The following is a 144,179-nucleotide window of genomic DNA, read 5'->3' as shown; positions in this document are numbered from 1 at the left end:
GTGGTCCAGGGAGGAAAAAGTTGTCTGTGATAATAGTGTTTCCTGTATCACTTGTGGGATAGACCAGGCAGGAACCGGTAGACGGGTCTTATGCGTGCAGCTCCTGCTCGGCTCCCACGGAGGCGTGTCTGTGGAGTCGTGCTCAGCTGGGGACGTGGGTCCAGCCACAGGATGCCACTGGCATCACATCTCCCTTAGTTTGTGAATCGTGGGCCTGGGTGTCCAACAAAGGATGCTTCAGAGGGTCTTACTGCAACAGGGTTCCCTGCGTCTGATGACATCACCCTCAGCCAGCCTGAAGGATGGAGTGGTGGCAGGGGGCAGACAAAAGATTTGAGTTCCAGCAGGAGCCTCAAATTGGGTGGTTTTTTCAAGGCTTTAAAAAGAATAGCATCAAAACAATAAGCAGGGGGTAGGGTGACACTTTTAGGGAACAGTACGCTTTTTAAAATAAATAACTGTGAGAATGCTGTCTCTTAGTTTTTCTTGGCTGCTGATATTAGGGTACGAAGTAAACAGAAATGGAGAGCGACACCTTCTTGCTGTGAATATAGAAATTCCAAACAAGATTTAAGTGGGAAAAACTCTACGCCCAGAGAGATGAGTTTCTCACCCTAGATGTGTCTGTTAAGATGCCACCTGGAAACCATTAGCAGACTTCCAGAACCGCTTGCTGCTGTGTCATTGTGATTTCATATTCAAGTCACAGAAGACTTATAATTGAATAACAAGAGCAGTTGCTCTCTGGGAAGCAAATTATTAGACATCTACGTACAAAGGTGATAACCCATATTGCGAGGTTCCCTTTTGTTCACTATCAATAAATTCCCCCTCCAAATCAGTTATCATTCTTAAGAATCCACATTTATGTTCAGAAGGGGAAGAGCTAAATTCCAAACTGTTAGCAGGAAGACCATGGTTAAGTATATTTTATTCTGTGGCACAGAGTAAACTTGTGTGGTGGGAAAATAAAGAACCAGATAAAAACTCAAAAGGGGGAGGGAGAAGAATGAGTGTTGATCTGCCTGTATGTCTTAGGAAGTTCTTAAAAAGAAAGAGAATAATGTAAATTTTCTGTTTTCTCCCTTTTGTATCTTAAAATTCTTTTCTATGGAAAAAACAAAACAAAAACCCCAGCAAGTAAAAAGCTTAGAATATCTGTTTCTTTACAAATATATGTGTTCACAAAAGAATTTTTCCTTTTGTAACATCAACAAATTCATTAGTTGTCCTGGACCTTATATATTTCCCCAGTATATTATAACCATGAACAGGAACTCATTAAAAAAAGTCCTTGAGCCCAATGCCATTATAGATGTCCCCGCCCTGCTTTGTTTCTTTTCATTGTTAACACAGTGAACTTTGTTTGACCTAAAATTTGACTAGAACAGAATTATATTTCTAGGAGTTAAGAGTCCTCAGATAACCACTTGAGAATTCATTCTGCTGTTAAATTTGGATAATAATGGATTTATGTTATTAGAAACAAGAAAGTAACTGACTAAACTAAGAGGTAAGAGTTCCGGGCCATGTTTAATGTTAAATTGGTTCCAGATACAAAGTGTAGCTTTCCCTGGAGGCCTTGATGGGTGGAGACAAGCAGAGAGACTTCATGTTATAAAGATGTTCTTGGCGTCTGTCATGAAAGTGTAGCTTCACCCCACAATTTGCTAACATTTATGCTTAGAATAGTAAATCACTCTTCCCAACAAGTTGAGCTTGGCAGAAATTCTATTAAAAAGTTAGGTCGGAGAACCCTGCTCAGGAACACAAACAGAAGGAGATACACAGTTTCCCTCTGAAAGGACACAAATTACCCCGCCAGCCACTGGCTACATCCTATATCCGTGATCACCATTTCACCAACGTTTCAGGAAAATAAATGTGCGAGCTCTTTTGGAGGGTAGATGGTGAAGTGTCAGCATCTGCTGTCTAGATTATTAACAATATCTTATCATGTCCCTAGCAGATATGATTGTACACTTTGAGGGATGTGTCAACATACACAAGGTAGAGAATAGAGACTTTCTTCTACCAAGAACCACTGACCAATTTGACAAGAAATCAGTTGAGTTCCAAAACCTAGTAATGGAATAAACAAAAGCTGTTGACTAATTATGTAGAGAGGATAAAATACACAACAACAAAAAACAAAAACCAACAGATTATTAAAGAGTCAACTCACTATGTAAAGACAGAAGGGAAGATAGCTCTGAACTGCATTTATAATATCCTATTAAGACTAATCAAGGAGAAACAGAGCAGGGAGGGAGGCCTCTTAGGAGGAAGACATCCAGGAGGCTAATAGCAGGCATGAGGAAAACCAAGGAAGAAAGAAGAAAGGAGGTGAGGGCTGTCCGGCACAGACATCAGCACCCCACCCAACCCAGGCTGCCACACACACCCTCCAGAACATCTGAGTCATGACCACCATAATAGGAGCCTGAGAACAAACTAGGGTGAGCCTGCCTGCATCCTGCATATATTAAACAGAACAAAACAAAAACTAAACAAATCAAATCTTACTATGCCCTGAAAGCCTCAGACTAAGAAATGCCAGGGGATTCTCCTGATGGCCCTGAGCCCTCCCAGGATTAGGACAAGGTCTGTGGATAGCGACAGCCTTAAAGGACATGCCACAGCTCTCAAATAATTGCACTCTTTCATTATTTTGTCATTTGCTTGATGTATTAAGATAACTACTTATTATGGTTTATTTTTCAGTCTCAAATCATGGAGGGTATTAACATGGTTTTTCCAGTGAAAACTATTTTTCCATGGTTTTCGGCTGTATTTGCTAAATCTTTTTTCAACATCTTTTAACAGTTTTCTGGTCATTTTTAATGGGATTCACTTGCCAGTTCCCATCTCATATGTGATTTTAATCTCACTCCATTGTCATCCTCCCCACCTTTCCCCTAACAGAGGGGAGATGTGAGCTCCAGGGCTTTGGGCAGAGGGGCTTATGCTCTGCTTGTCACTCTTCCAACCACCTTGACACCAGGCAGTGCAGGGGAGGAAGGATGTGCTGGTCTGCCAGGACTTTCAAAAAAGAGCACCACATACTGGTAGGGGCAGGGGCTCAACGGCAGGCATTTATTGTCTCAGATCTGCGAGCCAGAAGGTAGACGTTAGGGTTTCAGCTGGACTGGTTTCTTCTGAGGCCGCTCTCCTCAGCTTGTAGATGGCTATCTTCTCCCTGGGTCCTCACATGGTCCTCCCTCTGTGTATATCTTTGTGTCTAAATTTCCTCTTTGGATTAGTTCACGACCATATTGGATTAGGGTCCGCCCAAATGGCCTCACTTTAATTTGATTATCTCTGTGAAGACTTGTAGGGGACGACTTTCCCTCTACCCTCCTAGGTTCCACTACTGGGTCTACAAAATAAACTGATGACACGAGAAAAGATATACAAATGTATACATTTTTAATATCATGTGCACGGGTGTCATAGGAAAAACAAACAAACAAACAAGTAAGTACCCAAAAGGGTATACCCTATCTCCAAACACAGTGACATTTTGAGGTCCTGGGGGTTAGGATTTCAACATGAATTTTAGGGTGTCACTAACTATTCAGCCCATAACAGGGGTCATGAGATATGTGCCCCGCAACCCCAATTCCTTTTTTATAACATTTTTAATTGTAGTAAGAACACATCACGAGATCCAGCCTCCTAGGAAGTTTTAAGTGTATAGTCCAGTATTGCGGACCCTGGGGACCATGCTGTCCAGCAGGTCTCTGCAGTCTTTTCATCTTGCTTAACTGAAACTTTACACCTGTTGACTAATAACGCTCCATTCCCCCTCCCCAGCCCCTGTGCACCACTATTCTGGTCTGGGATTTGGAATTTGACTATTTTAGATACCTTTTACAAGTGTCGTCCTTCTGTGTCCAGCTGAACACAATGTCCTCATGTGGATTCATCCACGTTGTCCCATGGTACAGAATTCCCTTCACTGTAAAGGTTGACTAGTATTCCGCTGCATGGATATATGGCACTTTCTTTACCATTCCTCTGCCCAGCACTCGTGTTGAGACTGGGAAGGGGTTTGTTCAGACAAGGAAGGGCAAGTGTCTCTTGACTTCGCTGCTGGCTGTGGTGCTTGCTGTCCCTGCTCCAACACTTATGGGCCGCAGGGCCTTGTGTGAATCTGCTGCCGGGCCCCGTGACCAGCCCCATTGCATAGTTCCCGGAGGCTGCCTCTGGCATGTCCTCTGGCACAGCCCACAGCTGCTCAGAGGCTGCAGACACGAACACCTCAGGGCCTCTTGGTGCGATGCCAGAGAGGTGAGGTAAGCCTGGTTCTGGGGGTGCCCCGGGCAGTCAGCAAGCCCAGCAGTCCCTGCCGGGGTCACAGTGGGTGCACAGCTGCTGCTCTGCCTCCCAGCCCAGCTCTGCCACCTCCCTTTCTCACGTACAGAGGCAGGTGGGCCAGGCTGCTGGCTATTGGTTCTCCAGGAAGAGGATGAGCTGCCCACATTTTCTCTGGAAGAATCTAGAAGCCCCTCTCCCTTGCTTTGGGGATGCAAAAGAGGTACTCCCTTCCCCCTAATTCTTTTGGCAAAAGACGTACGACAAGGATTCCCTCTCCCTTCTCTATTCTTCTTTTAAAAATGGGTTCTGGAAACAGGAACTTGAGGTGATGGTTGAGAATAGAAAGGCTAGTTCCTTCTCAAGAGAGGTTTGTGGCCTCATTTATGGAGAACTCTCTTTATATAATATGGGGTTCTTAATGCCCCTTGGTCCCCCAGCTTTGGGTCCCAGCCATCAGTTCTGGAGGAGCGAGAAAGTCCCACTCAGTACTGTATTACAAAGAGTTTGGAATTATCTAGAGGGCTTCCTCAAGTTTAGCCTGGCACGGCCAAAGCACACTGCAGGCTTCTGGGTTCTCAACAAAGACACTGTATTCTCTTATTAAAATGAAAGTGATATGATAGAGGGAGCTGGGAACAAACAACACACTCAGGCATCCAAATTCTTTTTCAAATTAACCTTTCCTCTGGGGACCAGCATGGCAGTTGCAATGAGAGTGACAACCAGAAGAAAGCATGGGACAATGTGACATGCAAAGAACAGAGAAGTTCTTTTTTGCCTAGAAAATATGGCCAGAAATCTTTTCTTTTAAGATCATGGAGGCATGTAGGTTCTTACACTTGAGTAAAATTTCTCTATTCCTTAAAAATTCCTCATTCCTCTCTAAAAAAAAAAAAAAAAAAAAAGGTCATGAAGAACCTGGGGGCAAGATGGGAATAAGGACGCAGACCTACTAGAGAATGGACTTGAGGACACGGGGAGGGGGAAGGGTAAGCTGGGACAAAGTGAGAGAGTGGCATGGACATATATACACTACCAAATGTAAAATAGATAGCTAGTGGGAAGCAGCCGCATGGCACAGGGAGATCAGCTCGGTGCTTTGTGACCACCTAGAGGGGTGGGATAGGGAGGGTGGGAGGGAGGGAGACGCAAGAGGGAAGAGATATGGGGACATATGTATATGTATAACTGATTCACTTTGTTATAAAGCAGAAACTAACACACCATTGTAAAGCAATTATACTCCAATAAAGATGTTAAAATTAAATTAAATTAAATTAAATTAAATTTTTTAAAAAAGAGGAAAAAAAAATTCCCTGTTCCTCAAACATAGCCTCTTAACTTTGATCTGGACACTATTGGTAAGAAATATATACTGATTATTTTTGAAACTCAAACTTTAGTTTCCTCATCTACTAATAAGATGTTTTGACATAGTCTAAAATTACTTTTAATAATATGCTTATTTTTTTTCTAGTTTTAAATGTAATAATTCAGGCTCATTATAAAAGATGACAAAGCTTTCACACTTGCTGTATTCTGCATTGTTGAATAGTTTTCAAAATGATTGTATAATCTATCCCCAAACTAGAACTTCTTAATATGTATTAGAATAAGTGAGGCACCAAAAGGTACTCCAGCTTAAAAACTAAACCATATTTGACCATGTACTTCTTTTCCTGTGAAATAAATTTTAACAATAAAAAATATTATAAATATCTTATTAACGTCACTTTTAACATTTTGGTAACATGAAAGCAGTTTAAGAAAACACTGCCATGAACTGTATTCTATCCATGGAGTGAAGAGAACATAGTTCATATTTGTTAAGCTAAATGGGCCAGTGTTTGCTGAGCACATTTCACTTGCATGGTTTTTAAGAATAATTGTCATCTAAGGTTTGAGGTGTTTTTCTTGAGGTAAATATACAAATATCTGTAAAAGAACATATTTTACATAGTATATCTCTAATTTTTTCAGGCTGAAACTATTGTTTAAAACATTGGATAATGCTAAAGGAAAAGTCTGTTCTTCCAAAGGTCAGCTGCCTCCCATGGCAGGAGACAGAGGGTTGACCTGTCACACAGATAACTGTTTTTTCTGTAACATGTATTTCTATGGTGACTGATTCTATTGTAGGGAGAGTTATGAAACTGATTCAAATAACCCTCTATACAGACAGATTCCTTCTTTAAAAGACTTACTTAACAGTTTAACACTGAAAAATTCACTGATGCATCAAAAAATATCAACTATAATTATAATGCTAAAATTGACCATAGGTATTTTATACATACGTAGTACATAAACTAGATTATCACAATTATAAGAATTTATGAAAATAACATACTGAAAATTGTCCATATGAAGTAATTAAGCTTTTTATAATAAAATTGTGGCTGAATGATGAGTTGATATATGTAAATATATGCTATCTGTTCATCAGTTGCTTTGCTATTGTATTTTAAGATGTAGTATTTGTTTCTGTGGTGTCTACAGTACGATGAGTGCTCGGTGTCTCGTGTCCATGGATTTATTAGAACGTAGAGCTGCATGTTGACCAAGTGTTCACAATAACCCATAACTTACCCATTTGCCTTGACCAAACCCTAGCCCGGCTTCTCTCCTCCCAACAGGGCCTTGCATTTTTGCCTAGCGCGCTAGTTTGACCAGGTTCTAAGGGGTAGAAAACTTCCCCTTGACTGCTCATCCTGAGAAGCCAGAACCTGCTGACCACAGACAGAAAGGTTTCCCATGAAATGACCCCAATCACGCTGTCTGCTGGTCCCCACCACCATGGGCCCCTGCCCCCAAAGTCCTGTAACCCTGCTCCCCTTCCGAGAACAGAAATCCAATCCCTGTTGGATTTTGTGATGCTTGCAGACCCTGAGGTTGATGTGTTTTCCCTATTGCAATAGTCTTTTCTAATAAAGTCTCTCCACACTTAAGTCTGGATTTATTTTCATCTGACAATGGCACACACACACACACTTTTAATTGCTAGTATGAACATATTTAACACCTGCTTATTAAGTGATTTGTATGTGTCCTGTGTTGTGTTAGAGGAAGTATGATAAAATATTATCACCAAGTAATTTATAAAATATACCCCTGGGATAATAGTAATAGTAATACAAGAAGTATATGATTATGATTATGAGAAAATAAGTAACAGAGCAGTGCATGAGGCTGTTGTTGGTGTGTCCATGTAAGGTTGCCTCCCCACCCCCTTCCCTCCCTCCCTCTCTCTCTCTCCCTCTCTCTCTCTGTCTCTCCCTCTCCCTCTCTTTCTCCCTCTCTCTCTCTCTCTCCCTCCCTCTCTCTCTCTCTCTCCCTCTCTCTCTCCCTCTCTCTCTCTCTCCCCCTCCCTCTCGCCCTCTCTCCCCCTCTCTCTCCCTCTCTCTCTCTCTCTCTCTCTCTGATTTTGGCGGTTTCTTTTTCTTGTTTTGGAGCTGTTGTTTTTAGTGTTTTTTGTTTGCTTGTTTGTTTTTTGTGTGTGCCACATCACAGCTGGAGTAAATTCCTCCATTTTTCCCCAAGATGGGAGGGTCTATTTATTATTGGTCTCTTGAAGGTGCTTATGGATCCAAATGGGAAGTTCAAGCACTGTGATTCTAGCATCACTTGAGGAGCTTTTGTAAAATTGTCACACTCTATACCAATTAAATCAGAAATGGTGGGGGCCCGTATGCTGTACAAGCTGCCCAGGCTGTCATGGAGTACGGCCAGGGTGAGACACACTGGTGTGTGTCCGGGGGGTGATCTGCAGATCCCCAGCCAGGGAAACAAAGGGACCCACTCTCTCATTCACTTCCTCTTCTGGCTTCAAAGCAGTTGTGACTACACTACGGGATCAAAGGGATTATGAGCTCCTGGGGCTGTGACTGCCAGCCGGCTCGCTGCTCCATAGACCCTGAAAGGCTTTGAAGTCCACTGTGAATTCCTGTGGCCGTGGGGGAAGGGTCCAGGAGGGAAATCAAGGCCAGAATCTGCCAGAAAGAGCTGCTTTCCGTCTGCAGTGGGAAGACCACTGTCTCCACTTCCACGATCTCAGCTCCATCAGAGCTGCTCTTCATAAAAAATGAACACTTAGTGACTCCATGAAAGTTACAAATGACAGTTTTCAGCCATTTATTAATATGTCATTAAAAGTTTAGCTGAGGTAGTGTGAAAATTTTGTAAGTGTTTGATAACCTAGAAAATAGGGAAAGATGAATTCATTGCCCACCAAAATTCTCCCATAGACAACTGGACTCTGCAGAACATAGTCCAATTCAAATATCCACTAACAACCAAAGAGAAATGCAGATTCTATCTTCTAATGTCCCATTGTATCAAAACATAACTATGTATGGTACATCTGATAGAGAGAAAGGGCATAGGGATGCTGCAGCTTTGGGACCGAATGCGATGACTGACTACAGGCACCCTGTTCCTTTTTCATGAGCCTTTCTAGGAATGCACGATCCCATAGTTTGACTTTACTGTATTTTCATGCCATAATATGGCTGATTCTAAATAATAACATGTCAGAACTACTAGGTAAGAAAGGGATAGATAACATTGCATTCTGCAATAGGGAAAAACCCCATAAGCAAATCTGCTGATTGGGCTGATGCTTGTATTTGTGTATCTTATGGAGTTTGATCACCAGGTCACTCCCCAGCAATAATTAACTATCTACATAATAACGTACCAGCAGCTAAAACTAGGTTATCAGAGTTTGGAAATAATTTACTAAGTTATTTTGGATTAGAAATAAAAGTAATGACACAGTTTAGAAAGTAAAGAATAAGTACAGAACAAATTTCACCCAAGCCAGTTGTGATCATTAAAATTTAATCTATGAATATGCTTATAGGTAAGTTGTGTTTTATTCAAATTAATCTAATTTTAAAAATTGAGGTACCATTTTAATTACTAACAGATTGAATTAGTTATTTCTGGATATAGGACGTCTTCACCTTTGTCCCAAAGTTGTTTATTAAAAAATATACTCTAAGAGGCATGTGTCCTACAGGCAAGAAGAGAAAGCCCATCCCTGCAGAGCAAGGAAATATAAGCAGTAACTTGATGTGGAATAAGAAAATAGAGAGCAATCTGTATCATTCATACTTACTACCATTAGCTAATCTAGGAAAGACGTATCGACTTTAAATTTTTTCTTCCTACCATAGTGAGTTGAAAGGGTAATGGTCCCTCCACCTGTTGAGAGCTCTTGTGCTGTTCAGAACCTATAACGACGAATGCATTGTACCCCTCCAGCTATTAGAACTATGTCTAAGTAGGGTTGTACTTTTATCAACTTTCAGAGAAGTTTAGAACTTAGCTGTGATTTTGGCTGGATCCCTATATTTGACTGACCATCTGCAGTGCTTAGATATAAAAGCAGACCAGTGATTTGCTCGGTGCCTTGAACTGAAAATGTTGTGCTCCAGGACTTAGAGACGTGGGTCTTTCTGGAACTGGCTCCCAGGCCCCTGGCGTGTGCTGGAAGATCGCACAAGGGGTCTCTTGGACAGTTGAGAAGACGCCTCACAAGATCCTGATCTACTGTAGCTGTCCAGTGTGGGGAGGAACGTCTGCATCACCTGGGGTGGTGCCACGTGAAGATTGTGAATGGCAGGCCAGCGGGGCCTGTTACTCAGCACTGTGGTGAGAAGGATGCTTGCCCACAGATCACAGACAGGTCCAGCCAGGAGCCCCGCTGCCTCCCCACAGTTGTCAGGAAGTCTATTTCAAGGCCTGACCTCAGGCGCTACCTGGGGGCCCGTGTGACCTCCCTGCGCCTGGACCCCTCACCTGCAAGTAAGAATGGCAATACTTACTACTCGACATGATTTTGAGAATCAAATGAGATGCTGTGTGACATCAAAACCACAGAGAACTGAAAAACAGGAGGTACTTAATACGTGCTAAATCCTTCCTCTGCTTTGAAAAAACAAATTGATTTGCTATCAAGAGAGGATGGCCAGAAAAATAGGACAGCATAATTTCCCATCCTCCTCTTTGAGAATGTACTCATATATGTGTTTATTTTTTCCCATAATAATACACAGGAAATACATTACATTTTTCAAGTGCTAGCCAAATTCTATTTAAGTTTGTTAACATACTAAATCATTGACGGACAGAGGTCGTCAGGAGGCTTTACTGCTCTCACTCAAAGTCAACATTGGGTTACCAAGATAACTCTTTTCACTAAATGTGGTGGCATTTTGCCCAATATATTTTATGCTGTATGAAGACTTTTCACATGCCTAGTGAAAAACATTTATTTTTTCCTTTTTGGATGTGCTTTTCTCGCAATAAAAACTCCCTCTAAAACTGAGGGCAAATTTTATTTTAATGTGGAAATATATTCCAGCTTGAGAATGAATCAAAGCCACATTTTTTCCATGGAATAAAAGCACTGTGTCATTAAGCTTTGGTGTGTTTTCACAGATGTTATTCTCCTTTTGCCTGGGCATGAGCTATCAAAATCATATTTTGCAGTTATGTGTGTGTACAGGTTGAAGCTAGAAATCAGGGAGAATATTAAGGCCACTGAAATTTCCAGCTGCCTAAATTTCTATTTTGAGTAATTCTGCCCACCTGAAAAGCAAATATTTAGAACATGTCTATGGTGAGTGGCCCTTCCCGACTCGTGATGGAACTTTTAGGGCAAAATGAACACACTGTTTCTGCTCCCTGTGCCCAGAGGGTGGGGACTAAGCAGTCCGTGCTTTAAATAGTCACAGGTTGTATTACTAACCTTTGTGTCCCTTCCTGATGATTCACGCACCTGACCTCAGCTTTGACATAGCTGACAAGTTCAATTCTTAGTAGCGTAACCTTTTAAAAATACATGTTTTTACTACTTAGAATCTCTTCCCTATAAAGTGCATGGCAGTTAAGTGTCGACTTCTCCCTGTCTTATAAATGGAAACAAATGATCTTGTTGTCGTAAAAAACAAAACGATACAGGGATGTGTAACCCTGATGCTGCAGTCCTGGCCTACGCCATCTTTGCTGAGTGTGTACATTAGAGTAAGTCTATACGAAGCACGGATGTATATGTTTTAATAGAAATCTGTCCCAAAGGATTTTTGTAAGTTTTCTATCATTGGTTGGTGTATGTGGCCCAAGATAGAAATGGAAAAGAAAAATACAATGGAGAGAGCCTGAGACGGGGTAATGATGATGCCAGCTATGGTACAGAAGCAAGAGGATGTGGAGCCAGAACCAAGGGTGACCACTGTCTCCGTCTGCCTGGGACTGAAGGGTGTCCTGAACCAGGGCTCTCGGTGCTGACACCAGGAGCGGGTTCAGACCCACACTCCACCTTTTATTAGACTGGAAGAAGTTGGCAAACCAACTTCTCAGAGCCTCAGTTGTCTTAGTTGGGTAAAGAGGATAATATAAGTGCCCCTTAGGTTTTAGAGGTTAGAGATGACCTGCACAAAGAGAATGGACTGGAACATCGTGAGCCCTCCGGATGCATCCGCCTCCTGCAGTGCATTTTATACACACTCTCCATCAATCCCCATGACAATCCAGCCGGCTAGGGAGCCGGATCATTATCATCCCTTCTCTAGGCAGAATGACCTCGGCCCAGAGAGGCTGGGACTCCCAGCTCCCACTGCTGGTGACTGGCTGATCTCTGCCATGAGCCAAACCCTGGCCAGCTCTCACCAGCTGTGCCATCTGCATCAGTAAAGAATAAGGGCTGTACTCATCATTACCTTCAGATAAAAATACAAAAGACTGGTCTTGCTCTCCTCCTCTCCGCATCCCTCCTCCCACAGAGCAGTGACGCCAAAGCACTAAACTTGGGTCCCCAGCATCAGACAGCAGCTGCCTTTGGGGTCCTGTTGAAAGTCCTGTAGATTCTGCCACAGTTTTCCAGGCCAGGGCTGAGTTTGGGTGGACGGGTCCCAAAGGAGAGGGCAGCCGTCTGCTCCCTGGCCTCCTCCAAGCCCGCTGAATTGCCCCCCACCATCATTCCTAAGCACGCTGCTGCTTCCACGTCATGATGACGCCCTGAACTATGCAGAGTGTGGGATGCTCCGCCATGATTTATTTTTGGATTTCAAGGAGCTAGACTTTCCCTTCTTTAACTATTCAAAAGTAATGGAAACCAGCACAATGCTTCCTGCCACATCGCTGTAACCAGTAGGCTTGGGAGTTCATTTTCCACCCTCGGTCTGCCAGGGTCATTTGCTCTTTCTTCAGCGAATCTGTTTGGGCTCTTGCTCATTAGTCACATCTTCAATCGATTGTGTGGTCTGAACACTTAGCCCTCGAGTCATCCTGTGGCCGTGGTCCGCCCAACTGTGCAAAACAATCTATTACATACAATTCTGTTACTTCATTACATAGAATTCTGTTACTTTAAGAAGTCAAAGGCCTGCAATTCTCTTGGTATTTTTTCACGCAGTTAATGTTGTCAGGGCTCTGGGCATTGTTGAGTGTGAGCTTCCCTGATAGTTCAAGCCAAACTCTACTTGCCTTTCCCATCACTGGCCAATTTTTAATCCACTCTCCTGTGCTGATGTAGATGTTCTTTTTGTTTTCCATTCTGACACAAACTGGAATCTTCCAGAGCCCAAAAGTAAGACAGCAAATGACTAACATTGCTTGTTTCAGTTTAGTTACTTTGTAAATATTTTTTAAATACTCAGATTTTTCTATGAACCACTTAAATTAAATTTAGTGAGTTTATTTCCTTCACTTTCAAAAAAAAAAGTTGGATAAATTTACATGACTCTTTAATATTTACATGAGAAAAAAAAATACTACCACCCACTTCTTTCTTTCTCCTGACTCTATCACTGCATGTCTTTCATCAGCTTTTCAGGACCCCTTGTAACCCCGGGTAATTACCATAGTACACTCATTTTTTTTAAGTTTGGTTCAGCCATTAGAGATAGACTTGAACTTAAAATATCTGCTAGGTGTCTCCCACTGATTTTGAAATTTCTCCCAGGTTTATAAAAATTAATTAGGTGAGTCTTGCTCCTATGAGAGACAACATCAATGAGAACGTTGGTTTATCTTGGATTTGTATTTTAGGGAAAAATCACTTGTGTTGGATCACCCCCACCCTCAATATAATAAAAAAGCCAAGGCAAAATAAGCAAACCAACAAAAAAGCATCACACTTTGTTCAAAGGCCCTTTAAAAATATGTAATAACGACCCAGTTAACTCTCTGCCGTTTATTTGACTATTTTCATATTGAGAAAATAGAATTGTGGAAGCTAGCAAAAAAGGGACCTATGAAACCAATATAGTATATTAGATTGTATCATATCCATGAGAGTACGTGCACTTTATTTTTAGGCAATTCTGTCAGGCACAAATCATTAACTATTTTTTTTTTTTAAGATTATCCCCATTTTTTTAATTTATTTATTTTTATTAGTTATCTATTTTATACACATCAGTGTGTACCTGTCAATCTCAATCTCCCAATTCATCCCACCACCACCACCACCTGCCCCCCTCTTTCCCCCCTTGGTGTCCATACGTTTGTTCTATACATCTGTGTCTCTATTTCTGCCTTGCAAACTGGTTCATCTGTACCATTTTTCTAGATTCCACATATATACGTTAATATATGATATTTGTTTTTCTCTTTCGGACTTACTTCACTCTGTATGACAGTCTCTAGGTCCATCCACATCTCTACAAATGACCCAATTTCGTTCCTTTTTATGGCTGAGTAATATTCCATTGTATATATGTACCACATCTTCTTTATCCATTTGTCTGTTGATAGGCATTTAGGTTGCTTCCATGATCTGGGTATTGTAAATAGTGCTGCAATGAACACTGGGGTGCATCTGTCTTTTTGGTATATGCCCAGTAGTGGGATTGCTGAGTCATATGGTAATTCTATTTTTAGTTTTTTAAGGAACCTCCATACTGTTCTCCATAGTGGCTGTATCAATTTACATTCCCACCAACAGTGCAGGAGGGTTCCCTTTTCTCCACACCCTCTCCAGTATTTATTGTTTGTAGATTTTTTGATGATGGCCATTCTGATGATGGCCATTCTGACTGGTGTGAGGTGATACCTCATTGTAGTTTTGTTTTGCATTTCTCTAATAATTAGTGATGTCGAGCAGCTTTTCATGTGCCTCTTGGCCATCTGTATGTCTTCTCTGGAGAAATGTCTATTTAGGTCTTTTGCCCATTTTTTGATTGGGTTATTTGTTTTTTTAATATTGAGCTGCATGAGCTGTTTATATATTTTGGAGATTAATCCTTTGTCCATTGATTCATTTGCAAATATTTTCTCCCATTCTGAGGGTTGTCTTTTTGTCTTGTTTATAGTTTCCTTTGCTGTGCAAAAGCTTGTAAGTTTCATTAGGTCCCATTTGTTTATTTTTGTTTTTATTTCCATTACTCTAGGATGTGGGTCAAAAAAGATCTTGCTGTGATTTATGTCAAAGAGTGTTCTTCCTATGTTTCCTCTAAGAGTTTTATAGTGTCTGGTCTTACATTTAGGTCTTTAATCCAACAAATCATTAGCTATTAATTATTAACATAAGCTAAATCTTCCTTTCAACATTTTGTTATACAAATTCCCAACATACCAAAAAGTTGAAAGCATTGCACAGTGAACACTCATGTAACCTCCACCCAAGTTTTGTAATTAACATTTGTTACCTCTGTTTTGTTCCTTTTCTGTCCATCTTATTGATTCCTCTGTCCATAAGTCAGTCCATTATAAGCACAATTTTAACAAGTTGAATGGCCTAATTTCCTGCCCATAGAAGCTTGGAAGTAATGGATTAGAATGGGTTTGGACAAAGAGAGTGTAAATAGCAGGCCCAATGGATCCTGGTCCATTGACGACCTTAAGATCTGATGTGGATAGACACTCCCTGACGTGAAAGGCACAAAGTGGAAAGAAGAGTTCAGCCACATTAATGGTTGGAGGCTCTTGTGTAGAAGATTGGAATCGTAAAGCCTTGTCATATAAGCTACGAGTCCATCCTGCCCCAGGACAGGCACTGCTAACAAGAGCCTGCCTCTCAATGAAGACTAGATATGGCCAAAGGCCCTCCTCTACTTGGCACTCCAGGCGGGCACCACCGAGGGGTCAGAGTTGCCAAGCACATGGAAACTTACTACCCACCCATGGAAGAGTGGACACCCCCTCTCTACAAACCTGAACTCCAGGGGCAGCTGTATTAGAGCCACATGTGATCAACATAGATAACAATCCACCTGATTATTAATCAAACCTGAAATCAGTAAGTATAGAGCCCCTGATACACTCAATACCACCACTCCTCCAACTCTTGCAGATTCAGGTATTCTCCTTTTGCTTACACACACACACACACACACACACACACAGAAAGAAAAGTGAAACTCTGCATTATATCCCTAAGGATTGTGAGAAGTTTCTGCTGTCTGAGCTAGACCTGAGCAGTGACAAGGAAGTTCTCAGTGTGAGGTTTTGGCCTTACAGGAAAGAAGTGAACAATCAAGTTAAGATACAATTCATGGGACTCTGGTGTCTGGGTGGAGATAAGAGCTGGGTTCACTGGATGACCAGGTGTGCGCAGGGCGCTGGAGACCAACAGTAGGTGCAAAGTTTCCTGAGTCCAGGGTGGGGATGGAGTGGATAATGAGGAGGAAGGAGAGTTATACCTGAATATACAGCCAGATTTTGAATTGTGGGCTTTGTTGGCATAAACATGATTTGGCTTTTATCACTGGTATACAATTTGAAAGGCCTTAATAAGACAACAAACTTCACCAAGCTTAATTCCAAATTTTTATGATTTCTTAGTGTACTAATTTCACACTGTTAAAGGTAGGGCAGAGGTTATGGAATAATCTGAGAAATAAATTATATGATTAAGACAGAAAACAGAGAGAATTTTAATGCATATTTTTAAAGGGCTGCTAAGAAAATAAAAGTTAAATTTTTAAAAAGTCCTAGCATAGTGGGACACTTCATTCATCCAGAAGATTCCTGGAAGTGGACTAGCTCATTCTCCAACCACATCATAAAGGAGGCATTGCTTAGTATACACACAGAGCAGTATATTTTGTGATAGTATGACTCTTTGAATGAAGTGAAAATGTTCCTTTTGATTCATCTTAATTTTAATGAACTAAACTGATCTGCCTTGAGGCCCGCTGACGGTATGATGCACACCCATGGTGGTGTCTGGATTCTGTGTATATAACTTGCCTCGCTGTATTGTTTGTTTAGCTGGGCCACTGAAAAGAAAGGTTTTCCCTTTCTTCTCACTCTGAGACCCCTGAGATCAATAAGGAATGTCTAATTTTTTAGTAGGAGGCTGTAAGAAGAAGGTGGCCTTGTGAGGTTCAGAAGCTCTGTTTGTCCCCAACTGCACCCACACATAGTTGAGCTATGTTCCCATTCTGTTTATGGTACAGCTGAAGTATCGTATCTTGAGGTGGAGCCCCAGCGAGCAGGGGTGTCCTGGAGACCGTGGCACCCTGCACATGCCACCTGAGGGTGGTCTAGGGGCCAGCGGGGAAACACGGGTACAGTGTGTCTCCATGATCGTTGAGAAGATGATGAAGCAGCAAATGTGCAAAGCACACGTAGTATCTGAACATCAGCCAGACATGGGCAGAGGACAGGCTCAGGTAAATTGGACCCAGGGCCTAATGGGTCTAGTGGAAGTAAAGATTCAAAGAATGGAAAAATCTTAAACACTTAAAATCCTGCCATGGTCTAAAATATCAATACAGGCTATGTCCCTCAACAAGTGCTCTCAGGAATCCGCCATTTAACCGTCCTTTCACTCCCAGCCTTGCATAAATGGCTCCGTTGTCAGCAATTTTTTTTTAATTTACTTATTTTATTTTTGGCTGCATTGGATCTACGTTGCTGTGCTCTGGTTTTCTCTAGCTGCGGCGAGCAGGGGACACTCTTCATTGCGGTGCGTGGGTTTCTCATTGCAGTGTCTTCTCTTGTTGCAGAGCACAGGCTCTAGGCACCCGTGCTTCAGTAGTTGTGGCTCGCAGGTTCTAGAGCGCAGCCTCAGTAATTGTGGCGCAGGGGCTTAGTTGCTCTGTGGCATGTGAGATCTTCCTGGACCAGAGCTCGAACTGGTGTCCCTTGCATTGGCAGGCAGATTCTTAATCGGCAATATTTTAGATGAAATCCTTTCATCAGCTGCTTCAGAAACAATTGATAATTGTGTGTTCCCGGAATTACATTTTGGCTTCAAGGACTTCTGAAAAGGGCTGAATTGCTCTTTGTAGCACAGCAGAAACAAAATGATTGTGAAGATATTAGCTTCATCATCTGTGCACCAGACTCATTTGAGTTGTGTATTTAGTATGTGTGTGTGAGTCCGTGTATGTGCATCCAAATTTGTGATGTATACCATCCTTTCTAGGTCCAATACCTGGTAGACATTTGGTGGCAAAAATTTGGTTGTTAAGAGAAATATAGAGGTTCTTCCTGAGCAAGGTTTCTCAAGCCACACACCCTAACTCGGATATTGATTGAAAAGAGCTTTTTTCACTTGAGTTGGGGTATTGTAAAGTGGTGTTGATTTTACAGACTGTGCTCTGGGAAGTTTCAGCTTATCTGGGACTCTGGGATGTCAGGGGTTCCCAGCTGTCCCTCTAGAGCAGCATTCTCTCTGTGACTGGGCCTGACTTTTGACACCGTGTCACCCCACTGCCCCTCACCATGTGGGTCATTTCCCCCCAGCCCCTCCCCCTCCTCATTCCCCCTCCTTCTCTGTGTACTGCACACAGACAGAGTGCCAGCCATGTTAGTTTCTAATTTGTATTTCTGGCTTTATTTATGCAATAGGATCAATATTATACAATAATTGTATTGATAATTCTGAAGTATACATGGCTCATATACAACAGAACAGTCTATTCTGGCAAAGCCCATGTAACAAGAAGATGTGTTTGTTTTTTTGTGGGCTGGAGGAGTGATTATGACTCTTAAAAATTTTCGCCTTTCTTAAAAAGTCTGTTTTTCTCTCCCAGTGTGTTAATTACCACAAGGACAATGGCCATTTCTGTCTTGTTCACTTTTTGATCCCCATCCCCCAGAATGGTGCTAACATATGCTACATCCTCAACCACTGTGGTCTTTCACTGAAGTATAGTTGATTTACAATGTTACATTAGTTTCAAGTGTACAACACAGTGATTCAGTATTTTTACAGATTATACTCCATTAAAAGTTATTACAAGATAATGGCTATAATTTCCTGTGTTGTACAATATATCCTTGTTGCTTACATATTTTATATATAGTAGTTTGTACCTCTTACTCCCCTACCCCTATCTTGCCCCTCCCCTCTTCCCTTTGTTCTCTATATCTGTGAGTTTCTACTTTACTATATATATCTGTTTGTTTTATTTTTTGGATTCCACATATAAGTCATATCATACAGTACTTGTCTTTCTCTGGCTTAGTTCACTTAGCATAATACCCTCCACGTCCATCCATGTTGTTGCAAATGGCAAAATTTTATTCTTTTTTATGGCTGAGTAATGTTCCATTGTATATATACATCTTCTTTATCCATTCATTTGTTGATGGACATTTTGGTTGCTTCTGTATCTTATCTATTGTAAATAATGCTGCAACGAACATAGGGGTACATGTGTCTTTTCGAATTAGTGTTCTCCTTTTTTCTGGATATATACCCAGGAGTGGAATTGCTGGATCATGTGCTAGTTCTAGTTTTAGGTTTTTGAGGAACCTCCATACTGTTCTCCATAGTGGCTGCACCAATTTACATTCCCACCAACAGTGTACAAGGGTTCCCTTTTCTCCACCAGCATTTGTTTTTTGACGATGGCCATTCTGACAACCACTGTGTTTTGAATGAATACCTGGAGGACATCTAGCAGGTCCTCTCCCTCCAGATGGATTCCCTGAGCAGCTCGGAGCTTCATGCCCCCAAGAGAAGGTGCTGCGGGGAGCCCAGGAGGCTGTCGGAGCGGGGTCCTTTCATGGCACAGCTAGGAATGGCCTGGGGGGATCTCAGCAAGGGCCTGAGTCTCCAAAGTTGCAGTAACTTGTCAGGATGTCCCTTCTCATTCTAAACAAATATTTACTTTTGCACCAATTTTTTGTATTCATAACTTTCCTCTTTTTCTAAAAAAGAGGATTCTAAGACTTGTAGAAGTTTTAGGCTCCACAAAACGTGGCTCAGCCCCACAAAAGAGGTGAGTTAATATTTTTCTGGAGAACTCGTTTTCCTCTTGTTCTGTTCCTTCTCTGCCGGCTTTCCCACCTTCTTCTTCCACCGTCCCCCTTTCCTGCCGTCTGTCCATTTAACAATCATGGGGGCACAGTAATGGGTCTTCAACACCATCGGCAGCCGTATAAGTAGGGATGTCTCTTTTGCCGACAATCCGGGACTCATGATGTGATGAATATTTATCCCCCTCCCAGCTCTACAAAAACTGTGGACATTTTAGGGCCCCACATCCCACTCTGATTAGAAGCCTAAGAAGTGGATTTTTTCTCCCAATCCCCGCTCATTACCAGGATTTGCGAATCTGGCCTACCTGTGTCAATCTCATGCTTGAAACCAGGATTGTGTGGTTTTTTTTTTAATTTAAAGCCTCTAAATATATTTCCAAATTAAGAGTACATGATTTATTGTTCAAATTAATAATCAGAAGGAACATTTACTTGTGTATCCTTTTTTTTTTTTTTTTTTTTTTTTTGGCCATGCCACACAGCACGCAGGATCTCAGTTCCCTGACCAGGGGTCAAACCCGGGCCCCCTGCAGGGGAAGCTCGGAGTCTTAACCACTGGACAACTAGGGAAGTCCCTTGTGTTTCTTTTTTTATAATTTGTATCTTGCCTGCTATGAATAAGGGTCTGAAACATCTGTGTTATCCTTATGAGGACACTGATCTTTCATGTTGTCTAATTTCAGGCATGTTATAAAGGTTCTCTTCCACCAAAGTATTTACACAATTTGAAGTCTGAAATCCCACTATTAGAGAATGTTTTCGATTTCTCGTGCCTTCCAGGATTCTCTAACCAGGAGCAGCGGTTGTTGGTGAGGGCAGTGCCCTAGGCCCTGGGAGCATCAGCTGCATCACTCAGTGAGGGGTCTGGGCTCAGCGGACTCTGCCCACCGCAGGGTCTGTAAGAGCAGCACAGGTGTTTATGGCCCCAGCGCCCTCTCCATTCCATCAATTCAATGCTGGGATAGGGTGGCCAGCCTGGTACTTAACTCTCAGGGCTGGAGTCTGGGAAAGGGACCGCTGTAAGAACAGGCTTCCTGTTACAGCCCAGAGCCATGCTGCTGGCCCTGGACATTGGGTTTTGCTGCTCTCCTTCACTGGGGATAAAGGGAATCTTGTTGACCTGCACCTCTCCTTGGGCCCAGGTTCACTTCATTTCGGGAACTGTCGTGGGAGGAGGAGCTGAAACTGCTGCCAGGCTTGCAGATCTGATTTCAGCAAATCGTCCAGCAGCCCAGCCCAGCGCCCGGGAACAGGGGAGACACAGCACAGCGCACCGCTGACAGGACTCAGCAGGGAGCGCGCCCCCCTCCCAGCTCCGGGCCTCACCATTTCTGTGGAAAACATTCCCCAGGGCTCTTGCAAGAGGATGACTCATCTCAGGAGGTATTTTTAGGAATCAGTTAACTTGCATTTAGCTTAGAGAGGCAGGATCCAATTCGAGAGGAGCTGTGAGCCGTTACACACAAGCTGTTTTGAATGTTGTAATTGTGCCACGGTTTCTGGGTCTGCGGATTGAGTCATCTTCTGGTGAAGCAGAAGGGAAAACAGAAAGAGACTGTTGCTACAACAGGGCATCTGATAAGATGCTAAAGAAATCAATGCCAGTAACAGCATTATATTTATCTTTATAGGATCACACCTGCTGGTTCCAGGCACATCTTGTAATACTTGGTTACATTTTGCAGAGTCACTCCTGGGCATTTTAAGGATTACATTAGAATATCAGCACTGGTCTTAGAGGCAGAGGCTTATGAGGTAAAATGTCCTTTTACACACGGTTGACTTTGGGAGGTGCTCATATATTTATTTGTACCTTGAGTTTCAAACCCCTGGAAAGGAGCGAAATGAGACAGCAGACGATGCCTGCAGGAGGAGTTGATGTGGCCGGGACCCCTCTCCCTGGAAGGCTGGGAATCTCCCCAGTGCATGTGTGTGTGTGTGTGTTCATGTGTGTGTGTGCATATGTGCATGTGCAGGTATGTGTGCATATTTTGTGAGTGTGCGTGCTTGTGTATATGTGTATGTCTTGTTTGTGTATTTATGGGTGTATGTGTATGTACATATTTGTGTGTGTGTATTTGCCTGTGTGTATATGCATGTGTGTTTGCAGGCATGTGTGTATCTGTATGTATATTTTTGTGTATGTGTGTGTGTGTGTTTTGTTTTTGTGCGTGTACATATGTGTGTGTTTAGTCATGCGTATTGTGTGTAGATGTGTGGGATACATGTTTATGTGTGTGTTTGGGTATGTATATTTGATGTGTATATGTTTTAATTTGCTCATGTGTGTGTATTTGACATGTGTATATGTGTGTTTGTGTGTATGTGTATTTATCTGTGTGTGCCTGGGTGTGTGCTTGGTTGCGTGTATTGTGTGTACGTGTGTGGGGCCCATGTTTTCACGTATGTGTGTTTGGGTGTGTGTGCTTGTTTAGTACACAACCAGTCCAGTTATGCACATGTAGGTCTACCCAGAAGCTAGTGGGTGAGTGAGTGAGTGGTTTGTGGAGTTTTCAAAGCTGAGAAATAGAATCTTTGTTTCAGTGGCAGGAAAAGGAACTTCTCCTCTCAGATGCCCAGAGAGTGATGGTTCAGCTCAGTGGGGCTTACTGTGGTGGAATTTCTCATCTTCCAGTAATGATGAAAAGCCAAACAAAACAAAACACAAAGCAAGTGTCAAAAAAAAAACCTTTAAAAATTGTGGCTGCCCTATCATATTTCTCTCACTGTTGCTGCTTTTCTCCTACATTCTGCGCCCCCTCCCCCAGATATTTACATCACTTTTCTGAGTTGGTTTCCTTTGTGTACAAGTTCCACCCATCCTCCCCAGGGCATGTGAGTCTGTGCTGACTGATCCTGCACCTGATATGGCCTGGATTTAACCCACATTCATGAACTTAAAAGGCGATCCTTCTCCAAGTGGAGCTGTGCTCGCCCAGAGCTCTCCAGCGCCATTTCACAACCGTCCCCTCTTTCACCATCAGTATTATTAAAACAGATGGTGTCTTTCCACTGCAGCAGGGAGCTTCAACAACCAATTTTAGAGAGTAAATTGCAAAGTTGACGTTTCCTTTTAAATAAGCAAAGGATAGCTGATCCAGTTCAGCCAAGAGAGAAAGCCAGATATCAAATTTCACCCGAAATTCAAGCCACTGTAAAGCAGTCCTTTGCTAAAAAAGAAAGAAGAAAAACCCTATGTGGGATTCTTATGTTGGAACTTTGATCACGGTTTTCTCCTTTCACTGTGGGTGAAAAGCAGAAATAGTACATGGTCTCTTTGACAGTATTTTTGCCTTGGCCAAAAATGAGGAAGTACTAGATAATTAATGCAAAATCTTGTTTCAACGTAATTTCCAGTCGTTGTTCCACACTCAAAAATATTTGGCTAACCTGGAGAAGCAGCTGAACCCTGGGGTAATAATTTTATCCATATGGCCACTATTTAAGAGCTACTAATTACTAAAATGAACTTTCCAAAGATAATTTTTTGTTAAATTACAGTCAAGTGCTCCCATTTAGATGCAAATAGGATAAGAAAAAAAGAATACTTTAAAAATATGCACCCTTTATTTTTCCTAGGTATAATGTCCAAACTGCCTATATACTTAATTTAGTCACTATCCCTTCTCCTCCAAATTTCCAAGAACTCTCTCTTTCTGCAAGGCACATGGACAGGCGTGGTATTTCCCCCTCGTGTCAGCAGAATGACCAGGCCTTGATATTTGCATGTTTCCCCAGTTATTGTTGCTCAGCTCATGATTACAGAAAAATGAATTATGGCCCCACCTACACAATATTATCTCTATATTATACATAAAATACAGCAATCAACGTGATATGTTGTTTTTGTACATGAATGAAAACATCTGAAAGAAAATCTTTACATGTACTTGTAAGTGGTGGTACTTTAAGTCCAGAATAACATGAAACCTACTAACTGCCTGCAGCTGTCTTCCAACTCGATGATTTAAAACTTCTGGGCACTTTTTTTCCCCTCCATCACACAGTAATCAAGGGTAAGGACACACTTATAGTTGGAACATTCTATAAGGTTAGAATAGGGCAATCTACGAATCACAAAGCCCTGGCCTTGAAGTCATGAGAGACTGACTTCCAATTTTCTCACCATTGTCTCCCTAGGGTGCCTCACTGTTCCTGATATAGTTCCAGTGCTTGAAGCACTGCTGCACGAATGAATGAGAACCACTCTGGCTTCTAAAACACACCCTCTCCATTTCCAGGTGTTTTTCTAGAGAAGTGAGGAGAGAAAAACTGACTAAACTCTGCCATATTAGTTTTTTCAAATCACCTGTAATTAGGATACCCACTCATCACAATTTTGAACATTTTGCAATATATTCTTCTTTTCAAATTTACTTTTCATTTACCGAAGTGGGATTATACTGTATTGTTTCAAAACACTTTTTATAATGAGGTCAATCTACATTACAAAAAAAAGGAATATGGTCTTGGTAGCATTTGCATTTTCTTGTAAACTCTAACATCTTCTGGTTTTTGCCTTTGTTTCAACTGAGAGTTTTGCTTTTTTTCAAGTAGACCTCAAGTCCACTAGTAGCCAGACATGACCTGTAGGTTTTCCAGGAAATGCCTCCTGTTCTGTTAAATGTCGCATCATAATTCCATAAAAGTCTCATGTCTTGGCTCAGGCTGCTACAGCAAAACAAAACAAATCAAAAAATGCATAGATTGGGGGTTTAGGCAGACATTTATTTCTTATAGTTCTGGAGGCTACAAGTCCAAGATCAAGGTGCCAGTGGACTTGGGACCTGGTGAGAGCCCTCTTCCTGTCTTGCATACGGCCGCCTTCTCACTGTGTTCTCACTTGGCAGAGAGAGAGAGAGAGAGACAGAGAGCGCTCTGGTGTCTCTTCCTCTTCTTATAAGGACACTAATCCTATCATGGGGACTCCATCCTCATGACCTTATCTAACCCTAATCACTGCCCACAGGGCCTACCTCCAGATACTGTCCCACTGGGGGTTAGGCTTCAACATCTAGGTTCTGGGGAACACAAACATTCAGTCCACAGCACCTCATCGGTGTGAACCATAAAACATTAAATGCGTTCATTGGCTCTGAATTTATTCAAAGAGAAGAATTATCAATCTTCCACCTCTAGCATGAAACTTGGAAGCAGATCAATAGCAAAACACATTTCTACAAAAGAGCACAGACTTTTAGGCATAAACTTTGTATTTAACATATTCCCTGACACTTAACTGGGTCTCAATAAATATTTTTTAGTCAATAAATGAATATCGCTGAATCTCAGTGAAATTCATAGGATGTTACCTATAAGGTCCAATTAAGCTAACTAAATGATTTAACCTGGTGAATAGAGTTTAATGGGTTTTTTTTTTTCCATACTAAAAAGTGCTTGCTGAAAAATGACAATGTTGTTTCAGCATAATTGATATTGAACAATTCCTGCTGACAGTAAGGGTCATTAACTTCATTTACTTCTTGAAGTCACTCCTCGTACAGAATCATAAGATTGTATCATCTGCATAAAGGAAAATGTTTATCATCTTATTTCTTATATTTATAAATGGTATTGTCACAAATTTGGGGAAGTTTTGAAAATGTGGGTAGGCTAAGAACATGACTGTCTGCATGCATAAGTAGTCTCTTTCAAAAGAGTTTAAGATGTGTGACTAATACTTATTCACCAGCTCACTTATTTTCATCAATACATTTTTTAATAGACACAGTCCCTAAGTTCTTATCATTTTTTCCCAAACTCCAGTGATTCAGGATGGCTCATTTTAATAAGTCCAAGGAAGGGCTTATGATACAAAAATCAAATATTGAATTATGAATTGTGGTAGAAAGAACACTAAGCTATAAATTTAATAAATTAAAAAACTGTTTTGACCTTGTCGCTAGCTAAATTCTATGGTCCTCAAAGACTTATTTTGTCTTCCTGGACTTTATTTTTACCTGAAAATGAGAGTTTAAAATTGGCAAATGCTGATTACTCTTTTAGTTGTTAACATTCACAATTCTCAGTCACTCAAGTTTGCGATCACTTGTGATAGGTGGTAAAACCAAGGGGTTTGGGGGGGGGGCGGTGTCCCAGAATGCTTCCTGCACTGGCGGGGCTGGTGTTTCTAGTGCCAGAGACCAGTTGTCTGTTCACCCATTTCCTCTTCCTCCTGGAAAATGGCAGGACCACATTTACCAGACTTCCTTGTGGTCATGTGACAAAGTGGCAGCCAATTGAATGTGATCGTAAATGATGCACACCCCTTTCATGTTCTTTATTTTGAAAATAAAACTCTTCCATGCACAATCCTCCAGGCTATCTTCCCCTTAACCCCCTTGATGTGCACAGCCTTGAGGGTCTTGATGTGGGTGGAGCCGTAAGGTGTAAGGACCTGGGTCTCTGAATCACCACCTGGAGGAAAGCCAGAGCCACCCACTCACCCACTAGGAATACCCATTTCTGCACATCCCCTGAGAAGGAAACAGACCTCCAACACTTGGTGCCACTTCATGGGTTTGTGTGTCTGCTGGTTACAGCAGCTAGCATTGCCCTATTTTTCCAAACAACTGTGTGGATGACTTGTCACGTTTAAAAATTTCTTCCAAACTGCCAGTCAGGTAACAAGCACAGTAATCTATGTGGGGACTCAGACAATGATGTCCTGCTTGTTTGGCAGTTGTAGCTTTGTTGGAGTTAATGGTTGAGACTGAAAGGCTTGAATTTCCTTACTACTGCTCTTTTTCTTTCTCTGTTTTAATCTTGTGAAGTGCTGTGGGGCTGTCATGCAGACACCATATAAATTATCTCTGGACGTACGTGTGTATGTCGATTTGTTCTACTAAATTTAAGTTAACACGTCTCCTTAGTTCATTATTCAGAGAGCTGTCTTCTGACCTATGTCTTAAAGACAGCCTAGGAGATTTGATTTACATGCTCCTATTTCAATGCCTGTGCACAGTCAGAGAAGAAAGAAAATTAAGTCAAGAGTGGGAGGTGCTTTCTCTGCTAGAAGATTGAGGCTGAGAGTGACTTAAACAATGCCACATCCAGGCGGCTGTTCCATTCTCTGAACCTGCTTATGTTTCTTGCTTCTGGAATAGATGCACAGGATTTCAGAACAAAGAGGCCTGGGGAGGATGGACACTGTGATATTGGTGCTCCAGCAACTGTGTTTTCAGATTATCTGCTACATGATTTTAGCATAAATCATGACAAGGAGAAAAGGCTACAGAAATAAAAACTCTCTCCTCTGCTTTGGTTCATGGACTCTACTCTGCATTACCATGCTCCTATTTCTCCATATTTTTCTTAATCATTTCCACTTCATCCCAGTGAACTTTATATAATACCTCTACAGGAAACAAGATTTTCATGAGTCCTTGACTGTTTCTCTAAGTGTTTGCTGTGAAAGTGAATGTACATAAGAGCAGAGAAATCTGAGTAGATAAGAGTGAAGAGCTCATGCCTTGATCCCGGGTGGTGAAATTTCTAGTGTCTGCTTTCCTGGGTAAGTGAAGACACTGTCTAGAGGTGCATGACTCCAGAGTGCATTAAGTGTCTAAATTAGGACTGAAACATGGTACAGAGAAGAGGGCAGCAAGCAGCCTATCAGTTCCATGACTTGAGATCTAGGGCTCATTTTGCCACCAGATGCCTGCACAACCTCATACACATCAATTCTCCACTCTCAGCCTCATTTTCCCCATCTGCAGGCCAAGCACTTTGTGACACATGCACTGGAAAGCCCTTTCCAAGAGCACCAATAATTATCAACCTATGGGGGTGGTTGAGTAAGGAGTTTATGCTCCAGGAGGTAATGAAAAGGCTCATGGTTCTAACTTCTAAGGATGACCTTTCCCAAATGAAATAAAACCTCTTTCGGTACCAGATACAAGCTATCTGAAACTTTATTTGGTTGAATTGAATTATCCAAACCAAAAGATTGACTGAATAATTCAATTTGGTCAAATACTTCATTGGTTCAGACACCCCATCAGCCACCCTGCACCCTGGTCCATGTGGAGACAGGCAGTAGCAACGACGGTGTCTGAGGGTCAGAAAATACTCACTTTATTTGAGCATAGAAAGTTTTGAACTGCCGGAGTTTTATATTAAAATGAAATAATTTCCTCTCATGGAAATTAGATTTTATAAGTTAGTTCTTGAACAGTATAAATTAATTACCAGTGGAAAATAACAATGCCATAAGTAGAAGAAAATGAATACTGAGAAGGGAAATGGAAGTGACAAAAAGGATGTTTTTAGTACACAACTTTTCAAGAGGTCAGCTCTGTACACAAAGATACTTGATGGGTTTCCTATCGACATTGAAACAAATTACCACAAATGTAGCAGCTTAAAATAGTGAAAATTTAATATCTTATGGGTTCTGGAGGTGAGACGTCCAAAATGGGTCTCACTGAGCTAACACCAAGGATCGGAAGAGCTGCATTCTCTCTCGAGGCTCTAGGGGAGGATGTGTTTCCTAGCCTTTTCCAGCTTCTAGGGTAACCTGCAGTCCTTAGCTCCTGGCCCCTTCCTCCATCTTCAAAGCCAGAAATGTAGCATCTTCTAATCTCTCCCTGACTTTCACCTCCTCCCTCCCTACCTTAGAAAGACCCTTGTGATTGATTACATTGGACCCCAGACAATCCAGGACAATCATGCCATCCCAAGGTCAGCTGACTGGCAAATGTAGTTCCATCTACTAGCTTAGTTACTCTTTACACATAACCTAACACATTCACAGATTCTGTTAGATTAGGATGTAGACATTGAAGGGTAGCAGAATATGCCACACCAGAATATGCCACTGTGCCATAAGGATTATTTGGAGCTGAAGACAAGTGAGAAGAAGCAAATACAAGAAAAGCTCTCTGTCCTCCCCCATTTGCCTAAAAGCAGGAAATAAATGTGTAAACGTGTCCCCTCCCGTCTCTTCTAGAAAGGACAGAAGTTAATCACCAAGGACAACTCTAGACACTGATCAGCCCAGAGCTGGCAGCAGAGGAATCCACACAACACACTTACTAACTGGCCTTTATCTCCCAGTAGTTTCCCAGAGTATTTGCCTTCATATAACTTGCTGACCCTAAAACCACAAGTCCCTTTCCTTTGTCTTGTCATGTTTCTGAAAGTGTATTTTTCTTTGTTAAGATGCTCTATAAGCCCCAGTTCTAACCACCCCTTTGAGTTACTCACTGCTGAGTTTTCTGCGTGTATGAGCGCTGCACGTGTTACAAAACTTCTGCTTGTTTTCCCCTTGTGAATCTCTCTTTTGTCTGTCTAATTTACAAGCCCCAGCCAGGAACCTAAGATGGCCAGAGGAAAAAGAAAAATTTCCTCTCCTAGAACATTTTTGGGGAGGTGCATTATCTGCCGACCACAGATACTTATATTTAAAGTTGAGTAGGTTGTTTCTAATTCATGTAGTTATGGCATCATCCACTCAGCAAGTGTTCGTTAAGTGCACACTCAGCGCCAGGCACTGTACAGACCGTGGAGTCAGAGTGCTGAGCGTGACTGATGGGGCTCTGCCTTCGTGGAGCATGGATTGAGACCCAGAGGTAAGGGGAAATACCAAGGGAGGCTATAGAAGCACAGCCAGGATGACCTCAGCATCTCCTGCAGCCAGCTGGAGGGGACGTGGATATGTCTGGTGCAAATCTTGGTAGACACTGATAGATGTACCTGGTCCAGAGGCCAATAGGATGGGCCCAGACGTCACAGCACTAAGACCCTGCTCCCTGCCAGGGAAGATAGGATTTAATAGAGAATCGCTTTTCTTTCTGACAGCCCTACTTCCCCTCTGTTCCTGGCCCCCACATCATCCTAACCTTTCCCCCCAGAATTCTCAGCCCCCAACTGCCTCTTCCCTTCCTTCTCTAGTCTTTTCTCTTGCTGGCTATTTGTAGGGAGAAAATGTTTGGAACAGAGAGATAAAACCCTCTTATAAAAAATCATCAAATTCCACTCTGGTTGCAGGACGTCCCTGGTCACTGCCGAGCTTCCTGGCTCAGATCCAAGCACCCCGCAGTGCTCCACCTGCCACCCATCCTCCATGTCTCCTTCGTGCAGCCAACTGCCAAGACCTTTCGTTTCCCGTCTCCCTTCCGCCTCTGGCAGCACCCTGCACAGCCATGTTTCTAACATGCCGACGAGACAGAAAACGCTTGCACCAGTGTCCACGGCTGAGATTTCCAAGTGCAGGTCGGGGAGAACCTGAGAAAGAGGTGAATCCCTAAATGAGAAACAGCTGATCAAGAAACGTGAAAGAAATGCTTTTACTGTCTAGTAACGAGGATTCCATCAGCATACAATGTATTCGTTAAACACCCCATCAACATTCTGATATTTTGGGCTTACATCATGCACTCCAAGGAAAATATTTAATATATGGATAAATTTAGGAGCTGCTGTTGGAAACGAAAATAGCTAATGTTTTAGGTAATGGTTGTTGATATTAATAGAAAGTACTCTGCTTTCAACGTCCACTTCTATAAACAGATCCCGTTTCCTCTGCTGCTGTACCAAAAACAACCTCTTTATAATTCCCTTCCTAATTCTTTTCTCAATATTAGTTTTCACTTTAAAATCTCATTTACTTTGTTATCTACATAACTGACTGTTAATCACCAAATTTAGTCATGGAGATTTCAAAGAAAACAAGGAGGGGTGTGGGACTCTCCAAGTGCTGGCACTTCTCTGGTTTGCTCCTTATTATAAATAAACAAACTCCAATATGTCCTCCTAACTCTCCCATCCTTTCCTCCTCCTCCTCTTCCTCCTTTTTCTTCTTCTTCTCCTTCTCCCCTGTCTTCCTCCTCCTCCTTCTCCTTCCTCTTCCTCTTTTTTTGAGATTTATATCTGTTCAGGAATCAACACAGTTATACACAATTCATTCAAAGAACATTTACTCTGAAACCTGGAGTATTCACTAGCACCAGCCTGAGGAAATTCTTTGGGACCTGGACAACATAGCATTCCCATTGCTGTGTCATTTCCTCCAGTAGGTTCCACTGGAAAAGACTGGAAATAACACAAACACCACAACTGATAGGGGTATGATTCACAGCTTCTATGGACAACGTGGATCTGTAGATAGATAGACAGATAGATAGATCGATCTATACGTAGATCCATATTGTCCATAGAATATAGACATGTATTTATATATAGATATAGATAAATCTCCCATGAAAACATCTGCTGAAGCATCCTGTTTAATGGGAGTTCCAAATGTAATCTGGAGTGGAACCCAGTACACATCAAGGAAATCCAGATTGCCATAAATACCAAGCTGCCCAGGACAATGAAATATACTAGAAACTAGAACATACATTTCAAATATAAAAGTCGTCATTTATTTAGGACTAGAACTATATTTCCTGTGAGTAGAGTGGACTTATAAAGAGTAGCCCCAGCTCACATTGACAAAACATGGTAATTCAAAAATACAGCCTGCCCGGTGACTGAGTCAGCTTTGCAGGGAGGATTAAACATTTCATGGCCAGTAAAACTGACCCCAACTTTTCTTTCTTTGGGCAGAAATGCAGCTGAGAATGAGCAGCTCTGTGCTATGAATGATCAGCAGACATGTGTCTCTTCTCCATCTTATTTGTGTCTGGTGCTGTGCAAGTAGTGAGCAAGGCAGACAAGAGCTCTGCCCTCAGTGAGCTGGTTCCTCGGAGGGCGTGAAAGCAAGGACTGTAGTGCTCCAGAAGAGGGATAAAGACCACATGGAGCAGTGGCTGCGTGCATGGAGATGAGCTCAGTGTGCTCCCCTTCTAATTCCGGTTCCACCACGGACAGGAAACACCCCTCTAAACCTGAGCTCCCATGTGTGAAATAGGAGTTGTCCTACTATCTCCTGACATTGTTGAGTACATGTGATGACACATGTAAATGCCCACAGAGGATCCTGGCGCATGGCAGCATTCACATGTGTTAGCGATGGCTATTTTTACAAGATCTTTTCCTGTGAGTAGCTTTTACACTTAGGTCCCCATTCTATGAATTGTATACCATCCAGGCAAATTATAGTTTTAAATTCTCAGTAACATGCATGCTTTCTCTGTCTGAGGAAGTAATTTGCAGATAACAGCATTAGCTCTCTGTTTGCCATTACGTTCCTGTTCCAACTACAGCATGACATGATGGAAGATGATCCGAAATGGAGGGGTTTTGTGCCTCCGCTTTCCAAGGAAAGAATGAACCAAACGAATACAGGACAGCTCCTATCTTGGGTTATACTAAAACCCTCGTCTCAGAGTCTGCTTCTGGGGACCCCAAATTAAGACAATGAACACTTTTTTCCCTACTTTTGTTAATTCTTTGCACTATCCATTTTTTAAAGGAGCATGAACTCAAGGAACACTAGATGCTGTTATATTTAAATGAGTTAGCAATTATAACAAAGATTTTTGGTAGCTTACTTAATGGGTGACACAATTCTTAGGAACCAAAACACTATCACTCTTGTGACAAGGTCTGCAGTGAAGTAAAATGAAGTATGTGTGCTGTGGCTTCCGGCTGCCTCGGTTCAGCTCCCGATACATTGATCTGGGGAAGGTCTCTCAACAACCAGTGAGGAAGATACCATTATTATTCCCATTTTGTACACCAGGAAAGTGAGAGGAAGTGAGGTCAAGGTTACGCTCCCCATAACTGGTAGAGAAGATTGCTAACGTAGGTTTTCAACTTCTGTACCATCTGAAAGTTTGCAGTGTCAACTCTGTTAGCCTGGATGATCAAGAGTTAAATCCATTTTATTAATCTGACTTCTATCTCGGACTAGAATAAGCAGCCATGGTTATTTTTGTGACTTTGTGTGTGTGCACATGTGTGTGTGCTGCCTCATTCACCAAACACAAGAGGGCCAACAGGAGGGCCAAAGGAATTTGCCTGTATTACTCTAGTTCACAAATTTTACCAGGCTAGTGATGTAGTAAAAACAAGTCTGTAGTCTTTATTTTGATGTAATTCTTCAAGTACGGTTTGACTACATACTTGAGGGCATGCGATTTTCTTTTTTACCGTATTAGACTGTGAATTCTGGTAAACTTTGCTTTTGGGATAGGAGGGGAGGTCATAGTCCATGAAAAGGAAATTGGGTGGGACAGAGACTCTTGAACGTGGAAAAAGAGGAAACCCTGATACTGCAATGAAAAATAAACCATAACTGAAAATGTATGAACAAATGGACTGTGAGTAAATCCTATGCATCTGCATTAAAGCAGATGGAAAATCTGGTCAACTTCTCATTCTGTAATGAGAAGGTAATTAAAATTAACTATTTGTGGAAATTGCATAATTTTAACTTATTTTCAGTATTGGCAAAATGTGAGATTCCTTTTATTTGGGGCTGTCTGAAAACAGGAATTGGCTCAACTCTACTTGTCCCCACAATAGGCTGATTTTCCTCTGTATGTTGTTCATTTTGTCTCAGAACTATTGGAGGCAAACGTTCCCTTTCCCCAGCAACTCCTCACTACCAACAATACCTCCTAACTGATCTTAATCGCACTCCTCATTGCTCTTATCTTGTTGGCTCCAAGTTTGTATTTACACGGCCTGTATTTACTCTCTAGTGCTGACTCATTAGATGTCAGCATTATTTTTGTCACATTTCTTCTTTCTCAGAGTGCTTGGAGTTGGTACCCATCCTGGCCCTTGAGGGACCAATGTCCATCTTGGTGAATGTCTTTCATGGGTTCCCATGATTAGGAGTCAGGAAGAATATCCTTCCGTTATATTTTAATGATAAGTGGTCGCTGGAGTTAACAGAAGTGGGAAAAGGCTTGAATAAACTTATAGGATTATCAAATTACTTACACAGGACAAAGTAATTCATTTATTTATTATTGTTTTTTATGGTGAGAGAGGAAATGTAATTTAGGACTTGGAGCCCTTGAAGGTGTTGGCTCTTGGAGTCATGGGAGGCTGCAATGGTGGGTTTGGATAGGAAGCAGAATCCTAGGAGGATTCTGAATCCTAGCAGAATCCAGGAGGGACATGGACTATTGAAAAAGTAGGGAAATCTAGTAAGAAGGACAACACAGGCTCTGGAAGGGAGACTATGAAACAGAACAGCCCGATCTCAGCACACGCCCGAGGCTGTCTTCCTGTGCATTCCCTTCCTAGATACAAGATGGTCGACAATTCAGTGACCCCAGCTCTTAGCAGACTTATTATTAATGGCTTTCTTGATCATAGAAGAGCACGGAATGAAAGAACGAAGGGATAATCCAGCAAATACAAGTGACAACGAGGCAAAGCTGCCCCTGGGGCATCTTCCGGGCACAGAGAGCTGAGCAGTAAGCCCTGTGGTTTTTCTTACACACTGCTTGGTCCCTCTGTATGTCATCATATTCCAATTTAAGGCTTAATCCGGTATGTAAGCTAGGCTTTCACCAGTTCTGAGACATGCTTCCCAGTGTGGTTTTGACACTTAGAAAGATTTGAAGGAGAAATTATAAGGATGGGTTTGGCCTAAGGCAAGAAATAATATCTTAGGGTGATGAAAGGAAATATTTATTTAGAAAGTTGTCCATTTCTTGATGAGTAAGAATTCAACACTTACCAAAATAAATGTGTTTTAGAATTAAAAAAAAAAAAACTATTTCATGTATTCTCAGGTATGGGAACTAACACATTATTTTATATATTGCTGTATTGTTATGAAGTTACTGTGAAAATGCAGCTTTCTCAAGATGGGAAATGAGTAATTTTCTAAATTCAATCTTTGTAGTATTTTATGGTTGTATAGCCTGACTTTCACATCTCTCATATATAATAATTAAAATATGTGATAACACATTCATATTATCCTAACGTATGCTAATAATGATTTTGGGCATCCTAGTATTGCATGAATAACTGAATATAAGATGACCTTTTGTATCTACAGAGTAGACAACTACTTCACTTGTTGTTATTGCTTTTAAAGTACATAAATAATTGCATCATTGAGGCAGCCCAAACATTCTATTATTGTTAGGGCAATAAACAGATTTTGCTAACCAATTGTGCTAGCATAGATGAAATAGGAATGGAATAATACAAAAGAATTTAGAATTTCATTAGTTGTTAGGGGCATGGCAGATATAAGCAAATAGCTAACATTTCAGATATTCTAGTAGTTTTAAAAATTTTAGCTTCTCGTTGGGTTAGGACATATATATAGGTTTCTAGGGCCAGCACAGTGGATATAATCAAAAGTGGAAAAGCCTCTTGCAAGAAACATTATGAAATTATGGATAAAAGTATCAAATACATTTAATTTATTAAAAATAATATGAAATGTATGCATAGAAGACAACACTAAAATATTTCTCAGCCTGAAATCTGGGGAAGAAGAAAAAAGTTGGTAGAATTTGAAACCATGAGCATGCACCTGGAATGCGTTTTGAAAGCTTGTATTTACACCACTCATAAGGTCCAGGAACCACCTAACTGAGATGTGAACTGCAGGCCAGCTACTTGCCTGGGGCTCTTGGCAAAAGTAAATAGAATACACTATGGAAGATGCTCACAATCCAGGTCACAAGGAACCCTCACTAAGAAAACTAGCCTCCCATTCATGAGTTACACCACACAACATCAGTGAGACTCAAAGCACAAAACTAAAATCAAGTCTTAAACTCAGTGATTTGAAAGGATGAAATGGAAATGTGAAAGAGTATTTTTAAAAGAATACAATTAAAATTTTTCACAGCATAAATATAATCAAAGCCCTGAAGAAAAGACACCATGAAAAAAGAATAAATGAAACCCACAAGAAATCAAAGAATTTTTTTAAAAATACAGTCTTTTAAATTGAAAGTTGATGGATGGATCTAAAAGCAGGTATAATACAGTCAAGGAGAGACTTAGAGGAAGACAGCCAGGGAAACAATGCAGAACCTTCCAAGAAACACTACTAGTAGGAACACAAGTGAAGGAGCTCAACATGCATGTGGGCAGAAAAAAAATATCCAACATGTGTGCCAATGGGAGTCCTGAAAAAGAGGGCAGAGAGAGTGGGGATGAGAACAAACATCAGAGCCAAAGAGAATTTCTTCACAGAAAGTAAAATGCAAAGAAAAAAAAAGATATTACCCAGAGAGGGACAATTCTTTGTTTAAATATATCAATACATTTCTTAATAGAAGAAATTCAAAATAATAACAGCAACAATAATAATTTAGAAGGTACAACATTTTTCTAAAGAATATTCCACTGACCAAGGAATACCATTAGTAAAAATAAGGTAATAATTGCAAAACAATGTAAGCAATACCTTAAAAAAATTGTATAATATAGCTAAATTTGTATTTGGAAAAAAATAGGTTGCCATAAATGCATATATTAGAAAACAAGAATAGCACAATTATTAAGCAGACTTTTCAACAGAAAGAAGTATTTAACTTACCATAAATAAATCCCCAAATCCAGAATGTTTAACATAGTATGAAGGCACAATTAATGAAATAGAAAACAGAGTATTATTAGAGTCAGAAAACTAAGAGTTTATTCTTTTAAAGGTGAAAAAAAGACAAACCTTTGAATAAAAATAAAGATGTATGTAAATAACAAGAAATTAAGTACTGTCATGTAACACATATTTTAAGATAAAAATATATGAATAAGTTATACTGATAAATTTAAGATTTTACATAAAACGGTATTCAAAAATACATAAAGCACAAAAACTATAAGAGAAGAAATAGAAAATTGAAATAGGATTTCAAATCAATGTAATTAAATGAATAGATTAAAATGTACCCATGAATAAAACACTAGGACCAGATGGGTCTAAGCAATATTTTCCAAACCTTCAAGGAATACAGTCCCATTTTATACAAACTGTACAAGTGAAAGAGAAAAAAACGTTGAAAATCCCCCCAACTCATAAAATAAGACTGAAATGCCCTTGATTTTAAACCAGGAAGAATGGTTAGGTTCAAGGAAATTTCTAGACCAATCTCTTTTGAATATGAATATAAAATTTCTAAAATAAAGTGTTAGCACACTGATTCCAGAATGTTTAAAAATGATTATACAACATGATTGATTTGGATAACATCAAACTAAGTATGGGTCAACAGCAGAAATGCTCTTGGTTTAATTCTCCACTCCCACAGAATGACCTTACTAAATAGCAGAAATCAGAGTCTCATGATATAGCCCACATTTATCAAATAACATTTATTTCTTTATTTATAATGTTTGTGGTCCCAGTGGGCAGAAATTATACGGAAAACTTAGACTGAAGCAATTATCTTATCATCTGGCAACTTAAAATTTTGAAATGTTATAACTCAGACTTGGAGCTTGGGCTAAATGACAGCCCTTGCCTGAGATATGTGCCATGGTGACCACAAAAAAAGCTTAGTGTTAGAAGGCAAGGCTGGGGCGGGTGGGAATGGAGAAGGGGGTGCTTGAGAAGGACAGCCCTGGATACCTACAGCCCCAGACCTGGCACTGAACAGCTCAGTCATGGGCAATTCTCACAGTTTCCCTGGGGAAATAACCTCATGGTTCTTTAAGATGACATAAGAGTTTACTTAAAGGTTAAGAATCTCTATCTACTCTGAGAAATAATGGGATTAAATATAGAGACAATATGAATTAAACTTGTGGAATCAATAATTTTGATAAATATAGAAAAATATGTATATTAAGTATTTATATTCATCTGTTATTATATTAGAATATGTAATATGCTGTCATTTTAATTCCAACTTAAAATTATGTAAGTGAAAAATGTTAATTTGTTGAGTTTTGAAATCTTCTTAAATTTGTAAATGGTATTGAAACAGAGCAGAGAAATTAAAATTGCCATCTTTATTAGTTTATTAGATATTTAATATCTACTTGTGAGCTTGGGAATGCAAATCTATCAGGTAATTGAGGTGATTAAAAATAATTTGAGAGATTGGTTCAAGATGGTGGAGTAGAAGGACGTGAGCTCACTCCCTCTTATGAAAGCACCGGAATCACAACTAACTGCTGAACAATCATCAACACAAAGACACTGGAACTCACCAAAAAACATACCGCACATCCAAAGACAAAGGAGGAGCCACAGTGAGATGGTAGGAGGGGCGCAATACAATAAAATCAATTCCCATAACTGCTGGGTGGGTGACTCACAAACTGGAGAACACTTATACCACAGAAGTCCACCCACTGGAGTGAAGGTTCTGAGCCCCACGTCAGGCTTCCCAACCTGTGGGTCCGGCAATGGGAGTAGGAATTCCTAGAGAATCAGACTTTGAAGGCTAGTGGGATTTGATTGCAGGACTTCAACAGGACTGGGGGAAACAGAGACTCCACTCTTGGAGGGCACAAAGTAGTGTGCACATCGGGACCCACAGGAAGGAGCAGTGACCCCCATAGGAGACTGAACCAGTCCTACCAGCTAGTGTTGGAGGGTCTTCTGCAGAGGCTGGAGGTGACTGTGGCTCACCATGAGGACAAAGACACTGGCAGCAGAAGTTCTGGGAAGTACTCCTTGGCGTGAGCCCTCCCAGAGTCCGCCATTAGCCCCAACAAAGACTGGGTAGGCTCCAGTACTGGGTCACCTCAGGCCAAACAACCAACAGGGAGGGAACCAAGCCCCACCCATCAGCAGACAAGCGGATTAAAGTTTTACTGAGCTCTGCCCACCAGAGCAACAACCAGCTCTACCCACCACCAGTCCCTCCCATCAGGAAACTTGCACGAGCCTCTTAGATAGCCTCATCCACCAGAGGGCAGACAGCAGAAGCAAGAAGAACTACAATCCTGCGGCCTGTGGAACAAAAACCACATTCACAGAAAGACAGACAAGATGAAAGGCAGAGGGCTATGTACCAGATGAAGGAACAAGATAAAACCCCAGAAAAACAACTAAATGAAGTGGAGATAGGCAACCTTCCAGAAAAAGAATTCAGAATAATGATAGTGAAGATGATCCAGGACCTTGGAAAAAGAATGGAGGCAAAGATCGAGAAGATGCAAGAAATGTTTAACAAAGACCTAGAAGAATTAAACAACAAACACCTAGAAGAATTAAAGAACAAACAAACAGAGATGAACAATACAATAACTGAAATGAAAAACACACTAAAAGGAATCAATAGCAGAATAACTGAGGTAGAAGAACGGATAAGTGACCTGGAAGACAGAATGGTGGAATTCACTACCACGGAACAGAATAAAAAAAAAAGAATGAAAAGAAATGAAGACAGCCTAAGAGACCTCTGGGACAACATTAAACGCAACAACATTCACATTATACGGGTCCCAGAAGGAGAAGAGAGAGAGATAGGACCCAAGAAAATATTTGAAGAGATTATAGTCAGAAACTTCCCTAACATGGGAAAGGAAATAGCCACCCAAGTCCAGGAAGCACAGAGAGTCTGAGGCAGGATAAACCCACATTTATCTCGGCATGCGGAGACACATAGTAATCAAACTGACAAAACTTAAAGACAAAGAAAAATTATTGAAAGCAACAAGGGAAAAATGACAAATAATATACCAGGGAACTCCCATAAGGTTAACAGCTGATTTCTCAGCAGAAACTCTACAAGCCAGAAGGGAGTGGCATGATATATTTAAAGTGATGAAAGGGAAGAACCCACAACCAAGATTACCGTACCCGGCAAAAATCTCATTCAGATTCGACGGAGAAATCAAAAGCTTTACAGACAAGCAAAAACTGAGAGAATTCAGCACCACCAAACCAGCTCTACAACAAATGCTAAAGGAACTTCTCTAAGTGGGAAACACAAGAGAAGAAAAGGACCTACAAAAACAAACCCATAACAATTAAGAAAATGGTAATAGGAACATACCTATCGATAATTACCTTAAACGTAAATGGATTAAATGCTCCAACCAAAAGACACAGGCTGGCTGAATGGATACAAAAACAAGACCCATATATATGCTGCCTACAAGAGACCCACTTCAGACCTAGGGACACATACAGACTGAAAGTGAGGGGATGGAAAAAGATATTCCATGCAAATGGAAATCAAAAGAAAGCTGGAGTAGCAATTATTATATCAGATAAAAAAGACTTTAAAATAAAGAATGTTACAAGAGACAAGTAAGGACACTACATAATGATCAGGGATCAATCCAAGAAGAAGATATAACAATTATAAATAAATATGCACCCAACATAGGAGCACCTCAATACATAAGGCAACTGCTAACAGCTCTAAAAGAGGAAATCGACAGTAACACAATAATAGTGGGGGACTTTAACACCTCACTTACACCAATGGACAGATCATCCAAACAGAAAATTAATAAGGAAACACAGGCTTTAAATGACACAATAGACCAGATAGATTTAATTGATATTTATAGGACATTCCATCCAAAACAGCAGATTACACTTTCTTCTCAAGTGCGCATGGAACATTCTCCAGGATAGATCACATCTAAGCCTCACTAAATTTAAGAAAATTTAAATTATATCAAGCATCTTTTCTGACCACAGCACTATGAGATTAGAAATCAACTACAGGGGAAAAAACGTAAAAAATACAAACACATGGGGGCTAAACAATACATTACTAAATAACCAAGAGATCACTGACGAAATCAAAAAATACCTAGAGACAAATGACAATGAAAACACGATGATCCAAAACCTATGGGATGCAGCAAAAGCAGTTCTAAGAGGGAAGTTTATAGCAATACCAGCCTAACCTTAATAATCTAAGCTTAAACCTTAAGGAACTAAAGAAAGAAGAACAAACAAAACCCAAAGTTAGTAGAAGGAAAGAAATCATAAAGATCAGAGCAGAAATAAATGAAAAAGAAACAAAGAAAACAATAGCAAAGATCAATAAAACAAAAGCTGGTTCTTTGAGAAGATAAACAAAATTGATAAACCATTAGCCAGACTCATCAAGAAAAAGAGGGAGAGGACTCAAATCAATAAAATTAGAAATGAAAAAGAAGTTACAAAAGACACCACAGAAATACAAAGCATCCTAAGAGACTACTACAAGCAACTCTATGCCAATAAAATGGACAACTTGGAAGAAATGGACAAATTCTTAGAGAGGTATAACCTTCCAAGACTGAACCAGGAAGAAATAGAAAATATGGACAGACCAATCACAAGTAATGAAATTGAAACTGTGATTTAAAATTTTCCAACAAACAACAGTCCAGGACCAGATGGCTTCACAGGTGAAGTCTATCAAATATTTAGAGAAGAGCTAACACCCAACCTTCTCAAACTCTTTCAAAAAATTGCAGAGGAAGGAACACTCCCAAACTCATTCTATGAGGCTACCATCACCCTGATACCAAAACCAGACAAAGATACTACAAAAAAAGAAAATTACAAACCAATATCACTGATGAATATAGATGCAAAAATCCTCAACAAAATACTAGCAAATAGAATCCAACAACACATTAAAAGTATCATACACCATGATCAAGTGGGATTTATCCCAGAGATGCAAGGATTCTTCAATATATGCAAATCAATCAATGTGATACACCATATTAACAAATTGAAGGAGAAAAACCGTATAATCATCTCAATAGATGCAGAAAAAGCTTTTCACAAAATTCAACACCCATTTATGATAAAAACCCTCCAGAAAGTGGGCATAGAGGGAACCTACCTCAACATAATAAAGGCCATATACGACAAACCCACAGCAAACATCATTCTCAATGGGGAAAAACTGAAAGCGTTTCCTCTAAGATCAGGAACAAGACAAGGATGTCCACTCTCACCACTGTTATTCAACATAGTTTTGGAAGTCCTAGCCATGGCAATCAGAGAAGAAAAAGAAATAAAAGGAATACAAATTGGAAAAGAAGAAGTAAAACTGTCACTGTTTGCAGATGACATGATACTATACATAGAGAATCCTAAAGATGCCACCAGAAAACTACTAGAGCTAATCAATGAATTTGGTAAAGTTGCAGGATACAAAATTAATGCACAGAAATCTCTTGCATTCCTATACACTAATGATGAAATATCTGAAAGAGAAATTAGGGAAACACTCCCATTTACCATTGCAACAAAAAGAATAAAATACCTAGGAATAAATCTACCTAGGAAGACAAAATACCTGTATGCAGAAAACTATAAGACACTGATGAAAGAAATTAAAGATGATACAAACAGATAGAGAGATATACCATGTTCTTGGACTGGAAGAATCAATATTGTGAAAATGACTATACTACCCAAAGCAATCTACAGATTCAATGCAATCCCTATCAAATTACCAATGGCATTTTTTACAGAACTAGAATAAAAAATCTTAAAATTTGTATGGAGACACAAAAGACCCCGAATAGCCATAGCAATCTTGAGAAAGAAAAACAGAGTTGGAGGAATCAGGCTCCCTGACTTCAGACTATACTACAAAGCTACAGTAAGCAAGACAGTATGGTGTTGGAACAAAAACAGAAATATAGATCAATGGAACAGTATTGAAAGCCCAGAGATAAACCCACGCACCTACAGTCAACTAATCTATGACAAAGGAGGCAAGGATATACAATGGAGAAAAGACAGTCTCTTCAATAAGTGGTTCTGGGAAAACTGGACAGCTACATGTAAAAGAATGAAATTAGAACACTCCTTAACACCATACACAAAAATAAACTCAAAATGGATTAGAGACCTATATGTAAGACCAGACACTAAAAAACTCTTAGAGGAAAACATAGGAAGAACACTGTTTGACATAAATCACAGCAAGATCTTTTTTGATCCACCTCCTAGAGTAATGGAAATAAAAACAAAAATAAACAAATGGGACCTAATGAAACTCAAAAGCTTTTGCACAGCAAAGGAAACCATAAAGAAGACAAAATGACAACCCTCAGAATGGGAGAAAATATTTGCAAATGAATCAACGGACAAAGAATTAATCTCCCAAATATATAAACAGCACATGCAGCTCAATATTAAAAAAACAGACACCCCAATCAAAAAATGGGCAAAAGATCTAAATAGACATTTCTCCAAAGAAGACATACAGGTGGCCAAGAAGCACATGAAAAGCTGCTCAACATCACTAATTATTAGAGAAATGCAAATCAAAACTACAATGAGGTATCACCTCACACCAATCAGAATGGGCATCATCAGAAAATCTACAGACAACAAATGCTGGAGAGGGTGTGGAGAAAAGGGAACCCTCTTGCACTGTTGGTGGGAATGTAAATTGATACAGCCCCTATGGAGAACAGTATGGAGGTTCCTTAAAAAACTAAAAATAGAATTACCATATGACTCAGCAATCCCACTACTGGGCATATACCCAGAGAAAACCATAATTCAAAAAGACACATGCACCCCAATGTTCATTGCAGCACTATTTACAATAGCCAGGTCATGGAAGCAACCTAAATGCCCATCAACAGACGAATGGATAAAGAAGTAGTGGTACATATATACAATGGAATATTACTCAGCCATAAAAAGGAACGAAATTGGGTCATTTGTAGAGACGTGGATGGATCTAGAGACTGTCATATAGAGTGAAGTAAGTCAGAAAGAGAAAAACAAATATCGTATATTAACGCATATATGTGGAACCTAGAAAAATGGTACAGATGAACCGGTTTGCAGGGCAGAAATAGAGAGACAGATATAGAGAACAAATGTATGGACACCAAGGGGGGAACGTGGTGGGGGTTGGGGTGGTGGTGTGATGAATTGGGCAATTGGGATTGACATGAGTACACTAATATGTATAAAATGGATAACTAATAAGAACCTGCTGTATAAAAAAATAAATAAAATTCTAAAATTCAAAAAAAAGAAAAATAATAATTTGAATATATTACATTTATAGACATAGTTTGAAATGCTTAAAGGTATTTAATTAAGCTACAAAAACACCTTTAGATTATGGTTAAGAACTTGAGTTTTTTATTTCAGTAAATTGATTGATTTAGTATTTAAACTAATGTAGTACTGGAATGACTTTTACTTTGGCCAAAAATCTATCCTTGTAGACAACCCCTCAATCCCTGTCCCGGAAACAAACTTAACAAGAAACCACCTTCTGCATCAACAAGTTCACTAGCAGATTCAGAAAATTAAAATATGGTAATCATTTATGATTCAAAAAATCTTTCATAAAATTTAACCCCTATACATGGTATGATGTGGGGGGATGTTCTCAGAAGCTTTAGGGAAGGAGCACTAGAAAAAATTGTTCTCCTTCACTCATAGATGGTATATTCCAAAAGTCTGCAGTAACCCCAGTACGCAATGGTGAAATTTTAGAATCATTTCCACTATGAGTTGGGAGCAATATCAGTCATCAAGTTCAATACCAGAGTCTCTATTTAACATCATCTGGAGGCGCTAGACAATGCAATAATACACAAAAATGAAATAACAGTTATACAGCTTGGAAATGAATAGTAAAATCTTAATACTTTACAAAATGTCTCATTTTCTACTTAGAAAAATTAAAATAAGTTACAGAAAAATATTAGAGCTAATAAGAGAATTTCATCCATTGTGGCAGCATACAAAATCAATGTACATTGTCAATGGCATCTGCAAACACTAATAAAAATTGGAAAACATGATTTTAAAACATATAATGTAATACCAAAAACTATACATGAGAATACATATAACTAATTCAAAGAATTTTATATAGAATAAGTAAACATATTGAGAGGTTTAAAAGAAGATCTAAGTGAATAGAGAGTGAATTCCTGTGCAATTTACCATATGTGTCCTGGAAGAATAATTTTGTAGAGATTATAACTCTCTCCCAAATTAGCTATAATTTCAATGCTATTCCAACCAGAATCTAGTAGGTTTTATATTAGACATGTACAAATAAACACATGAAATGTGTATTAATATGCATATGAAAAATACAGGGCAAAATAATTTTTAAAAATCTACATCTGTGGGGCACTTACTGAGTGTCAGACACTTTCCTAAATACTTTAAATATAGTAACTCCTTTGAACCTGTAAAACCCCTAGGAGATAATGATATCAACTACATTCAGAGGAGCTGATTGGTTAAGCAACTTGGCCAAGATCGGAGAATCAGTGTCAGAGCAAGAGTCTGAACTCTTTATCACTTTGCTTCTCCAGCAAACAAACAAAAATACGCAGCTAAGAACAATTTAAAGAAGAACAAAGGAAGACTCATTTCACAAAGTATCTATACTTAGTAAAATGCAATGGAAAAGAGACATCCTAGTGGAGGGATAGAAAAATAGACCAATGGGATAGAAATGAAAGCCATGAAAGGGACTCATTTATACACCAGGACTCCACACATGATAAAGACTGAACTACATGTGAGAATTTAAAGGAGTGGCTATTCACAAGTTGTCTGGGAATACCGTCTATTCATTAGAAATCCACATTAGATTAGATCCCTACCTTGCAAGGTGCAGAAAAATAAAACCCAAATAGACTAAAGGTCTCAATATAAACATACAAATTATAATGATTTTGAAGTAAAAGTAGGAAAATATCTTTGTGACATTTGGGGAAGAGAATTTTTTTTAGGTAAGTCTTAGAAACCAAATACTATGGAGAAAAATAAAAGATTGATAAATTTGATTTTATTAAAATTCAAAACATCTCCATGAAAAAGATATAATAAACAAGCTGAATAAAATAGACCACACACTAGAGAAAGATGTCTACAGTCTATTTAAGCAAGAAAAGATTACTGTAAGAATAGATTGAACTCCTACAAATCCATAGAGAAAACTACATAGGAAAAGAGATGAAAAGGAGAGTAACAGAACAAAAAGCGGAATTGCTAATAAACTCATAAAAGGTGATGGTTGGCTTCATTAGTAATCAGAGATATATAAATAAGCCACAAAGTAAATAAAATTAAATACCCAAAACACAGGAACAGATTAATGTCTGATAACAGAGTTTTGTCTCAAATGGAGGAAACAGGATTGTACCTTGTTTGAGGGGGTGTAAATTGGTACAATGGTTTCAGGCAGCAATTTGGCAATACCCGGGAAAGCTGAAATGCACATATGCTAACCAGCCATCCTTTAGGTTAATGGGTGGACCTTAGAGAATAGTCTCATCCATGTTCACTAGTTTACATGCACAGCACTACTCTTTGTAGCAGTGTTTGAGAGAGGGCAAAAGTGGAAACAATGTAACCATCACTTAGAAGGTGAGCACATAATAACTGATTTATTCATACAGTGGCATTTCATACAGCAGCTAAACTAAATGAAGTAAATCTATATTTGCTTAGCTAAATCCCACAATTATGAAGTATAGAGCAGAAAGCGAAGTTGCAAAAAGATATAAGCAAGAATAAAATATATATAAGTTTGAAAAATCTCTGCAGTGTATATTATTTACAGATGCTTTTTCTAGGTACTAGAAGTACAGATGCAAATATAGGAAAGGTAAAACTATAATTCCAAACAGTGGTTAATTCTGAACTGTAATGGGGAGTGAAAAGATCATGTGAGGCTTTTGTTTCATTTTTTAAGAAAGATACAAAGATATAAAAACTCGAAGGGATAGAGAGAAAAGGAGAAGGCCTGTGTGTGTATGAAATGAAGCAAATTGTTAATGATTTTTTAATCTCGGTGGGGGATACATAAGCATGTCTGATACTATTTTCTGCATTTTTGGGCATCTTTAGAATGCTTCAGTAATTACAAAAAAATATGTGAAAGATTTATATCAATATACTCTAGAATTATATAAGTACTTTAGAAAAAATGTGAGGTTGTATGTGGGTGTATGTGGGAAACAAGTGCAATAGGATATATACAATAGCGCTGATTATACAAAATGTCCCTTAAATCTAGAACAGAGTTTCTACATTATTTTGATCTAAGTTTAATGTAAAATAATAATCTGATTTTATAGCAATTGCAAAGATCTTGGAGTATTAGTGTAACAGTTTTAACACATGCAATTGCTGCTGTCATTTCCATGGTATGCCTGGGAAAGATTTACTTTTGAAAAATGGATAAAGAGAGAAATATGAAATCCAGATGTATATAATGTGCAAATAATTTAAAACAATAACTACAGCCTGCAAAAATAATATTTAATATAATTTAATAAAAAAATGCTACTGAATTTTATTGAAAAGTGCTGAATTTATCATGATGGAAGATTGACTGAAACATTCTGAGAAAGTACTTAAAATATTAAGTTTATAGGTATATATAATGTATAGATATAGATGAGAAAGTGAGAATGGGGAGGAAGGGAGACAGGGAGGGAGGGATGAAGGGAAGGAGAGAGAAAGACAGAGAGACAGAGATTCAGAGAGAGGCTTATTTGGAAAAATAAATGTGCTAGATTATATTTTTTTAAAACCTCTTTGAATGCATCACATATCGGGCAGGAAGTAAGGACAGTCTTCAGAGGCTCCTCAACGACAACAGAGCAGGAATTCCAAGAGATGGGGAAGCCCAAACCAAAAGCTGCTTCAGTATCATCAGAACCTGTGGTCTGCAGCAAGCACAGGGCAGGCGTGGGGTCAGGAGATAGCCTGGGGCTTCTGCAAACTGAGAAGTGAGCTCAGCACCCCTTCCCCTCGCTCCCCAGGGCAGTCACCTCCTGGGTACCTGGAGAGTGACACCTTTAGTGGATAAACAAAACACAAAATGAAAATGGAGGCTTCAGGGAAAGCTGCTTCTCTAGGTCTTGGAAACCCCATAACCTCAGGCTGGCTCTTGGTAGCAATACCAACCAGGATTCATGGCCTTCCCCAGTCAATGGAAACTGACTAGAGGCCAGACAAGAAACTCAGGCAAGGTTTTATTGGGGCTCCTGTGCCGGCTGCAGGAGGAAGTGAAAACAAGTAACAGGTTCCCTTGCTTGCTCCCCAAGTAGGGGCGAGCTCATTCCCTATATGGGGTGAGGGTAAGGGTGTGTCCAGGGGTCGGGCCGGAGTGGTGGCTTAGGTGGTGTGCCCACCCCTTTGTGGTGTTGAGTGCAGGGGGACATGCGTAGTACTCTGCTGTTGTTCTGACACCCAGTTTTTGCTCCCAGCTCTTCAGAAATGGCAGTTGAGTTTTTTTGTCCTTTTGTATCTTTTGGGTCCAGAATTTGCCCCAACTGAGCATGCACACAGTTATTTTTAGTCCCATACAGTTTCTCTGTATTTTGTAGCTCGAGGAGAGGTGTGTCCAGGTGCAAGCATTGCAGCACTGCAGCAAAGGGTCCCAGGTCCCAGCCTGTCTCAGTAATAGGTGCTAGAATTCACACCTTTTGTCAGGCTGAAAGGAAAATGGGATTTTAATGTAAAATAGTCCTGGGTTAAAACTGTGTATGTAGTGCAGGCACCTGGAAGAAGCAACCACAAATTGTCTCTTGAGGAAGGTACCCTAAAGCTCCATGAAGAAATAGGAAGTGTCAAACTCCAAGCACTGAAAATATTTAAATTTTCCGACATAAATACATAAAAGAAATCAGTCTAGAAGGTATAAAAATATAGATGAAAATATAAGCGAAGTGTAAAAGGCTGCTAAAATGAAACAGACTTGAAAAAGAACCTACAAATTTTACAAATAAAAAAATAACTGAGATTAAAAACTGATCGTAATTGACTTTAAAACCAAGTATGTGTGTAATCCAAGCAAAAATCTTAGTGACCTGGTAAGTATACTTGAAAAAAAAAAAAAGAATTCTCTGAATGTAGGCCAGAAACATGAACAAGGAGCAATTATAAAAAGGGGAAGGAGCAGAAGCACAGATGACAGACTGAGAATGTCCAACGTATATCAAATTGGACTTGAGAAAGAGAACATCAAGAAAATGGTGGGGGAGACAAGGTTCAAAGACACAATTGCTGAACATCTTGAAATGCAAAGCCAGTAAGCCCAGTGAACTCCCTATCTGTAAATCCTGTAGACAAGCCATACAGCACCAAAGGCAGTGAAGATGTTTTATACTGCAGAATAAATAACATGAAAGACACGTTCCACAGAGTAACGACAATGAAACAGATAGAGGACTTCTCATCAGCAACAGCTAATGCCAGAAGGCAGCGGAACTGTCTCCTCAAAATGCTGAGAAAAAAAATCTGTCAACCTGGAATTTTATACTCAGTGAACTCAAGAATGAGAACAAAATAAATAATATGTTCTTTTAAACAAAAACTGAGAGTTTGTCACCAACAAACTCTCATTATAGAAACGTTTAGACAAAAGCAAAATGATTCCATATGGACAATGTGAATACTGTACAGGAGGTGTGGTGAGCAAAGAAGTGAAGAATGTGTGTAAATAGTTTACAAAGGCATCATTAGTACAAAGCAATAAAAGAGTATCTAACTTGTGACATTAGAATATGACCAAACTATTTGAAAACATTGTATGAGTTGCAAAAGTTGATCACAGTTAAAGTAATTTAAGGTTCTTGAGTTATTTGAGAGTGTCGTATTAACAGTGCTCAAATTTTGACTTCATGAAGTAAAATGCACATGCTAAAATTCCTATGATACCCTTAAACAAACAGAAATTTGAATTTATAATTTTTAAAAGGGTAGAGGAAAAATAGGGACAAACTCCCCAACTAATCCACACAATGGCTGCGTGAAGAAAAGTAAAACATAGAAAAAGCAGGAACGAGATAGTAGAAATAAATCTAACTATACGGTAATCACCATAAATGGCAAAGAACTGAGTCATCCAGTTAAAAACAAAGATTGTCAGGCTCGATTAAAAATATCCAGCCATATGCTCTTTACAAAAGACACACCTAAAATAAATTTGAAAAATTTGCATCGTACAAAACACAGAAAGCAATCCAGTTAGTGTGCTTATAAATATATAAATAAGCAAACAATTAGATATTTAAATCATTCTGACAAAATGCTATCTCAAGAAGAAATAAAAGTGTAAGTAATCCTGTATCATTAAAGAAATTAACTCAGTAATTCACAACATTTCCACCAAGAAAATAATAATCTCAGAGAATTTTTTTGAGATCTACCAAACATACAGAAAACCTAATGCCTCTTACAGAAATCTTTCCAGAATACATGAAAAGAGGAAATGTTCTTAAAGTATTTTATGAGACAAATGATGCCTTACTATCACAACCAGAATAATGCAATAGAAGTGAGGAAATTTGGTGTCCAATCTCACAAGTACGTCAAAAAAAATGTAGGATCACCCCTGTAAGTTTTTTAACATAAGAAAAATAATTTAGGTAATTTACCACATCAACAAATTAACAGAAATAAGCCAAGTGATCACCTTATTAATGCAGAAAATGTGATAAAGTTGAACAATCACTCATGATAAAAATGTTAGCAAATTGAGAATAGAAGAAGATTTCTTTAATCCAATAGACATTATCTACAAAAATCCCTGTAACAACCATCCTGTTTCATGGTGGAATGTAAATATTCCCTTTACTATCAGGTCATCTGTGCCCAAAACAAGCATGTTTGCTTTTCTCTGCATCATTGTTAGACATTACAGTGTGATTAGAAAAATCAAAATTATGGGGGTTAAAAAAGAAGCTACACATAAGCTATTGTTTAGAAATCACATGATGGTTTTAGCCCAAAACACAGACATATAATTGGGATTAATAAGACACACTAGCAGTGTTTTAAGACAGAAATAAACAACACAAAATGTCAGCAAAAACCAATACACAATGAGATTTTTAAGAATACATTTTTTAGGAAAATGTAAATGTATTAGATATCTAAAAGTGAATTATTTTAAAAGACATGAAATAATTATGGAGAATACTATAAAATCATTTTAATACAAAAAAAACCCCTTGAAAATATCTAATACATGGAGAGTTTTGTCATGATCTTACATAAATTTAATCCCGTAAAAAATTCAGTTATCTCCAAACTGTTCCCTAAGTCAGTGTAATTCTACCAAAATTGCAGCCATTGTTTCATGAATTGTATATTCTGTTTGTCCATTTATATGAGAGAACAAAGGGCCAAAGATATCCAATACATTTCTGAAGAGGAACTAGGCTGGGGTGGTAGTGGGGATCTCCCTTCAATAGGTATCAAGAATTGACAGCAAGCTATAATGATGAAAAGAATTCAAGAACACTAAAATACACCATGAAAACAGTAGAGAGGTCAGAAACAGACCAAGACCTAAAGAGAAACCTAGGCCAGGTGCCACTGCAGATCACCAGGAAAAATCTGAGCCACTCAATAACGTGCTGATCATTGCTTATATAAGTGTGAAAAATATTAGATGTCTATTTTACACCATGCCAAAAAATATATTTTAGATATATTAAAGATATGACCATGAAGAACAAATATTTAAGCTTTTAGAAAAAAAATATTTAAAAAGAAAATCATCATTTGTATCTCAAAAAGCGTTGCTATGGAAAACCACAGCCCACCTCTCCTAACTCTTGCTATTCTGCTAGGGAATCAGGTCTAGATCTTATTATTTGATATCTTCCTGTAACATACAGCTGAGTCGACAGAATAATTCTTACGGAGGTCACTTGTTACAACACTAACATGATACGCAATCAGGCTAGAGCAAGTATGTGCGAGATTTCTTCCTCCGATCACGTGAGAGGAATAGCAACTGGGGTAGAGTGGGTTATTATCGGGTCTGCAGACAGACACCTGATGTGGCCTGGTGTTCAGGGCTGCTTTTACAACACATAGAGATATGAAGGCAATAAGGAATTTAAAATTCAACACTATCCATTCCATAGGAGGGGTCTGAGATTCATGAAGCTCTATCTCTGTTGCCAAATCATCCTTCTAATATCTTTTGAGGATGAGAACTTAGGTCATTTCTAAATTACAAAGATGAAATAGAAAAACCTGGACATTGAAAATGGCATTGAAAACATATTCAATGGTATCCGCCAAGTTTGTGTGGGTATGTATATGTGCAAACTTGGAAATTCATATTTGGCCTATGACAAATATGCTCTGCTCATTCAAATAGTTAATTAACCAGATAGGTACAAGTATTATTATATCATGGGTGCTGGGCAATCAAGAATTCTTAGAAGAGAGCTGCACATGAAACTCTGTAGCCCTTTGCTGGAAACGCCGGGAATACAGATTGAAGGCTCCAGTCACCCACAGCTGGCAACTCTATTCCTCCTCTGTGCAGCTTTCAAAAGGCATCAGAGCATCATGTATCATACTAGTCTACAAAATTACAGATGACATTAGAAATAATAATGATTTATGACATAATAAAAGGAAATCATTTTTATGAAATTTAACAATTTGTGTGTGTATTTAATCTTCAGCATGTGCCCCAAGCCCCTATAATCACTAATGAGAGTTATGTTTTGATGTCACACAGAAAACAGACCTTTGAGATTATACTGCCTGAGGCCTTAAGAACCAGTGGTGTCTTCTGAAAACAAAACAAACCAAAAGCCTTTTTAGCCATGCAATGCAAACTGGAAAAAATCTTTAATAATTTGGGAATAAAATTATTTTAACAAATACTTTAAAATAGTTTACGAGTTCAATTTTTTTTAAGTGTGTAATGGGATATTTGGATGCAAGGAAGGTATGCAGTCAGTGGATAAAAACCAAGCATTTCATGTACTATTATTCAACAAAAACAAGGTTATTTTGATTTAACTTGTGCTATTTGTTAAATAGACTTGATTTTTAGAGCAGTTTTAGGTTCACAGCCAAGCGAGGTTAAGGTACAGAAACAGGTATACCCCCTGCACGCACGCAGGCCCAGCCTCCCCCGCTATCAACACTCCCCACCAGATGGTACACTCGTTAAATAAATGACCCAACACTGCAACATCATTACTACTCAAAATCCATAGTTCACATTAGGGTTCACTCTTGGTGTTGTGCATTCCACAGGTTTTCAAAAACATATAATGACATGTATCCACCATTATCGTATCATACAGAATAATTTTATTGCCCTAAAATCCCTCTGTGCTCCAAGTATTTACCTCTCCATCTGTCCCTCCTACCTGGCAACCACTGATCTTTTTCCTGTCTCCATAGTTTTGACTTTTCTAGAATGTCATAGCATTGGAATCATACAGTCTGTAGCCTTTTCAGATTGGCTTCTTTCACTTAGTAATATGTATTTATATTTCCTCCATGTCTTGTCATGGCTTGACAGCTTATTCATTTTTAGCTCAGAATAATAGCCCATTGTCTGGTTGTGCCACAGTTTATTTATCCATTCACCTACTGAAGGACATCTTGGTTGCTTCCAAATTTTACCAATTATGAATAAATTATGAATCCGTGTGCAGGTTTTTGTGTAGACATGTTTTCAGCTCCTTTGAGTAAATACTAAGGAGCACAGTTGCTGGATCATATGGTGAGATTACGTTTACTTTTGTAAGAAACTGCCAAACTGTCTTCCAATGTGGTTGCACCATTTTGCATTTCCAGCCACGATGAATGAGAGTTCCTGTTGCTCCATGACCTCACCAGCATTTGGTGTTGTCAGTGTTCCAGATTTTGTCCATTCCCATAGGTGTGTAGTGGTTTGTCTTAATTTGCAATTCTCTCATGACATAGGATGTGGAGCATCTTTCATGTGCTTATTTGCCAACTGTATATTCTCTGATGAGGTGACTTGCCTTATTTTTTAAACCCCTACATGATGCTAAAATGTATATGCCCCTTTCTACCAGCAATAATTCTTTATCATTTCACTGGAAATAGATACAAACTTATCTTAAAAACACCTTGCTGATCTTGCACTCTGACAAAGCATACGCTAAAATCATAAAACGTTATAATGTTTAAAACACTTATATAAAGCTCACACTTTCCCACTGAAGATGTGTCTACAAGGGTAAACATCTTCACACTACTGGTAACTTCTTTATTTGACCTCATAACATTCATGGCAACAATTGTGAAATGCAGATTACAATTTAACACCAATTTGACCATTCAAGAAAGTGATGACATTCTGTATTGACCAAATTCAACTGAAAGACTAAATTCTGTCAAAAAAATGTACATTGCCCTTCATCCAAGCATTACAACATATTACTATGTTCAAGTAAAAAAACAGTACTTTTTGTAAATCAACTATACTTCACTTAAAAAATAAAGTAAAAAAAGAAAAAAAAAAGCACTTCAGAAATAATTCAACTTAAAAATCTGAAGAAATAAAAGTTTCATTTTAAAAAAACAGAACTAAAATTATAACAGTATTAAACACTGTTTAATATAACACACTGACTAGTCAGTTTTACACCAACTGCTGCATATAGTACACCAACTGAGATGTAATAAAAAAAATTAGAAGTGGTTCTTTGCATAATTTTGATACAGAAACATACAGTTGACACCTTCTCTGTAGTAATCAATAACCTGGTATTAGAATTTTCATGCAGGAAAGACGGACTGAATTGCTGCCACACAAGGCAGCTGAGACCAGACCACTTCCAGTATTGCGGGGAACTTGCATTATAACCCTGATGTTGTAATAATCTACTTTAGTTACAGAACGAGGCATATCTGCGCGACGCTATGGAGGATGATATTGTGTCCACTGACAGAGGTCCTGGATCGAGACCCAGATGTTTTCACAAGAGGGTATAAAGAAAGAGAACTGTTTAGTCTTGTGTGAATATCCATACATACATCGATCCAAGTAAGCCTTCTTGAGAACTCGGGGCCTTGCAGGAGAGCGGCCTCTCTCACGGACTCTGGTTAGTTCAGTGTAGTTAATATCAATACATATTGCATAGCTGTATAGTCACATTTTCTTGTCTTACTAACCAGTCAGTTCTTCTGCTAACCAGTCTCATGATTTGTGCTGCCTAAGTTGGCCTGGATTCCAAGCAATTGTGTTAGTCTTTTGGTTAAATTGATTTTTCTACCAAGGCCGTCAGCTCTCTGCTCAAAAGGCAGAGGGAGGCAAGAGTCATTACTTGGAAAGGTCCAGGTAAAAACCCTTGTTCATAGGATAAAAATCACTTTCTGTATCTCTTTTGGTGGTTAGATCATTGAGATACATGTCAAAATATGAAATATTTGCAAAACATAAATATAGTGACATGTATTGTTAATATGGATTAAACTTTTCTAAACAAAAGAGTAGTGGCTATTCGGCAACCAATGTATCAGGAGTAGTTTCAGAACATGAATCTGACAATGACATATATGATAGGTCCAAGGGGAGGAATGAGTTACAGTGGACACATTAACCCTGGAAAAAGGTAATTATAAGTGAATCACCCTGGTGATGGTGGAAAGGAAGGGCAGATGCCAGAATCATTTAAGAAATTAGTCATCAGGCTGGGGAACTCTTCAGATGTTCCTTCTTGGGGAAGAGAAGAAGGGTTCTGCATGACTTCAAACTTTCCACCTTGCTGGCTATGCATGGCAGTGCCTCCATCTTTGCCTTTTTCTCAGGCTGTGTTTCCACACAACAGGACCCCGTGGCCCCCTGTACAGGTGGAATTTTGTCAATTCTCAAATTGTGTGATGAATGCATGAAAAGAACCAACTTGCTTCCAAAAATTGGCTTCATTACTCAAACTACTGTTATCATAATCCTTAGGTATTTATTTTCCTTCTGATAAAAGGTAGTGGAGAATATAAAGGTATGTGTAAAGTAGCATACAATTCCGTTTTTACTCATTAGAAAATTCAGATAACCTATAACGCTCCTGCCTTCTAAAGCATGGTGCTTAACCAACTACCAACCTCTATTTTTTCAATCTAAATGTTCTTAACTCCATCCTCCTTCATTTTTTCTGCCTTTGTCCTAAACTTGGCCATCTCTTTTTCTAGAATACTGCACACTCTAATATGAAATCTTCATGACAAGTGGGCTTGCAGTCTCTTTCCCAAGCACTGAAAACCAATCCTTATTTCAAGAAAGATAGGTAAGTCCTTCTATCCTTTTCAGATACAACAGTCTTTTCTAGCATCTCTCTACACTCCTACTGATGAATGGGCCTCTGTTTCCTTCTAGATATTCAGCCCCCACCTGTAGTCCACTTGGAACTTTCTGGTTTCCTGAGTGAAAGTCTCTGTCCTGGAAACGTGTTTAATATCATAGGATGGCAGGACTACAGCCCTGTATCAATTCTGTCAGTTCCCTCTCCAGAAAGACGAGCGTGACAAACTGTCTCTGGCCACAGTGGAGAGCAGGGAAGACAACTCCTGACTCCAACTAGTCTGCAGTTTGCCTGAAACGCCGGTTGTCTTTTAGCACATTCTCCAGATAAAATGTTCTTCATGGAATAATGCCCTCAACTTTCTGCTGGACTAAAGGGGAGTCCATTCCTACAAGCTTTGGGCCCTGTCAGGGGTGAGTGCACGCCAGCTGCCACTGCCAGCCAAGGGTCTGCTCCACAGGAAACGCCTTGACAGAAATGGAAATAATCCAAGGGAAAACGGGTTTGGGGGAGAGGATGACTCACTCAGTAGTGGGTATTTTGAGTTTGATATATTATGAATATTCATCTTAACAGCTATGGAAATATCATCTTAGCCAAGTGTCTGAGAGCCCACAAAGCTTGTTACACTATAGCACCATGTGCCTGAGAGAAACTGACCTAATTCTGCTTATTTTTCTTGTCTCAGTTTCCTTGGGAGTTGTATACGTGAGAACACATAAAATATGTTTTCTGCACCTTAAGACATTATTTGAAGTTTTATTTTGGGTATCTTGTAGACAAAATATCGGGATGACTGACAGAAATGTTTCTTTTCATTCAGACTAAAATATTCTATTTGATTGATCTTAGAGGTACCAAACAATTGAATTCCTAAAAAAATCATTTACAAAATCTCCAGGATGCAAAATGATTGACTGCATTTTCACCTTTAAAAGCTACAGTTTGTTTTCTTTTTTTACTGCAGTCTGTCTTTACTGAGGAGGGAATGATGAGAGGCGGGGCAGGGAGGGGGGCATCCAAAAGAGAAGTGGAGAAGTGATGGGTTGACATAATTCAGAAGTATCTCATAAGGCACATAGACGATGAGCAATTTTACCAGCTATAAGAGGTTATTAACAACAAGACTCTTCTGGAATAAAATAGTGGTGCTTTTTGCAATATCCCCAGACAAGTGAAAACGTAGATTTGGCCTCATCTCTAAATTAAGTGAATATCAAAAGGAAAGCAAGCGACTGTGACAAATTCTGCAATGCCCAGTGTCAGCAACAGAACCCGAGATCCAATTCACTCAGTCATAACTACAGAGAAGGTATGAAATACACATTCCAAATAGGTTCCAGACCATTGAAGGCTTTAAAGGTAATCACCTAACCCTTCGTTACAAGTAGAAATCTAGCATGAATTAGTAAACTTCAGTATTTATTGCTCAGGGTTACTCCCCTGCTTAGAGTACATAATTGAATCAGAGAGTTTTGAAATTTGCAACTTAATAAAAATGTGTGTTTATATCTATACCTTTCCCCAAGAGGAAGATTTGAAGAAGCATATCCTTGTAGATTAGAGACGATCTTTGTAAAGCTCCCTTTGCATTCTCTTTAATATATAAGAACTATTTAGCAGCAGAGAAAATGTGCTATGTGTACAAAAACAAAACCACAAAAAGGAAAAAAAGGAGAAATCTCTAAGCTAGAAAAAAATAAAGGCAGGAAGAAGAAGAGAAATAAAACAATAACAATACAGTGTTGCATACGTAATTAAAATGGTATAAATAGGGTTCTTAATATAGCATATTGGTAATTAAATTTTAGTTTCTGGAAGGTTTTACATGAAGATTTTTAAAATTATTTTTATTAATTTCATGGTAGAATACTAATTCTATTCTCAATCATAGATGTTCACATAAAACTAGAGAAAAAAAAAAACAAAAACCAATTAAAAATGACTTAAAATGTGTTCTACACCAAGTTTATGTTATATTTAACATACCTTATATATCATATCATATGAATCATATTCTAATTCAAAATACCTTTAAAATATCATTGTTTTGAAAACTGTTTTGTAAGTTTAGGCCCACCAAATCATGGTAATTGTTTTGATAAAATGTACTTCCTTACAGAATACACTGGTTATTTTAAATACATGAAGATGCACACCCTACCCCCCCTCAAACATACTGTCTGTGATATTAAAAGTAACTTTAAAATCCCATGATATGTGATTACTTTAGACATTTTTGTGAGCCCTTTCTATAAGATGTTTTTGCTTTTGTTCTTATAGCTAATCAAGCTATCAGAGATTATAATAACCAAAAGTGAAAACTAAGCATTTCATGAGGATAAGGAACAAATCTGTGTGAATGATCATGACGTAATGCACAAGATACAAAATTCTAGATTCACTATGTTCTTATTTTGGTTTACAATTATGTTATCACCACCGACTAAAATTAAAAGGACACACAGTGTCAACAAGAATGGGAAGCATTGGAACTCTCAAAAATTAGCAGTATCAACTAAAACTGAACATATATCCCCTTCTGGTTCATTCATTTTACTCCCAGATACATATGCAATAGATGGGATACCTTTTGTCTGCCAAAAGCAGCCCTGTTCACAAAAGCCCCACAGTGAGATCAACCTCCATACTCATCTCAGGAGAGGGATACATGAACCTTTGAATGTTAACACAGGAGAACACCCCACAAACCACTGTGGCTTGCAACAGGGCAAGCCTGACTAACCTCATGTTGAGACATTGTAGTCAGACACAAAAGCACACATTCCATTTCTATGAAATTCCAAAACAGGCAAAATCATTCTTTCGTCTAGAGATCGGGATAGAGGTTACCTTGAGTTGGGAGTTATTGTTGGGAAGTAGGGTAGGAAGCCGGTTGGAAGCCGAGGAGTGTCCCGGATCAGGATCAGGGTTATGGATCCAGGATATACATGCCTGTAAAAGTGCATTGAGAGGGACCTTAAGATCTGCATGTAGTTGTAACTCAGTTAAATACACACACACACACACAGGAGTAAATGCCTGAAGGAATTAAAACAAAACAATAATCGAGGTTAATTTCGTGTGGTAGGACTGACTGGGGCTGGTTTCCTTCCCTATACTCCTTTTGCTTCTCTCAACTTTTAAAATGAACACATACTATCCTACTTTTATCATCAGAACCAACCCATAAACATTTTTATAACAGAGAAGTTGCCATAATGAGAGAAATTAAGGCAAGAATAAAACTTGCATTTTACATATTTTATAAAATTGATTCATCCTGTTCAAAGTTCAGGTCAGCATGTTTTTGCTCATTTTGTACTTGTCATTCCTAAGTTTTAATTTAAGGGAAGGAACATGTATAAAGAGTGGCTTACTATTTAGTTTACAGAATAGATTTTTTTTTTTCTAGAACAACATGTTATCTGTTTCCTGGAGGCCTTTTGTCTTTTTCAATGCATTCATAAAAACTGCCCCAAAGATTTAACTCATATGGCTTCGGGGAGAGGTCTTCACTGAAGATGAGAAGGGCCGTGTTGTCTCTCTGAACGTCACTGTGGTTTGTTCAAATTGAAAACAGCTGTGCAGAGGAACTGGCTCTCTAATTAGAACAATGTGTGAAGCAAGCCGAGGGAGGTGGGAAGGGTGATTGAATAGCTCTTGAACCAAGTTCTAAGACTTCAGGATAAGTTTTGTGTCTATGGGCTGATGTTGGGCACACATCTGTTTCCACCCACTGTGGGCTCCTTGGGTTCAGAACAATGGACTTTTATCCAGATACGCCTCTTGAAAAACTGTTGCCTCATCTGTTGTGTTGCTTGTACTTTTAAATTGAGATGTTTTACTGAGATGAGTGTAGATTCACATGCAGTTGTAAGAAATACTTTCCTCATTGTTAACATTTTGTAAAACTACAGTGCAATATTACAGCCAGGGTCTTGACATTAATACAACCCGTCCATCTTATTCAGATTATCCACATTTTATCTGTACTTGTGTGTGTGTGACAATTTTATCCCATGTATAGCTTTGTGTGTCCTCCACCACAGTCAAGAACTGAACACAAGGATCCATCACATTGCCCTTTGGTAACTATACCCCCCCCCCCATCCTTAACCCTTGGCAACCACTAATCTGTTCATTTCCCAAATTTTGTTATTTCAAAACTGTTACGTAAATGGAATAATGTGTATGTAACATTGTGGGATTGACTTTCTCCACTAACTCACCATAACTTCCTGGGGAGTCATCAAGTTGTTCCATATATCAATAGCTCATTACTTTGTAGTGCTGAGTAAATACTCCGTGGAATGTGTGTTGTAGACCAGCAGTCTCCAACCTTTTTGGCACCAGGGACTGGTTTTGTGGAAGACAATTTTTCCATGGACGGAGTGGTGGGGGGATGCTTCAGGCGGTAATGCGAGCAATGGGGAGCGATGGGGGAGTGGCAGATGAAGCTTCACTCCCTCACTTACCTCCTGCTGTGCGGCCCGGGGGCGGGGGGGGGTTGGGGACCCCAGTTGTAGACTATTTAACCATCCATTTGATTAAATACATCTGAGTCATTTCCAGTTACTTGGCTGTTACAAAGAAAATTGCTCTTCACTTTTGTATACTGTTTTACCTATGAAAGTAAGTTTTCATTTCTCTGGGATAAATGCCTGAGTGTGTTTACTGGGTTTTATGTTAATTGCATGTTTAGGCTTATACGAAATTGCCAAATGATTTCAGAGTGGTTATGGCATTTCACATTGCCACCAGCAACGTGGGAGTGATCCAATTTCCGTACTTCCTCACCAACCTTTGGTATTGTCACTATTTTTGTTTGTTTTAGCTGTTCTCATAGGTGTATAGTGAGTGACCTCTCATGGTGGTCTTAATTGGCATATTCCTAATGGATAGTGACATCAAAAATATTTTCATGTGTTTATTTGCCATCTATATACCTGTATCAGTGAAATGTCTCTTTGTGTCTTTTGCCCATTTTTTGAACTGGATTCTTTCTTTACTGTTGAATTTTGAGAGTTCTTTATATACTCTAGTTACCAGTCTTTTTTCAGATGTGGCTTGCAAACACTTTCTCCCAGGCTGTATCTTGTCTTTTGATCCTCTTCACATGGGATTTCATGGAGGAATCGTTTTTAATTTTTAAGTCCAATTTATTAATTCTTCCTTTGAGGATCATGCTTTTGGTGTCAATTGTAAGAACTCTTTGCCTAACCCTCCTCAATCCCGAAAATTTTTTACTATCTATTTGTTCTAAAAGTTTTATAGTTTTACATACATTTCAGCCATTATTTCATTGAATAATCTTTCAGTCCTACTCGCTTTCTGTAATAATACAATCATTGGACCTTTTGCTAGTGTCCTGTAGGTCCCTGAGTCTCTGTTCCTTTTTTTCTTTTTCAGTCTATTTCCTTTGTTGTTCAACTTGGGCAAATTCTCTTGATCATTGCTCAAGTTCTTCGCTCCTACCCTCTGTCATCTCCACTCTACTATCAAGCCTATCCAGCAACGTTTTCTTTTTTCTTGTTTGTTTTGGTTTTGGTTTTGGTATTTTTGCTGTTATTGTAACTTCTGGTTCCATAATTTCCATTTAGTTAATTTTTCAGTTTCTATTTCTTTGCTGAAATTCTCTTTTCCATCTGTTTCAAGAAAATTAGTAATTGATTATCTAAGCATTTTATGATGACTGCTTTAAAATCCTTGTCAGGTAATACCAACATCTGATATATCTTGATGCTGGAATCAGTCGCTTGTCTTTCTCATTCAAGTTGTGGTTTTCTTGGTTCTTGGGTTTTTGGCATGATGGGTTATTTTTCATTGTACTCTGGACATTGTCTTATGTTAGGAGATTCCATGTCCTATTTAAATCTTTTATTTTAGCAGGTGATTACCCTATTTAGATTTATTACACTGGTACTGACCTAACTTTTGTGTGTTGTGGTTCCAATGACAGTTTAATTTTCAGAGCTTTTGGTGTGTCATTTTGGTAGAATTGGTTAATCCGATGCTACCGTGTTGTTCCTTCAGCCCTGGGGTTCCACGTTAGTTCAACTTCCTCTTACCACCTTTCAGAGTTCCCTTTCAGTTGCTTCTTGCATAATTTCCAGGAATTATAGTTGTACTTAGTGGGAAGAAGCAAGGTGAAACAAGTCTATGTCATCCTGTTCAGACTGAAAGTCCTAGCTGTTTGTTTTTGAAAGATAATTGATAGTTTATATATACTGAGAAAAATCAAATATCTATTGATGTTATTTCATGCACTACCACAAAATGCTAATAAAAAAGTGTGGTCTCAGTACTTAACATATACAGTAAAGAAACCATGATGCTCCTTTTCAAAATGCAAAAACCTTAACTTTTGAAGTTTTGTTCCTTCTATTTTACACAACTTATTTTTCACTTATTTGAGTGCTGGGTGTAATGCACATAAAATGCAAAAGAAATGGAAATGAGTTTATTTTGTTGCTGCTGCTCCTTCTCATATCCTTCTTCATATATTAAATACGATACTGAATCCTAAGTAAATGAAAATGCCCTGGATCAGTGGTTGTCAAGGTGTGCTTCCTGGACCAGCAGCATCAGTATCACATGGACACTTGTTAGAAATTCAAATTCTCAGTTCCTATCACAGAATCAGAAATTGTGTGATGCATGGTCCACCACCCAATGTTTTAACAGTATCTCTAGTTGATTCTGATGATGCTAAAGTTTAAGAACCACTACCCTAGACATTATTCAAACCTAATTTTCAAATTTAGTAATATTTTATTTTTAAAAAGAAATCATCAAATAAGCTTATTATTTAGGTGAGGCTACTCTCCTAGCAGATTATTTCTAGAATTAAAGATGTGTGATATCTGCAGAGGAAAGTGAAATATGCCATTAGAGCTTTAATGTTTAGTCCATACAGACATGTGGACATCATACTCTTTCCTATGTATATAGTCATTTAGCAAGTATTTATTGAGGACTACTATGGGCAAAGCACTGTTCTAGGCATCCAGCACAGTCATAAAGAAGATAGATGCAACCTCTGCCCTCATCAAGTCTGTGCTGCTTGATATGCAGACTTGTGACCTTTTATGAATGCTTTGACAGATTTAACTGGGCTATAATTTACTGCAAGTATTTTTACTGAGTTCTCAAAAGTGTTTTGGAAACTAAGATGGATTCTGTGTGAAAATACAGAATTTTGGGACAACTATTATTACTTGAAAATGAGCGTATTATGGTAGATAGGAATACTTTTCAAATTTCATGTAATCATATTCCTATTAATTTTGTTTAAACTCATTTCAATATGACACAGTTGCTGTCATGGCACATGACTGGTTATGAAATACTGTCCATAATTATATTGCTCAAAAAACTTCAAATGAAGACAATTATAAAACATGATATTATCAACAAAAACATTTTAAAAGAATGATTTCTACAGAACTATTTTTCATCTATTTAGGCAAGATTTACATTGGCCATAACATAATTGGAATTTTTTGAGAGAAATGGCTACTGTGATGGAAAATTATCATTCCTTAGCATGACAACCTCATGGTGTAACAGCTGTACTGTGCCAATACACTCAGTACATAAGAGTGTATTGTACCTTCCACTCACAATGGTTGCTTCATAGAATGGTGAAGGGACTAAATAGAAAAGGAATCTGCTGAGAGCTGAAACATCTGATAATTAATATATTTCACGGACATCATATATTTTCCCTTAGATTTTAGAGACCCATTAAGAAATTTAAAGAAGAAACTTGAAATACTTTTCCTTGGCAAGCCAGACAAGTGGACAATTGATAACACTTCTCTACAGACTTACACCTATTTTTCAATTTGCCTTCTAACCTTATGTGCTAAGAAAAAGAGAGATTTTATTTATTTATTTATTTATTTTTTAAAACAAACCTGTAATTATTTAAGGGGAAGAGTCTACGGACCTTACTGGTTGAGTGGACATGAGTGCTGAAGGCAAAGGGGAGGCCTGGGGGAGATGGGAACATTTCAGTAAATATAAGGAACAACGGGAGACAAGCAGTTTAGTGGGGATTTTCATAAATTCTATTTTGATCGTGCTGCTTTTGAGGAGCCTCTGAGACATCCGAGTGGAGATGTCAAGTGAGCATTGTGATCTGTGAGATGGCCCCCAGAAGAGAAGTCAGGGCAGGGAGTGCAGGCATGCTGGGGGTAATTGAAACCAGAGACTGGAAAGAACTGTTTGTTTGGGGGAGCATGCAGGGAGACAGAAGAGGAGGGCTTGGATGGTCTTAAAGAGTTCTTCATTCTGAGTCAGGAGGATGGTGAGGAGCCAGAAAGGGATATAAATAGGAACCTGCAGTAGGATGCCATCAGGAGAGTGTGAAATTACAGATGCTGAGCACGGGAACTGTTTAAAAGAAACTATAAAACAAGAGACTGTTCTGAATAGTGCTGAAAGGGCTGGTTAAAAAAGCACCTCACCTCCCTCCGCCCTTTTCAAAAAAATTCTCAATAGGCCTGATTGGGGTAGATTCAGGCGATTGGAAAGAGAGGAAGTGGAAACAGAATAGATAAAACTTTCAAGGAATTTGACTTTGGAGATGAGAGAAGACAAAGAATACTATCTGGAGATGCTGTGGGTTAAGGGGAATTCAACTTTTTTAAAGGTAGTATTGCTTCTTGAGTTTGCTTTTTAATAGTATAACTGAAAAGTTCAGGAGACAGAGGATAGTGCAAAAAAGAGTGGGGGAAAGTGAGATTCAGGGAGAGGGCTCTGATTTACACATCAAAGTGCTCACCTACTGCTTTCATACAAAAAAGAAAGAGGGAAGCGTGGACACCAATGCAAGCATTTTGTAGACTTCAAAGGAAGCAGTGAGGTTTACTGGCAGATGCATTTATGTTTTCTTTTCTGTGAAATTGAGGATGAGATCATCTGTTGAGTTTGTTTTTGTTGGGAGATAGTTGAAAAAAAGTGTAGAAGGTATTAACAAGTAATTTTGGAGTTTGGGACAGTAATTTGCTTAGGGAAATAGAGTATGAGTACGTGGCAGTGCCATGGTTTCAGTTGAATTTAAAAAAGAGTATATTAAAAATCCATTGTGTAATATAATATTGTGCATATTTTTATGTATATATATCAATGCGTGTGTGTATGTATACACACACGCATAGATACACACATGATTATATACATAAATATCATACTGCCTAGATGGATAATATCTATATATCTTTCTATGTAAATGTGTACAGAGAAATGTCTGGAAGCATTCGAATGCAAAGCATTGGTCAATGACATCATATATTTACATGCATACAGACCACCTTCAATGATGCATTCACATATCCATCTATGTGATAAAATTTAAGATAGTTTCACTCTATTTCTTGTAGTTCTATGCATTTTTGCACATTATGAATGAGCATGTACTGCTTGTTCACTAAGGCAAAGAAACAAGAAAAATATTCTGTAAGTTAAATTGACTATGTTATTGGTAAAATAACTGACTGCAATAACCTAACTCTATGTTTTTACCTTATAGTACTCATTCAAGTCTAAATATTCAGAGGGGCAATGTTTCAACAGGCCCCAACCTCTTTTAGGAGCTACGGCATGAAACCACGGTGACATAGCTCCTATTTTATAAAACCTTACTTTCCTATAGTTCCCTTTTTACATACTGACACCAGAAAATATTTAATCAATCAGATCTCCTTTTTATGCTAGCTGCTACAAAGTACAGAGTCAATTAATTAATATCCATAGGATTCTCTGGCTCTATTTACCACAGCAGGTTGACAAAAATCTAATTCTGGGGTATAACTTTAGGTATTGGTCAAGAAAAGATTCTCTGATGTGTACCAAGTTTGGGAAACTGTGGATGAAATGGAGTTGAATATCAAGTCTGGGTCTTCTGGCTTTTTATTTTTACTTCCGGAGTTTTCAGAGCCTTTAAAAGGCTGAAAAGTAGAGTTTGCAGTATTATCCAGGCTTCCTTCTCTCAGAAAGTGTCCGTGTCCGTGTGTGTGTGTGTGTGTGTGTGTGTGTGTGTGTGAGATGCACCTGCACAGGTACTGCCTCATGGAACATACTTAGCAAACTAGGGAATGCTGTTTGATACTGTATCTTAGTTTATACTTTTCCCTAAATTTTAAAATTCCTTCTATCTCAGATACTTTAAATTTATGTTATCTTGCTTACTTTTCTGTAGACAGTTTAATTTTTTTAACAAAGGAGAATAAGTAAACAGCTTAGTATGTCATGATAGGATAGCACTTTTTTTTTTCATACCAATGGTCAGGATTATCACAACAAGTCTTCTAAAAATGACATTGTCTTTTAAGTGATTTTCAATCTCCATGATAAAATTGAATTATATAATATATAGCTATATATTGTGTAATTTGATTATAATATGTCAATTATTAGATATGTCAAAAGGCAAACGTCTCAAAATAATCAAAAAATACTGATAAAGACTTCAAAGAGATGTGGAATTCAAGAATTTTCTATCATTTTTGATTTATGACTACCTTGGTTATTTAAGAAAATAATAAATAAGCATAAAAATATTGTAAGTTGCAGTCCATTATTTAATCCTTTTAAATTAATTTAAGCATGCAATATTGGGTCATCAAATGATTTGCATTGAATCAATACGGGGAAACCAAAGCATTGAAACAAATAGGAAAGAATGGACCCATGATAGCAACAATATATCTGAGAACTGACAACATTCTTCTTAGTCATCCTTACATGTTTAGATATAAATATAGACACAGATATAGATATATAGACATCTATATATAAAGAATACCTAAGTAGTGCTCAACTGGGTCCAATAAATATTTTAAGTGATTTTCAAACACTCTGAATTTGGCAAAACAAAAGAAGTTTTAGCAGATCATTCTTCCTTGAATTTTATATTCTTTTGAATTGTAGGGAAAGTCAGTCCATGTGTTTCTGACTCTGAAATGTTTAACTCATCAAAACACTTGCTTTGTAAATAATATTTATTGCCCAAAACCTTTTGAGGTCTTATAATAAGTTCCCTACCCAAAAATTTTGGGATAGGTTTTACTCTGAAGAGACTAGTGAGAAAAAATGGTTCAAGATATTGGTTTGGAATATTTAAACCAAAGTTTAAATAGTGAATTATTCTTGGCAAATTTTCCCCTAACATTATATTTCTAAATTATAGTCTGTATTAAGAAAATATACACATTCATTTTTCTTGTTTCTGTAGATGATCTTCCTGGTTTATTCACTGTATGTAAGAATATACATTTTTAAATTCCTGGAGAACATAATATGGAAATAATGTCTAACCAAAATTATAGTTGAAAGGTAGAAAGGGACCCGGCAAAAAGCAGTAGAAATTATATGTACAAAAAATGAGATTTTAACATGTAAATGTATTACCAGTAAATCCAAGATAATTCTTAAGCAGTGGTCCTGCTTGAAATGTCTCATATCCAGATTTATGGAGCTACATCTAGGACTAAAACTCAGATATCCAAAAATGTTTGCTTAGTCATTTTTAATTTAAATATAGCCATAATTTAATATTTTATAAGCTGGAGGATATAATTATTTAATATCAAGCAAAATCTAATGCCCTAAATTTTAAAAGAAATGAAGCATATAAGAAAGCAAGTATAGATTTAACAAATTTCTGGGTTAGCTAAATTCTGGAGAGATCAAATTGATTTGAAAGATGTTTCAGGCAAATGAGATGTAATAGAGTTAGGAAATTCAGACACACTAAAATGAATCTAAATTCATTTATTACTAGGCATTAATTACTTTAAAGAAGATTAGGTTTTGTTAAAATAGAAAGAACTATTATATTATGTTCTATAGCCTTACATATATTTCATATATATACCATGTACATAATATATATCTACATATGTATTTATTTTAATCTGACCTCCTTTCTTACATCTAATCAATATCCATAATAGAAAAATCTATACCTATGTTTATGTCTACACCTACATCTATATATGTAGACATACATGTGTATCTATCATATGCATAAATCTAGGTACAACCATTTTTTAATGGTTACATAGTATTCTACAGTATGGATTGACCAAAATTGTTTTACTAATTGTTCCCTGTTTTAAAACAAAAATCACCTTTTAATCCACTATCCTATCAAAGAATTTTCAGAAATTTTGCTACTTGCATCTATGAATAGTCTTGCAAATTTCTTCTCTTAACATGTGAGGTGGTTTTTATTAAAAATATTACCAGGAGTGGAATTGCTGTTTCGTATGGAATACAAATATTGTACTTAAATAGAAATGGCACATTTTGTTCCATACTGTATGTACAAATTTACTTCCGATAGCAATATATAAAATATCCTGTTTATCCATACCCTCCTGTTATTTTCAGATTAAATTAGATGCCAAATGAATGAGATCTCATTGTGGTGTTGGTTTTATGTTCCTAACCACCACTGATGTTGAAAATTCTTTATATTTTTATTGCCTATCTGGGTTTTACTTTTTGTGAAATGTTACTACATATCTTTGGCCCACTTTTCTATTATATTTTTGTGCTTTTTGTATTAGTTTGAAGTATTTACATATTCTTGATGCTAATATTTTCTCTGTTGTGTGTATTGTGTATATGCCCTCATGGGGTACACAGTGCAGGGGCAGATTTTACATATCTGAGAAAAATGCTAATAAGAGAGACATGGAAGTATACCAGATTATCATGGGGAGTTTGTAGTATTCAGGGAGGTCAGGGAAAGCTTTGTGGGGAAAATTACAATTTAGCTGATATCTGGGAGTGAGTAGGGGTTAGCGGTGGAAGAGGAGAAGCAATTTAGGTAGGAGGAAGAGCATATACACACGTTGGAGGTCAGTCAAAGCAGTGTGGGCACCAGGGGCTGAGAAGAAGGGCAGCGGGGCTGGACCTTCGGGGGTGAGGTGTGAAGAAGGCTGCTTGTTCCTCAGTGGGCTGACCACACAAAACCCTAAAGCCATTTTAAGTGTTGTGGTGTTATCCTAAGATCAATGGGACATCAATGGACTGTTCTGATTGGGTATTTAATATCAAACTTGTGTTCTAAAAAGCTGCCTCTGACTATGGAATAGAGAATAGATTGTGAACGTGCTGCCCAGTGGCCCTGGATATCACTTAGACTTTTTTTTAGTAATACAGTAAGAAATGTTTGTAGGTTGACCTGTGCTGTAAGGATGGAGAGTGAGAGAAAAGAATGTATTAGAGAAAAACTATACAATGAAATCAACAGGACTTGCTTTAGTAGAAGGTAAATTTGGCTCTAGGATGAGATCCAAGTTCTAGGCTACAAGTGATTACTAAGAAACTTGTTACATTAAGCACTTAAAAGGAGAACTTAAACAAAAATCTTTTAATTAAATTACTATTTATTACTATGAAACTGATGATTAACGAAAGCATCCAGTGTCTAAGACTTCAGGCACTGGGTTAAGGATGTCTTCATTTGGATCCCAGATTCACCATTTACTCACTCAAACCTCCATATCTCTTTTTGCCTGTACAATGGAGCTGCCAACCTCAAGTGGTTGTTGTGAGAATTAAGTAAAGTAATGAAAAAAAGTGCTTCATAGACATTTGGCACATTCCAATGAGCTAGATAAATATTCGTTATTATTGAAATTATTCCATTACTACCATTATTAACTGGGGAAAGCACTGTGATAAAAGTTAATTTTAAAAATTCAAATAGAGGCAAGATTGCAGTTTCTATTGATTCAAATGTTATTACCGGGGTTGGAAATTCCCTCTCCTTAAACATGAACATTCAATGTAAATGGAGGATTTTGAGGGCTAATGGTAGGGAAATCTGTTTACCTTTGACATTCCCCAGGGCACTTGGGCGACTCTGAGCATCTCAACTGTTCACTTGTTTGCCTTTGGCTTACTCAAGGAACAAGGAAATCGTGAAGAGATGCTGTATCGATTTCTTGGATTAACACTGTATCATGAGTTGCATAATTATTATAGAGACAATCAGAACATAGCAGATTTATTTCTAGGATGAATAAAAGAACATGGATTTCCATATTAATTGGTAACATTTACTACAGATAACATATACTAATATTCACTTCAGATATCTTCCTGTTATTTCATTAGTCTAGAAATTAAACATTTTTTTGCTGTTTTAATTCCTCAGTTTAGTCATTCTACTAATTTAAAATTGTACAATTTCAGCCCAAGTATTGTAATTGGTCACTATGGGGTACCAATCACTACTTGAGCTTGCAAGGTGAGAGCTATACCAAATACCTGATGCTAATATATGTGCTACGTCTTAATTCATCTTTTTATTTTAGGATAAAAAGAAATCAGGGGAAACGTGTTTGCCAATAACCCTTAATATATTTCTCCCTAGAGCAATGATTATAAGATTGCATTTCAAGGGAATACAACGGTATGTACACTAAGCAGTTCAAATATGTCAATCCCTACTAATTTGGTCAAAGTCAAGGATTTTTAAAAAAGGGAAAAATCAGTTTCTGTTGAATTTCCTTTCATGCCTTATGTTACAAATTTGTAAAACTGTCTTTTGCTAGCTCTCAGATAGTGAAATAACAATGAATTCTGCTCCAGGCGAGGTGCTTTCCAGGCCAACCTGTCAGGAGAGAGACAGACAGCTGAGGGTAATTCATTCTCGCCACTGGGTCTCAAGTGACTTGTGAAGGGATGTGGAATTTCTAAAATATAAATAGCATTAACTTACAGCAAGAAATAGAAAGTGTTCTTCATGTTTGCAGAGAGGCAAAAGATGAGCTGTAAGCAAGGGAAAGCTAGCCAGATGGGATGTAAGAATTAAAATGCGGGAATTCTGTCCGATTCTAAAGGACACACCTTAATCAAGGATTACTTGGAGTAACTTATTCCTAGTGTTTTACAAGTCTTTTATTCCTCAAAATGATCTCAGTATGCAAATAAATCATATGCAAATGAGCTTTGGATTAAGATATGAAAATAAAATGAATGGAGAGAACTAGAAATAGCCAAAATAGGCTCAAAGCTCTTTTTTGCTAATTAATTCAGCATGCAACTCACATTCCAGTAGTAGCAGAGAGACTGAGCCCACACTCAAACTGCCAGTGAATCCCAAACCAAAACTGGAGTCTGGGCTCTCATTAGGGTCGTGCTAGCAGAGCCGCACACTGAACTGACTCGCTGCCAGGGCACCAGTGTTCTCTCTCGCAGAGCTCCTGTGGGGAAGAAATCTGATACCACTTCACAGTGGCAAATGCTATTACTTCCAGTATTCACCCCACGGAATTCATCAATCTTTGTTTGTATTTCTAACACTAGTATATTGAAGTCCTCAGGAAAAATATGCGAAGATATAAATGAAGGCAAGACTCCAGGAAAGTATCTTTTTTTCCTTCCCTTCTTTAGTTTTTGCTATTAATTCACATGAGAACGTGTCTCAGAACCGCTTGTCTTCAGTATGTCCTAGAACTAGCTCCCTTTGGGTTCATTTGGCAGAGCTTACTGAGGGAAGAAGCATGAAAACACTCTTTAGATGTGAATTTGTCATCAAGGACAGACCAACAGGATGGAGAAGTAATGTTGCCAAGTTCACACCTGCTTGTCCCTGTGTCAAGGTAAGGCAACGTCATGGTCTCGGACTCTGGGTGTCCATGGTCATTTCATTCAACGGGCTTTCCTACCCGTGTCACATGAAGCAGTTTGGGGCAACACATTTCCAGTATCAATGGGAACTAAGACTTGGGCTGTTTAATGACCATAAAGAAGTAAACGCACAACTCAAGCCAATCTTGTTAGAATACAGCCTGCCCAGCTAGCAGGCTGGTAAAGAGTTCCCTTTCCTAGAAGTCAGGAGCCTGGTGTTAGTTAGCATGGGTGTACACCTAACTACTTCAATCTTTTCCCATCTAACCCTTTAACTTAACTGCGGAAACTGGGTGGCCAATTTTATAAATACTCACAAAGCTGAATTTATTGCTCACGTTGTTAAATTTTTATTTCATTTTTCTGTTAAAGCTTTTATCTATGAATTGCCTATTTCTCATGTAATTTTGCAATTACATACCATATATATTTAATTTTTCTCATTTTTCCTCAATTGAGCAATACAAATTTATCCATAGCTAAGTGTATTGATTTGTCTTCTGTCATGTGCAATCTGTTGTTAAACTCATTCAGTGACTTATTCCAGGATTATATTTTAATGGGGAAAATACATTTGTAGTCTGATAATATACTCTATTAGACCTGCATGTTCTATTGTATTTTTCTAATCTCAGGTTACAGCTTTGAACCCTGCAGTCTGTAGTCACATGTTCTGTTCAGGTGTGACACGGGTCAAACTGTGACATGACTTAGATTCACTACAGACACGACACTTGGCAGATGGGGGTCTCCCTGTTCTCCTCCAAAGGCCCTCCTATCTGAGGATGACACCCTTGCCATCACCATCTGCCCTCTCCTGGTTATGAATGACACCAGTGTGTGACCATCAGCACCCCCAGTTCCCAGGGCAAGTCTTTTATCAATGTGTCTTAGTCCATTCTGTTACAGCAGCCTGAATGCACTGAGACAAGGATTAGCCTACATGTATTGAAAATTAAAATTACTACCATTTTCCCCATGAGACTGTGTCTTTGATGTCAGCAAATATATCTTGGCTGACTGTTCTCCACCAATGTACCCTCGTCTATGGCACAAGATAGTTTTCATTGACTATTAGTTGAACAAATACTCTCCCTCCTCTGACCATCTTAAGAACATTGTCGATCAATGCTCTCACACCCATTCTTCCCTAATCAGCACAGATTGTGTATTCATTATCCTGTACCATACAAGGTGCCTAGCAGTTACAAAAATGTTGGAAGGTAGCTCTTACCCTCTCAAGGAACTTACTGTGTCGGGCGAGAACAGGACAGCCCTTGGCTCACAAAATGAGAAGTTTAGGGAGAAGAGCCACTGCAGGCATACCCGGTTTTAGCACCCGTTCATGTCTCTGACCCACTTCACCAGTTTGGCTCCTTTCCTGGCTCCATACGGCGGACTTTGATATCATTAGTCTCCTATCTCTATGACAGCTAGTCCAGAGGAACAGAGAACTTCTCTCCTCAAAAAACACACATAAAACTACAGGTCTCAGGTTTCACCTGCCCTATGGCCTTGCCTTGCATATGTTCTTATCCTGAACCAACCACTCTGGCTCGGGGGCTGGACCACTGCTGACTGGTTTCCCTTAGACTTGTGCTCATTTCTGGATCCTGCCGCCGGACTCCACACCACCTGTGAATGTTAGTGAGAATATGGTAGGCCGGTGTTTCAAGGGCTCTCATGTGCTTTGTATTCACTTGAGGAGCTTATTAAAATGTGGATCCAGATTCAGCAGATCGAAGGCAGGGCCTGAGATCCTGCATTTCTAACAGGTGCGGGTGATGTGATACTGCTGGCTGGTGGCCACCCTCGGTCCTAGAGCAAGAGAGTGAGGAAGTATTCCCAAGGAACAACTGGGAGATTCCTGCTCCAAGAAGTAGGAATGGATGGTGAGTGGCAAGAATAACAAAACGTGTTCAGTCTAAGAGCTGAGTGAGTTGAGAAGAAGGAGAGCTTAGAGTAAAGATGCCCACAGTGCTTCTAGGCAGCGTCCCCTCCACAGCGTGGGCTGGAGAGCCAGCTGCCTGCCTGCTGTGGAGCTAGGGCTGCCACTCATAGCAGCAGTGACCTCGCTTCTCTGGGCCTTGGTAGCTTCCCCTGGAAAATTGAGACAATGTCACTTTTATGTTATAGGGCTGTCACGAGGATTAAATGATTAATATTTCTAAAATACTGAGAACAGTGCTGGGCATACAGAATGTACTCTGTTAGTTTTCTCAAATAAAAATAAAGCTGGGGGGCTTCCCTGGTGGCACAGTCGTTGAGAATCTGCCTGCTAATGCAGGGGACACGGGTTCGAGCCCTGGTCTGGGAAGATCCCACATGCCGCGGAGCAACTAGGCCCGTGAGCCACAATTACTGAGCCTGCGCGTCTGGAGCCTGTGCTCCGCAACAAGAGAGGCCACAATAGTGAGAGGCCCACGCACCGTGATGAAGAGTGGCCCCCACTTGCCCCAACTAGAGAAAGCCCTAGCACAGAAACGAAGACCCAACATAGCAATCAATCAATCAATCAATAAAATAAATCTTTAAAAATAAATAAATAAATAAAGCTGGGGCTATAAAGAAGTAATTATCAGGGGTGTTTTTTAAAAAGGCAGTATCTAAGGCTGGAGGCAGGGAGGCCTGTGAGAGAGCGGCAACTGGGTCTCACCCCAGGGTTTCTGACTCAGTATATCTCAGGACGTGCTTGAAAAATGGCATTTCTAATGAATTCTCCACTGATGCTGATGCTGCTGGTCTAGAGGCCCAACTTTATGAGCAAGTGGGCTGGGACCCTGGGTCTCAAACTTGAGTGCATGTTGGATCAGGGCCGGGAAACGGATTAAATACATAAGTGGAAAAGATCTTAAACTCTGTATGATGGTATAGTTTAAAGTCTAGGCAGCTGAGAAAATTATACTGTGTCATGCTTTTTATTCCTCTAACTAACAGTTTTTACCCCTATGGCTTCTAATGCACAGTGGTGGTATAGGACAAGAAATATGATAAGGAAACAGAAGGACTTCCTTTGTGTTATATGGACTTGAATTACCTTTTCAGATTTTAAGCTCAAGAAATAGAACTCTTTCCCCTGAAAATCCTGATGATTTAATATTTTATTCAGTCTTCTAATTTTGTCATAGAAGTTGTCTAATTCATCTCCAGGTGGGTTAGACGCAGTAAAGGAATGGGAATTAGGAGACCTCTCTTCCACTTAAATCTCGGCCTCCAGCTCGTGGCCTTGCATACACCACTCATCCTCAGGAGAGCCAGGGTTCTCATCTGCTAAATGAAGAAGGAAACTTAATCATCTTTATATTCGACACCTCCTTTGGTGGCTCTCAAGACCCAGCAGTTCACTTTCTCCAAGAAAGACTCTAACTGTACAGAAGTAGAATTTGAGTAGCCCTTTCTGTTCCTACTTAGCCTACTTAGAAAACAGAAATAGACTTTCTAGTAATAGGACCCTTGTTCTAATTTGGGCCATCTATGTTCCTCCCAGGAATTCGGAATTTACACTGAAAAACAATAGGTACAGATTTCTTGGCCGCACTACCATGGCAATGGCAAAACCCTGAAGTGAAGATTTATAAGGTAGGCTGGTGCCCCTACACTTAAGGATTGGCCTTTTAAATTTCCCAAATCCCATCAAAAACCCTTTCCCTATACTAATTTTTTTTTTCTTTTGCTTATATTAACTACAGTAGAGTCTTTTGAATGCAACACAACAACAGCAAACTTTCTTTCTGCGATCTCTTCATTCTCTGATAAATTTTTGTAATTTTGAATATGGATGGATTACACTGAACTTCTAATAGCTGTAAATATACTGAATAAAGGGAATTATTAGTATGCATGATATACCGTGGTCTTCATTAGAGCAACCTTATCCCATCCCACCCCAACTTTCCAAAGAATTCTTGGAAATATGAGAGGTAATTGAATGTTCCATCAAATGTGGGATGGAGATTTGAGTACTTTTATGTAAATTTCAAAGGACAGAATGTCCTGAGAGTGTAAAGGTTTGGCAATAATCCACTGCAGTGGTATGCTGAATACATAATAAACTGGAAAAACTCCTGAAATCACCTCCACTTTTACAATATGCTTTTTGGAGTGATAGTTCTTCTAACCCCAGTAACTTATAATGATCATTTTCTTCCAATCCTAATGGCTTACATTTTTTCCTTAGGAGAGCTCAGCTTAGTAATCATTCTTTTAATTTTTGCTCTATTTTTTAGTGTAACTATACCTCTAGGAGCAAGAATGTAGCTTTCAACCTTTCTAAAAGGGACTCTTCAGGAAAATCCCAGGCATTATTGGTAAGTGGATGTAATTTTAAATAGTCAGCTAGAGAACACAGCATAAAGACCTAGAGAAAATAACATCAGATTTGTTAACAACTTGTTTGGAAAACTTGAAATTCTAACATGCATATAATGAAAGGAGCATCAAATCAAATAAATAAGCATTAATAGTCAAACAAAACTCCTTAGTCCAAAGGGACTAGTGCACCAAATATATGCTGTTTTTTCTAGACCCTGTTACCCTCGTGTGTCTTATAAAGAATTCATGTCTCATTCCAAATCTAATTCTACCTCTTCTCTGTAAGAAGCATTTGAAGAAGCTACATTAAAAACTGGCTGAACAAGAGAAGTGCTTATTGAACATTTGCTACATACAAAACACAATGCTAGTTCTTATGGACAATAAAAATGAACAAACAAAACACTGAACATGACAGGTTTTATGTTCCAAGGCTTCACAAGCCATTGATAAATCCATGAGAAGCAGGAGAGGAAGCGAATGACCTCCACAAAGGTAATTTTGGGATTCAAGAGAAGCTGAAGTATTTCAAAGCAAGCATTTTAAGGATGAAAAGGGACTCTGACATACAGGTTAACAGGAAGGCAAAGTTTTTCCAAGTGGATGGAATAAACATAATTAACTGTGTGAAGACAAGAGTAGTTTCAAGGAGCTTGTGGGTTAAGACATAGGGTGATCCACTTAGAGTTTAGAACGTTTGTACATGGCAGGAGCACGCATCAGAAAAGACAGGGAAGGAATCGCTAACTAAAGAGGATGACTTTTACATGATACGCACAGCAAGCTTCTGAAACAGCACAGGGTCAGGGGACAGTGAGCGTTAAGTGTACCTTTGGCAGTGCTTCCTTGCCTTGAACAATTCCAACTTACTATGCTAAGTCTTTCCAGTGCAGAAATAAACAGAAATAAACTCACAAGGATATGCTGTGAAGATCGGGGAACATTTCCATTTCTATCTATCCTTAATAGATCAATACTGAAATGTCCTTTGTAGGAAATCTGTGTCAAGCTGATCCTTCCTCTCCCTCACAGTAACAACCCTATTAGGACATGCCTATACACATAAATCAATCATAAATAAGTCATAAAGTCTTTAAAATCTACCACCAAGGCCACTAAGATCTTTCACTTTTGACCTTGGAGAAAATCCTTCTCAACAACAGGGATTCAGTCCCTGTTGTACAATGAGTGTGAATCATTCATTGCCTAAGTATATACTAACAATCAAAATATTTTGAGTTCCAAACTTCAATCTGCTTTAGATTTGTTGTATTATGCTAGGAAATGCCTTTGCATTTCTCTTTTCTGGTTCCTCCATCACTAAAATGGTGTCAATAAAAGTCATCACCTGTCTGCCTTCCAGGGATGTTGTGAAGATAAACTCACATCTTTAGTCAAGCACGCAGCTAATAGAATTCTCAATAGTAACTGTATTAATAACCATGACAGCAGCAAGGAGACATTATCATGCTGTGGGTATTATAATTTATTGGCCTGGGAACTCAACTCAAGGTCTGCAATTACAGAAATCTACGAGGCAGTGAAGTTTTCATTGGCACTCTCTTTGGAGACGTCTGTTTCTCTAGCTTTTCCACAGAGATTAGAAATGTTTTTCTGCACTTGGGAAGGTGGGGAAAGAGTTTATTCTCTCTCACAACCTTACATTTAATAATAAATGATGGTACATCCTGCTTGCGTCCACGCATAATACAGTTTTTAGGATAAAATAGACTGGTCACCTTATTTTTCTTAGTATTTGTCTTTTAAAACATTGACAGAAATTGTAATGGAATGCACACAGGATCGACCCATCTGTAGGCAGAAGGATTTGCTGAAGCCTAAAGCCCTATAGCCTTTCCTTGACGTGCCTCCCAGTATGACATTTTCAGGATTCAGTCTTCAGGGATGGAGGCACTGTTTTGTGAGAGAGGCTCACACATTGGTAGGGTTTGTTGGGGTGGCAATACGGCCAGAGGGGGTGGGGAGGTGTGAAGCTGTTCCACCTACGTGTGTCTGCAAGGGCCACACGAGCCAAATGCTCTAACAGACGCTCCCGGCAGCTTCGCCCAATACACGTTTCCTTCCTGCTCACGTGGCTCTTCAGGCAGTGTCTCCAGGACAGCCTCCTTTGTGATGTTCCAGAGACCCAGACCCCTCTACTGTGTGCTGCTGCTCTCTCCTGTGACCCCGAGTCCTTCCTTCAGCCTTCAGATAGGGAAAGAGAGGGTGAGGACTCCGTGAGAAAGGTTTGGTGGCCTGACCATGAAATAACATTCCCCAGGCCAGAGCTCAGGTGGATGACCACCTCTGACTTCGAGGGGGGTGGGGAAATAGTTCTTGCTGTGTTTCCAAAAGGTAATCTCATCAGTCTCTTTCACAGGCCCTAGGATATAGTAAGAACGTGTATAGGTTTTGCTGTCAGACAAACCACATATCTGGCTATTCTACTAGCCGTGTGACCTTGGATGACTTGTTTGATATGCTACATAATAGCTGTCCACTCCTCTTTGCCTTCTCTCTCTCTCCCACTTTCATTTTTAAAAAAATATCTCAGCCTTTTTTTCTTTTGGGACCTTCCTCATAGGGTAGTGTTGAGAATTATATTCAGTAAAGCATATAAAAATCACCACTGTGTCTGGGACCAGACATGCTCTCAAGGACTCATTACTTCCCATTATTTTTATGTACCCTGGAAATCTTTGGGGTGGTGGTAAGCAAAGTGGGTTCAGACACCTGAGTTTCTCTCTTTGTCATATGACTAGAATGAGTTAAAAGAGTTTCAGTCTTTTAGGCATCAAATAATGATGATATTAAATGTGTATTAAACTACACCCATGGTCCTGAAAGACAGTATGTGGAGAAAATTGGAGGCTGCAAAATTCAACTGTAGTTATAGCATTCCTTACATATGTCGTTTCCTTTCCAAATGTTTTGAAGAAAATGTATCAGTGTAAGGAAATGAGCCATTTAAAAATAATAAACTGCATGAGATCCTAGTATCTTTTGGGATTTGAGCTTATATGCTCTTCAGCCAGTCTATCTAGACTAATTGAATCCGCCTAATTGAGCTACAAATCTATGAGGATGAGTTCTTAAGGGATTTTCCAAACATCCTGCTTATAGATAAATCAAAATGATTACAAAGTAGTCCTTCTGACTGTGCTTGGCTGCAGAAGACTATGAAATGAAAAACAAGATGAGAGGAAATGTGCGCACTCTAAAATATGGAAAAGAGTTGGTGCAGGTTCAGGATTAGCTGTGCACAGATATTGCTGTTGGCTCCTGGTTAAAGAATGTTTTCTCACTTTAAATCTGAATGATGATCTTATGTCTCCTGGAAATGGGACATAGATTGAGATATTTTCCCTATCAATTGGCCTTCTTGCTCTACTACTACTAAAATGTTTAAAGTGTTCTGAACAAATAGTAATTAAAGACGCAATTTTTTTGGAAGGGAAGATAAGTCACAGAACCCTGAAGTTAATGTAATTTCTCGGCATACTTTATCATCAGTATTCTGAGATCTACCCACAGCTAAAATTCATGGAATGAAGCTTTCTGAATTTCAAAATGCTTATTATTCTACCAGAAAAAAAAAAAAAAAAGAGATGTGGTTAAAAACCAGGTGTTAAGAGGCCAGCTGACATCGAAGTTTGGCTGTTCCCTGGCATTTTAAACACTATGAATGATGTAAACTCTGTTTTCTGAAAATGCTTCAAGAAAAAGAATTAGTGGTCTAATCTGATCTCTAACAACTACATCCTTCCCATTTTCATTCACTATTTACAGATACAAGAAATGGAAGTCATGTATTTATAATTATAATTTGTCAAGCCAAAATATGAAACTAATATAATTAATGCCATTGTTAGATGAAATTTCATTTATACACCTGAACAAATGACTTTGTTTCTTTAGCTTCAGTATTCTGGGTTGTAGACTTCCTTATATTTTAACATGCAACCTAGTAGTAAAAGAGATTAGTTTTTCTGCAAAATATTAATGTTGGTACATTTGAATATTCTATTTCTTAACAGTAGAATATTTTATTTGAAAAATTAAACTTCAGTATCAAAATGGGCAACATAAGTAATGGGTTTATAAAAACAGAATCTATCCTTTTCCCAAATACATGTTACCTATAAGAAAATAAAGAGGATTTACACACAAGCTTTTCAGATAATTTTTTTTACAGTTTATTTTAAATATTGATCATAAACCAGGTTGGGAAACTCATACCTGGCTTGAAGGGGATGTCTTTGAGACTTAAAATGTTCCAATGAAATATCATCCCCTGACACGGTTAAATTAAATTTCATAAAGTTCATCCACTAGCCTCTTGGCCTCTACTTCCAAATTTGTTTTATCATATGTACCATAAATTGAAAAGCAACAGGAAAAATCATGCTGAGCAGCTGTCCTGCTTACATAAAAATTATGAGAATGAAATTAACTACAGTTTATGATTCTGTTTCAGTCCTGATGATGAAGAAGCCGCATTATAAAGGAGATTTCCATTGCTGCCATTTACAAATACCCAGGAAGACAGGTGTGTTGATGGTGTAAAACATGTTCTCTACACACATATAAGTAGGCAGAATAAGGCATTTAGACTCCACAGACTGACTATGAGAGGGACTAAAAGACCTTGAAAAACCAATGTTTTCTCACAAATTCACATAACTCCTTAAAATTGCCCCTATTATTTACAGCTTTGGCTCATATCATTTTAGGGCCTATGAGATCTTTAGTTGAAAAAATATAATAGCTTATATTTGTAGGGTGAATTGCATATAATGAAGCAGTTTCATACCTATTCTCTCTTATGATCCTCATACCTTAGTTTTATAAAGACAAGGGTGGAAGAGAGTTCCGTGGAGATGAATGGGCCCTGAAAAGCACATGACTGAACCCAAGGATTTTAATCTAGGCTGCTCTCTCTTTTATGATGACAATGATATCTTTGCTCATATTTCATTGTATATATTAATGTGTCTTATCTGGAAAAGCTAGGAAGGTTCATTTTGATGGAGGGAAAAAGGAAATAATGCAAAGCACTGATCCATGCCAAGAAAGACAGGCCAGTTTGAATGGGAAGCTCAGGAAAAGAGACAAGGTGACAAAAAGTAGAGGAGAAGGGACACCTTTCAGATACCCTGAACAAAATAATTCCACTTAAGACAACTAAAAATGCTGGAAGAAAATTTAAACACGCACACTCACACACACACACACACACACACACACACACACACACACATTGCATTACTCAGTTGTCAAGAAAGTGAGGCATTCTGAAAAATGCAAACAAATGTAAAAATGTGAATCCAAGAGAAAGCAAAACATTGAATCTGCATTTCACTCTTAGATATCTGACAAAACCTGGTGAAATGAGTTTTGATTTGAAAACTGAAGACAAAGAAGGGGCATGACCAAGGCACAGAGTCTGAGAGTACCATAGAATCTACACCTCAGTATAATGGTGCTCTGGAGACAAACCTGCCCCACAGATTAAAACAGGAAAGGGCCTTGGCCCAGGTTAGAGGAAAAATAAAATCACCTCTTAGAATTCATAAGACAAGCCAACCAACATATGAAATTAAGTTCTGAATTTACACCATCTATGTGGAAAACAAAACGCCTCCTAAAGAAATTTATTGTTGCCCTAGGTTTATGGTACACATAGAAGAAAATGCAAATTCTTTTGGAGGAATAGCCCTTCAACCTCCTCTGCAGAGTATCCTCACATATAAACTTGTAAGAAAGGTGAGATTACAGTTAAAAAGAAAATCGCAAGACACAAGAAAGCAAGCTAAAGAGGTTATTAAAAATAAGATTAAAGAGCATGAGGAAAAACATTTAAAAAACAATTTAAAGACTAAAATCTAGACCTGAAAAACAAAATGAATGAAAAAAAATCAATGGGTATAACAGGAGTTTAGAACTAGTTGAAGGAATAATTACACAAATACAATGTATATCTGAAATTTTTTTAAATGCCAGAAAAGAGACAAAAGGTTGAAAATGTGACAGATCAACTAAGAGGAACAGACAACAGAGGAAGAAGTCTAAAGTTTGAATTGGAGTTTCTGAAGGACAGGCTGGAGGAGAGAAAATCTTCAGAGAGAGAATGGCTAAGAAATTTCCAGAAGTCTAATAAGTGTGAATACTCACATTCAAGATGTCAGTGAATTCCAAACCAGAAAAAATAAAAACCAGTCATAATACATAAAAACATAAACCCCAAAGACAAAGATATTAAGAATACTCATTAAAAGAGGAACTCCAACAAGACAAAACTAAACAAAGACGACTTTAAAAATAGACAGCAAGAAGGTTGAATGTATCCTCTCATCAACAGCAATGGAAGCTATCAACCTAAAAGTTTATTTTCAATAAAACTCTCTTAAAATAAAATTTAAAAGGTGATTTTCACAAAACAAATAGAATATACTTTAGTCATCAAGAATGTAAACATAGATGTAAGATGAAATTAGATGTAAGATGATATGGTGGGCAATGAAGCATGTAAATAAATGTTTAAATCTAAATATCAGAAATTTACTACTGACAGTCATAATATAACCTAAATTTTCAGGTAGAAATAACAACATAGTACTAAAACATACAGCAACAATACCATTAGTCAGGGTTGTGGACTATTCTAATGGTTATGTAGTACTATCTCGTTGTTTCAATTTGAAATTCCCAGAAGATAAATGATGTTCAGCATTTTTTTCAGATTCTTATCTATCACCTGTATACCTTCTTTGATGTGGTGTCTGTACAGATTTTTCCCATTTTTTAACTGAGATGCTTATTTTCTTATTGGTGAGTTTAAATATTTCTTTGTCTATTTTGAATAGAAGTCCTTTACCAGATATGTGTTTTAAAAATATTTTCTTCTAGTCTGTGGCTTGTCTGTTTTATTCACTCAACAGTATATGCTGAGAGCAGAAGTTCCAAATTTTAACGAAATCTACCATCAAGTTTTTCTTTAATGAATGGTGCTTTTTGTTACATCTAAAGTAACTGCCAAATCCAAAGTCACCTAGATTTTTTTCAATGTTGTCTTCTAGAAGTTGTATAATTTTGTTTTACATTTAGATCTGTGATCCATTTTAAGTCAAATTTTATGAAATGTGTAAGTTTTGTGTCTTGATTCACTTGTTTTATTGTGGATGTCCAGTTTTTCTAGCACACTTGTTGAAAAGACCATCTTTTCTCCATTGCACTGCCTTTGCTCCTTTGTCAAAGATCAATTAACTATATTTATGGGCTCCCTACTCTGTTCCATTGATCTACATATCTATTGTTTTGCTAATACCACAGTGTCTTTATCATTGTAACCAAGTCTTGAAGTTGAGCACTGTGAGTCTCCAATTTTGCTCTCCTTCAGTATTGTGTTGCCTATTCTGGGTCTTTTTCCTCTCCACATAAAATTTAGAATCAGTTTGTTGATATCTACAAAACAACTGCTGGGATTTTGTAGCGATAGCATTGAATCTACAAATCAAGTAGGGAATAGCTGATATCTTGAAAATGTGGAGTCTTTCTACCAATGAACATGGAATGTCTCTCCATTTATCTAGTCGTTCTTTAACTTTTTTTTATCAGAGTTTTGAAGTTTTCCTCATATAGATCTTGTACATATTTTGTTAGATTTATTTCTAAGTACATCCCTTTTTCTGGTGCTAACATAATTGGTATTGTATTTTTAATTTCAAGTTCCAACTGTTCATTTCTGGTTATATAGGGAAGCAATTGCCTTTGGATATTAACCTTATATATCCTGAACCTTTCCATAATTACTTATTATTTCCATTAGCTTTTTTTCTTTTAACATCTTTATTGAAGTATAATTAATTTACAATGGTGTATTAGTTTCTGCTTTATAACAACATGAATCAGTTATACATATACATATGTCCCCATATCTCTTCCCTCTTGCATCTCCCTCCCTCCCACCCTCCCTATCCCACCCCTCTAGGTGGTCACAAAGCACCGAGCTGATCTCCCTGTGCTAGGCAACTGCTTCCCACTAGCAATGTATTTTACGTTTGGTAGTGTATATACGTCCATGTCACTCTCTCACTTTGTCCCAGCTTACCCTTCCCCCTCCCCATATCCTTAAGTCCATTCTCTAGTAGATCTGCGCCTTATTCCCATCTTGCCCCTAGGTTCTTCATGACCATGTATTTTTTTTGTTTCTTTGTTTTTTTTAGATTCCATATATATGTGTTAGCATATAGTATTTGTTTTTCTCTTTCTGACTTACTTCACTCTGTATGACAGACTCTCGGTCCATCCACCTCACTACAAATAACTCAATTTTGTTTCTTTTTAGGGCTGAGTAATATTCCATTGTATATATGTGCCATATCTTCTTTATCCATTCATCTGTTGATGGACACTTAGGTTGCTTCCATGTCATGGCTATTGTAAATAGACCTACAGTGAACATTTTGGTACATGACACTTTTTGAATTATGGTTTTCTCAGGGTATATGCCCAGTAGTGGGATTGCTGGGTCGTATGGTAGTTCTACTTTTATTTTTAAGGAACCTACATAGTGTTCTCCATAGTGGATGTATCAGTTTACATTCCCACCAACAGTGCAAGAGGGTCCCCCTTTCTCCACACCCTCTCCAGCATTTATTGTTTCTAGATTTTTTGATGATGGCCATTCGGACCGGTGTGAGATGATATCTCATTGTAGTTTTGATTTGCATTTCTCTAATGATTAATGATGTTGAGCATTCTTTCATGTGTTTTTTGGCAATCTGTATATCTTCTTTGGAGAAATGTCTATTTAGGTCTTCTGCCCATTTTTGGATTGGGTTGTTTGTTTTTTTGATATTGAGCTGCATGAACTGCTTGTAAATTTTGGAGATTAATCCTTTGTCAGTTGCTTCATTTGCAAATATTTTCTCTGATTCTGAGGGTTGTCTTTTCGTCTTGTCTATGGTTTCCTTTGCCATGCAAAAGCTTTTAAGTTTCATTAGGTCCCATTTGTTTATTTTTGTTTTTATTTCCATTTCTCTAGGAGGTGGGTCAAAAAGAATCTTGCTGTGATTTATGTCATAGAGTGTTCTGCCTATGTTTTCCTCTAAGAGTTTGATAGTGTCTGGCCTTACATTTAGGTCTTTAATCCATTTTGAGTTTATTTTTGTGTATGGTGTCAGAGAGTGTTCTAATTTCATTCTTTTACATGTAGCTGTCCAGTTTTCCCAGTACCACTAATGGAAGAGGCTGTCTTCTCCATTGTATATTCTTGCCTCCTTTATCAAAGATAAGGTCACCATATGTGCGTGGGTTTATCTCTGGGCTTTCTATCCTGTTCCATTGATCCATATTTCTGTTTTTGTGCCAGTACCATACTGTCTTGATTACTGTAGATTTGTAGTATAGTCTGAAGTCAGGGAGCCTGATTCCTCCAGCTCTGTTTTTCTTTCTCAAGATTGCTTTGGCTATTCGGAGTCTTTTGTGTTTCCATACAAATTGTGAAATTTTTTGTTCTAGTTCTGTGAAAAATGCCAGTGGTAGTTTGATAGGGATTGCATTGAATCTGTACATTGCTTTGGGTAGTATAGTCATTTTCACAATGTTGATTCTTCCAATACAAGATGATGGTGTATCTCTCCATCTATTTCTATCATCTTTAATTTCTTTCATCAGTGTCTTATAATTTTCTGCATACAGGCCTTTGGTCTCCTTAGGTAGGTTTATTCCTACATACTTTATTCTTCTTGTTGTAGTGGTAAATGGGAGTGTTTTCTTAATTTCACTTTCAGATTTTTCATCATTAGTGTATAGGAATGCAAGAGATTTCTGTGCATTAATTTTGTATCCTGCTACCTTACCAAATTTGTTGATTAGCTCTCATAGTTTTCTGGTACCATCTTTAGGATTCCCTATGTATAGTATCGTGTCATCTGCAAACAGTGACAGCTTTACTTCTTCTTTTCCGATTTGGATTCCTTTTATTTCTCTTTCTTCTCTGATTGCTGTGGCTAAAACTTCCAAAACTGTGTTGAATAATAGTGGTGAGAGTGGGCAAACTTGTCTTGTTCCTGATCTTAGTGGAAATGGTTTCAGTTTTTCACCATTGAGGACAATGTTGGCTGTGGGTTTGTCATATGTGGCCTTTATTATGTTGAGGAAAGTTCCCTCTATGCCTACTTTCTGGAGGGCTTTTATCATAAATGGGTGTTGATTTTTATCAAAAGCTTTCTCTGCATCTATTGAGAGGATCATATGGTTTTTCTCCTTCAATTTGTTAATATGATGTATCACATTGATTGATTTGCATATATTGAAGAATCCTTGCATTCCTGGGATAAACCCCACTTGATCATGGTGTATGATCCTTTTAATGTGCTGTTGGATTCTGTTTGCTAGTATTTTGTTGAGGATTTTTGCATCTATGTTCATCAGTGATACTGGCCTGTAGTTTTCTTTCTTTGTGACATCTTTGTCTGGTTTTGGTATCAGGGTGATGGTGGCCTCGTGGATTGAGTTTGGGAGTGTTCCTCCCTCTGCTATATTTTGGAAGAGTTTGAGAAGGATCGGTGTTAGCTCTTCTCTAAATGTTTGATAGAATTCGCCTGTGAAGCCACCTGGCCCCAGGCTTTTGTTTGTTGGAAGATTTTTAATCACAGACTCAATTTCAGTGCTTGTGATTGGTCTGTTTATATTTTCTTTCTCTTCCTGGTTCAGTCTCATAAGGTTGTGCTTCTCTAAGAATTTGTCCATTTCTTCCAGATTGTCCATTTTATTGTCATATAGTTGCTTGCAGTAATTTCTCATGATCCTTTGTATTTCTGCAGTGTCAGTTGTTACCTCTCCTTTTTCATTTCTAATTCTATTGATTTGAGTCTTCTCCCTTTTCTTCTTGATGAGTCTGGCCAATGGTTTATCAATTTTGTTTATCTTCTCAAAGAACCAGCTTTTAGTTTCATTGATCTTTGCTATTGTTTCCTTCATTTATTTTTCATTTATTTCTGATCTGATCTTTATGATTTCTTTCCTTCTGCTAATTTTGGGGGTTTTTTGTTCTTCTTTCCCTAATTGCTTTAGCTGTAAGGTTAGGTTGTTTATTTGAGATGTTTCTTGCTTCTTGAGGTAGGATCGTATTGCTATAAACTTCCTTCTTAGAACTGCTTTTGTTACATCCCATGGGTTTTGGGTTGTCGTGTTTTCACTGTCATTTGTTTCTAGGTATTTTTTGATTTCCTCTTTGATTTCTTCAGTGATCTCTTGGTTATTAAGTAGTGTGTTGTTTAGCCTCCATGTGTTTGTATTTTTTACAGATTTTTTCCTGTAATTGATACCTAGTCTCATAGCGTTGTGGTCGGAAATGATACTTGATACGATTTCAATTTTCTTAAATTTACCAAGGCTTGATTTGTGACCCAAGATATGATCTATCCTGGAGAATGTTCCATGAGCACTTGAGAAGAAAATGTATTCTGTTGTTTTGGAGGGAATGTCCTATAAATATCAATTAAGTCCATCTTGTTTAATGTATCATTTAAAGCTTGTATTTCCTTATTTATTTTCATTTTGGATGATCTGTCCATTGGTGAAAGTGGGGTGTTAAAGTCCCCTACTATGATTGTGTTCCTGTCGATTTCCCCTTTTATGGCTGTTAGTATTTGCCTTATGTACTGAAGTGCTCCTATGTTGGGTGCATAAATATTTACAATTGTTATATCTTCTTCTTGGATTGATCCCTTGATCATTATTTAGTGTCCTTTTTTGTCTATTGTAATAGTCTTTGTTTTAAAGTCTATTTTGTCTGATATGAGAATTGCTACTCCAGCTTTCTTTTGATTTCCATTTGCATGGAATATCTTTTTCCATCCCCTCACTTTCAGTCTGTATGTGTCCTGAAGTCTGAAGTGGGTCTCTTGTAGACACCATATATACGGGTCGTGTTTTTGTATCCCTTCAGCCAGTCTATGTCTTTTGGTTGGAGCATTTAATCCATTTACATTTAAGGTAATTATTGACATGCATGTTCCTATTACGATTTTCTTAATTGTTTTGGGTTTATTATTGTAGGTATTTCCCTTCTCTTGTGTTTCCTGCCTAGAGAAGTTCCTTTAGCATTTGTTGTAAAGCTGGTTTGGTGGTGCTGAATTCTCTTAGCTTTTGCTTGTCTGTAAAGCTTTTAATTTCTCCGTCAAATCTGAATGAGATCCTTGCTGGGTAGAGTCATCTTGGTGGTCGGTTTTTCCCTTTCATCACTTTAAATATGTCCTGCCACTCCTTTCTGGCTTGCAGAGTTTCTGCTGAAAGATCAGCTGTTAACCTGATGGGGATTCCCTTATGTGTTAATTGTTGTTTTTCCCTTGCTGCTTTTAATATTTGTTCTTTGTATTTAATTTTTGATAATTTGATTATTATGTGTCTTGGCGTGTTTCTCCTTGGATTTATCCTGTATGGGACTCTCTGTGCTTCCTGGACTTGATTAACTATTTCCTTTCCCATATTAGGGAATATTTCAACTACAATCTCTTCAAATATTTTCTGAGTCCCTTTCTTTTTCTATTCTTCTTCTGGGACCCCTATAATTCGAATGTTGGTACATTTAATGTTGTCCCAGAGGTCTCTGAGACTGTCCTCAATTATTTTCATTCTTTTTTCTTTATTCTGCTCTGCAGTAGTTATTTCCACTATTTTATCTTCCAGGTCACTTATCCGTTCTTCTGCCTCAGTTATTCTGCTATTGATCCCTTCTAGAGAATTTTTAATTTCATTTATTGTTTTGTTCATCTCTGTTTGTTTGCTCTTTAGTTCTTCTAGGTCCTTGTTAAACGTTTCTTGTATTTTCTCCATTCTATTTCCAAGATTTTGGATCATCTTTACTATCATTATTCTGAATTCTTTTTCAGGTTGACTGCCTATTTCCTCTTCATTTGTTAGGTCTGGTGGGTTTTTGCCTTGCTCCTTCATCTGCTGTGTGTTTCTCTGTCTTCTCATTTTGCTTAACTTAGTGTGTTTGGGGTCTCCTTTTCACAGGCTGCAGGTTCATAGTTCCCATTGTTTTTGGTGTCTGTCCCCAGTGGCCTATGTTGGATCAGTGGGTTGTGTAGGCTTCCTGGTGGAGGGGACTAGTGCCTGTGTTCTGGTGGAAGAGGCTGGATCTTATCTTTCTGGTGGGCAGGTCCACGTCTGGTGGTGTGTTTTGGGGTGTCTGTGGCCTTACTATGATTTTAGGCAGCCTCTCTGCTAATGGATGGGGTTGTGTTCCTGTATTGCTTGTTGTTTGGCATAGGGTGTCCAGCACTGTAGCTTGCTGGTCATTGAGTGGAGCTGGGTCTTGGTGTTGAGATGGAGATCTCTGGGAGATTTTCACCGTTTGATATTACGTGGAGCTGGGAGGTCTCTTGTGGACCAGTGTCCTGAACTTGGCTCTCCCACCTCAGAGGCACAGCCCTGGCCTAACCCTAACCCTAACCCTAACCTGGCTGGAGCACCAAACGCCTGTCATTCACACGGCTCAGATTAAAAGGGAGAAAAAAAAGAAAGAAAGAAGATAAAATAAAAGTAAAATAAAATAAAATAAATTTATTAAAATGAAAAATAATTATTAAGAAAAAAATCTTTTTATGTTAAAAAAAAAAAAACGGACAGACAGAACCCTAGGACAAATGGTAAAAGCAAAGCTATACAGACAAAATCACACACAGAAGCATACACATACACACTCACAAAAAGAGAAAAAGGGAAATATATATATACATATATATATATATATATGTATATATATATATATATGTATATATATATATATATATCTCGTTGCTCCCAAAGTCCACCTCCTCCTTGGGATGACTCATTGTCTATTCAGGTATTCCACAGATGCAGGGTACATCAAGTTGATTGTGGAGATTTAATCCGCTGCTCCGGAGGCTGCTGGGAGAGATTTCCCTTTCTCTTCTTTGTTCGCACAGCTCCCGGGGTTCAGCTTTGGATTTGGCCCCGCCTCTGCGTGTAGGTCGCCTGTGGGCGTCTGTTCTTCGCTCAGACAGGACGGGGTTAAAGGAGCAGCTGATTCGGGGGCTCTGGCTCACTCAGGCCAGGGGGAGGGAGGGGGACAGATGCGGGCCGAGCCTGCAGCGGCAGAGGCCGGCGTGACGTTGCACCAGCCTGAGGCGCGCCGTGCGTTCTCCCGGGGAAGCTGTCCCTGGATCACGGGAGCCTGGCAGTGGCGGGCTGCACAGGCTCCCGGGCGGGGCGGTGTGGATAGTGACCTGTGCTAGCACAAAGGCTTCTTGGTGGCGGCAGCAGCAGCCTTAGCGTCTCATGCCCGTATCGGGTCCGCCCTGATAGCCACGGCTCGCGCCCGTCTCTGGAGCTCCTTTAAGCGGCGCTCTTAAGCCCCTCTCCTTGCGCATCGTGAAACAAAGAGGCAAGAAACAGTCTCTTGCCTCTTAGGCAGCTCCAGAATTTTTCCCAGACTCCCTCCTGGCTAGCTGTGGCGCACTAGCCCCTTCAGGCTGTGTTCACGCAGCCAATCCCAGTCCTCTCCCTGGGATCCGACCTCCGAAGCCCGAGCCTCAGCTCCCAGTCCCCGCCCGCCCCGGCGGGTGAGCAGACAAGCCTCTCGGGCTGGTGAGTGCTGGTCGGCACCGATCCTCTGTGCGGGAATCTCTCCGCTTTGCCCTCTGCACCCCCTGTGGCTGCGCTCTCCTCTGTGGTTCCGAAGCTCCCCCCTCCGCCACCCGCAGTCTCCGCCCGCAAAGGGGCTTCCTCGTGTGTGGAAACCTTTCCTCCTTCACGGCTCCCTCCCACTGGTGCAGGACCCGTCCCTATACCTTTGTCTCTGTTTTTTCTTTTGCCCTACCCAGGTACGTGGGGAGTTTCTTGCCTTTTGGGAGGTCTGAGGTCTTCTGCCAGCGTTCAGTAGGTGTTCTGTAGGAGTTGTTCCACATGTAGATGTATTTCTGATGTATTTGTGGGGAGGAAGGTGATCTCCATGTCTTACTCTTTCGCCATCTTGAAGCTCCTCCTCCATTAGTTATTTTGATTGATTTTTTTTGGATTTTCAACATAGACAATCATGTCATCTGTGAACAGTTTTAACTCTCCAATCCTATTAGTGTACCTTTATTTCCTTTTCTCAGTTTATTGCATTAGCTAAGACTTCCAATTTGATTTGAACAGGAGTGATGAGAGGGGACATCTTTGCTTTGTCCTTCATCTTAGGCAAAAAGCCTCTAGCTCCTCACAGTTATGTATAATGTTAGCTGTAGACTTTTTGTAGATATTCTTTATCAAGTCAAGGAAGTTCTCTTTTATTCCTAGTTTTCAAAGAGTTTTTATGATGAATTAACTGTTGGATTTTGCCAAACGCTTTTTCTGCATCAACTGAGATGATCACATGATTTTTCTTCTTTAGCCTGTTGATATGATGAATTACATTAATTGATTTTTCAAATCTTGAGCCATCCTTGCATACATGAGATAAATCCCATTTGGTTGTGGTATGTAATTTTTACAGTGTTTGATTCATATTGTTAATATTATGTTGAGAATTTTGCTTCTATATTTATAAGACATATTGTAGTTTTCCTTTCCTGTAATGTGTTCATCTGGTTTGGTGTTAGGGTAATGCTGGCCTCATAGAATGAGTAGGAATTATTACTTCTGCTTCTATTTTCTGAAAGAGATTGTTCAGAAATGGTATTTTTTTCTTTAAATGTTTGGTGGAAGTCACCAGTGAAACCATCTAGATCTGATGTTTTCATTTTGGAAGGTTATTATTAATTCAATTTCTTTAACAGATATGGCCCTATTCAGATTATCTACATCTCTTCATGGGAAGTTTATTACATTGTGTCTTTCAAGGAATTAATACATTTCATTTATCTAATTTTAGGTCATAGAGTTGTTCATAATATTCTTTTATTATCCTTAATGTCCATAGGATCATTAGTGATGGCCCTAATTTCATTTCCAATATTAGTAACTTTTATCTTCTCCCATTTTCTTCTTGTTTAGCCTGGCTAGTGGATTATCATTTTATTATCTTTTCAAATAATCAGGTTTTGATGTCATTGATTTTTCTATGTTTTCCTGTTTTCAATTTCATTCATTTCTGCTCTAATTTTAATTCTTTACTTCTATACTCTTTAAATTTGTATTCCTCTTCTTTCTCTTGTTTCATAAAGGGAAGATTACGTTATGGATTTTAGCTCTACCTTCTTTCTGATACATGAATTCAATGCTGTGAGTTTTCTTGTAAGTATTGCTTTTGCTGCATCTCACAAATTTTGATGTTTTATTTTTAAATTCAAATTTCAATTTGACTTTGAAAAAGTTTAATTTTTATTTATTTGGTTTAAAATATTTTTAATTTCTCTTGAGACTTCTTCTTTGACCCATGTGTTTTAGAAGTGTGTTGTTTGATCGCCAATATCCTACGTTTTCCAGCCATCTGTCTGATATTCATTTCCAGTTTAATCTCACTATAAGAGTCTACTTTGTATGATGTCTATTCTTTTATATTTGTTAAGGTATGTTTTATGCCACAGAATATCGTCTATCTTTGTGACTGTTCCATGTGAACTTGAAAAAAAATGGGTAATCTGATGTTCTTGAAATCCAGCTGATTGATGGTGCGGTTAAACTATATCCTTACTGATTTTGTGCCTGATTTATCTGTCAATTACTGACCGAGGTGTCTTGAAATCCCCTGCTATAACAGTAAATCTATCTATTTTTCCTTATAGTTTTATCACTTTTTTTTCATTTATTTTGATATTCTGTTGGTAAATGCATATACATTATGGATTGTTATGTCTTCTTGAAGAAGTGACCCCTTTATTGTTATATAATGTCCCTTTTCTTTTGACATCCAAATGGTTTATTTGCATGATATAAAAAGCATATTTCCAACAGTGTGTCAAGTATCTGAGAATAACATTATTTTTAATAAAAACAAAACCTTCTGGAGAGACCCTCCCTCTTTCAGGTCAGGCAGCTCAAATGTCCACCATGTCTAGCAGTGCAGAGACATGGAGCTCAGAGGCAACTTCCACTTCCCCTGAACTTGGGATCACCCTTTCCAAGTGCTTCAGAGATGTGCCTGCTGCCTCTGACAGCTGCAGTGGCTCCTGTCCTTTCATCCTGAGGGCTAGTAGTTGCAAATGTTTTCATCCCAGCTCCAATAGTCTAAGGCAGAGATGGCCAGAATCTGAGGAAGGTCGAGGGGAAGGGAAGTTGAATCTGTAAATGCTCCTGAGTTTTCAGACAACCACTGCTGAAGTTGATCTTCAAACCTCTTTCTCCAACAGCAGATTCTGGACAGATGCTGGGCAGGAGCTCCTGGCCAGGGGCTCCACACACCACATTTTCAGCACTGGGAAGCCTCCCCTCTTGGCCAGCCTCCACACTCGTCTTCCCTGAAAACTGTTTGCAGAAGGATGACAAGACTTTATCCCCAAACTCCCCTGACTTAGCTGTTGCTCCTTCTGTGTCTGGCTGGTACCCAGGACAAAGGAACATCATAGTATTTCAAGCGATTTTTTAACAGAATATACACATATCTGACCATCTTCACTCAGTGCCTCCGATACAACAAAAAGCCAGGGGGCCGTCCAGTGCCCCAGCCTGTGGTTGATGCACAAGGCAATGACATCCTCCTGTGGGATCTGGCAACCGAGGACCCTGCCCAAGCCAGGAGGGAGGCCTGGCAGGGAGGGGGTTGCGGGGAGGGGAGGGCATTTTTTCCAGACTTACACTCTGCAAAGCGGGTTCTGACCTGTGACTGGAGGACGGGCTGCATCTGGCGAGAGCTGAGGCTCTGGAGGCACAATGGTCTGGACGACCAGGGAGCGCACGCGGGGGGCAGGAAGCCGCAGGGCGGCAGGTCCATCCATAGAAGCCAAGTGCAGCCCGCCCACCAGTCCCCACCCGGCAAACTCGGCGATGGGCCAAGACAGGTCGCAAGCTGTTCGGAGGTCAGGCCAGCCCACTGTTCAACAGTTCATTGACGGTGTTAGGCTCCTGGGACGAACCCCGCCAGCAGCCTCTCTTCTGTCACGAAAAACCTGCCACTAAACTCCTGGCCAAGCCCTTTTTCCTCGAATGAAAGTCTGGCTGCAAAGGGGCCCCGGGGCAACGCGAGACCAGGCGTTGCTCGGCCTGTGAAACCTCAGTCGGGCCTTGGAAACCATTCGTGGCATCAAGGATCTCAAAACCGGCATAATTGGAAACCAGCTTACCTGAAACCAACTCCTGCATCGTCAGAGCATCTTCTCCTCCTTCTCTTCTCTCCTGCTTCCGCACCGGGCTGCGCGCAGAACCTCGTGTTTGCGCTGAGAAGAACGACGTCCTGCAGAAGACGCTGGAGCGCCGGACACCGCGGAAACCCTGAGCTTTTACCACACGCTGCACTGTTTCTTCCCGAAATGAAATCTGACCAAATCGAAGTGGCCGCGTGGCCTGAACTGTTCTAAGGAACCACAGGAAGATGCTGAGAAACGCCAGGCGGCCGGCGGTCTGAGAGGACTAGCGGGCTTCGGCTTCTGACCCGATGACTGAGGGTTATAAATCCGGGGAGCACAAATCAGTCCTCTTCCCGAAGCAGCCTGCTCAACCCGGGAGCTCCCTTCACCTTCGTGCCCGGCCCGCCGCCCGCTGCCCTGGGGCGCCGGCCCAGCTGGAGGCGCAGGCTGCACCGCTGCCACACAGCGAGCCCTTCACAAAACCCTGGGCAGAAAAGGCAGCGGACTGACTTCCGGTCCCTGACTTCCGGTCCGCCCTGCGTGCTGGGTCCCTGCGTGCTGGGTCCCTGCGCTCAGGTTCTGCTCCTCGGCCAGGCGGGGTTGGTCTGCAGTGTCTCTCGTTATCGCTGATAATATAGATGAGATTTACTGTATGGAATTGGTTCACGTGATTATGGAGGCTGATGAGGCCCACAATCTGCAGAATGGTCAACAAGCTGGAGATCCAGGAGAGCAGGTGGTGTGGCTCCACGTAGGAAGGCCCTCAGGCTCCAGACCCAAGAAAAGGCTTGTTCCACTCGGAGTCCCAAGTAGGTGCAAAAGGCAGTGTCCCAGTTTGAAGACTGCCAATAGAATTCTATCTTACCCAGGGAAGGGTCTGCCTTTTTGTTCTACTCAGGCCTTCAACTGATTCGAGGAGGCCCACCCACATTGGGGAGGACCCTCTGCTTGGCTCAGTCTGCTGATTCAAATGTTAATCTCATCCACAATCACCTAAACAGACAAACCCAGAATTATATTTGACCAAGTGTCTGGGCACCTTGTGACCCAGTCAAGTTGACATGAAAAATTAACCATTACATCATCTTTTTTAAAAAATTAAATTGGAAAAAGAAATACAAATGAAAGAGAAGAGGAGGAAATGCATATGCAGTCCAATATCAAATAGGTTTCTAGTCGATGGCATCTTATTCATTTCTTGCTTATTCAACTATATTTAGCCACATTTTACTGGGTTTATTTTCTTAATCGCACTTGTCATGCTATTAAATGAGCAATGACAATGTGCAGGTATCGACAACTGTTGAAATTGTGGTTTCAGTACTGAAACATGCTCTAATTTGAAATTTTTATATTTATCAAAATTAATTGTCAAGATGAAGTTCAACAGATATAATGGACATGTGTAAACTACCTGGTATATTTTATCAAAGTACTATATATATCTGTGGGTCTTTATATAACATTTATAATCTTGACCACCTATGAGATTCTTTTTACAATACAATTTACACCATTTTGAAAAATATTACAGTTGGGGATAGCAGGATGAGTAAGACAGGAGACCTACTTTTAAGAAAGCTTAAAATCGAATACAGGTAATGCTAAGGATACCACCTGTGCATATCATACACATGTTAAGTGCTATGGAAAATAGTATTTTACAAAGCTAAGCTTTTTATAGAAATATTAATAAGTATGAAGTTTAAATTTTACTTGGGAAATCATGTTTTTGTTTATTCTTTGTAACATATCTATTATTACTCTCTAACTTTTTGATTATTAGTTCTATGTCTCAGCTGTTTATTTTCAGCTGGTTATTTTCACTCTTCTCTCTTCATCTTTTTCTGTTTACAATATAATTAAAGAGGTAATACAGACTATAGAGTATTGCAAAAGTATATCTTAGGATTGTGGACTTAATCTTTTATTTAAGATATAGTCAATGAAAGATTCTAGCTTGGTTGCTAAATTTTGTATGGTTAGAGCTTCATTCATAAAAGGAAAGGATTAAAGATTACTCTTCTATTTTAATTCATGTAATAGAAATTATTTCAAGCATACTTAATGTGTAAAGTGTATATAACAGAGAGGAAAGAATTCTAATTACATGCTTGACTTGAGGAACTTAATTTAGTTGCCTGAGAAAAGTTAGTTTGATAAAATATTTTTGTTGATGTCATTTCCACAGACCAACATAGTTGGTACTTTCACTTATAGACTGATTAATTGGTGACAACTGATTTTTTTATTTTTGTTTCTAAAAAGAGTAATAATAGATATGTTACAAAGAATAAACAAAAACATAATCTCCCAAGTAAAATTTAAACTTCATATTTATTAATATTTCTATAAAAAGCTTAGCTTTGTAAAATACTATTTGGCTAATTGTAGTTCTGAATGAGAAAGTTGAAACACTGACTCTTGGGTTTCCCTGGTGGCGCGGTGGTTGAGAATATGCCTGCCAATGCAGGGGACACGGGTTCGAGCCCTGGTCTGGGAAGATCCCACATGCCGCGGGGCAACTGGGCCCGTGAGCCACAACTACTGAGCCTGCGCATCTGGAGCCTGTGCTCCGCAACAAGAGAGGCCGCGATGGTGAGAGGCCCGCGCACCGCGATGAAGTGTGGCCCGCGCTCGCCGCAACTAGAGAAAGCCCTCGCACAGAAACGAAGACCCAACACAGCCAAAAATAATAAATAAATAAATAAATAAATAAATAAATAAAAACGCTGACTCTTCCTGGGAAAATATAGGAGGAAATTTCCATTGCCTGGGTTAGGTAAATATAACACATTAAGCAATAATCATAAAGTTTAAAGAAAAATATGCATTGGTCTCCATTCAAACTAAGAAATTCTGTTTATTAAATCATGCCAGAAGCATGAAAATATAAGCTACAGCGTGGATGGATTTTGCTTCTAAATGTGACAAACTAAGTCTCTACCAGATAACCCTCTGCAAAATGCAACTGAAAATCTTGGACATAATAGGAAAAGCAACTACCTGAAGAGTGAACAGCAACAGAAAGACTCTGGTGAGAAATGCACACTTTGAGAGGATTAGAGCTTGGGAGCTATCAAGGTTCTTTTGCTTGTAGCCTTGGGCCAAGTTCAGTCTCTGGCATGTACCATCTTCCTGGCCAGAGACACCTGGAAAGTGGGGTTGGGAAACACTGAAAGCTGAAGAGAGGGGAAGAATCCCCCAAATATTTCTACCCACATCTCCGACTGACCCCTGAAACCACATGTATAGGATGGACTGAAAACATCTCGGCTAAAGACAAATGATCTGGGCTAAGACCCAGCTGCCTCCTAAGGAATACAGTTTACAGCTCAAACTCAGTAAAGAAAATTATTTGCTAAGACATATGAAACAATATTCATCAGAGAAATCTTACAGGATTCAGAATCTCCTTAAGTTAATATTCATAATACCTGGGGTATAATCCAAGATTAATAGACATATGAAGAATCAGGAAAATAGAACACATTCTCAGAAGAAAATCAATGGAGTCTGATCCTGAGATGAACCAGATGTTTCAACTAATAGACAAAAATTTTTAAGCAGCAGTTATATGTATTTTTAATAAATAAAACATATTTTCAACGAATGAGAAAGACTAAGTATTAAGAAAGAAGTAAAAATAACGAAGTTTTATTTTCATTTCAAATGTCAATTCTGCAAAGAAAAATAGAATTTCTGGAATAAAATATTCACATACAATAAAATTGCTAAAATTAAAAAGCAGTTAACACTAAGTGCTGAGGAGGATGTGGATCAGGAAATCTCATACATCACTGGTGGGGACGAAAAATGATCTGGAAGTTTCTCAAAAGTTAAACGTATATTTAACAAGTGACTCAATAATTCTATTCCTCAGTATTTACCAAAAAGAAATTAAACTATGTCAACAAAGACTGGTACATAGTAGCTTTATACTTAACAGCCTAAACTAAAGCCAACTCCAATGCCCACTAACAGAACAGATCCACAAATTTGGTCTCCTCACAAGTATAATAGTACGCAGCAACAAAAGTGAATGTCTTACTTTTATTAATAACCTGTATATCAAAAACACTTTAATGACTGAAGGAAGACAGATACAAAAGAAGATACGTTATAATTCCATTAGTATCACATTCTGAAACTGGCTTAACTGTTTTGTACTTACAGACTGCAAAGCAATGTCTACGTGGGTTTGGGATGGAGGAGCTAATAATGTGAAACACAAAGGGTCTTTGTGGGATGAAGCAGTGTTGTGTCTTAATTATGGCAATAGCAAAATATTTTAAGAGGCAGTCAAAAATATGTAGGGTTAGCGTCAGAACTTACTCAACTGTTGACGAGTTATAGGATATTAAATTTAAAAATTTGTTTAAATGTTCTTAACCCAGGTTTCCTTTGCTTAAATGATAGCGATTCTTTTCATTATTCTTAAAACCTGTCAGCATCAAGGAACATATTCTGTGAAATGCTGCTGTAGGGGGATAGAAAAATAACAAACCAAGGAAACTAAGTGTAAGCCCCTTACTCCCTTGTAGAAAATAGAGCAGGAATACAAATATCTCTATCACATTTAGTGCTAAGTGCTATAAAAAGATTTTTTAAATGTGCTAGAAAGTTTAACAATGTATCTCTCATGTCCCTTCTTAAATGCAGTTTAAAGACACGAGAATGAGACCTTTTGAGCTAAAATTTCCCCTGGTAGTCTCTGTTTTTAATATAACCTACGTGCTAGAAATATTAACACCTTCCTAATAAATTTAGATATGAAGAGAATTCCCTTAAGAAACAAGGAGAATTGTTTTGATATATAATTATTTAGTTGTAGGAATTTCAGAGGAACATAAAAATGTTGCTGAGTAGGTACAAAATTCTATAGGTTTAGAGATAATGACACGGACCCAATTTATATAATCCTGTATAACATCAAGGGAACTCTTAAGTTCTATTTCGCTAATAAAGTAGAAGCTAAAAGGTGAAACGGTTTCACATATTTTCATATCCAACAGTCTAAATAAAACCTAAAGGAAAGATTGATCTGTGCTTTATGTTCTTCCCCCACCTTTCTCAATGTCCCTAACAGAATTGATTTATTTGAGCATCTAGTTTTTAAAAGAACAGTTTCTAGCAAAGCTTATGCCTATAGTAACCTTTGGCGGTTTGTCATTTAACAGGCATGGTAACCCTTGACCAAAAGATTTTACAACTGTTTATCTTTCTTTGAACCTTACACACATTGAACCCAATTTACTGAGTAGGTGTGTTTTTCCCTTGTTCATGTTTTTAACACATTTTGGAAGCTGCTTTACTTCTTATGGTATGCTAAATGCTACCTTCGTGGTGTTAAAATAATAGAGTTTCCCCAAACAACTATATTATTTTCATCACATAGTTTACATAGCATTATTTCAAGTCCTTTTTCCCATCCTAGTTTACCATCCTGAGTTTGAGCTGCATAGCTGAGCCAGCCTTAGGCAGGTTGCAAATGGCACACCAAAGCACCTGGGCCCAAGGTCACAGCTGACTGCAGGACCTCTGATTCATTCCCCACTGCAACAGCAGGGCTTGGGAACTCCTGCATTCACTCCGGGTCTTGACAGAGACTAAAGTAAGGGGTTCTTTCCAAGCATGCCATGATGTCCAAAAACTTTTGTGCATTCCTAAAATGTTGAACTGTTTGAAAAGGCTCAATAAAGAATGAAAAATCTACATGCACAAAAGCTAGCATTAGTTTGGAAAGACAGAACATTCCAGGGCTGTCCTGTTTCTGACTCCAGTTATTGGGAAATCTATGCCTCGTCGTGGGAGTAATTTTTCTTTGCCTTGCTCCCACCCTCTCCTCTCTATAAGTCTTGAGTTATATACAGCTTGAGTTATATACAGCTTTGGTCATGGACTCAGAGAGACTCCATTACTGCAGACCCACACAGGCCTCTCAGGCAGAATTTACCACTCGCTGGGTCTTCCCTCCCTTACAACATTTAGTTTTTCTGTTCTTCTGTAACATACATGGAAGAAAGTTGGAGGAGAGTAACTGTTTTCACATTTTACACATAGCAAAGTATGATGAATGGCTGAGGTATTTAAGTTCACATAATAGTTATCAGCCATTCAAGGTATACGGTGTCTTGACTTTCTATTTAATTCCTCACTAGACCGTATTGTTAAAAAAGACTCTATCATATGGTTTTCAAATCATTAAACTCAGAAAAAAATTAAAATATCCAAAAAAAAATACTTGTAATTGTACACAGGAGATTCAACTGGCTACCAGAGTTTTAAATGCTTACTTGGATATTTTTGGCCATGTGTGAATATAAATTACATGCAAACATAGTCTTTGTCATCAGAGTGAAATAGCTTATTATGACTAGGAGTACTGAACTAATTTGTTGCATTTATTTTATTTTGTATTTTGAAGTTGATGTTAATATGAATGCTGGAATATAAGAGTCCTTGTAATTGGATTACCAGACTATCTGAGTATTAAAAAAGATGTGAAAAAATTACTTCCAGTTCTATTAGGTTCAAAAAGATTTATTGAGATCCTGAAATATCAGACTTGCCAAAGGGGAGAACCGTCTTCCAAACTCATCTTTCTTTTCTAAATTTGGTTGTCCAAAATCACTGCATTTACTGCAATTAATAAAAAATCTCTGGCAAGGCATAAGAGTGTTCCTGATGAAAGCTGCAAGCACTCTCCCCAAAAGACTTGGAATGACACTAAATTAATATGAGGGAGGAAAGGAAGAATTAATTAGTACATGATAGCAGAGCATTAGATGTTGATTTATTAGTCAGGACCAGCGTTAGCCGAGTTTACTTTACAAACCTCAAATCATATCCTTCCCAGGTTTGTTCTCATCACTACCATAAGTTGTATATATATTAACTGATAATAATTTGTCAGAAACAAACATAAGGGGCTCTTAGTCAGATGGTGACACAAGTGTGGATGTGTATATTTCCTGTTATTAAAATGACCAGAGGAATATAACAGTGATGGGGGAAATTGCATCAGCATAGAAAAATGAAGTTCCCTAACATAAGCAAATGAAAATAGAAACAAAGCAGGGCTCATAATATTATTGCCAGACGTAGCAGTGTTCAAGGCAATAAACTTGAAAGGAATAATGAGGACTATTTTCTCTTGATAAATGTTACAATGCACATGAAAGGTGGGTTTTTTTTGGTATAACTAGATTTTATTTTTCCTATATTGCCGATTGTATAATTCTGATTAATTAGAATAAATGCTGACCTGAATACGTTTTATGTGTAATATTCAGCTAAAATGAGTTTTATGTGGAATATTCTGGTGCTTTAATGCCCCCTTTTTTGGAGGAATGGGTAATATTATTTTTTACAGGTGCAGAAGGAGGTGGTAGTGAGTAAGACCATTGAACTAAAGGAACTATGTACATGTTAGTCATTCACTACACCCCTTTACAGGTACAGAACAATGGGTTTTGTTAAACTGTATCACATAAATGCATACAGAAATCTATTTAATTGTTACTAGCAAACTTTATTGGGTCAATAAAATTGGAAAAATCTGAGAAAATCATAAATTGTTGTGCTAAAGGGCATGTAATAAAAAATGTAGAGCAAAATATTTATAAATGCGAGGATAATATAGGACAATTTAAGCTACAAAATAATTGATGACAGTGATGAATTATAACTAACAAAATAAAACAACTATCCATGAGTCTCTCCTGATATAAATAATCAAATAAATAAATAAATAGGAGAGAAGGGAAAACTTTTCCTTACAGTATAATTCCAACATATAAATAGAGAAGGAATGTGAAAATGGAAAATCACCATTTACAAACACCACACAATCAAATTTGTTTCAAGCAAAGATGATCATAGATGCTAAAATTAGTGGGCAAAAGTCTGAAGAGACACAGAGTATTTCCATGCTCTAAAAATGTCACTACACAAGATACTTTTTAATAACAAAGGGAGAAATTAAAGTTGTACTTTATCCAAGTTACCAAAGTGAACATTATAAGAAATGAGAGATATCAATGCCCATACCTCATGATGTGAGGCACTGAGAAGGGTACACAGTCTGTGATATTCTGGTAAAAACATGCCTAACCTGAATTTAATCAGAACGAAACATCAGACAAACCTAACCAGAGGGGCATTCTAGAATGTAACTGGCCGGTACACTTCAAAGTGTCCAGGTCCTGAAACACAAATGAAGGCTGATCAGCTCTCCCCGACTGGAGGAGATTAAAGACCCAAACAACTAATAGGAACAGGGGTCTGGGATCATCTCCTGGAGTAACAACAAAAAAAGAACAACAGTTGCATAACTGACAAATTCAAATAAGGTCTGTAGATTAGTGGATAGCATCTTATTGATGTGTTACTCGTAATTAAAGCAACCTCATACATTCATGCCGATATTCTCATAATATAATTGCGTGATACACAGATGTAGCATTAGAAGTAATTTTAAGCCCTCTTCCACAAGTGAAACCAACACACTGAAAAACCTTACTCCTGTTCTTGGACAAGTTCAAGTCTTGTGGGTCTGTTTCTCCACCTCAATATGGGATCAATAACATAAATTTCTTGTTTTCAGTTTCAAATATATAAAAATAAGTGCCATAGGAAGTTCTTGTAACACAGTAGCACTCAAAAATGATAGTAGGCTCTTCATTTTTTCTCCTATTTATTATAATGTATATCCTGATACCTCAATTTTAACTACAACCGCTTATGAGATCTTCCTGACAGTCAATTATTATTGAGAGACTGAATATGCAAATGAACAATGGCCAGACCACACATGACAACAGAAGTCTGACCCACAACCTCTGCAGAAATCATTCCAGGACTCCCAGGACAGGGACGACGGCTGCCATCCATCATGTTTTTGCCACCATCTCAGGACCAACCAGAGAAAGCCAATGTACTCCTTCAATAGTCACATACTTCCTTTTCCTTCCTTTATTTTGATCTTTGACTATTTTCTACAATTAAGTCTACTAACAATCCTACCTAGAGCATCAAATAATGCACACAATTTTTAACTGTTCTCACATTAAAAATATTTAATCTTTCATTTGCCTGTGGTTGTTTCCCCCCACAGTTTCTAAAGACAAATTTTTCACGTAAAACTATGCCTCCGAGAAATCTGATGATGCTGGCATAGTGTTCTGGACTCTTGCTGAGGTACCACTGCCAGCAGGATGCTCCTTTATTAAAAAATGTAGAGCTCACTTGCAGCCAATCTGATAGCCAGATGATCGAAAGCAAGATATTTTTAAACACAGGTTTTTATGAGACATGTATTTTATGGAATTACATTAAGACCAAATAATAAGAAAATCACTACGATGCTCTGAGCCTGGTGTAGATTATCCTGGCTCTGGTTGTGCCATTCTGTTGGCTTGACAGTAGCATCCTGTGCATGTAAATATATGCAATGGTCTGTGGAGGCACCATGTGGCTTGGCATGCCAGTTATCACTCTTCCCCCACAAGATGTCTTATCTGGAAAGGTCACTATGGCAGGAGATGGGCAACTGGTGGAAATCTATGGTAGAAGAAGACTTCACAAATCTTTCTCCAACATTACAGCCTCCTCCTCAGCACACAGCATCCCCTCCATAGACAGGAGAAACAGCAGGTACTTAACAGGACACATCTGAAAAGCTGTCCTTAGTTTGGTTTTTGGTAGGATTAACCTAGATGTAAGCTTATGTTCCTGTTCCTCATTTGGGATTTTGTATGTAAACTTCGAAACAACTTCAAAAATGTTCATTTACATAGAGGTCAGATTTGTTGGATTTTTCAACCAGTTCTCGATTGCAGTATCAACTCCCCTCAACTTGTGATTTTCCTCTCCATTCTGCCTCCTTGAATGGTCATCCAGTTCACAGAGAATCATATCTTTGGATTTGTTTTTTCTCTTTCTCATTGTCCAAATCTAGGTCCTATGTACATTTTTCTTCCTACTCTTTGCCTGCACCACATTACTTACATTCACTGGGGACTAAATTTTACCAAGCATGGTCCAAAGTGCTGGAGAGACAAAGATACACAATCCCTGCTATTCATAGTATCACAGTTCAGTCAGGAAGGTAGGCAAGGAAAGCAGCACCTACAGAGAAGAACGGGGTCAAGGTGTACATAGGAGTGGAGCATTACTCAGATGGTGGGGACGTGTGGTCAGGCAGGTTTCCTGGAGGAGAGGCAGCTGAGATGAGCATTAAAGGGTCAGTAAAGGATGAGGCAGAGTCAGCTGCAAGGAGAGTGACCTGCGTATGCACTCAGGGCCCGCACTTAGATAGGACCCCTGCTTGGCTTAATGCTCTGATGTCATCATCTTGAAATTCTTAGTCATTTTTGGCCGAGAGGCCCCACATTTTCATTTTGCATTCGGCTCTACAGATTATGTGTCTAGTTCAGGAACGAGGGAATACACATGGAAAGGCAAAGAGGCATCAAAGAGCACGGTAAGCTGAGGCGTGGCAGAGGGTTCAGTGTGACTGCAGGGAGGTGTGCGGGGAGCCTGACTGGGCAAAAGTCTGGTGAGTAAGAGGAGAACCTAAGGTGAGGGTGGGCCACATTTACAGAGTGAGAAGAGGGCTGCACTAAACTCCAGAGAGAATTTCCCTGTAAAGAGATAACAGAGGTAGAGACGTCTGCAGAGGAGATGAAGGAAGTGTGTCCAGAGACAAGGGAAAGAATAGGAAGTGGAGAATTGGTAAAGTGAGACAAATGAATTTGGTCTCACTTGAGAATTTGGGTTTGCCATATGGAGGATATTGAACGAGTGGACATAATTATAGGAGTAATAAGGAAGAAGTCAGGTTTCAGCGGGTTCATGGCTATGCTGATGGAAAGGAAGAGATTAGAGAGGGCAATGTTAGAATTACAGAAGAGGAAGGGAAGGGAATGATGATGGAGCAAGTTCCCAGGAGACAAGGTGGAGAGTCCTCATCCCCTTGGATCTAGATTACAGGAGGGGATCCCACTAACATCTCCCCAGCATTAGCCCATATGTACATCTCTGACAGAGCAGCCTTATCCAAAGCCACATTCAGTGGTGACTCCTCTGTCATGGCACTAACTGGCTCCCTTGACTCTTTACGTCTCTACTTTCCTCATCTCGGCATAATTTTTATCCATCCTTCACACTGAGCCCTTCCAAAGACTCTTCCTCAACGATGAATTTTTCTCACGAATCTTATTATAACTGTTACCCGTACTTCATAATCAACTAGAGTGAACTATCCCTAATGTACTGCATTTCTGCTGTGCCCACTAATCCCTTCTGACAAAAAACATACCATGTTTCTTTAGTCATCCTTAAGTTCTTCTGTATCAGGCAACCTACCATCTTTCTTGTTAACACGGTTCAGAAACTGCATCAAGGTGCCCCCGGGGAGCAAGCCAACTCGTGGGGGCACCGCAATATATTTTAAACTTTTGAAGGAAACACAGAGATACTTGACATCTGTCAAACACTGCTAAAATACTAGCTTCAATAATTAGTGGTTTCAACATTAGATCACACTATATTACTTTCAGTAATGTCACATCTTTGCAAAGCAGAGGTTTGGGTGCTTGCTGTGAAAAAAGCATGTGCAGTGAAAATCAATGCAAATCGAGAAATGAGGATTAAGAAATTGTGCAATGCCCAACAGGTGTACATTTTCTAGTACTGAGTAATGGTAGTCATTTAACTATAAAATAAAACTATTATTTATCTTTCAACTTACGTGTATTATTTTTTCCAATGGCCACTAAGTTGTTAAGACATAAACACTTAATAAGTTTTTTGGACTCAGCTACTTAGAAAACGGAGCTGTGTTTATTTTGGAATAAGGTAATGCAGACAGAGACACCAAGGCAATGTGTGGACTGACAAAGCTTGAGGATCTCTGCCCTGCGTTTTTAGACTAGGGACCCAGACTGAAGCCAACTGTGGTTCTCTGGCCAGCAGTCCGCAGTGGATCTGCTATGAGATCACAGTCAAACAGTGGAGAGAGCTGCTGAAACCAATCAACCCCAGCAGGTCTGCTCTCCATAGGAGAGTCCACATGAAACGCACAGATGAGGACCCCGTAGTGGAATTGCCTTGGGATAGAGTGGGGTCAGAAACCATGGTGGAGAAGCAGGAGGCAGCGAGTGTTTGGACTGTAGCCCTGCGTGTAACTAACCCACCTTCAGGACTGAGCACCAAAAAAGGAAGGAGCTGGCCATTCCACAGTGGGGCAGACCAGTCAGGGACAGGGAGAGACAGGGAAAGACTGACCCCTAGGAGCAGCCTGTGTAAGCTGCTTCATTACAGCTGCACTTTTACTCTGTGTGTGGACAGACGATGCCCCAGGTCCAGACCATGAGAGTGTCTTCTTATGTTTCTTTATAAATCTTTACATCCTTATACTAACTCCTCCCAACACACAGAGCTGCTGTAGCTAGTGTGTTCTTGACCTTTGCAATCCTCAAGAGCCTAATTATCATATTAGCACTTCGTATGTGTTGTTTGTTCCTTTAGTTGTTTTATATGTACTTTTAATTTCCTAAATTAAAGTTTTTGTTATCAGGAGACCTATTTTTATGTAAAACTCACAATATTAGCCACATAATTTTTTTATTATAAAATATGATTTAACGTATAGCAGGCTGTGTACTTTTGAACCTTATCAATTCTGCTGCATTATTTTAAACATAAGAAAAGTCGTGTCACTAAAAGTAAAACAAAAAGGCCAAGATGATATATAATGAGTCACATGACCACAATTCAGCCTTAAGGCTTTGATTCCAAAGCAGCGATTCCACTGCGCCATGGGGTTAAATGTGCCTACTGAGTTGTCCCTAATTGAGCCTTAACCTCCGTCAATGGCATCAACTAAAATCCTCTTAACTGAATGTAACATTATGTAATGTAGTGTAGAATTTGGTAAACGTGTCTTAGCCCAATAACACTCCATCCCATAAAATTAACGTTTCAATTGTAATACAAATGAAAATGTTAATCTTGAGAGGTATTTGCTCAGCATGGTTCCTAGAGCATTACCTGTTAAAGTATATATTGAGTCCCAGGGAGATCTACCAAGGGAAAATACCAGTTAAGTATCTTCTCTTTGCCGAACTTATCAAAATTTTTTATGATTCTCTGTTATTTAAAAAATATACATATATATACACACACATATATGTTTTCATTTTGTACGTTAACAAATCTTGTCATCTAGAATTTTTTGCCAGTTTGCTTATCATCTGCTCCATTATGTGTTCTTGTAGTCTGTGTATTCTTCAGAGAGGTTATTTTTCTTTAGAAACTCCATGGTCTGGTGGTGAAACGTATTATCCCCCATATTATGGAAGCCAAATATTCACCGACCCGAGATCACTCATGATTAATGACACTCAGATCTGAAGAATGTTGGCTTTGCTTATTGGGCTCTTATGCTACTTGTGTAATTCACATTGTGTGTCCTGAGGGAGGGGAAGGCAAAGGCTATATGAACATTTATGAAGACATAAATATATCTGTTCTTGTAGAACTGTTTCCATTTATGTAGACTGGTATATATTTTAGATATCCATTTAATGTCTAATCATTGCACTAGTCTGTGAAACATCTTTCTTACATAGGCAGCTACGCATATTGTGACTATATTGCTTAATTCTTTAAAATGTCTCAGGGTTGAGTTGTCAGAATACTGTGAGACTCATGTAATTTAAGTCATGTGTAAGGAACACATTTTCTAACATGCACTCAAGATGGATTTGTAGTTCAGCGTGAAAACACAAATATTTATCATTTTTCTTCCTCCATACTGTCTAGGTGAAAATTTTTTCTCATGGTTTTTAACTAAAAAATTCCTTACAGCTCTGTTAAAAAATGTCATCACTGGTTCTGCATAGGGCAAATAACCACAATTTATATTATGTTACCATGGATTGGTCACATTTTCCAATTTATTGATTTAATTTTTTTCATTTCTAAACAAACTGGCCTGAGATTGAAACTTGATGATAATTTAAATGTAGTACATGCTGGGTGTTCACTAAAAGGATTGTAGTTTTTTGATCAAAATATTTTATATTAATGTATGGTTTTGACACAATTTATTTGTTTAACAAGTATTTATTGAGTACTCATCTTGTGCAAAGCCCTGCAGAAGTGTGCCCTAGAAAATGGGTAAAACCTAAACCTTACCCTCAAGAGAGATTAAAGATTCATTGTGAAAATCAGCAGATACATAAAAACATACACAAGATTGAATAACGGCATGGAGATTGGGGCACAGAAGGAAAATGTTGTGTGTGATTGAGTGAAAGGGGATTCTGTGTCCACTGAGCTCTGAATTATAGCATCATTTAGACTATGGAATAAAATATATGTGTAATATAATATAGTGTATCTGCATATATGTGAAATAATGTTTATATAATATTATATATATGTATATTTTAGATAAAATAAAATTTTTTAATTATCAAAATTCTACTATTCTACCAAAAATTGGGTTAATAATTTTGTGTATTTCCTTCCAGCCTTTCTCCTATGAATTTAAGTTTTACATAATTGTAATTGAAGGCAAAATGTAACTGTATTCTTTAAAAACTATCATTGTTATAGTGTAAACATTTGCACAATGCTACATTTCTTCATAACCATCATTTTGAATGAGAGCATAACATTTTTCTTCCAGAGGATGTACTATATTTTTTCTAATTTTCTTCTACTATTATTTATTTTGGTTGTTTATAGAAGTTCACTCTTTTATATAGCTGGTTTTGAAAAACATAGTCATGCATATAGTTTTGTCCCCTCTCAGTTTAAAGCCTTTCCTTAGAAGAAGCTCCAAAAAGTGGGACAAATGTTATACAAACTATTATTGAAGTGTCACTTTTAAGCTGTGTGCTATCCTTTACATCTTTGTGTCATTTAGAACATTTTCATAACAGAAGAATTTCAAGGAAACCTACCAAAGCCAAAATATGTATTTTTGCTGGTAGATTTTCAGGGCAATGGTTCAGAACTGAGGGGTTTATACTGTGACATAAATTTACTCCCTAAAGAGGGCATTGTAAGTGAGCACTATAATTTTATGAATAGATTCATCTCATCATGCAATTTTTATTATACTTTTAATATGTATAATGTTACATTTTTCTTTGGATGTCAGCATTATTACATGAATTTAAAAGTTTTGTGCTTTGAATTTTTAGAGTGAACATTTCAGTTCGTGTATTCATCTTTTTTAATAAAAAGCTTCTTAAAAGCTTTTCTACCGCTGAAAACAATTAAATCCTCTCATAAAATTAAAGTGTGCAAATTCATTGGTAATACAAATTCAGCTTTTCTACAGCTGAAAACAATTAAATCCTCATAAAATTAAAGTGTGCAAATTCATTGGTAATAAAGTGTGCAAATTCATTGGTAATACAAATTCATTGGTAATACAAATAATTATTCTGCAGATGACAATGCGTAGAATCTTGTCTTCTTAAATTCCAGGTGTTTCTGAGCCTTACTTTCATCAGGTTAAACTCTTCGTAATTTAGAGTCAAATTTGCAAAGATAAAGCGAGTGGTTCCTCCTTGCAAACAAGTATATAATGAACCCTTATTTCAAATTTATATAAAGCTTTTGGCTATTAGGTAACTTTCAGGGTCATTTACATTATATTAACATCAGGGAATTCCATTCTCCGTACTTTCATCCCTGGCACAGTGACCTTGTCACCAGGTGGCTTCCTGTAGAGAGGTGAGCAGAGACACCTTCTCAGTATCATTCAAGGACATGTTAAAGGTCTTAGAGCAAAAGTGGCCTATTTTTTCATGACGACATCAGGATGATCAAAGAATATGATTTATTTTTCTCATTAAGTACATTATCCTATGAATACTTCAATTGAGTTCCCATCAGTTGATTTGAATCATTAAATGTAAACTATAAGAAAAGTTATTCTTTTAAAGCTCATTTATTTAAATTTTTAATAATCTGTCAATGCTTCCCTTCAATTTCAGATATTAACCCTTAACATTCATAAACTGAGGATGATTAGCATTTTCTTTAGAAGGGAACCACTCACACCACCGTTTAGATATTTTACTTATATAAAGTATTTTACCTAATTAAGTGCTTACTCATTAGCAATTATTCAGATGTCTCCAAATTTTTATAAATAATGCATTAATGTCAAATGTAATTATTTCAATTAAAAAATAAAACCAATTCTGACATTGGTTCCCTAGTCATTTTCTTAGTTCTAAGGTGGCTCCTAATCTCCTTTAAAAAGTTTTTTTTGTGTGTATTTAATATATACATACTATCAATGACCAAAACAACCAGAACAACATTATTTTTACTTTGTTTTTTTCTGATTGAAATATAAAGTAGATTGCGATGTGGAGTTTACATGTTGGAAAATTCAGCATTTTTCTCGTATTTCCCTTGTTCCTTACAGAGTATGCCCACAGTTTGGAGGTTGGTCTGCTCCGAGCTTCTTTTATTCCTTTGAAGGCATGAGGCAGGGAGGGGACATGAGCATTTATAGTGTCACCGTAAAAGTTTTCCACTTAAATTATGCAATTGAGGACATGTGATTATAATTTCTGTCGTTACCAATCTACCTACACGTCACTTTCAGCTATTTCAAATCCAGCTCCTCTTTGTTTCAGCCCCTGCTGCCCGGCCTAGCCAATCAAAAGTCCAGTGAAGGAGGCCTGGCCATGGGCTCTGTGCCCAGGACAGAACTATTTAAATAAATATGCGAATGAATCAATGAGTGAATGAATGGAAAAATGAATTGATGTCCAGGAAAAGCAGATTTCAGAGCAAGGAAAATTATCAGGGATAAAGATGGGAATTACATAATGATAAAGGAGTCAGTTCTCTAAGAAGACATAACAATCATTAATGTGTATGTGCATTTGAGGGACGTCAAAATACGTGAGGCAAAAACTGATTGAACTGTGAGAAGAAATACAGGAATCCACTATCCTAGGTGGAGACCTCGATACCCCTCTGTCAGTAATTGGCAACTCCAGCAGCCAGCATATCAGTGAGGACATAGCTGAACTCAACAACACCATGAATCAACTGGATCTAATCAACATTGTTAGAATACTTCATCCAGCAATAGCAGATGACATATTCTTCCAAAGCTCACATGGAACATGTACCAAAATAGACCAGATACTGGACTATAAAACAGGCCTTAACAAATTAGAAGAGTATTAATTATACAAAGAATGTTCTCAGACCAACGTGGAATTAAACTAGAAATCAGTGACAAAAAGATAGCTAGAAAATACCAAAACATTTGGAGATTAAAAAATACACTTGTAAATAACACATGGGTCAAAGAAGAAATCCCAAGAGAAATTTGTAATGTTCTGAATTAAATGTAATTGAAAATACAGCTTATGAAAATATATGGGATACAGCAAAAAAGCAGAACTTAGAAGGAAATTTATGGCATTGAGTGCATTTATTAGGAAAGAAGGTCTAAAATTCAATAATCTAAGCTTCTACCTTAGGAAACTAGAAATAGAAGAGCAAACTAAATACAACACAAGCAGAAGAAAATGAAGAAAAATTATAGCAGAAATAAATAGAACTGAAAACAGCTTTATTCATTTATAACAGCTTTATAATTCACAAAAAATTGGAAACAAATAAGATGTTCGTGAATGGGTAGTTGGATAAACAGAGTGTGGTACATCTATGCAATGGAATATTATTCAGTAATAAAATAAATGAGCTATCAAGCCATGAGAAGACACAGAAAAACCTTAAATCCACATTGCTAGTCTAAGAATACAGTATGAAGATCCATATGTGGTAGGATTCCAACTATAAGACAATCTGGAAAGGCGTAACCATGAAGATCAGGGGTCGTCAGGGACTGGGGGAAGGAGGGATGGGTAGGCTAAACAGAGGCAGCTTTAGGGGAGTAAATCTATCCTGTATGATGCTGTAAAGGTGGATATATGGAATTTGTCAAAACTCCTACAACTCTACGACACGAAAAGTGAACCTTAGCTATTTATGGACTTTGGTCAATGAAAAAGTATCAGTATTGGTTCCTCAGTTTTAGCAAAGGCACTGCACTCATACAAGATGTAATAATCAGAGAGACTTTGTCAGGGATGGGGGAGATTATATGGGAACTCATTTTGTTTTCTGTACAGTTTTTCTGCTAAAACTGCTCTTGAAAATAGTCTTTTTAAATTACTCATTGAACTCTACCCTTAAGTGGGTGCATTTTGTGCTTTTAAAATTATACTGCAAAAAAAGGTGATGTAAACACTTGAAAAAAAATGAATAATGACTGAATAAACTTTGACCAATTCTGTATAGCTCTTCTCTCAGTAACATTTTTACACTATTTCTTAATAATCATAGGCTTTTTGGTGAGGGGGATAGGCGGGGGACAGGAATATGGAAAGGTTGATATATAGAGTTTAAAAGAAACTAGAACAAAGAAGGATAGGAGCCGTACAAAATTTTTAAGTAAAAATTAGCTGCAGTTAAATAAAGAGAAAAAAACTATAAGCTTCACAGCACTCTAAAGGATTTGTCAGATTTTGAAATAAAATCTCAGTATGGAAATGTAAGGAATAATTAATACTACTAATTTAAGCAGTAACTATATCAGAAGATGCAGTTAAACATTCAGAAAATAGAAGTATATCTCAAGTGAGAAAGAACCAGGACGAACTTCTCACCGGAAGTAGTTACAGGAGCAGTGAGTGTGAGTTTGGGAATAGAAGTGCTGGATTCCTTTCTCATACCACAGTTTACGAAGTAGATTTGAAAATTGTTCAAAATCTCTGAGACTCAGTTTCTTATCCATACAAGGGGGATAGTAGTAGTACTTGCTCTTAGAGACATTTGGAGATTAAATGACATATAAAACATTTGACACATCTCTTATTTTAGTACAAAGTCAGTAAAATGTGTTATTATTAGTAGTAATATATTATCATGAGTATTTCTTTTAATATGTTCCCCACCCCTGAGATTTCAGGAAAGAAAGGATGAACCTTGTAGAAGTGGTTAGCAAGGTCTTAAGACATGTTTATCAGTAGTGATTATAACGCAATTGGCATACTAGGTTTATAACACTGAGTTTTTCTGTCAGTTGTTCCACTTGAACTTGACCAGCATGATTTTTAAGAACAATGATTTCTCACCAAATTGCAGACAGTCATGATTTTTAGTTATTTATATTCAATGACACCTTAAATACTATAATATATACATTTAATTTCAGACTTATAGAAACATTTTAAGAATAGTACAAAGAATTTCCAAACACCTTTCACTCCAAGTCTCCAAATGTTAACATATTACTACAGTTGTTTCATCCATTTCCCCTTCTCTCTCTATACATATGTGTGCATATTATTTTTCTGAACTGTCTAAGAGGAAGTGGCATATATGATGATCCTTCTTCCCTAAATAATTCACTATATATCACCTGAACACAAGAGATTCTTTCTCAAAACCACAGTATAATCATCAAATTCAGGAAATTAGCATTGATACAGTAATACTACTAATACACAGACTAGTCCAGCTTTGGCTAATTGTCCCTGTGAAGTCCTTTATAAACAAATAAAATCCAAGATGATTGGTTTCATTCAGTTGTCACGTCTCTTATGCATCGCTTAATTTGGAAAAGTTGCCAAGTCTATATATTTCAATATACTGATGTTTTACAAGGATATTAGGCACTTATTTGTAACATGTCCCTCAATTCGGGTTTATCTGATGTTTTCTCGTGGTTAGATTCAATTTACGTATAGACTTTTGGCAGGAACAGCAAAGAAATGGTACTGAGTTTTGCTCAGTGCATCATCCTTGGAGGCATAAGCTGTCAATCGCATTCGTGCAACGTTAACTTCAATTATTTCGTTAGTGACGTGCACCAGAAACGCACTATTTCATCCGCCGTGTTTCAGTGTTCTGTTGTCAGATACTCTGAGACAGTACAAATCTTATTACTCCTCAAACGTTCACCGGCTCACTTTACCATTCGTGGATGATTCTTACCAATACCTAGACCAGTTATTATTTTATCATGTTATAATATTTCTTTGTTAAATTTTATTGGTCACTAAATGACGGCAATCTCTCACAGACAGGCGTAGCCTGAAAAGTCATCACTTCACCGTTCAATAGAAGTGAGTGGGCACGTTTTCACTGCAGTCAAAGCTGCAGGCTGTTTTCACTGACAAGGTAGCCGGATCCATCATATTCGAGTTTAAATCGTGACATTACGATTTACTAACTATTTGACCTTATGCAAAATACTTAACCGATTCTGACTTTTTTTCTGTTGAAGAGGAATGTAAACACATCACATAGGTTTTTCTTGTTGGATAAGATACTTTATGTAAAGAACTGGGAAAGCATTCCTTACATGTAAATATGATAGCTACTGCTTTTTTCTTCTAGGTTTTATTTCACATTTATGTAGAAATTTCATTCTTTCACATATCAGTCACAGACACATACTCTTCTATTGTATGTTGCATGAGAAATTTATTTTCATATTTTATTTCAGTTGTAATGAAAGAACATGATTAGAGAGAATGAAAAAAAAAACGTATGTTTCAATCCAATTATTCCATTCATCTTCCTGTTTCTCAGGACAAATTTTTCTGCTTCATTGAAGTCACAGGTTTCAAACTGAATCTAAAACAGCTCCCACTGAATTTGCTCTGTTGGTGTTTAGACATCTTGTTGTCCTTATCTTTACTCTGGTTGATCAAGATATTTCAATACTATATTTTCAGAATGAACTATGGTTCAAAAGCATTTATCTTTTGGGCTTTATGTTAATTCCGCAATCGCATGTAATCCCGTATTAGAATTTGCAATTTGAATATTGCTCTTTAAGGTATGTTGAACTCCTTCATAATATGGATGGGCACATAAAACATGTATATGCACATTACAACAAAACTGATATACTAATTAGGTTTACAAAATTTTATATGTTAATGATACAGATAGTAAAAAATAGTCTTACCATTTTTATAGTAGAAGCCCAATTAAGACATTTGGAGTCAATAAGAGAATCTAGAACAAATGCAAGACACATTTTCAGTGCTCAATATATATATTTCAAATAAATAAGCAAATGGAATAAACAAATAAATTACATGGTTAATCATGTTTAATTTCAATTGAGCAATAATTTTTCATGGACTGCAGCCAGGAAAATAGTCCATAAGAAGAGATGTTGAGAATAGTACACATTGACATTAGCAAACTCACTAAGAACTTATAATTTTAAAAACTTTTAAACTTTTAATCTTGATTTTTTTCTCTTAGTTTATACATTCTTTTAAGGCAAGAACACCTTCTTATTCTACATTTATAGGAACAAATGTAGAAAGTATGGACTTCACATTTGTTAATATGATTATCATAGAGGATTATTTGATAGCTGGGAACTTTACACAAAAATAAAGATTCACCATACTAGTTCTAGGTATTTCAACTATGGCATTTTTTAGATTTCTATTTTTTTATTCCTTAATAGTTTTTATCATGAGCTTCTAATACAATTACAACCTTAGTAATCTGGGCAAAGCATATCTATGTTTCTACTTCATCTATTTACATATCAATACTTAAAAACAATTTAAATGTCTCTTGTGTTATTATGTCTAGAAAACAGACATTGAAATCAAAGTGGGCCTTGTTTTTCAAGTAGAAATGACACAAGTCTGACTAAGTTCTTAATTTTCTCCGTGTGAGTTAAAAATGCCAACAGCACATAAAATCATGCGAAATTTGGACATAATGTCTAATACATAATTTAATTTATTTTTTCTCATTAGAAATCAATTTTACATTTTAAATTTCCCTTTTACTCTAAGGAAATACTATTCTCTGGCTTCCCTGGAATAGCCTGCTGGTTCTGGCCATGGATGAAACCCTGAAACTCCAATTAAAATTCAGTCACTGAATTGTGAGATTGGAGGAAAAGCCCAACATTTGCTCCTGTTTCCAGTGGCAAATTCCATCTTTAATTGTCCTGACCTTTTCTTGACTTGTGACTCAATATTCAAGTCATACACCATATGTTTAAAATGTAAATTTCTGTAGTCATCCTATTTTAAACTATCTTTATAATGAACCAAGTACGAGTTTAAAAAATCTGTACTGTGCAGAGAAAGCCACTATCATGTTTTGACAAGAAAGTAATGAAACAATTTAACTGTTCATTTTGTAGTTGATTCATTGAGAAAATCGTCACACTGGCAGGCTTTCCATAGCCGATTAAATGCCACAGCACATAAAATCATGTGAAATTTGGACATAATGTCTAATACATAATTTAATATGTATCATCTCCAATTCCATGCCTCATCCTGTTTGTTATGAATTGATAACGCTTGTATTTAAATGGGCTTCTTTTTAGAAACTCTGTTGGAATCATGAATCACAATTATTTTTCTTATCAGAGCATCAGAGTAGTTGATCGTCAATATTCTCAATCTCCAGTCCAACTTCAGACATGAGTCATGTGACAGGAAGTACTATTAAAAAAAGCATATTTAACTATCTGCTTCCAAACAAGGGCAGAGCCAAATTACCACAAAGATGGTTATCTGTTCTTTACACATTTTGTGAAAAAAGAAAAAAATTTGTTAGTGTTTTGAACTAATAGTTAACATAGTTTTGAAAGATTTTTACACCAACCAATGTAATACTTTCTTGAAAATTAAGCATGTTGCTCGGTTTAGTTCTCAATAAACAAAAGGAAATAAAAAATCTGTTTCATCTAAACAATTATTTTCAATAGTAAAATCTACCAGCCTCTCCATATTGAAGCATCTTTTTGTTCCCTTCCTTTTTTTTCTGCCAGGCTTTTCCCCTCTGGCGTCCCCTCAAAGTTTCTCTATATTTCTAGCATTGTCCAGAACTTAAGAGTCTTCCCCAAATATCCTCCCTTTGAATAAATGCCTCCAACCACACACTGAAGAACTATTTCGCATGGTATTACCTCAAGTACTTGGGAATCAAATGCAAGCCTCATAGCCCCTCTTAGTTTTGTCTACGGGATTAGAACTAGAAGGTACTGGAGAAAGTTGTGGTGGTCTCACACAACTCACCGTACATATTAGAGTCAAAATCCATATAGACTGGTTCTTGAGCTTTACTCCACCTGCAGCTCAGGAATACGCCAGTAAAAGCTCTGGTGTTCATAATAGTCATCAATTTACATATGGCAGGAAATTCCCAGATGCTGTTTTATAGAGGAGGCACAATTAGAGTACATTCCTTACATCATGGGCAATACTGTTTACTTAGGATTAGTTGTTGAAAACAAAGCATTTTTTGATCTTGTATAAAATAAGTGTGCTGCCTTAGAAGGGTGTGGTGTTAAGCACGATACAGATGGCAGGGAATGAGGGCAACCACAGAGCTCAAAACACTGCAGACATTTGCACTCGTGGATAACGTCTCTTATTTGACTGGCCACATAGCTTTTATTTATGTTTGCTCTCTTGCAATAATTTGATTTTTAGTTTTTAGATTTTCCTTAATACCCTTCCACTAAATTGAGACAGATTTGGAGGAAGGAACCATCCCCAGTTAACCTGTGGCTCCATAGCTGCTAATACAGGATCTGGTAGCCAGTAGGTACTCAATACTTGGTGATTCCAGGAATAAAATGCATTTTAAATACACTAAAATGTTTTTTTCTAAAAGCATGATAAAATGGTCCAAAAATCTTTTAAATGTCACATTTTTTGGTAAAGCATGCTGTACAAAATGTATGCATGATGTGTGAATTCCATTTGTTTATTTGTAAGCATCAGAGTTTTGAAAAGCTTATTTCTAGATCTTCATGAAGTCTTCAGTCAGACTTTGGCACACGCTTGGTGTCTGCATTCGGATGTGGCCATAAAATAGTCGTGCACAACCTCCACCAGCGGTGCCATCAGCTAATTGCAGCTTCAATCAGTCACCTGTCCCCCCGGAAGCTGAGCCGGCACAAATGGATGCTGCCAAATAAAACATGAAATTTCCTGAAGAGCCACAACAAGCAGGAGACATGTCCCTAGACCCAAATCATGTGGGTCTCATCAAAGCATAGCGTAGAATCATGAAACAGTAATAACAATGCAATATTAGCTCTGAAATCTAAATACAATCCATTGCCTGTCAAGTAGTCACACAATTTAAAAGGTAACATTTACTATTGTTAAATAAATATCAAGCAGTAACAAAGTAAAATTAGCAGATTGAAACTCAAATAACAATTTTAAAACAAAAATTCCTTGGAAACATTAAGCTTACGTTAAATGGATGAATAAATGCAAACATGCATGAGATGTGAGGAAAAAAATGAACCCATCATATGAGCATTTAATATATGCCCAGAATGTAGAATATAATGCCCTTAATTCCAAAGTAGTATTATAGCATCTCTGTTAATGCTTTCTAAAACAAGCAAATCTGTTACCTTGTATGAATTATTCAGACGATATTAGAATAAGTTTTATCCTGATGGCAGGAAGAAACACCTTAGATTTCACAACCACTTATAATCATGACTCAAAATCTTAATGTTATCCTAAAGGCACAATGGTTTGAATGGCCAATTATTCACGTGTAGAATTTCTCTTTATCCCTCTCACCAGCTCAAACTTCAGCATCCCAAAAGAATACTTCACAGAATGGAATGCCCTAAATGAGATATTCTGCCTATGTTTTAGGGGTCACTTAATGGCTTTGCAAAAAGTACTTTTGACTCTGAACTATTTTTGCCTTATGTGCTGATCTTAAAATTTACCTTTTTAAAATGGGAAACACCTGTGTTTTTTAAAAATCTCCAAATATTCACTGGTGAAAGTCACAAGATTCTAAAGTCAATTATTTTGAATAGTTTAATTTTTAAATTTGTATTTATTTCATTTAATTTGTTTTATTAAAAATGGGCAAATATAATGTGTTTCTGGTAGTAAAATGGACGATCAGTAATATTCTTTTAATTTAATTTTGACACGCACGCATTACAACTTCTGAGTTTTTTCCTCTGGAATTGCAGAATTATGGCTCCCTTTATATAGTGTTTTTATAGTGTTTAACCTTATACAGCAAACAGTATCCCTCATGAGTTGTATATTCTTTAGTTGCTTTATGTAGAAATGGGACTAAAAACACCTATGTCACTGGATGTAGAGAGACTTAAAAAATTTTAAAAAGGTAAAACAGCTGACTGTTTAAAAAAGAATTCGATTTCTCACTCCCTTACTTTTTTTAGTTGAAGGATGTATATTGGGAATCAGTGCAGATGAAGTCTTTCTAGAATAGCATCATATGAAAAAACAAAAAAATGAGCTTCCCTAATATTAATGAACATCAGTAGAGTGCTTATTATTTTAACCAGTCATTGTTCAGAATGGTTTACCTTAAATGCCTTTTTAGTCTTCAGAGCCTCCTTATGAGATAGATATTAACACTGTTCCATTTTACAGAAGAGACAAACGAGGGACGAAAAGAAAAGATGGGCCTGAAGCCACAGAACTGGATTTGAACCAAGGGACCTGGAGGCAGGGCCATGGATGCAGCACCTCCTCATCTCGATACTGACTGGACGTCCAAGATAAGGAAAGTATTCCTGTTTCAAAACGTTGAGGAAAATCATGAGGATCGGAATCAGCGTTTCCTTCTCGACAGTTCACCATTCCGTTGTGGCTCCTTTTGTACTAATCCAGGCAACATTGATTTCCAGTTAGTATCATGCCGTGGATTCTGAAAGATCAAAGCATTTCAGAAATTCTGAAGCCCCATAGCAATGTAATCTCCTAGGAGAGGGATGGCCAGGGACAGCCTGAAAATTCAAGCAACCCCACTGGGAAAAAATGAGAAATGATTACACTGGGCACAGGGGAAATGCCTTTGGCCAAAGTATTTCGTGTATACACAAAGGACAGATTACACCTCCTATTGCTCCGTCCAAAGCAGCACTCGCTGAGGCACTCAGCTTCTCCACTTAGATGAGATGAAGAGCTGAGTGAACTCAGCTGGAAGCAAGGCCATTGGTTCCAGATGGTGTAGACAGTTCAGTCCTGGCGCTCCTGAGGCAGTGGCAGCGCACAGGGTTTACTCTAGGAGAAGCAGTAGGTGTTTGCCAGGGCGACCTTTACTTCTTTGGTGTATGAACAAAAAGCACGTCAATTTCAGGAACTATCTCTGCTAACAAAGCAGAGCACAGACATGGGGTGATTATCTGCACAATCAAGCTGAAAAAGTATGCCTGTGACTCAAAGACGGGTTATTTTGAGCCCTGTCTTTAATAATCTGTTCAATTGCTTTGCTAACTTATTTTACTTCTCCTCTGTAGAGCAAGCATTAAGAAGTTATTTGCTTACTTGAGGGGTGTGTGTGTGTGTGTGTGTGTGTGTGTGTGTCTGTTTAATGGTAGATGCGTCCCTATACTGAGTCTGGGTACACTGTGACACCAGGATGAACTCTCGTGCCCTGGCCCTCCGGGCTGTAAGTCCTTAGAGACAGAGCCACAGGCCAGAAGCAGGACTGCCATGCTGCCCCCCATGTGGTGTTCCTGCCGCCACCTGTGTGACGACCTCTTGTGGTCACCAAGCACATGGTTACAACCACTGTGTGTGGGTTTGTTTTTTTTTAGCTGTTTGCTTGCATTTTTATTTTTTCAGCTTTATTGGGGTAGAAGTGACAAAATTGTAATATATTTATAGCGTACATCATAGTGATTTGATATATGTATACATGAAGGGATTCCCACCATCCGGTTAATTAACACATCCATCACTTCATATATTTATCCCTTATTTTGTTGAGAACATTTAAGTTCTACTATCAGCAAATTTTAATTTTACTGTACAGTGTTATCTACAATGGTCCCCTGTTATGCAGTAGATCTGTTTTGTGGCATTGTTTTTTAATTGAAGTATAGTTGATGTACAATAATATTATATAAGTTGCAGTTGTACAATATAGTGATTCACAATTTTTAAATGTTATACTACATTTATAGTTATTATAAAATATTGGCTATATTCCCCATATTATACTATATATCCTTGTAGCTTATTTTATATCTAATAGTTTGTACCTCTTAATTCCTCCACCCCTATATTGCCCTTCCCCCCTCCCCACTGGTAACCACTAGTTTGTTCTTTATATCTATGAGTCTGCTTCTTTTTTGTTATATTCACTAGTTTGTTGTATTTTTTAGATTCCACATATAAGTGATATCATACAGTATTTGTCTTTGTCTGACGTATTTCACTTAGCATAATGCCCTCCAAGTCCATCCATGTTGCTGCAAATCGCAGAATTTCATTCTTTTTTATGGCTGAGTAATATTCCATTGTGTGTGTGTGTGTGTGTGTGTGTGTGTGTGTGTGTGTAGCTTCTTTATCAATTCATCTGTTGATAGACACTTAGGTTGCTTCCATATCTTGCCTAATGTAAATAATGTTGCTGTGAACATTGGGGTACATGTATCTCTTCGAATTGGTATTTTGGGGTTTTGTTTTTTGTTTTTAAAAAATATATTTCTTAGGAAATGGAAGGAATACTTCATGCACTGATGGAGGTGTATTTCTTGCTATGAGGGGAGTTTAAACAGTGACTATAAGAGCTTCAGTGAAGAGAAGTAAACATCCGCTTGGAGGGATGGAAAACTGACTTCCCTAGTCCGTTCTGATTCCTAGATCTCTGTTTCTGTACTTTCTGTTGGCAATATGCATATTAGTGCTACAATTTTTAGACGCCAGAGCAATAGTTTGGAGATTGATCATATTACGGCAGGTAGGATAAAAGGCCATATAGCCATACCTGGACTGGAAAATTTGTTTGAAATTAATCACAAAACTTTTTAAGTAAGCAGACTTTTTAGGAAAATAAATAACGTGATATTACTGATTGTAAATGGATGTTGTCTGTGCGTATACGCAAAATAGTTCTTGCTAATGGCTTTGGGGTCATTTCAGTCAATTCCTAAGGTTTGCCAGATCATAATTCAATTTCCATTTAGTGTTCATTTTGACATATTTACTGGCTGTGTGAATTTAGACAAGTTATTGAATATCCATGATCTCAGTCTCCTTGAGAGTGGACTGGGGAGACTGGCACCTGCTGCAGAAAGATCTTGAAGGTTCCGAGTTTTATCTATGTCCACATTCCCTAGCACAGTACGTCTGGAATACATGCAGTCAATAGAGCTCTATCCCTGTGAGTATGATTGTCTTCAAATCCATTATTACCTGCTCCTAGTTGATCACTGTAAAAATGAGGGAGTGTCTCAAGATATTCTGCCTTGGATTATAGCTCAAGTATTTTAGTAGAATAGTACTTCTCAATTCAAAATAATTTACTTTGCCTGATTTGTTTCATTTTATTTTCCAATACTTAAACTCTTTTGCTTTTCAAATTTTATATTTGCAGGTATTTCTTTGTCCTCTCCATTAGTGAACAAAACAATCTATTTTGAGAGAATGCTATTTATGGATAAAACATTAAGACTAATACATTTTTCCCTTTTTTAAATGAAAAATTATTCATATCTTTTTGATTGTGTACAACTCCTTATGCAACATTTCTGCTTATTGTTGAAGATAAAATTTTCAGCTACAATTATTTCTTTATAATTCACTTTCTTCTTGGCCAAATACCAAATTTGTTAGATTATGATCACTTTTTCTGTATATAGTACTAATTGCCAGCTATTAAGATCCTAGTTATGATGAGGTAAATTACTATTCAATACTCATCTTTTTTTTTTCAGTTTCTCCTGTGAAGTAGGATATTTACTATTTTCATTATGCAGGTAGAAATTTACTTTTAAGGATATAATCACTTATTTCCTTTGACCCACTTCTTAATAGGCATTGGTAGCCTCGGGGTATTTTTTTCTCATTCTATTTCCCTCAAAAGGTGTTGTGTCTATTAGATCTGCTTCTCAGTATCTCCCAGATTCTCAGTTCTACAAATTCCCTCTTATTGAGCAAAAGATCAAATCTTTCTTTCCTGTGTGATGACTTAAATTCAGCAATGGGGACCTCTCTGGTGGTCCAGTGGTTAAGACTTCACCTTCCAATGCAGGGGGTGTGGGTTCGATCCCTGGTTGGGGAGCTAAGATTCCACATGCCTCAGGGCCAAAAACCCAAAACATAAAACAGAAGCAATATTGTACCAAATTCAATAAAGACTTTAAAAAATTGTCCACATCAAAAAAAAAAAAAATCTTAAATAAATAAATAAATAAATTCAGCAATGAATTTTATACCATAGTTTTCTTTGTTTATTATATATTCACAGTGCTATAAAATAAAGAAATAGGAAAGAGAATTTCTTGCAAAACCGTTAAGTTAAAATACAAAGTAATAATCAGTCCTTACCAACAAATCAGTGATGAAAGGGGAGTACCTCTTCCTTTTCATAACTGTGGAGACTGGAGAATTGGACTCCCAGTTAATTGTATGTCTCCTGTCAAGTCCTTCCCTTTAAACTGATGCTTTACAGGTGACTGCTGAACTCTTCCCTGGACATCACAAATCTAAATTAACCTGAAGTACAACAGAGGTTTTAGGAGTTATATCACGAGTCTGGAGGAGAATTTGAAAATACCTTTATTTCAGGAAGCCTTATCTTAATTATTTTCTTATCAGTGTAAGCATAACATTTTCAAACAATGAACGAGAAGCCTAAAACTTAAATACATATCAGCTGGCTGCTCCTGTACATCTAGTTCCCTCCACAAAATTCTAGACACCGCCCCATCCCCCCCCCCACCCCGGGACAGAGAGATTTCTCTAAGTAGCATTTTGCTTTCCCATAATGCCATTTACTAAGTCTACCACCATAAACCTACCATAAAATGATCAAAATTGCTCTTTTATACAATGAAATACTGCATTACATGAACTGGCTAAACTCATGGGTTAGAAAATGGAAACAATGCAATTCACTGTTTGGCTCATCGGTGAAATACAAAATATGCAAATATCCATAACTCCCAAAGCAAAACAAAACAAACAAAAAAGAAAATAATTGCAAATGCAGGTTTATTAACTTCTTCAGGGAAGGTCATGGTAATGCTACTACAATGGATGGAAGTAATACAGGCAATTATCCCATCCTATCAGAAGAAAAAAAAGTTAAGCAAGTTGTCTAACTGAATTGACTGGTTAGATGACTAAGTAATTATTATTGTAGTATTTAGACAGACCCATAGGAATAGTTAGGAATTCCTAACATTCCATTTAGACTGAAGAGACTGAATAATGTTTCTTCCCTTTCCTGTGGTTAGTGCGTTGAAAGCCAAGTAAAATATTAAACTGAAAATTCTCATTAATCCACAACCTTTACACTACATGATTCAAATGAAATGACCTCTTCACAGATCTGGTCTGTCAATTTAAAATAAAGGCAATGAGATGCCTATTCTGTTCCGTGTCTTTCAGTTGAATAGAAGGTAAACCGGGGAAGGGGGACCCAATGGCAGATTCAAGAGAACTGGGACAAGTGAGTGCTCATCAACGATTGCCTGTTAATGAACCACCTGTGATCATTGTTTACAAGTTCAGTCTAATTCCACAAATGTAGAATAAAAAAAATTCAGAAACGCACTTTAATTTTTAACTCATGTTAACAGAAGAAGCAAAAGCACATACTTACAAAATATCAGCAGTACCATAAGATTGATTTAATTTTAGTGCTTATGGCCCTTTTTTAGTATTAAGTTAGCATAATATGTTAAATTTGTTTATTTAAAAAACCTAGTAAGAAGACAAGCCACAAACTGGGAGAAAATATTTGCAAAAGACACATCTGATAAAGTACTGTAACCCAAAATATAAAAAGAACTCTTAAAACTCAACAGTAAGAAAAAAAAAAGGATTAAAAGTGGGCAAAAGACCTGAATAGTCACCTCAACAAGGAAGATATACAGATGGCAAATAAGCACATGGAAAGATGCTCCACATCATACATCATCAAGGAACTGAAAATTAAAACAACAAAGAGATAACACTACATAACTATTAGAATGGCCAAAAGCCAAAATACTGACAAACAGCAAATGCTGGCAAAGATGTGGAGCAAAAAGAACTCAAATTCATTGCCAGTGGGAATGCAATATTGTGCGGCTACTCTCAAGACTGGTGGGATGTCTGGATCATATAGTAATTCTATTTATAATTTCTGAGAACTACCCTATTGTTTTCCACAATGGTTGCACCATATTTACATTCCTGCCAATAATACAAGGGTTCCAATTTCTCCACATTCTCACTAACACTTGTTTTCTGTTTTGTTTTTTTTAATAATAACCATCCTAATGGGTTTGAGTTACTCAGTATTTTAAAGCAAACCCCAAACATCAGATCTTTCATAACCATCCTTGTCTTCTAAAGAGATTTTTCTCTTTTCAACATGCAGAAATCCCATGTTATTTCCAGGTATTCAAAATATAATTCATCCATACCATTAATACTTTGTAAAACTACCCAATTGGATGTGGAAACGTTTATAATAGCTATAATATTTTTAATAAATGTCTACATCTTTTAAAAATGGTATGCACAATACATTCTGCTGAGTATAGAAGCTGGAACCAATGAAATTATGAACAAATTTTTCTTCCCATGGCAGTTTAAGCAGTTCTGAGTCTCATGACAATTTTGAAGAGGATGAGAATAGGAATGTTTGGTGATCATTGAAACAGATCATGTCTCATTGTTTTCGGTTTCATGTCAGTTTCGACAATGAGGGGATGCCAAGACCTGAGGGTCTCTGATCATAGGGAAATCCAGTGTGCACTCCTGTCCTGAAGGATTTTAGGGCTGACATGATTTCCTTGAGAATTTTCAATTCCAGATTGCCATTTTACAAATGCATATTTCTATTATATGTCCATGTGTGAGTTTCTTCCTATTTGGTAGAAAATTGAGATAACATTTAAATATTTTAATCTAAAATTATTGTATGTATTTTTCATTTTGGAAGCAGGAAGAGGAAAGAAGGAAAGCAGTAAGGGAGAAGGTAACTTTCTTTCACAATTCCAGTAGAGCCTTGTAATTCAAGATTTGTGAAAACAACTGTAATCTTAAAAAGTTTCAAGGTCATGAAGGACAAAGAAAGTCTGAGAAATATTTCACACAGAAAGAGACTAAAGAGATAGGGCAATTTAATGCAGCATGTCATCTGAATTGGATCTTCTAATTTCCCAGGGGATATTGGAACAGTTGGCAAAACTTGGATGGGTCTCTAGATTAGATGGTGATGACGTGTAATGTTACTTTCCTGATTTTGATGTATTTTGGTTATGTAGGAGAATGTCCTTGTTTGTAAGAAATATCCACTAAAGTGTTTAAGCGGGATGGGACATTATGTTGGCAACTTATTTCCAAATGGTTCAGGGGAAAAAAAAGAGATTCTTTGCTGTAGCCTTGCAAATAACTTTATATTTAAAATTATTTCCAAACCACAAATTATCTAGACAAAAAGATAAACTAAAGTTATTTTATTAGACAAACAAAAAAACAATTTGCAAAAACATAACCTAAAGTGGTATAATTACATACCTTTATTTTGACTTTGTATTTTATAAAGTCTGGAGATGTCTAGGCCAGAGCTGTCTGATAAAGGAAAGACATTTATTAGGTATTTATTCCATGTTGAAAGATGATAAAAAGATTGACTGTTCTGTTAGAAGTGACTTAACAGAAATCTTGATATAATATCTGTGTAATTCTTGTTCCTTAAGAACATCTTGTATTAAAGCTTTAACATGCAAAGCTCAAATGAACCTTGGAAGAGAGATACCAAAAAGAATATTAATACATTTAGAAGTGTTGTGAGCATCAGAGGAATGCTATAGTCTGTCGTAGATAATAGGAAAAAAAGTGTGGTGCTTAAAATAGGTGATTCAGATTATAGTAAGTTAGCAATTTTCCATAGCTTGGGGTAAGCATGATAAAACCTTTCATGAAAAATGCACGCTTTCATTCTTACTTACCACCAAATATTAATTCACAGTCACTATTAGACAGCAAAAATTATTTGATGAAGACGTTGCTTAGCCCATCAGACATGTGTTACTCAATTTTCTAAAGCTATTAGTGCTTTGAGAGAATAAATCCCTCGAGCCTTTTCCAGCTTCTCCCGTGTTGGTGTATTTACGTCACGTTTTGAATTACTTTGAAGCTATTCAGATGTTTTATTCGCTTATAAATTTGTTTTCCTGAACATTTGTTTCTGTGCCGTTCATTGTGACGAATGTGAGTTTTTTGAGGATAATTTAAAACGTTTACTTATTGATTACTTATTGATTATTCTAATGGTCATTTGCACTCATGATTCTATGATAATTCTTTGTGCACGGAACCCTTTTGTATTTTACTTACAAGTTTTTTTAAAAAAACATATTTATTTATTTTCAGAATGAAACACTTGGGGAAGAAAAAAGGAAACCCGAAGAGCAGATGCTTTGAGTGATTTCAGAGACCCGTCTGGAATGAAGGGTCTTGGCAAAGACAACCTCTGTATGTCTGCTTCACTCTTCTCTCTGCAGCTGGCTTCCTCTGTCTCACTTAAGGCTGCCAAAAGCTTCCAGCATGGTAAGGATACAACCTTGGGAAAGAAATTGCATCGGTCTCTTAGCCCAGTTCTAAAGTCCTTGGGAATGAGCTGTGATTAGCCTAGTCTAAGTCATTTCATTGCAGCCAAAATACAAGACCATTACACGTGCTGGGAGTCACCCATGTGATCACGTGGGTTTTCAGAAGGGTCAGTTCTCAGTAAAAGGATTGGGGGAGGGGAGTGGGCAAGTAATCCAGCAATTGCTTGTTATAATTATGATGGAAAACAACATTAATAATTATGGAAACACATCTGATTAACTAAAACACCAATTTAATAGCATACCCAAAGCTCTATTTGTATGAAAAGTAGATTCCTATCAGGACAGAACATCTCCAATTCCACATTTCTTCAAAATCAAAGTTAATTTCAATGCTTATTTGAGTATATATATGGTACCACCTCAAAAATCTGCAAGAGACCAAATGTTGGATTTGATGACCCGGAAATTCATACCACAAAGCACAGTCAATTTTGTCTTTCCATTCCTCTCCTTCCCAACAGAAAGCAACATCTGGATTGAACTTTTGTGTGTATATATATATTTATATATAGTTATATATATATATATGTATAGAGGCTTGGAATATAATAAATGTCAGAACTGGTCTGGATTTGACAAGCAGAGCTAGAGATCTGAGTTTCCTAAAATTACAGCATGTACCTTCCTAACAGTCTTTGTAATTCATTCCAGAGTTCAGCTGTCCCCTCATGAAGTAAGCCTGGCATGATTTCTAAAAAGACCCTTGTACAAGGATGACTTGCTCAATTGTGAGTGAGGTTTTTGAAGTACCTACCATGCTTTCAACAGGAAAATACATTTAGAATGTTTATAGGGACAACTCTTCTCCACTGTATTAGAAAGCAGATTCAGAGCAGAATGGGTCTAATGCAATAGCACCTAAGCAGGTGTAACACTGGTACTAATACTTCTGTGATGTTTCTGTCGGTGCTGTTTCTACACAGAAAAGTTACATGCCTTTACTGGTCGTGCTTGCCATCACGAATGGATACAACTTCCAAAATCAGCACCTGTTTCCTCTCTCCTCATGGGCTTTGAAATCCTACTAAATCTGCTGCCAATTTCCTTTCTTTTTTTTATACTCAGTGAAGTGGGGAAGTAAGGTGATAACAAGATAACAAAATAAATGAGAAAAAAGAACCTCTCTTTAAAATAATGTTACCTATTTTTGCTAAAATCAGTACTCTACATGTATTCTCATTTATATATTTTTTATTTCAAATTGGAGCAAATATTTCAGTACATTAGAATTTAAGTTAGAATTTTTTAACTTTAATACAGTATTAAGAAGCAATATTGGATTTCTGGAAGTGTCAAACTATTTTCAGGCTTGACTAAAAACCTATTAATTAAGAGGAAATGCAAAAAAAGTGTCATAATATAGTACCTTTAGATGTTGAAATAGATTTACAGATCTCCCAATTCATAAAATCACAGAGTCATCCATCCAGATCCTTTGACTTTTAGCCTTGCATCTGAGCTGTGTATTCAAAGCAAGAGCTGTTTTTGGAAGATTCTTCATGGAAGACCTTTCTATTACTGAATTCCTGGCAAAACTCTGGGCTTCCCAAGCATCAGCAGAGCATCCCTTCCGTGTGTAGCTTGTGTGATTTCTACTCCAGGATAAACGTATCGTTTCAAGTCCAAAGTGAAGATAATAGCTTGTTACCATACCCATATCCATAGACAAACTTTCTGAAACTAACGGGACTCTGGTTAAACTTTAATTTCTATGACTATATTATTGTAGGTCCTATATTCCATTTTTATATGCCCCTAATTTTATTTCAAATATATATTAAGGACCTCAAATGGGAACAATTTTAAAACGAGTTTGTCGATGGTCAAATTAAGTCAGCATCATGAATGCATTAGGACTTTCAAGACATTTTCAGACAGCTGAGTAGGTTCCAGATCAACAGTAAAATTAAATAAGATGTGTATGAGAAAATGTGGATTGGACAGTGGGCTGTGATAAGCTCCAGAATTCTCTGGCTGTCCACCGCAGCTTCTGTCTTCTGAGGTGGAGGAGGCTCGGTGACTTCTCAGCCATGGGAGGTGAGGGCACCTTGCAGTGTAGTAACGGTCTCAGGACTCCACTTCTAGAGTGAGCCAGCCTGACCCGGCCACAGTTCTAAATGAATCCACTTGGAGAACTTGGGCAGGTTGCACGGCCTCCCTGCCTCTAATGTGGAAACAGTAATTGTACTGACCACCCAGTGTCATTTCGAAGATATAATGAAGTAATGCTTGGAAATCACAGTGTTAGACATGTAATGCATGTGAAATAAATGTTCCCTGTTGTAATTATTCTGAAAGTCCCATTCTCATCTCCTCGGCTGGCTGGCTCAGAGCTCCTCAGAGACAGGCCAGAAGCAATACACCATCAGGCTAACACCCCGGGTCAAAATAGGATGCACTTTCCTATAAAATGACCTTACATTGTCAAAGCAGCCCTGAAAAACATCAGGACTCAGCTTCCACCAGATGAATTCAGGGAGTTCCCTGTATTCTTCCCCCAGATTGTCGACTTAGTCAACGGTAAAGAAAGGTCAAGGGATAAATGCGTGGGTCATTCTTCCAATCTCAGAAAAAAAAAACAAGCTCAGACAGCAAGAGTAAGGCGCTACCGCTTTTGAAAAAAGTCACATCCCGGAAGGTAGATTGTGCTAAAATAATTAAGGTCAGATGCCGAAAGCTTCTTAGTCCTTGTAGTGACTTGACTTTAAAAAAGTATCTGCTCCTTCTTCTTTTGTCTTTCCACAGCCTTTCTGAGCCTACCTGAAAAGAAAAGATTTGGGGTCTTGGTTGGGAGATGATCTTTCCCTCAACGCAGGACCCGATAGATAATCCCTAGATATGTCAGATCTGCTCCAACTTTGTCAGGTCATGTGCAAAATAAATAGGTTTTCTCTGTAAGGCCTGATGTGGAAGCTGAGGGGGAAGGGAGGGTTAGGGAGGGTGTGTAAACTTGCCTTTTGTTCCCTCCTTGGTGATATGCGAACTTGGCTTTGGAAGATAGACTTCCCAGGGCTATGCAGTAAATTCATACTCCGTAGGTGCCCACAGCTCCGGGCCATCTTGAATTCCTGCATTTGAAATGCGTGTTGCAAGTCTCAGAGGTGAAGTGCATTTCATCTTTTCATCCAGATATTTCAATTCACTGAAGCCCTGCCACCTGCAGAGAGAAAACATCTCACCAAATCCGCGTTGGAGCTCCAGTACGTACAGGCTGGTGTCTCCCTGTTAAAATAAGCAAATTCTTATCAGTCAGCATCTGTTTCCCTTTTTTTTTTTCCAAGAGCCTGTTTACCAGATTTTTCATTGAGAGACTTCCCCGTGGAGTATAATTCACTTCGTTTTTGCTCATTCATAAGATTTTTTTTTATATATCTCCCAGCTGCAACTATTTTAGGCACATTTCTGAAGACATAATTGAATGTGAGTCGTTTGAGTGAAGCAGAGCTGCAGTGCAAAACTGAGGCAGTCTGAGCTCTTTTGAAATACAGTAAATGGACACAATACGTATTTGTTGGTATAAGTATGTGATTCATTTGGTGAAGAAGTTTCTCAATAATGTCTTTTCCACGTCTATTCAAAAATGAAGTGGATTGTTTTTTAATATGCAAATGTCTGGAAAAGACTGTTTAGTTTCTTTTTTTCCTCCAGAAGTTGCCAGTGCAAGGAAAATAATCTAGACAAAGTAAACTCATCACTTTCATACAACACAAAATCAAATCTCTATTGCCAGGCGTTCCCATGGCAACTGCCTTCCTAAGCAAACTTCTCTACAAAATATACAGCTGTTATTTTATCTCGTTGCTAAGTTCCCTTGACAAAACCACACTATAATAACCACTCACATATATGTGGTTAAAGGGGATAAAGCTCCCATGGGCCTCACATAGCTTATCTTTTAAATGATAACTTAGGAATTCGACCTTCCATCTTCAGCACCATATGGGTCTTTTTTGTTTCTTTGCCTTGAAACTCTGCCATATTAGGAAAAATCCATACAAATCTTTAATATATCTTACTGTTAGCTGTGTGAGTAGAATTTTTTCTTTGTTTTTTTTCATTATCTAACAATGGAAAAGTATGTTAAATTTCCAAATTTTCATTAAATGAGATGATGATGTGTTCTAGCATTTTACATCCGCACAGTAAATATGTTTCTATCACTATTTATTCTCATTTTTTAAGCATTAGCATGACTGAACTAGTCTTTGGGCACCAATTATTCTGCCTGTCTCTAGAGAGGAACCAGTAAGAAAATTGAACTCATTTTATCAAACTGCCAGGAGAGGGGACGGACTACCTATTACATGTCCAACCATAACATATTTTAGCACCAGAGCAAGCTGTAAATAAGCCAGAAGAAAAAGAGGCCCAAGCCCTAAAGGAAAGTCAGATTGCCATGAAATATTCAGTGAGATTCCCTTCTCTCACTAGTGAGGCGGCCCAGGATAGCAGGGGAGGCATGTTCCATATCTCGTAGGAGGAGAAGGTCAATGAATGACATCCCCTTGACAGTAGAGCTCGGGGCAGTGACACTATTAGCCGGCTGCATTTCTCCATTACTTTCCTTTGAAGTAATGATCTTTTTTTTCAGCTCAATTTCACTGTATTTGACAAGAAAACTGGTTGTTGATGCTCCTTAAGATTATGCTATAGCTTTCAGAAAGATTCATTTTTGGCAGTGTTAGAACATAATATTTTATTTGCAAATGAGAGCCAAAAATAGCTTATCCCCACAGTTTTTTCATAGAAGTAAAATGCAAGGAAAATCCTGGCTGTAATTCCTTATCCAGGTCAAAGGTGGGCATCGAAGCCACTACTTTCACTCTGGAAATGGACAGAGTGGCATTTTCCCTCCACAGTCTGTCTCTGGATCCACACCTCTATGCATAAATTAAAAGGGACCCTAGTAACTTCATCTTTCTGGAAATACACACACACACATTAGCTTTGTCATCGTCTCACATGGATTAAGGTGAAATCATGGTTTATATGGAGGACAAACCTACCTTCAAATTCACATTTGGATCAGTATTCTTTCAGATTCTTATTATTTATTTATTTATTTATTTTGCGAAAACATGTAACTTTTTTTCTTTTTTTTTAATTTTTATTTTATATTGGAGTATAGTTGATTAACAATGTTGTATTAGTTTCAGGTGTACAGCAAAGTAATTCAGTTATACATATAAATGTATCTATTCTTTTTCAAATTCTTTTCCTATTTAGGTTATTACAGAGTATTGAGCAGAGTTCCCCGTGCTATACTGTAGGTCCTTGTTGGTTATCTATTTTAAATATTGCAGTGTGTACATGTCAATATAATAATATTTATATAATTTATATACTATTGTTATATAATATTTATACACTGATAACATATTATATACATACTGTAATATTCTCCCATGCACTTCAGTGACATTGGAGCCTTGACAGGAGGAAGCCCTCATCTTGATGAGGCTCAGAACCCTATGAAGAAGTGGAAGAACAGACCTGAGACAGGTCAGAGGTGAAAAGATTTCCCGGTAGAATCCATTTTATTAACAAAGATCTTTCCACATGTCCAGAGCAAACAGTTAACGAATTCCAAGGAAAAAAACCTACATACAGTGAAATTAGAGGTATCCCAAGATGACCAAGAATATAAATATGTACACCCAGGTGGCTTTGCTGCTGCAGAGAAATCTGGCCAGTAGGACGAGTCTCAGACGTGCCTGTAAGGGCTGGACAGTCCACCCTGCCACCCACCTGCTTTGAGGCAACCACACCTTATAGTAGTATTACTATGTATAAATATAGCATATCCTCCATATTATAAATACATATTATAAATATGTAATACATATACATATCCTTAATATGTATGTATACTTATATCCCATTCCTGTACTGACTTGTATATAAGGTTATTTATATATGCCTTATACATACATAGCTAGAAACCTAGCTGATTTGCTTTGTTTTGTTTTTCCATTCACCAGAGGAAGCAGCCTTTTATGAATGAGTTATCTCCAGAAACCGAAAAGACCGTCTACCTACCTCCAGTCACTTCCTAGCCCTCCAGGACCTTATGCCGCTCCACACCGGGAAGGGATTTAAACTGCCTCTTGGTTTTCTAAAACCTCAGTCTTCCTTTCCGTGTGTAGCCCAACTCAGAAATTCAGTAGCAGTACTATTGTTGTTGTGATTTTCCAGCAATGCCTGCTGCAGCTACTTAGGAACAATTATGGGTGAAGGGGTGTGTGAGGAGATATACATATATATATATATATATAAACATACTCTATGTATATATGTAATTCTCATGGCTTGATCAGTTACAAGAGTCTTTGCTCTACTGCAATAACAAATAACCCCCAACACGTTAGTGAATTAAAATGATGAAGGTTATTTTTTTTCCTTTCTCACCCAAATTCTCTACAAGTCCAGAAGACAGAAATTTGTTTATGACAAAATTTGAACCTCATCTTTGACCCACTTTCGTTTCTCTACCGTCAACATGAAAATTGATAGCCAAGTCTGCTTGAGTCTAAATGCTTTCTTATCCTCAACTCTATTAACTTCTTTCTAGCCCCTACCACTGTTACTGTCATAGGCCAGCTTGACTCCTGCACCCCGTCTCTGATAGTAATGCCCACTTCTGATCTTCCCGCAGCTCTTCCTGCAATCCACTCCCATAGTGCAACCCACTCCCATAGTCTCCATAGTAAATTCCCAGTGAATTTACTTGTCTTCAGGATACTGTCTGTGATACTATATCACATGTTCTGCCAATTCTGAGCCCTGCTCACTGCTCTAGTTTTCTTTTTCACTCATCTCCATCCCACTCCAGCAGACACTGAATTATTTTCTGCTTGTCTAAAGTATTTTGTTCACTTTTTCAGCCACGGGCCCCCATTCTTACTGTTCCTTCATCTGTTATATTATTTGCTGCTCATTAATATGACTAACTCCTAACCTTTTAGCTCTTATCTGAGATGTCAGTTCCTCTAGAAATCCTGTACTAACTCTCTGAAATCTCAGCCTTATTACAGCATTTATAAGATGGGATTGTGAGAGCCTGTCTTGTTTGCCACCAGCTTCCTCTGCCTGGCACAGTGCCCTCACCTCAGTAGACAGATACTCAGTGATGTTTGTTGACCTTGACAGACTGGGCTATCCTAACCCTAACTCAGGTAATGTGTGGTGTGGTAGAAACTAGTCGTTTGCCTTAACGAAGCCCCAGTCCTAGTGAGCAAATCCACTGTGATACCTGTCAGGTTCTGCAGGAAACTGTTAGAGAAACACTCTGGAATTTTGTCTATCCATCTCCATTAATTCCAGAATGCAACCTCTTCCTCACTGTAGATATTAGAAGTTTCCATATTTAAGAGAGTTAGGATATTTCAGAGTATTTCATAACTCTGTTTCTGACCACAATTTTACTATTATCAATGTAGTCTAGAATTTATCAATTTAACCTGTAATTTGACCGTTTATTTCCCAAATGCTACATCACACAATGTCCAAAAGTATAAATTGGCTCAGGGTTTTCTCAAGTGCTTGTGTGCCCTCCACTATACTCAATAACAATGCAATCTTTCATTCATTCATTCATTCATTCATATATTCATCCAGTATTCAGTACGAACTATGGGAAATACAAATGAGAATAATCCAGGGTTCTTGCCTAAAATTACAACTTAGTTGAGAAGGTATTATCAGCAAATATAATGCAAAGAGAAAAACACTCTCATGAAGTGATGAGCGCAGTGCTGGAGAATGCCACAGGAGAGACTTCGAAAACACTCATGGAAGATGAGACCTAAACCGGGTGTGATGGTTAAGTCAGATCTCGACAGACACAGAGAGAAGATGGCACTTTGAGGATGAGGGAGCAAAAACAAAGTGGTACCAAATGTCGGGAATATTCAGGAAGAAGAGTGGAGTCCAGTGTGGCTGAATATAGGATGCGCGAGGTTATGGCAGAAGACAATGCAGAAATGAAAGGCCGTTTCCAAATTATAGAATGACACAAACACCAGCATCGTGTGTGCAGTGGGGATCCATTGACGGTTTTTGAGGCAGGGAAAGTCATGAAATATTTAAGAACATAAATGCAGTAGGAAAGGTGATCAGAGTACCTGAGTTGGGGACCAAGGCTATGGAACTCAGTGAGGTCAAAATGATGCCTATGGGAGGGCCCTGGAACTGATAAGAAGGAGGTTTTGATTAGAATGGGTTTGAAACCCACAGCGGTTTGTTACTCGTGTTTTCTTGGCTGGAACAGAGATCGAGGGAGTCACAAATGTAAAAATATTTCTAGTTTTGATATTTCTCAACTGTCCTTCCTAGAGATAGTGTACACTCATAATGAGAGCATAGCACCTGAAATAAAATGAAATATCAGACTATGTTTCACCTAACGTCTTTCACAGACCATTGGTGATATGCACACCACCCCTTTAGAAACAGTTTACTGTTGTTTCCTTGTACTGCAATTCACATTTTATGCTTAGTAGCTTTTTATGTGTGTATATGCTGTTTCCCCCAAATAAATGATCTATTGCCAAAGGAAGATAAATGTCCTGATTGGGAATGATCACTTGGAACCTTGATGCCACAGCATAAGTTTCCAGGGGTATATTAATGAGTTCAGAATTGGGAATTTTGAGCTTTGTCATATAGGCAAGAGAAACATATGGAGATAGGAGAGATTTGAATATTTGGGTCTGGACTCATGGAATGAATATGGTTGAGAATAAAGGTCACCAGTTTTAATAATTGTATATATTACCTAACACGAAGTCTTATACATAGGTCATCATTAAATGCTTTGACTGCTAATAACATCAGTAAAAGCTTGTGGTTCTCTAAGTCAGTTTTAAGCATTGATGTTCTATTGATTCAGAGAAACTTCATGTAAAATCTCTGTTCAATGCCACAGTAATCAAGATGTAGACATTTACAACCTCAGAATAGCACCCTCGAGAGAAATTTGCCAAGAACTAATAATCGAGATGTTATACAGTCAGCCAACTGTGATCTTTTGTAGACAGTAGGGCCATGAACTATGTTTCCTATTTCAGGACCTACAATAAAGATTTTTTCACTATTGTAATAGGAAATAATTCTGTTCACTACATAGCATGTCAAGAGGAAATTTATGTTTGAAAAATATTTCACATTCTGTGTATTTTAAAGAACATCTAGATTCTCATTTAAGGCATTGGAAATGTGCAATGTAATAAAAAATAATAAATTCATATTAACCCTACTGTTACTTTTTTCCTAAGGGAAATTTAATAAATGTAAAAGGGATAATGGGGAACCATTCATGCTCTTCCTAACATTAATTAAATTAGATGAAGATCAAATTAATGAGACTTTTTAATGTTATAAATATATTCATGTATGCTTTAAATACTTTTTTTTAATATGATGAGTGCAGGAAATCATTTAGATGCAGTTGGTTATGGATACAGAGAAAAAAGTTTCTCAAGGCAATGGAGAAAATGAGAAAATGAGATGGACATTTGAAACAAATTGAGGAACTTATTGACAATCTAGTTTCTAAAAATAATTTAGTGATAAAAGTAGCAATATTTTTATGGAAAAATGTATTTTCAATATTTATCTTCCATCTATCTATCTATCATCTATCTATCAAGACTTGCATACAGAAAAACCAAACCCTTGGCAACCACCTCATAGATACACATCCAAGGACATTCAAACATTTATTTTCCTCTCCATTTCCCAGTTCACACTCTTCACTATTTAGAAGTAGGAAAACTGATACCTGGATTCCTCAGCTGTTACCCTCACCTGTTGTGTGACGCTAGTCGGGCCTCTCCTTCCTGTCATATATAAGGTTAAATTCAACCTCATGCGTTGAGGGGTGGGGAACACCCTGAATATATGTTAAAATGAATTCTAGACAGGTGTTTAAATGTGATTTAGTCTTCATTGTATTTGCTCCTACTGTTCTTCTTTTATTTCTTTGAATTTAATTCTCATGGCATACATTTAAAGTAGATGGCCAGTACATTCAGGTTTGGCAATGGGGATGCATAGAAAGTATCACTGTTATAAAATAAAGTAAAAAATAAATAAGCAATAGATTCTCATTAGCAAATGATTCCTCCATGGGCAAGTAGAAGACAGACAAAAGGTCCAAAGCAGTCCTTGTCATAATAATTAATTAAACAGATAAAATAAATATACTGGATGAAATAAACACTTTCAGAATATTAAAACAGATGTCAAAAGAAAGAGTGCATGAGCAGGCAGAAAGGTAGGTGCCTGGAGTCATCCCTCATCCTCCACAGCCAAATACTTGCAAGCCCTGCAAAGAGCCTGCACACCCCTTTCCTCTGCTGCTTAGCTCAGAACCTCACTCTTCCTCTTTGCCTCTAATCGTGGCACCATTTCATCAACCTTCTAACTAGACAACGAATGTCTCTTTTTCCCATTACTTGAAAAAAAATGACTCATTACTCTTTAAAACACTTAAACAGACCCTCTTCCTCCAGGATGGAACCCATCCCTTCTGGGTGGCTCATGAGGATTTTCATCATCTGATTCCTGGAATTCCTGCCACTCTAGGTGGAGACCAAATTCTCCAGCCTTACTGAACTAATTACCTCTCACTGAGTCTGCCTTCATCTCACATCCCTATTTCCTCCCACTTAATGTTTACTCTGCTTCTTTTTCCAGGTAACTCCAAGGTTAAGACTCAGTTCATGAGTCACACATTCAAAAAGGGGGTTTGTGCTGTCTGTTCCTTTGAACACCTCTTTTAATGGGCTTATGTACGTGTATATGCAAGTTTATCCATATCAGCACTACAGTCTACAACTGACAAATCACGGTGTTAGAATCAGGTGGGTTTCAGATGCAGACAAGAAGATGGAGTTTTGTGGTTTTATGATGACTGTTGTTCAAACTTGATTCATGGTCTATTTTTTAAGCCTCTGGTTTCACCTCACAATTATGTTATAAATTTAGAAATACTTTGTTGTGATGTTTTCACTGTTATACATGATTGTAATTTAGTACCAAGAAAGAAATTATTTTTCTTTGAAGGACTATATCTGAACAAAATCTAGATGAGCATTTGTTTCAGTATAACAAGTCTAAATTGAATTTTTTGTCTCTTTTTCTTTCCTTCTTCTCATTAATTTGACTGCACATCAGTGGGGAGTGTGTTTAAACAATCTAAAATAAATAAATTAGTTGTTTGGATTAATTTGGGAAAAGAAAGGAAAGATTACACAAATGATGAAAAAGAAGGCGATCAAAGCAGTAGATGTCCAAGAACACATAAACAAAAGAAAACAAAGAAAGTTGGTGAAACAATCAGAGGGGTTATGCAAGAAATAGGGAAAAATCTAAAATAACTAGGAAAAAACACAGAGACATATATTTGATATGAAGAAAAAATCTGAAATAAAAGCAAACTGTACGCAATGAGAAAACTTAGAAAATGGAAAACATTGTTAATGTAACAGTGACAAAATTCTGTTCTTTCTCACAGGATAATATATAAAATATTTAGAAGATATTTTCTTAGTAATAGAGAGTGGGAAATAGAACAGAATTTCGTTTTGGCTTATTTTTAGTGAAAGTTTGAATAAGATGTGACAAATTTCTTCTCTTAATTGTTTTCCAGGATATCTAGCGTTCATGGTCAGGGATAAATGACAATTTATTGTTAACTTTAAGTGTTTTGTAATTTATATTTTTCCAGAATATCTAAGTGTCTCTTAATGTTCCCATATATGAGTTGTATATGACCCCATTTAACACCCATGATCACATATATTTTTGAAAGTGTTGTTAACTGATAAATCTCTAGAGAGAAGAAGAAAATGGGACACAAATTGAGTGCTTAATTAATATATTTTTATTTGAGTGAATTTTATTTTATGGTCATACTCATTTAATCTTTGACATTAACAGTAGCAAAGGCAACTCCCAGAAAAATAAAGTAACAAAACCACACTTCTTTTTACTTCTTTACTGAAAAGAAATAAGATGGTCAGATAATTTTATTTCTGTAGTGATGAAACAAAAACACCACTGTAAGCATGCCCAGGAGATTTTCCTGTCCTGAGTCACATCAGTGACAAGGCATTGTACTTTTAAGAAATTGATTAGTACCAATCACTTCAGAAAGACAGTCTGTTCTTCGTAAGGGCATGTTGAACTGGACAGTGGTTTTATTGTTGCCCTGGGTTGCCCACACTTGCCACACGTGTCTTCGAGGGATGCTTTAGTTAAATCTTAAAGAACATATTCTGTTCTTCTCTGAGAGAGTTATTATATGTTTATTTATTTATGTAATTTTTTCTCGGTCTAACTTAGATGTTATTTTTTTTTGTTTTGGATGCACGTAACAGATATTAACTCAAACTAACACAAGTACAAAGTGGGTTTAATGTAAGAATGCCTGAAGACCGAGAAATTCAGTCTGATTCAGGCATCTCTCAACAGAGACAAATCCAACCCCTGAGCTACATTTCCAATTTCAGTCTTGAAAAACGTAGCTAATGAATCGTGTGGTCCAGTTCATCTTTCTACCCATGGTCATAGCGTTCTGGCTGGTCTGCTTGTTGGATGCCCACTCCTAGTGCAATCCACTGAACCGAGGGTGAGTTCATTCCTGATGCATAAACTATGGCTAGAAAACAAGAACGGGTGCTGCGCAAGCAGGTTGGCCTTAGAGAAGAATGTGAGAAGAACACTTCACTGTCATGTATATTGAATACTAGAGGTGGTGTGGCTAGTACTTGTTGAGTACTTGTTGATGAGACATACCCATTTTATTCACTCAACTCTTCCACAAATATTTGTTGAGTTCTGCTCTCAGCAGGCGTTGGATTAAAAGCAGGCAAGCCACCTACTTTCCTCACTCCTACAGTGTTGAGTAGAGGCAGATATTAATCAACTAAAATATGATCAAGATAATTGCAGATGGTGATAAGATGTATAAGGAAATAAACAATCATATTATGAAACAGGGTCAGCAAACTTTTTCTTTAAAGGGCCAGGTAGCAAAGATTTTAGGCATTGCAAGACATATTCTCACTGTGTCTGCTACTCCACTTGGTCATTGCAGGGTGAAAGCAGCCATAGGCAATATTAAAAAATGAGTGTGGCTGCATTCCAATAAAATTTTGTTTGCGAAAACAGGCAGTGAGTGCAATTTAGCCTGAGGGCCATAATGTGCTGACCCTGTGTTATAGAGAATAACAGAGTGATGGTGCCTCTAGACAGCATAAAAAGAGACCTCTCTGAAGAAGTAATATTTGAGCTACTTTACAAAAGGTGAGAAGGAACCAGTTATAGGTAGGACTGCAGGAATTGCTCACCAGAAGGAGTAATATGGTAAAGGCCTTGGAGGGAAAGAACTTGGAACATTTAATGAAGAGAGAGGAGGCTGGGATGACTGGAGTTTAATGAGAAACTGAGAAAACATTATAATTAAGGTTTGAGAGGTAGACAGATGTCAGCTTATGTAGCTCATCAAACTGGAGACAAACCTGAATAACCTGTAAGAATCAGAACCAGGTCAGCCAGAACTAATGGGCAGTCTTCCTGGGGCATTGATATGTATCGGTCTGTATGTATCCCCCTTCCTGTCCCTTCACAGGATTCTAATTCCTTGGAAAAGAATCGGATTGTCGTTTACTATACATGCTGAGTCACAGTCTACAAGACTGCACAGAATGGAGGAAAGGACATTTCCCAAAGTGAAACTGAAGGAAGGATATATGGTGGGCTTGCAAGAACACAAATGCATACCCACTGCTGCTCTTTAGAGAGTGCCCAGAATGGTAAAGAAAACTTTGATCTTCATCATACTTATTTAATATTTATTTAACCCTTATTGATGAGCAGATGCAGCCATAATGATGATGCACTGAACCATTCTTTGTTGTTAAATGACTTTCTTTATCCCTGAGAATATTCTTTGCTCTGAAATACACGTTGCTTGAAATTATAGCCATTTCAGCTGTCTTTGACTCAGTAGTACTTTGGTCATGAATAATTTTTGTATTCCTGTAAATATTTTTGAGCTGTGTCCCAAGATGCAGTTTCATTACTTGGTCATAGTTCAATCTTTTGGAATCTCACTTTTGATCCTTGTTAGGTAGGACCAGTGTAGCATTTTTTTTCTAGGTCTAATTTTCTCCCACTCCTTGAGGGAAAACCCTGATGATTATTCTACCCAAAGCCTTGTGAATGATAAGATTTTCCACTTTGGTTTTGGGGAATAAGAAATATTTTTGACTGTGTGTTTTCAGAGATTGCTTTTTCTAAACCTCGCAGGTGGTTCTTTCCCCAGCCATGAGTCCTTTCCTCACCGCGTGCACTGATGATCAATACTCAGCGGAAGTTCAGGATGGACCCTCTGCAAAGCACCAGAGCTGTCTCTCTGTCCACCTGTCCTCTGGTGCTCAGTCCTGTGTACTTGAGCTGCCTTGGCCTCTCCAGGTTTTGTTTCCTTAACTCGGGCAGTAGGTTGCATCCCTCTGCCTTCCCATCGCTGAGCTTCAGTCTGGAAATTGTCTCTAAGCAATAAAGGACAGCAATCCCGGAGCTTACCTCGTCTTCTTCCTTTCTCTTTAGGATCGCTCTACCGTGATGCCGCCTGCCCAGTTCTTAAAAACTGTTGCTTCTCATGTTTTGCCTGTTTTTAAAATTGTTTCAAGAGGGAGGGTCAATCTAGTCCCTGTTACTCCATCTTGGCTGGAAGTGGAAGTCCTCAGTTGCTATGATTTTTTTCCTCTATTTTTCCATATTTACCCTCAGGCACTTTCATTTGTACACATCAGTTCCTAGGTGATCACATCATGACTTTTAATGAATCTTGTAATCCGAAAAGTTTGAACAGTTTCCTAGAACTCTCCAAAGGTGCTGTGAGACCAGCATTTAGATTCCAAGAGGGAATGAATGAATAATAATGTTATTTATTGATATGTTCGCAAAAAATCACTTCTAGGTTAAGCGAACTTTTCATTTTAATAAAAAATTGAAGATCTTAAAAATGCAGATTTTGGGGCTTCCCTGGTGGCGCAGGGGTTGAGAGTCTGCCTGCCAATGCAGGGGACACGGGTTCGAGCCCTGGTCTGGGAGGATCCCACATGCCGCGGAGCGATTGGGCCCGTGAGCCACAACTACTGAGCCTGCGCGTCTGGAGCCTGCGCTCTGCAACAAGAGAGGCCGCAATAGTGAGAGGCCCGCGCACCGCGATGAAGAGTGGCCCCCGCTTGCCGCAACTGGAGAAAGCCCTCGCACAGAAACGAAGACCCAACACAGCCAAAAATTTTTTTAAAAAATTAATTAATTAATTAATAAAGAAAACAAAGCCAAGAGAATTACCCAAAAATTGAGAAACATTTTTAAAAAAAATGCAGATGTCAGTAATTATTTCTATAATACCTGCTTGAATAATTTATTTAATAACATTTCTTTTGGGTCTTTTATACCAGTTTGTATAGATGACAATTTTGTCTTAAAATAAGAACTCCCTGGGCCACTGTTTGAAAATGGATGGCATGTCTATTATATGCTTTATTGTAAGATAATCCAAATTGATAGTGCAGGGGAATATAAAAATGTACCTTTTGTAAGAGTCAACTCAGTCTCGAAATTCCTTCCTCTCCAGCCCTCTTACTTCTAGCATGAGGTGGATGAATGCCTTCTCCATGGAAGAACGGAGGTCATTTCTCATGGTCAATCTCAAAAAAAAAGTATTTGAAATCGCTGAATAAATTTTAGAGTGTTAGAACTAGAAGGTATATCAGATAATCTAGCTGGATCATTGATTATGATATATTTTTCCTAGTAAGCTTATAAACCACAATGCAGATTTTAATAATTAAGCAAGAAAGAAATTATTCAATATATCATCAAACGTAACATTCCATCATGCATCTATATAAATTATTGAATAGCTCCAGGAATGGAATTTTTAATAAATTATATTCAAGGATACCATGTTGGTATCCTCATAGGAAATAAAAGTGTTTAAGACAAATAAAAAAATTTAAATTTTTGTGCTTTTATTTTGTAGGCAATACACCATTTTTTAAGAAAGTGATGATGTGATACTGATCAAGGAGCTCTATTTTTAATGATTTTTATTGGTGTTGAACACATTTAATAATTTCACCTTTTATATATATGTATATATATCTTCCTATATATATACGATATATATGTATTTTAGAACATTAAAATAAAATGACCTTGTTATTTTGAAATACTTTATAACTTTTATATGTTATACCAGATGTTTAAATATATATTATATATACTGCTTATTTCTCAAATGTTATTATATATTCATCTCAATTTTCAAATTAAATAAATGCATTTCATTTATGCATTTATCTTATGCAACTTACAGATGCATCCAAAATGTTAATTAATCGCATGGATTTTTGCCTATGTGCTCAGTTAGCTATTGCCATAAAATGTCATTTAAGAAACCATCCCTAAATTTAACTGCTTACAACAGTCATGCATGGTTATAACCAAGGCCCAGAAGGCACGCCTGGTTTGGCCAGGTAGAGCTGCTGGTCTTGACCGGGCTCTGTCATGCATCTGGTACTTAGCTGCGGGTGGGCTGGCTGGACTGCGGTGTTCTAGCTCCCTTTCAAGTGTCTGTCATTTTTCTTCTGGAATCAGTAAGCTAGTCTCATGATAGTCTTTGCAGGGCAGTGGCAGAAATGCAAGAGAACAAGCTTGACTGTTTCTCCTTAGCCTGTCATTCTCTCCCTGCTGTTCCCTCTTCCCCCTCCCGTTCCCTTTCCCCCTCCTCCTCCCTCCCTCCTCCTTCTCATTCTCCTTCTCCTTCTCCTTCTTCTCTCTCTTTGTCTTTCTGTCTGTGT

Source organism: Eubalaena glacialis, chromosome 2, assembly GCF_028564815.1.
Source record: "Eubalaena glacialis isolate mEubGla1 chromosome 2, mEubGla1.1.hap2.+ XY, whole genome shotgun sequence".
Classification (NCBI taxonomy): domain Eukaryota; kingdom Metazoa; phylum Chordata; class Mammalia; order Artiodactyla; family Balaenidae; genus Eubalaena; species Eubalaena glacialis.
Note: the sequence above shows the minus strand (reverse complement) of the source record.